The sequence below is a fragment of the Felis catus genome, chromosome D1 (assembly GCF_018350175.1).
Source record: "Felis catus isolate Fca126 chromosome D1, F.catus_Fca126_mat1.0, whole genome shotgun sequence".
In the NCBI taxonomy this organism is placed as follows: domain Eukaryota; kingdom Metazoa; phylum Chordata; class Mammalia; order Carnivora; family Felidae; genus Felis; species Felis catus.
In genome coordinates, this window is record NC_058377.1 from 4,129,768 (window position 1) to 4,273,946 (window position 144,179).

Sequence of the window (144,179 nt, forward strand, 5' to 3'; positions counted from 1 at the left end):
ATTCTAGAACCCACTTCCTTTATCATTCTCACATCCAGCCAACTAACATCCTAAATTTCTTATATCTCATAGGTATCTTCCTACCGCACCCTGTTCTCTTCATCCGTTCCAGGACTCACATTTCAGAGACTCATGACTTCTCAGTGTCATTACTACACGTGTCTCCCGCAAGGTCCCCTTGCTGCCTGTCTCACTTGTATGTCCCTTGTGTCCTTTCTCTACACACCTGTCGGGTGATTTTCCTAAACCCCACACATGGCCCTGTCACCTTCCTGATGAAAATAGTTGTGTGTATTATGTGACACCTGTCAATGTCTGCACTATCTTCTCTCACTCACCTGCCACTCTGATAACACCCGGTTACTACTCATAGCTACACTTTCCAGAGTGCTTCCTGATCTTCCCTTTATTTTATTTTTTTTTAATGTTTATTTTTTATTTTTGAGACTGAGACAGAGACATAGTGTGAGTGGGGGAGGGACATAGAGAGAGGGAGACACAGAGCCCAAAGCAGGCTCCAGGCTCTGAGCTGTCAACACAGAGCCCGACGCGGGGCTCAAACCCAGGAACTTTGAGACCATGACCTGAGCCGAAGTCCTGTGCTTCTCATCCTGCTCTCCGTTCACCTTCCCACTGCCTCCCACTCCTCCCTAACCGACTGAGCCACTCAGGTGTCCCCTGATCTTCCCTTTCTAATAATTACCTCTCCCTGCAATGCTCTATTTCAGAGCAGGGTCCCAGCTATAACCAACAGAGCCTACTCTAGCTCAGCTAAGCCACAGGTGAATTCATGAACAGATACTAGAGAATTCGCAGACTCTCTGGGAAAGGCAGAGCACGTGGCTGAAAGCAAGAACAATGCCAAACATCTGTCACCGATCTGCCCCAAGCCATGTTCAGCTTCCCGTGGACACACAGATAACAGCAAGGACACTGAGCAAGGAGCTTCTTCTTTTTTTTTTTTTAAGTTTATTTATGTATTTTCAGAGAGAGAGAGCAGGGGAGGGGCAGAGAAAGAGAGGGAGAGGGAGAGGGAGAATCCCAAGCAGGCTCCAGGCTCCACACTGTCAGCACAGAGCCCAACATGGGGCATGATCCCGTAAACCGTGAGATCATGACCTGAGCCGAGATCAAGAGTCAGATGCTTAAGTGACTGAGCCACCCAGGAATTTACGGAGGAGAAGCTTCAGTATGTACTATCTCTAAGCGTGGGGTGCCTCCCTAGCGTGTTCTGTTTCCTTCTCAGGAAATGGACTCCACACAGCACCTCATTCCAGTTCAAACCTCAGGCAGGAATATCTAAGTCATGGCGCTCAGTTACCTGTGACCTAGCAGCGGGGGAGACATGGGAACCAAGTACTGGCCTCCCACTTAGGGGAAGCACCATCTGGAAAATAAACATGGGAAGAGAATCCAAAAGAAGCTGGATGGGCACAAAATGTGGTATATGTCACCCGTGTCTTTATAACGAATATCTACTCATCCATCAAGAAGCGTTCTAGAAATCATCTCTGGTCACACATCCCTAATCCTCTAAGTTTGGAGATCACTCTTTTTAATGTCTCTGTGTCTTGTGGACTTCTAGCACTGTTTCAGGATTATTTTTATAAATGTCTCCACTTGATGTCTCCAGACTCATTGATTACATACGCGACAGTGAGCGGCAGAAAGAACAAGTTTGGAGCTGTAGAGGCAGACAAAACTAGTGTGCATCCTTGCTCTGGCAATTACTCTTTGGCCTCTGGAAAAAGCCTATTGTTTCATATGTAAAATGGGAACAAGAATACCTCGTATTTGATGTTTCTGTGAATTTGAAGAGGAATGTTTAATGGACTGCTAATCACAGCAATGGAGTTCCATAGAAGCCCAGTAAACAAAACTGTATTTATTTCGTCTCTGTAGCCTTTGGGCTTCTGCTTCTGCTTAGGACATAAAAAGCTGGGGGAGAAAAGTGACTTTCTCAAAAAGCCAGATAATATACAAAATCATAACTTTTTTTGTGTGACTCAGGAAGCTGCTCTCGGAAACCACGTAAACCGAATTCCAGAGGACAAGTCCCTTGCAGGACAAATGGGACACACAAATAGTTTCACGTCTTCAGCACAGAGGAGGTGGTGTTCCAGTGGCAGTGACATTGTGGGTAAGAAGAGTTGAGCCAAAATGTTACCGCATTCGGTTTAAAAAAATTTTTTTTTTAATGTTTATTTGTTTTTGAGAGAGAGAGAGAGAGAGAGAGAGAGAGAGAGAGAGGCAGAGAGAGAGGGAGACACAGAATCCGAAGCAGGATCCAGGCTCTGAGCTGTCAGCACAGAGCCGATGTGGGGCTCAAACTCACGAGCTGTGAGATGATGACCTGACCCGAAGTCAGACGCTCAACTGAGCCACCCAGGCACCCCCGAACTATGAACACATTCTTAAAGGCTGAGCGTGGCTATGATACAGTTGGAAATAGCTGAGGACCCCGGACCAAGAGAATTTGAACTCACTCGTAAGCCTTTTTTCATGACCCTTCACCGAGTGCTTTGAAGAAAGATGGAGGGCAGGGTGGAGGCTGGACAGAGATCCCCTGGGTGGAGCAGGTGCATGAGGTGAACAGCCCCTGGGGGGTCACCCACAATGTTCAGCCTGACTTCCCAGACCTCTGGCTCCTACAAGTCACAGGTCTCAGGGGAATGAGGAGGACTAGAAAATCTTATTGTCTCCATGGCACAAAGAAATCATTGCTTCTGGAGAAGGGGCTGAAACAAGACATCCTGTCCCCTGCAGGAACTTCTCCCCCCAAGACGGACTAGGGTGTCACGAAGTCTCCCCCCACCCCAGGCTGTGGGGCTAAGGGAAAACCAACTGCCTGGTAGGATCTGGTGCTTCAAAAGCACAAGAAAATGCTAATTTCAGTCACAGAAACACATATATCGTACAATTTCAATCATATGTGGATTTGAGAAACTCAACAGACGCACATAAGGGAAGGGAAAGGAGAAATAAGATAAAAACAGAGAGGGAGGCAAACCATAACAGACTCTTAAACACAGATAATAAACTGAGGGTTGCTGGAGGGGAGGAGGGCGGGGGATGGGCATCAAGGAGGGCACTTGTGGGGATGAGCACTGAGTTTTGTAGGCAAGTGATGTACCACTGGAGCCATGACAACATTGTGTGTTAACTAATTTGAATTTAAATTAAAAAAAAAAAAAAAAACAAAAAAACCAGAAAGAAATGCTAGCTTGCTCCTTCCACCACTAGCGGCTGCTGGTGAAGCAGCAACAGCTGCCTGCCATTGGGGGGGAGGGGAGGGGTTACCAGCTGGAGAGGGGCCCCACAGTGCTCAAGGTGTGAAGGAGTGGCTGCAAACGATTGACCTGATGCTTGATTGCTCCCGATGAAGCCCTCCTAAAGGTCCCAAAGGGAGGAGTGCAGAGAGCTTCCGGGTCACGGTCACGGGACACACCCACCTTGGCGGGGGTGAGGAACACACCCCACCCGGCCAGGGACAGAGCCTCCTGCCCCCGGGAAGCCTCCCAGCCCCTGCTGCTTGCCCTCCTTCATCTGGCAATCCATCTGCAAACTACTTGCTAACGTCCAATAAAGTGATGAGGGTGAGTACGCGTTACACCTGCCCTCTGCCAGCACCTCCACACATAACGGAGCCCCAGGAGAAGTTCTGGGGGCCTCTGGTCTGGAGCCAGGTGGGCCGGACGATGTGGGTGGCAGGGGGACCTCGTTGCTGCTGGAGTCTGAAGTGGGGGTGAGAGCCGTCTTGGGAGCGAGAGCCCTTCACCTCTGAGATCCCACACGATTGGGTCAGAATTGACTTAACTTGCAGGATGCCCAGCTGGTGTCATGGAGAACTGCTAAGATGCGGGGGGAAGGTGACGAGATTTGAAGTGGGGCTCATGAGCAAAGGGCCAAGAAAGAGTTCTTGACACGTCTTTGGTGCAAAAAGCTGGTTTTATTAAAGCACGGGGACAGGACCCGTGAGCAGAAAGAGCTGCACCCGGGTTGTGAGGAACCGCTGATCAGACACTTTTAAGTTTATGGAGGGAGGGAGGTATAGTTACCGTAAGTCTCCAAGGAATTTCTGTATGGTCCTGTGAGACCCTGAAGATTTACCTATTGTCTAGATAAGGTTGCTTTTAGTTTTTAAGGAAGTGTAAACACTGAGGCATTAAGGCACCATAAGCATCTTGGGAAATGTTACTCCCTGCAGGTGCCTGACATCCATCGTTGGGCTGCCGGCTGTAAGGGAGTTTAAACTACATTTTTCTGGCCTGTGTGTCCCTCCTCAGAAAAAACCCACCCATTTGGTAACCAGAAGCGTCAGAAGGGAGGCGTTCTGTGTGAGGAGTGGAGAGACGTGCAGGGGGAACACTACTGAGTTTTTCTAACACCCTTGTTACATGTCTAGACCGGAGTGGGAAGTTTCGGTTAACCATTGCCATTTTAAACTATTTCCTCCTTCAAAAAGCATTTCAAGTGGGTATGAACATTAAGTGGTTATTTCTTTAAACGAATCTAATTTTCTTCCAGGGCCACTGAGGCCAATGAGACATTTGCTGCAAGAGTGAAATCTGAAAGGGAACCAAAAAACTCAATAATCAAGGTAAATAATATTTTAAACATGTTTTTCAATATCAAAATTTTTGTAAAACATACCAAATGTTTTAACAAAGATAAGATTTAGAGAGTTGCCTGTTAAACCATATGAGAACCCAAGGTAAAAGAAAAAAAAATGTGTCCCTTTATACGTTTTTTATATATTTTAATGATTAGCTTGATTGCAGAATATTGAGGTAGTGGGAAAAAAGATTAAACATTTGCAAAATAAATGTACTAAAACCCACAATATTCTTCTAGGTTTAAATTTTTATTTACATGAAAACAAAATTTATGTATTCAATTTTTTAAGTTTATTATTTGAGAGAGAGAGAGCATGAGCAGTGGAGGGTCAGAGAGAGAGAGAGTCCCAATCCACTGACTTTGTGGAGCCTGACACAGGGCTGGATCCCAAAAAATGTGAGATCATGACCTGAGCCGAAACCAAAAGTTTGACACTTAAGCTTAACCGATGGACCCACCCAGGCGCCCCTAAAACTAAATGTATTACTTTTTTACTTTCTTGGCTTTCACGGAAGCAGACTCCTCAGTAATACTTTGAAAATCCACTTCTTTGTCTTTTCAGTTGAGAGAACTGACATTTTTGACAATTTTTTTCCACTAAGTGTGCACCTTCCATAATTTACAACTCAGTCTGCTGAAACGTCTTTTGCGTGGTGCCATTTGTGAATTCCAACATGTTCATTTTTAAATTGTCATCTTGATTAACAATAAGTTTGATATCTTGCACATCAAGCGTTTTGGATTCATTTATTTTTAAAAATACCACATTAAAATATTAGGTATGAACGCCTGAGTTTTTTGGAGCCCCACTACGTTGTGCGCTAAGGTGAGTGCTGCAGCCCGAGCTCCAGCTCTAGCCATAGAAAGGCCCTTGCCCACACCCAGGCCTGACAAAGTTAAGTTCCCATGCAGGGCCTTCTGACTGAAAACTCTTCTCTGTTCTGTTCCTGACTTTGGTCGCAAAATCTACCCAGGACTCACCTGAGGGATCCCTCCTCCTCTGAAACTCTTCTTGCACAGGACTCAGGAAAAGCTGGTCTGTCCATTCCTCAGGCCCCACACCATTCCCCTGTCCCATCACTTCCCATGTGTCTACTCCACATGCATTTGCTGTAAGCCACTTGGGGGCAGGAAATGTCTGACACAGTTTGGGAACATTTCTGCCAATACAGACACTCAGGAGCACTTCACAAATACTGAAGGAAGGGAGGGAGGAAGTGGGAGGGATGGAATCAGGGGGACAAGAAGGGTAGAAAAGAACAGATGGTTTATCTAATAAAAAAGAAAGGGGTAGACATTTATCCGATGAGAATAAGCTTAGGGTGACTTACTTTTTTCTTTGTTTGGCTACATAAGTCCATACTCTTTCAGTTTTAAGTAACAGAAACTCAAACAACTTAACCCCCTCCCCCCCAAAAAAAAGGTGATAGTGGGGGTAGTGTTCTAATATTAAAGCCAGGATTTAGTGTATTGATGCCTGACTGAGGACCTGAGGCCAAGGCCAGTGAAAGGTTTTTATTAATTACGTTTCCATGCCACACCAGGCAGGGCTACAGGGGAGCTGCAGGTTTTCATTGGAGGCCCAAGGAAGAGGACAGAGCCTTCCTGGAAGCTTCTCTGGGGAAGATGTGGTAGGTCAGGTCAACAGATGAGGACAGGTAAGTCTGAGGGCAGGATCTAAGCCATATGGGCTGTCTCTAGCTGTCTGGTGCCTGGCCCTGGGTTGATTTGGGGAAACACTGGCTTTGGGTGTGCAAGTTTGATAAAGGGGGTGTCCGGGGGCATAGACTCGGCCTTGGTTGGTTTGCATACGAAACACATGCTCCAGGCCTGAGAATTGGCTAGTCCTGGGGGAAGCAGTCTCTCCCCAGAGAGGCTGCAAATGCCCGAGCACCGAGAATACAGAAGATTAGAAGGTCTAGTTACTATATCAAGATCTAGTTAATATAATCAAGATACACACAATCACCTTGACCTTGTGATGACTGGGTGCCAAATAGACCAATCACAGAAACTAAGAAAACACAGAACAGGGACGAATGCACTGATCTGTCAAACTGAAATTTCAGAATCCCTTCCCATAGCAGGTGAGGTTTGATCCACGAGTTCAGATGATGTCATCAAGGGCTCAGTCACCCTCTCTTATTCAGCTTCCCCTGATAGGCTCCACACAGAGACTTCCCAAATGCACCACTCAATGCAGCAAAAATGCCTTTATGCCTGTCCAGACATCTCCACTTGATGAGGAGCTAAGACGTCAATAGGAAGTGTGAAAGCTTATCTTTTACAGAAGTCCCAACGAATACGTTGGTTCTGAATGGCTTGTGTGCCTGGAACTGAAGCAACCACTGTAGCAAGAGAATGGAATATATGGATGGGCCTGAGCCCATCATGCTTTATTCCTAGAGTGAGAAGTTACGTTAACCCTCCTGGGATTGTGGAGATGAGAGAGACAGTGATTTCTAGAAAAAGCTCCGTAAACTCAGGAAGGGGACATAGATGCTGAGCATCCCCCCAAAAATGTCTGTTAATTAAAACTTTGCACATTCCTGCTCCCGGTATTTCTATCCCAATCTTAAAAGAGTCCAGATAATCTTCCTTTCAGGACAGATGAGCATAGCTTTAGTACACAGTAACTTTACCCATTTGGAAATACTTAGAAAAAAATACACGATTTTGAAAAGATGTTTATTTATTTCGAAAAAGATAGGGAGAGAGCAGGGGAGGGGCAGAGAGGGAGACAGAATCCCAAGCAGGCTCTGCTCTGTCATGACAGGGCCCGGCATGGGGTTTGAACTCACCAGACCACGAGATCATGACCCCAGCTGAAATCCAGAGTCGAACGCTTAACCGACTGAGCCCAGGCACCCCACAATTTTTAATGTGTACTTTAACAAGTAGAGTGGACGGACAGAACCAATTCCATTTTGGTTACACGAAGTCATACTTTCACTAAAGCAGTCTCTCCCAGCTCGGCCCATATCAGAAGTGCTAGCATTTTAGCAGTACCCTTGGGATAAAGTGGAAGGTGCTTAAGGGCAGCTGTGTAACAAGTAGGGAAGAAGAAAAAATCTCTATCATCCCGTTTATTTGCAGAATCATCAAGAGCAACATTAGCTCTGGGTCAGGACACAGAAGTGCCCACACTTTAGGAACACAGCCATCATGTTTCCTACTGGAGAGAACCCACCCAATCTATCCACAGCTTGGGGAGTGATGAGAAACCCAAAGCTCTCGGGGCGCCTGGGGGGGCTCAGCCGGTTGAACGTCCGACTTCAGCTGAGGTCATGATCCGATGGTTTGTGGGTTCAAGTCCTGTGCCAGGTTCTGTGCTGACAGCTCGGAGCCTCCTTCAGATTCTGTGTCTCCCTCTCTCTCTGTCCCTCCCCCGCTCATGCTCCAGCTCTCAAAAACATTAAGTAAAACAAAACACAGAAAAAAACCCCGAAGCTCTTCCAGCAACACCCTGGAAGGTAAGAAGCTGCTGCGGCCTTTGTTTTTTGTTTTTAAGTTTCTTCCTTCCAGGAACTTAGGAGGGCTCCACCCCAAAAATAATATTGGCTATCTTCATACTTCTAGAAAATGAAACTCTTCTGATTTTAAATATAAACACCAATATCCCTTGCATTTAAATAGCATTTTGTGGTTTACCTAACATTTTATTAAAAAAAAAAAAAATGAAACTATGAAGCACAGGCAGGCAGGCCTTGTGGACATTTGACACGAGATCGAGTCGCAGGGCCTGTCACGGGACTTGTCACTGTGTGCAGTGGCAAAGCTCACGCACGAGCTCTGCTTAACAGCCACACCTGCAAATTTCCACCCTTCCCCTCCAAGCTCATAGGGTGAAATCTTGGGTTGGTACTGCTACATCATTTGTCAGGTATTTACGTGAGTCGATGAGCACTATTTCCTTTCTTATGAAGGTAGGGATCACGTGACTTAGCTCAAACGTTGTTTTGGAGAGCAAATAAAATAACGTATGAAAAGGGGCCAGCTCGATGCTTAACAGAGGCTAGGCCCCAGGCCCGCACTCTTGCATTCTTACAAACCTCACAGCGCTGATGATCACTGGAAATGATAAACTTCCAGACAGTTGGCATAGGCAAATTTTATTTCTACGGTAGAAGCATTTATTCCGGCTATAGAAAAATAACACTATTTCGAAGTCAAGGTAACGAAACAGAAGTATATTTTTTCCTTCTATGTCCATACTCCAACATCACATACGGTTTTAAGACATTCTTAAATTAACAGGGAACAAACACAGAATCAAGACAGGACCTTTCAACAGAAGACATGTATTAAAGCTACAGTATCAGCCTGGAATTCAGAAAATACAAAGTGGTCTCGTGCAGTGATTCTCAGCGTTGCTGTGCGTTAGAATCAGCCACCTGGTAGGACTAAAGGCAAGTCACGTTGCGCCAGGCCTTGGTCTCACGAGAGATAGCAACTTTGCTCCTCCAGGAGGGGCGCAGACAAAACACAACACAGTATGAGACCAGACTCTTGCTCCCTGTTCCTTCTCTGCGCCTCTGATTCAGGGACAGTCATGAATACTCTCAAGGATGGTACAGATCAGGTCAGTGTGTGCTAAGGGCTTCCCTAGTTCATTCCCACACAGCTACTACTGTCATCACCACCACCAGCCTGTACAGACCACACTCCCCCCCACCCCGCTCCCCCATAGCTGCCAGTACTTACCTAAGATAGAACCCTTGTGATCTCAAGCCCATGGACTACTAGTACCATTTGTATATGTCGGTACCACGTTTACTAGCTTTACCCGTTCACTTACATTAAAGTTTCAGTACATGGTTGAAAAGACAATTTTTCTATCTAAACTAAGACCACGAATTCAAAGGAAAAAGGCAACTAAGCCTTAAACCATGTCGCTTCTAAAGCATCAACACCCAGATGAATGAACGGCTTTTCAGAGTGACCCGTTCGGCCACTCTCTGATGTTCCCTTATAGTGATGGGAGTCTCTGGTTATAGATGGAAACAAGAATAAAGGACTTGCCATCCTCATCACTGCCTATGTTCACTATACTACACAATCACGCTACACAGTGAAAGTTTTTGGCCATGTAAGTAACTACCCACGTAAGTATCTGCGGTTCTGATATTCTGAAACTACAACCAAAGCCAGAGAGGTGCAGAGTCAGGCTAGGGGAGGGGCCGTCAGCCTCGACAACACGGACGTTTTGTGTTGGAGAAGTCCTTTCTGGGGGGCCGTCCTGTGCACAGCAGGAGGAAGTGGGCGCTCTGGCCCCGACACCCCAACCAAACGTCCCTCGGGTCGGGGGGGGGGGGGCGGTCAAGATCCTCCCCAGGGAGAAGCAGGGAGCTGGAACTTCACAGACATAACTGAGACTCTGCGTGCACAGATCACACAGGACACCGTGGAATCTTCCTCAGTGGAGACGGCAGCATGTGGGCCCCTGCCCTGCCGTGTGTGCCGGACGGACTGCCGGAACCCACGGTCCCCACACGGACCCACCTCTGTCCTCCCGCAAACACCGACGTGACACAGGGAAAAACACAGTTCATCTTCCACCAGTGTTCTGTGGCCCGACACAGAGGGAAAGCTCCAGTTCACAGACATCTGCTACGCGGGGAGGCAGCTCGGTCAGTGCAAGTGGCCCTCCTTCTGGATCCGAAGTCTCTCCTTCTCCACCTGTAAGCGCTCCTTCTCAATCTGCAGCTTCTCCGACTCAAATTTCAGAAACTGCAGCCGCTCCTTCTCGAGCTGTAGGCGCTCCCTCTCGAGTTTCAGCCTCTCCGTTTCCAGGTCCTGGGGCTGCGGCCCCGGCTTCTCGCCCTGGCCCAGCTCACCGTCGGAGGAGGGCGGCTTCTCGGAGCTGACCACCTGCAGCCTCAGCTTCTCCCGGTCGACGTGCAGCCGCTCCCGCTCCAGCTGCAGCCGCTCCCGCTCCAGCTGCAGCCGCTCGGCCTCCACGTCCAGGCGCCGCTTCTCCAGCTCCAGCTTCTGCTTCTCCAGGTTGACCAGCACGTGGGGCTCGTCGTAGGCGGAACGGGACGGCGTGGAGTTCAGGGTGAAGAACTCCTCGATGTGGGGGAAGTCGGGGAGTTCGCTCTCCCTCCTGGAGTCCGGGATGACGGCCGACAGCATCTCCTCCTCCTCCTCGATCTCAAACTAGAAGGACAAAGCACTTTTCAGGACGTATCTCTGCTTCGGCGGGTAATGTGTCTAAACACCGCTTTAAAGCCTTGTGCACCGTGCGAGCACAGAAGACCACTGGGGTTTTGAAAGATATTTACCAAGACTTCCTGTTGTCACTAATACAGGTGACCCTTCAACAACGCGGGCTGGAGCTGTGCGGGTCCACTTACACGTACATTTTCTCACTCAGTATGGTGCAGGACTGGAAATGGATCTTCTCTTACAACTTTCTTAACTATTTTCTGTAGCTTGCTTCATGTTAAGAATACAATGTATGGTACACATAACATACAGATTATGTGTTAATTGACTCTATGTTAATGATAAGGCTTCCCGCCAACCGCAGGCTGTTAGTAGTTAATTTGGGGGAGTCAAAGCTTATACAGGGATGTTCGATGGTGCGGAGAGCCAGCACCCTCACCCACCCACGCTGTTCAACCGGGTATGTAATTAAGAGAAGGATACGTGGGTTAAAAGAGAGATTCGTGACCGGAAGAGCAATGGAATGACACTGTTAGGGCAAACTTGTGAGTTGGCTTGAAAACTGGGATCTTAACTGGGCCCAGACTATCACAATCTCCCACATCAGAACTGAAGGAATAAAAGGAGAAAGAGGATTCCCAGGCCAGTACTTACTTCGGGACTCTGGGGGTCTCGTTCCTCCTCTTCCACTTTGACCTCAGTTAAGGATGCACCGGCATCCCTGAAATCTGCCACGTTCTGCCAGTCAAAGTTGGGATCGTTTCGGAATGCAATCTTGTCGTCCATCTCCTCGGTGAGAGAGTCGTCTAGATCGGAGGTGGGGAGGGGGAACCCTGAGCCAACCAGCTTAATGTTGGCCTTCATCCTCTTTCTCTTCATAAGCGCCCGCCAGTCCAGGTATCTTCTTTTCACCTCCGTCCCTGTCCTCTGCTCGCCTTCCCCCACGGCGTTCACACACTGTGCGATCTCCTCCCACGCCATCCGCTTCATCACATTAATTGTCGTGTTGAGCTGCTTGGAAAAAATGACTTCTTTGCGTTTGGTAATTTCTTTCAAAAGGGTCTGAGTTTCTTGAACACTGAAGTTGCTTTTTCTCTTCCTTTTCAACTGCTTCATTTTCCTTGCTTAAGTGCAGAGTTTTCACGGTCAGAGAAGGTGTGAAAACCTGACAAAGGCTACAAAGTACAAAAATCAAGGGCAGTCCCTTCTTGGCGCTTTGTCTAAATCAGAGTCTTCCGCTCATCTGGTAGCACGGGCAGGCTGGACAATTCCTAAAGAGAAAAGTAGAAAATCAGTCCACTTGCAACTTCGCAACGTACCTCCACCCAAGAAGCTGGACACACGTCCCTGTAAATGCGGTTCAAAACCGCCCACCCTCTGCCTCTGCGGTTGTCACCCCTGTCCCTGACTGCTTGTTCTCACCTGGGCTCCCCCTAGGGCTCCTCACCGCTGGCTGACGCTCTTGGCCTGCTCACTCTCCTCCACCCCCAGTTACTTTTCCCTCCAGCCACACTGGCCTTTCCGTTCCCCGTTCTGTCCACCCCTCCCCCGCTTGGAGCCTCTGCACACACGGTCCCCTCGGCCTAGGACATGGATACCTGACAAAAATTATGCACTTGTTTGCACATCAGATCCTAAGTTCGGTGAACATTCTAGAACACTTGTAATGTTAAAGGATCACATTTAATTAGCACTCTGGCCTAACATTCCTTATGTAATTTAAATTATAAAAATGGGCTGGTCAAGTACTCAGCTTTCCTCTAGAGGTGACTTACGAGGTACTATATTTATAAACTAGGTTTATTTTTTTAGATTTTTTAACGTTTATTTATTATTGAGAGAGACAGAGCATGAGCGGGACAGAGAGAGGAGGAGACAGAGAATTCGAAGCAGGCTCCAGGCTGAGCTGTCAGCACAGAGCCCGACGTGGGGCTCGAACCCACCAACTGGGAAATCATGACCCGGGCGAAATCGGACCCCCAACCGACTGAGCCACCCAGGTGCCCCACTAGGTTTATTTTTAAATATACTTGTGTATACCTTTTACAAGTTATATTTTTGCTTATATATAGAACACATATATCTTAATACATGTCTTACGTATTTTTAATATACTTAGAAGAAAGAAGTGAAGCAAACTGTGCTTCACAGTGTGCTCTACACATTAAAGCAGCCTGGATATGCTTCTCCTTAGTACCTGTGTTGCAGCACACACTTCAGAGAATTACTCCAGTGAAAACTGGGCTTTTTTGCCTTCCTGTACCATTGCTGTAGCACTAGGAGGGTCTGGGAGAAGGATCGAGAAGGATCTAAGAGGATCTAGGAAGGTCTGGAGCCCACTGGCTCCAAAGGCTGTTACCTTCAATACCTAACACTGTGCCTAACTAACAGGAGGTACAAACACAACTTAAAATAAGGTGATGAGGGAATGGGAGAGGTCGGAAAGTGAGAGACAATAACTCAAGGAAGCTAAGCTACCAAAGCTGACACATTTCCATGGGCAAAGCATATGTTTAAAAGGAAAAGTCAGCCCAAGTCAGTATAGGCAAGAAGCAGTTTGTAAAATTACGTGAAGCCTTTAGATAAACTACCCACCCTTTCACTATGCCGAAAAACGTAAAAACATCACAAGTTCTACGAAACTGTGAAAAAATTTTAAGCAAAAATGCTATTTTGCTACCATAGTCTGTATGGATCAATAATGAGTAGGTTATCAAAGACACATTTTTAATATGGAATCAGCAGGTTAGATGTCTTTAAAAATAGAACAGCTAAAATAATATCAAATTCCGTATCATATTAAATACTTACAATGTATTGATAGGACTTTTTGTCTGCAAAAGATATAGAATGTTTCAGGGCATTTACATAACTTCTTCAACCCTTTAAAAAATGCTATCATGTGTTTTAAGGGAAAAGCATGGTAAAAAACACAAATATCCATCAAAAGATGAGATGAATAAACCATACCACAGCTACATAATGGGATATGTGCAATAAAGGCTATCTAAGAGTACGAATATGATTTAGCACAACATTATTCCTGTGTAAATGTATCTTAGATCTCCAGGCGGTGACAGCTTAATTGTGTGAAAACCTATGACACCTGATTAATGTAATAAAGTACCAAAATCAACTGAAATTTGCACCTGAGTTGAAATGTGGGAACTACCTTTGCATGGCTAAAAGCTAAGCTATGTTTCCAGGAAGTCTTTTTTTTTCTCTGTTGTTTCCTTTCCACTTTGATTCCTCTATAACATAGCTTGGATTTCTATCCTCCATTACCCAATAATATACTCAAATATTTATTGAGCTCCTACTCCGTGCCAGGCACATACTCTTGGTGCTGGGGATAGAGAACTGCTTCCTAAAACGTGCAAAGATGCCATTCCAGGTGTCCAGCACTCTCCTTTTCACACTGGTTGTGTTCCCTATCTTTGCAGAAGGCAATTCGGTGGTTGCAACCTCCAAAGATTCGCAGCTCTCGCAAGCCCTGACCCAGAGAATGGCCGTCTTCCTTAAGTTCCGGCGGACAGTCACTCCTCACTGGCTGCAAAGAGGTACAGCAGTTCGCTTACGTCATTCCTGTGAGAATGATGTACCACCAAAGGCATATTAAAACGGCATTTTTTTTTTTTTAATGACTAACACTTAAGAATGAAGTTCCTAAACGCTGCGCGAGAAGGCAAAATTAAGAGCTGTGAGGAGGACATTCAGGCACTCACTTGTGGGCACAAACTTTTTTTTCTTTTGGTAAATTCGTTAGCTGGTTCAAGAAAAAAAAAAAGGCATCACAAACTATAGAAACTTCCCCAAGTCCTCCACCCCCCCTCCCCGCGCCCACACGGTCTTCTAGGAAATTCGCTTCCCGGCCAAGCAGGAGGAGGCTCTTGTCTCAAAGTTGTGATAGGTGGACACCTGCGGGTCACTTCAGGGCCGCCTGTCCTCCGAGCAGGTCAACGTGTCTCCCCGTCCCCACCGCGCTCTCGGGGGGCCGCCCGCTCACAGCCGCGAGGACTCGGGGCGGGCGGGGGACGGCTGCACTCCCGGGAGGCCACCCGGGGGGGAGGTGGCCGGGCCCCGCCACCCGCACCTATGGGCAGCCTGGGCGGAGGTCGGAGCCCCGATGAGGGGCGCGGACGGGGGCTGATACAGCCCTTCCACCCGCTCCGCGCGGACTCGTGGTCCTCGCGGCGCCGTGGTCCCGCTACGACGCACCCCCAGGGCCAAAGCCAGCAGCGCAGGGACGGCCACCTGCCGCCGGGACCCTCCCCGCCTCTAGGGCACCCACCGTCCGCGGCGCTGCCGGCTCATCCAGGGCAGAACCGCTCACCTGCGACCCGACCGCACCTCCACCCGATCGCCTCTTACGGGGCTGGGGCGGGGGGGTGGGGAGATGCCTCCCTGACTCCCCGCCCACCAACTTCGCCCGCCTCAAGCCTCCACCCATTGGATTGTATGGCTGCCACTCATGCCAGACGTCTCATCCATTGGTCCAGAGGGTATTGCCGTTCTGGCCGACGGCCCGCCCCAGGTCTGGCCTCACAATGGGAATCGAGTCCCCAACCGGTTCCGGGTTAGTGCTCTGGGGTTCCGCACTCTTGTGATTCGTGGCCTCCCGCTCTGTGCTCGGGCGTTGGCGCGAAGCTCTGTCAGTCAAGTGGGCTCTAGAAGCGGATTGGTTCCTCGCGATCAGCCCGTGGCGCTTTTCCTTCTGATTGGGGCCCTGGCCGCCCCGCCTCCCAACGCTCCCTCTGTCCTTGACCCTCACCTGCTAAAAGGGCAGAGGGGAAGTGAAGTCTAGGCGTGGCCGCACCTGCGTCCTAGTCGGCTCTGACCTCCCTATCGAGTGAGGCTCAGCTTCGCCTCGGCCGCACCTCTGAGCTCTGAGGCCGCCCCTGCCCCAAACGGTGATTTCCTTACTGCTCAACCCGACTGTCACTTAGTGTCCTTGTGTCACTTGACGCCTCCAAAAACATTTGACCTGTTGACCATATCTTAGTTTTCCTGTGTGCTTTCCTCCCTCGCTGCCTACTCCTCTGTGGCCCTTGACAGTCGCGTCGTGCATCGCCACCCTCAGTCCTTAAGTCACTGATGGCTCTGGCCATGTGGTCGCTTCTTCCCACTGTGGCCGGGGCGGTGGGTGTGCAGTTGCTGGGTGCGGCCTCAGTCCTCGCAGATAGTGCAGAGCTTTTCCAAGGGTTTCTCGGTCTTCCATCAACATCCCTGCACAACCTCCCCGCCCCAACCGGGTTGTCTGTTTCTAGCTGCGATGGTGGTTGGGACATTGTGTTGCATTGCATCCGCCTGTAATTTCCGCTCCCTGCTCTTCCCTGCCAGCCTCGCGGCTCGGTTCACGAGTTATTTCTAAAGGAAGCCTTGCCTTTTCCCCATTCACCGGCTTCTCCCTCCGAGTTGTCTCTCTGATGTAGGTTTCCCCGGTTAAAGGATGCTCAGCTACATCTGTAATTCAGGTGAATAACAAGGGTCAGCCTAAGTGTGGTCCAAGGCACCACCACCTGGCATCCTATTAAATCCTACGCCAACCCTTCACCTTGGGAAGGGGGTACCCTCCATCTGTCAGCTCTTCTGACCTGTTCCATGTGGGTGGGCTTTCTTATTCACTGTTGTACTTTGTCTGCCCAGCACAGTGCCTAGAATATAAGACACTCAAAAGAGATTTGGTGAATAAAGGATGGAATATTCCGGATGAACGGTGGATGCTTGCTGGATGTTCCTGGAGGAACTCCAGTCCACAAAATAGGAAGTGCTTGTGGAATAGGGTCTTTGAAATGTGATGAGGGGTTTAATCTTCCAGATTGCACTTAAGAGTTCGTGTGAGAAGCCTGCCTATACTTTTGCCTAATTAAAACAAACAGGTGTTGTGGGTTTTTTTTTTTTTTATATGGGAACTTGGATTTTTTAATTTTGGATTTTGTTTGTGGTGGATGTTTCTCAGGTGGGTGCGGTGGGAAGGTAAGACAGCACTCCATCCCAATTATAACCAGACGCTTTCTCTCTGTTCCCTTTCAGAGAATGTCCACGTGTTGAATCCATTATATTTACTTCAGTAGCAGAGATCACACCTGGAATGTGTCCGTAAGTACTAAGAACCTTCTTCTTTCATAGGAACTCTAACCCTAAATACAAATGGAGTATTCCTGATAAAAAAAAAATTAGCATTGGAATTGAGATGTACTGTAAGAGTAAAACATACACAGGATTTCAAAGATTTAGTATAAAAATGTACCGTGTCTCATTGACAGTTGTCATATTGATTGTAAGTTAAATTATAAAATTTTGCATCATTGGGTTAAGGAAACTATATTATTAAAATTAACTTTACTTGTGTGTTTTTTTTTTTTTTTTTTTTTTTTTTTACTTTTTAAAGTGAGGCTAATAGGAAATTGAATCTTCTACATGTGGTTTGCATTACACTTCTATTAGACAAGGCTGTTGTAGGCTGTGCTTGGCCACAGCTTATTGAAAGTCTCAGAATGAGAATATAATCGTTAGCTAAAAGATTTCTGTTTCATTGCCTATTGTTTAATCAAAGGGAAAGAAGGAGATCATTTGGGCTGTCTCTCCTCCAAATGCAATTTAGTTAAGATAAATGTAGCCCAGCAGACATGTTCTAACCTACATTTTATATCAACAGTGACTGTGTTGTGCTGCATTCACTCCCCACTTTTGTCTTTGCACATGTCCTTCCTCCTGTCTTGTCCCTGTGACATAGTCTTGTTCTTCAACACCAGCTTTTCCCTGACAACCTTTGAACAGATCAGCTTGTCCTTTTTCATATGAGTTTTATGCTTATAAGTCGTCTTATGTAGATTTCTCCTGAGTTGCTGTTCTTCCCCTTTTATCGGTAGCACCTAACACACCACCTGGCATTTAGGCTGGCGAACACGCCTTTGGTGATTCAAACTGAACACTGACGAAATAAAACTCACTCGGTTCTGTCCTCTGTGGTGTCGCCAGATTGCTTGCAATTTTCATCATCTATCAGTTAAGTTACAACAGTTTATAAAGTGACATTGAAAGCTTTTCACTGGCAAATTTTGTGTTTCTAAAAACTTTACATTGAATGGAAAGCCAGTACGGTTCCTGTAGAAATTGTTGCAGCTCTTTTCCTGTGGATTTTGTTTCTCTTTACAACTGGAAAAAATAGAAGATGTTAGAACTTGAGCTATTTAAAAATGATAATCATCAAAGCAAGAGGTAGGGATGGCAGGTTTTCATTTCCAAGATGAGTCTGGTATCCAATCTCCAGAAGTCAGATGGGTCCCAGCATTCCCACCAGCATCCGCTGTGGGTGAGTTGCCAGTTTTGTTTCCGGTGGGAGGTTTGGTCTCTCCTGGAATAGCCAATGAAATAATGCGGGCCAGTCCTTAGTAGGAAATCATTCACGCTACTTTTTCAGAGGATAATCACGGTTTTCATCCCTGTGCTCCTGGACATGGAGTTTCCCAGGGGAGAAACAGATCGACTACAAATCTATTTTTGCAAATTGGAATGTGTGCCCTGGTGACTTTCTGTTTGGAGCCCGTTTAAAAAAATTCACTTTTGGCGTATATATACTTGTGGTTTCTCTCTCCTGTTTGGCAGTCAGACCTCTTGTTGAAGACAGTTTTAACAGTTTCATGGGATGACCATCTGTATCTTTGAGTCCCCTGCAGAATGAACTTTATTCGTGCAAAATAGCCTGTATTTTAAATTGACCCATTCCAAATATATACTGAATGTTTAGTGAAGTTGATCTGGACCTTTTTGCATAATGTGTCAACAGAAAAACATGCAAAAATTTTATTTTAGTAGTAAAGATTAATCATACTGTTTTCTCACTTTGAGAAATGACTGTCAGTGTTTGTAACCTCTTGGTTCTTTTTATGCACATTATGTTTTTTTAATTTAATTTTTTTATTTATTTACTTTATTTTTTAATTTACATCCAAGTTAGTTAGCATATAGTGCAATAATGATTTCAGGAGTCGAATCCAGTGATTCATCTCCTACGTATAACACCCAGTGCTCATCCTAACAAGTGTCTTCCCTAGAGCCCCTGACCCATTTAGACCAACCATCCCCCCACCCACACCCCCTCTGGCAGCCGTCAGTTTGCTCTCTGTCTTTAAGAGTCTCTTATGTTTTGTTCCCCTCCTTGTTTTTATATTATTTTTGCTTTTCTTCTCTTATGTTCATCTGTATTGTATGTTATTCCGTATATGAGTGAAGTCCTATGATATTTGTCTTCATCTGACTAATTTCACTTAGCATAATATACTCTAGTTCCATCCACATTGTTGCAAATGACACTTCCTTCTTTTTGATTGCTAAGCAATACTCCGTTGTATATATACACCACATCTTTAATTGTTCATCCATCGATAGACATTTGGGCTCTTTCCATACTTTGGCTGTTGTTGATAGCGCTACTATAAAAGTTGGGGTGCATGTGCCCCTTCAAACAGCACACCTGAGTCTCTTGGATAAATGCCTAGTAGTGCAATTGCTGGGTCGTGAGTAGTTCTGTTTTTAATTTTTTGAGGAACCTCCATACCGTTTTCCACAGTGGCTGCACCAGTTCATGCACACTCATTTGTGAGTTCCTTTTGCAAGAATTACATGGAGTTTTGGAGGTAGGGGCTTTTCATCCACTGGCCGGGCGTCTTTGCTCATTTCACTTCAAAAATAAGTACCGAATACTATTCTGTGCCAACCACTGATCTAAGGGCTTCATATACATGAATCTAGTTAACTATTATAACAACCCTAATACTGTTTAGATGAGGAAACTAAGCATAAGTGATGTTAGGTATCTTTCCAAGCCTGCACGGTTAATCAGTAGCAGACCCACAGTGTAAACCCAGGCAGTCTACACTCAAACCCCATCCTGTGGCCCCCCCTTGAAACGCTTGTTCCTGTGACCTGGGGATTTGAAGGTAGCCAAAACATTTGGAGATATTTTAGTAGAGTCAGGGGGCAACAACACTCCCCCACAGAATACCTTCTTTTCCTAATGTTTTTGGACTGTGTTAGAAGCACCTCAAAGGTGAGAGTCGTGTCACGTGCCTCTTATACCCAGCACCTCGCACGTACCTTGGATTTACTGTTTGCTCCCAAACAAATTTCAATTTCGAGTTGTGGAATGGACCGAAGTCACGTAGTTCCTCTGAACAGTGGCCTTAGGCCATCTGTCCGTGGTCAGGAGCTGCCCAGAAGCTGCTCTGGGCCACGTCGTCCGCTGCTTTGACCTTACTTCCTTACCACTTTCCGCAGAATGGCTTCCAAACACCACTGCTGTGCTGTCTCTGGGCAGACTTGCTTCTTGATATGTGTCCTGTTCACATAATTTGTCTGTGGGGAGTAATAGTTGTTGTGCTCAGTATGCAATAACAATAACACAAATGTAAATGGGATCCCGGGTGGACCTAGAAAACTTGCCTTCGGTTACTCACCTCATTTATTTTCTTATTTTCAGTGATCTCTGTGCCCAACTTGGGGCTTGAACTCATGACCCTGAGATCAAGAGTCACGTGCTCTACAGACTGAGCCAGCCAGGTGCCCCTCATTTAAATTTTTAAAAGGAGGGGGCGCCTGGGTGGCGCAGTCGGTTAAGCGTCCGACTTCAGCCAGGTCACGATCTCGCGGTCTGTGAGTTCGAGCCCCGCATCGGGCTCTGGGCTGATGGCTCAGAGCCTGGAGCCTGTTTCCGATTCTGTGCCTCCCTCTCTCTCTGCTCCTCCCCGGTTCATGCTCTGTCTCTCTCTGTCCCAAAAATAAATAAACATTGAAAAAAAAAAATAAAAAAAAAATAAAAAAAATAAAAGGAGCTGTGATTCCTGGCCAGACCTTTTGGGTTCAATTATACAAGCAAGAACAAAGGTCAGAAGGGGCACAGAAAAAAAAAAAAAAAAAAAGCATTTCACAAGATCCAGGAACCAAGAGCACCTCAGATTTTAGCCTGTCTCCCCATTTCCAAACACACACTCCCTTAATGCCCTTTAATGCACATGCACATCTGCACGGCCAAGAAGTGAAAATACAGATATAAACCATGGTTAACAAGATGGATATGGGGGATCCAGGGGATTGATCATGTTTCAAAGTAATTTCGAATTTCATAAAGACATAAATCCAGAGGAGTTTGCTAATTATTACACTTCATTTATAATCTCTGCCCTTCCTTTCTGTCCTCAGGATGTTACCCTTTTATCACCATCTTACAAAACAGACAGCTGAGTGCTGTGTGGCTCCTCTGGTCGCCTGAGACCACGCCACCAGTCAGGGGAGGTGGGGGGAGCTCCAGCTCAGGTTCTCCGCACCCTCCCTGTGTGCTACTCCAGAGAGCACGTTATTCTGTATCAAATTACTTAATTTCTCAAATACTTAATGACTTGGGAAACAAAAGACAAAAAAAAAACTTAAGACAAAATACACCCATGTTGTGTCTTTTGCAAATTCTACCACCCTTCCCTGCCCTTAATTCGTAATTAGAAAATGTAGCAGCTACACTTGCTGGGTGCTAGCTAGGTACTAGACTCTGTTAAATAGTTGCACATATTATCTCTTTGAAGGGGCTTACAATTAGGGAAACTAAAGTTAGGAGGTATCATGTTATTTTTATTTCTATTCTATTCTATTCTATTCTATTCTATTCTATTCTATTCTCTTTTTTTAGAGAGAGAGAATGACTGGGGAAAGGGGCAGAGGAGGGGAGAGAGAGAGAATCTCAAGCAGCCTCCATGCTCAGTGCAGAGCCTGACGCGGGTCTCAGTCCTACAACCCTGAGATCATGACCTCAGCAGAAATCAAAAGTCGGATGCCTAACCGACTGACCCACCCAGGTGCCCCATGTATCATCATTTTATGAAAAAGAAAACTGAGGCTCAGAACGGGTAGGAGGCTTACCCCAGGTTACAGAGCAAGGGAGTGTTGGGGCCAGGATGGCTTCCACTGGTTTCAGCCCCACGCTTCACTGAACCCTTATGAGTACTTTCTCTCCTAGCAATGAAGAGTTTTTTTTTTGTTTGTTTGTTTGTTTAATGTTTATTTATTTTTGGGACAGAGAGAGACAGAGCATGAATGGGGGAGGGGCAGAGAGAGAGGGAGACACAGAATCGGAAACAGGCTCCAGGCTCCGAGCCATCAGCCCAGAGCCCGACGCGGGGCTCGAACTCGCGGAGCGCGAGATCGTGACCTGGCTGAAGTCGGACGCTTAACCGACTGAGCCACCCAGGCGCCCCTGAAGAGTTTTTTTCTGAATTACTGTAGAGCTGAAAAAGCTTGCAGAAATCAGTGGCAACTTCCAGATCTGATGATGTATCAGTAACCCTCGTGGCATAAGCTATAGGTCACAGAAGACATCCCTCCCAGGATCTTTGGCTCTGTCTCTGGATCGTCTGTCTACCTTTTCCTGTTTTTGGTTCTTATACTGCCTTAGCTCTCTTACATGATCACTCACGTTCCCTTTCATTACCCCTTCTCCTACACAGCACTCTCACTCAATACTCCTCCCCCACCCCCACTTTTCCCTCTAAATCCCTCCCTGCTTATCTCTCATTAGAAATGTGTCGCTGAAGCATGTTTCCACTATTGTAGATAATAATTTAATAATAACCTAATAATATTCTGGTTCCCAATTCAAAGTTTCAGAGTTGATGAATAATACATCAGATATTTTCTTTTTTTAAAAAAATGTTTATTTTTGAGAGAGAGAGAGAGAGAGAGAGTGTGAGTGGGGGAGGTGCAGAGAGAGAGAGAGAGAGAGAGAGAGAAATCAGAATTCAAAGCAGGCTCCAGACTCCGAGCTGTCAGCCCGGAGCCTGACTTGGGGCTCGAACTTACGGACCACGAGATCATGACCTGAGCCAAAGTCGGACGTTTAACCAACTGAGCTGCCCATGTGCCCCAGATAATATTTTCTTAAACACAGAAGCCCCTCAAAACCCCCAAGTAATGTCTTTACTACTTTTTGTGATCCTTAATTGCCATTATCCTCCTCTGTGTTTCTTCTAAGAAGAAACAAAAATTCTCCTTATCCATTAATATTTGATGTTAAATTTCAATATCTTGTAAATTAAAGCTATTTTTATGTGTTTAAGATAAAAGGCTGATTTTTTTGAAGATTTTATTTAATCTCCCAATTACTTAATTTGAATTCACAACCTCATGATCAAGAATCACACATTCTATTGACTGAGCCAACCAGGTGCCCCAAATCAGATGCTGATTTTTAATGACAAAAATTTACTTTACTTTTGTTGTACTTACGGAGTTTTTGCCTCTGTGCTGTTCCCACCTTTTAAGCATGTTTTTCTCAGTTCAATTAAAGTATAGCAAAGTGTCTCACATTGTCTGTGTCCCAGAGCTGGAAAACATTCTTAGACATCTTGTGCATTAATAGTTCTGGCCCTCCCTCCTTCTCTGAGGCGAGAGGAGCTTATTTTAATGGAATTTGGAAATGGTGTCAAGAATACAAGGTTTCATTACTATAGTAACAGAGAATAATGGAAAGACTAAATGTCAGACACACTCATTGTTGCCATAGTGATAGTTGCTTTCCCAGATATGTTTACCGTTCCATTCTGGTCAGTTTTTAAAATACGCTTATCTGTACGAATGCTCAAAAAGGGGAGAAAAAGTTCAAAGTCATTTAAGAAAGAAGGAAGCCTTTCAAGAGATGAAAGCAATTTGCTTTACTGTCCATTATTTAATAAGAAGTCTGCAAAGTCTACAAAAAGGCTACAAGGGAGATAGAAATTCTCATTTCTGTTCAAATAAGTGTTCTTCCCATTTGTGGTCAGGGAGATTGAAGCATGGGGTTTCAGGCATGTCTGTCTGGTCATTTCATGCTATTTCAAGCCTTTTTTTTTTTTTCTGAACTTCTGAAAATAGGGAATTCTGCCACATTGAAATGGAAACCCTTTGATTTTATTTTTATTTATTTTTTTAAGCAGTAGCGCTTGAGGGCGCTGCCTGCTAGGCAAAATCATTAAAGCAGGCAATCATTTATTCCAGCCCCTTTGATTACCTTCCTTTTCCCTTCAGCAGCCCCTCTCCTCGCTGACAAAGCATTGTCATCATGGTAACTCACCCAGGCTCTCTCCATCCCACAACTTACTAGTGACCTTGACTTACCAGAATGACTCCTGCTGGACTGAAGTATGGAGAGCGGGCCGGGCTCAGTTCTACCTTTGGAAATGCAGTTCCTGGCACAGTGCCCGGCTCATAGCAGGACAGAATAAACGTAATGGAGTGAGCTTCCACCGAACAGTACCCTTTGTTTAAGTCTTCCTGAAACTCTACCAGGTCATTCGGAGTAGTGTGTAAATAGGCACAGTGGCCTGATGGGTCACTTCTGTCACAGTACCATCTGCTTTAGAAATGACTGGTATCTGGGGCGCCTGGGTGGCTCAGTCAGCTAAGCATCCGACTTCGGCTCAGGTCATGATCTCAAGGTTCGTGAGTTCGAGCCCCACATCAGGTTCTGTGCTGACAGCTCAGAGCCTGGGGCTTTCTTCCAATTCTGTGTCTCCCTCTCTCCCTGCCCCTCCCCTGCTCATACTCTGTCTCTCTCAAAAATAAACATTTAAAAAAAGAAAAGAAAAGAAATGACTGGTATCTGTAGGTTTATGTAGGAGGTGGCCTTGGGAAGTCAAGATGGATTTCTTCTGTACAAGCCATGTGCCGAATGGTAGTTAAGTTTCCGGGTTGACCAGAAAGAATGCCTCTAATGCCAGCTGTGCCTGAATTGTGGAAATAATAGTACCACTCGAGTGCTTTCTAGTCCCTTTCATAAATTGGTTTTACTTGTTCAAAATTAATTGCCCTTTCAGAATTTCAGGAGTTCATCCCTACCAGCCATAATGATAGTTCTGGCAACAGAAAATATTCTTAGGTACCAGTAATGTGCTGGCTAACCCTATTTCCGTACTAGGCAGGAGAACATGTAAACGTGTTACCCTACTACATGGCAGAATGGACTCTCCACGTGCCATTAAGGATCTTGGATCTTGAGATGGGGCGGTTGTTTTAGATTCCCTGGGTGGGCCCAATTTAATTACAATGGTCCTTATAAGTAAAGGAGGGAGGAGGAGAGTATGAGAGTGACTCAGTGTGAGCAGATGACCGCCCATTGCTAACTTGGAAGGGGAGAAGGGAGCCCTGAGCCAGCGAACCCTCTAGAAGCTGGAAAAGCAAGGAAATGAATTTTAACCCAGAGACTCTGGTTTTGGAATTCTGAACTTCAGAGCCGTGGGAGAATAGATCTGTGTTGTTGTAAGCCACTGTGTTTGTGTTGTTACAGCAGACACAGGAAACTAATTCAATGTCCACATCTATGCGAAGGAAGTGAGCTCTCCAGGAATGGTGGTTCTGAGGTGCTGTTGACTTGGACCCACTTAACTTCCATTGAAACCCTTCACTGACCCCTTAAAGCTGTCCCCATCCTGCCTAGTGAGCAAGAGAATTTCACAGTCATATTGAAAGTGTACAAAATAACAGTAAAAATAGGAAGTAGCAGTCATTAAAAGATAAAATACAACAATAAAAGGAAAAATTTTACAAATATGAAGTTAACAGCAGTCAAAAGCTATAGCCAGGTCAAACCAACACGTAAATTCAATAGTAACAATTTGGGGCACTGGAGTGGCTCAGTCAGTTGAGCGTCCAACCTTGGTTTTGGCTCAGGTCATGATCTCCCAGTTTCATGAGTTCGAGCCCTGCATGTGGCTCTGTACTGACAGCACAGAGCCTGCTTTTGGGATTCTCTCTCCCTCTCTCTTTCTGCTCCTCCCCTGCTTGTACTGTCTCTGTCTCTCTCAAAATAAATAAATTAATGTAAAATAACAAATTTTCCTCCAGTTTTGGGCATTCCAATGATGTGCATAGCCTACGCACACTGAGGAAAATTGCAGTGTTACCAAGCGTTGTATGACATCAAGATGCTCGGCGAACCCCTGATGTGCTAATTTTGGTTTATGATCAAGTTTTATTAATCCTTCATAACTCACTAGGTAGGTTACTCAGAATTAGCCCTTGTCCATATGAAAAATTAAAGCCTTTGAACCCTTAAGAACCGGATCACAGTCCTTGGCTTTGGAATGCTTCTGGGACAAACAGGAGGAGACCCAAGTTTGAGAGATGGTGGAGAGTCACCCTTCCTGGAAGTTTCCATGAATGGATTGGAGAGGAAATGCCCGTCCCATGTGGATGAGGAGCTCTGAAGAGGGGCTGAGGGGATGCAAAAGAAAAGTATTTCAAAGTTTCATTCCTGAGAGGTGATCCCATTCATCACATAGGTCATTACAAATTAATCGTTTTTCTTGGAACACTTTGAACTTCATTTTTCGTTCATCTCTACATGTTTCAAAGTGTATTTCTGGAAGTTAAGGAGTATGCTGTTACCACCGCTTACAGGAGCAACAGTTGTTACAATCTAATGTAGGTATTAGAGTTACCCCGCCAGATAGAAATAATGTGGCTGCGATGCTGTGTTTTCGAAGAGCTCTCTGGAAAACTAATGTCCGATGTTCCAAGTAGTACGACTGGAACCAGTGACTCACAGGAGTGGAAGGTCTGTACAGGAGAGCGAGTTCAAACACTGGGATGTCTGTATCGCCTCTGCCCAGCATCACTAAGAATTTCCTATCTTTCCAGTTGTGAGATGCAGTGTTGTAGATTCGAAATGAGATCTGCCCATGGCACAGTAAGAAAACTGCCGTTTTTCTGGCACAAAAACAGACACACAGACCAATGGAATAGAATAGAAACCCCAGAACTAGACCCACAAACGTATGGCCAACTCATCTTTGACAAAGCAGGAAAGAACATTCAATGGAAAAAAGACAGCCTCTTTAACAAATGGTGCTGGGAGAACTGGACAGCAACATGCAGAAGGTTGAAACTAGACCACTTTCTCACACCATTCACAAAAATAAACTCAAAATGGATAAAGGACCTGAATGTGAGACAGGAAACCATCAAAACCCTAGAGAAGAAAGCAGGAAAAGACCTCTCTGACCTCAGCCATAGCAATCTCTTACTCGACACGTCCCCAAAGGCAAGGGAATTAAAAGCAAAAGTGAATTACTGGGACCTTATGAAGATAAAAAGCTTCTGCACAGCAAAGGAAACAACCAACAAAACTAAAAGGCAACCAACGGAATGGGAAAAGATATTCGCAAATGACATATCGGACAAAGGGCTAGTATCCAAAATCTATAAAGAGCTCACCAAACTCCACACCCGAAAAACAAATAACCCAGTGAAGAAATGGGCAGAAAACATGAATAGACACTTCTCTAAAGAAGACATCCAGATGGCCAACAGGCACATGAAAAGATGTTCAGCGTCGCTCCTTATCAGGGAAAAACAAATCAAAACCACACTCAGGTATCACCTCACACCAGTCAGAGTGGCCAAAATGAACAAATCAGGGGACTATAGATGCTGGAGAGGATGTGGAGAAACGGGAACCCTCTTGCACTGTTGGTGGGAATGCAAATTGGTGCAGCCGCTCTGGAAAGCAGTGTGGAGGTTCCTCAGAAAATTAAAAATAGACCTACCCTATGACCCGGCAGTAGCACTGCTAGGGATTTATCCAAGGGATACAGGAGTACTGATGCATAGGGCCACTTGTACCCCAATGTTCATAGCAGCACTCTCAACAATAGCCAAATTATGGAAAGAGCCTAAATGTCCATCAACTGATGAATGGATAAAGAAATTGTGGTTTATATACACAATGGAATACTACGTGGCAATGAGAAAAAATGAAATATGGCCTTTTGTAGCAACGTGGATGGAACTGGAGAGTGTGATGCTAAGTGAAATAAGCCATACAGAGAAAGACAGATACCATATGGTTTCACTCTTATGTGGACCCTGAGAAACTTAACAGGAACCCATGGGGGAGGGGAAGAAAAAAAAAAAAAAAACAGGTTAGAGTAGGAGAGAGCCAAAGCATAAGAGACTGTTAAAAACTGAGAACAAACTGAGGGTTGATGGGGGGTGGGAGGGAGGAGAGGGTGGGTGATGGGTATTGAGGAGGGCACCTTTTGGGATGAGCACTGGGTGTTGTATGGAAACCAATTTGTCAATAAATTTCATAAAAAAAAAAAAAGAAAACTGCCGTTTTTCATATTCTGTGCATGAAGCATATTATTTATTTTAATTACCATATTTATTCAACAAAAATTTATTGGGGGTCTACCATGTGAATAAAACCAACAAAAAAACTGATCTCATGGACTTCATGACCGGGATCACTGACTTATGAGTGTATAAGTCCTAAATTTGTTTTGAATTTATTTAAAACTTGCTCAGTCAAGGTCCTGCCAGCATTGTACCCCCTTTAGATGGCTGCTGGTCAGTGAGGTGTTCACTTCTGCTCTGTTTTGTTTTTACAGGTTCCGTAACTTATGCGTAAGCGCTGCCACTCTTTCACAGTAAACAGATCGTTAGATAAAAACACTTTTAGCCACTTTTTACTTTTTACACTTATTTTGCCAATTAACCCACAATTATTTGCCATTTCCCTTTTTTTCCCCTGAAAATAGTGACCTCAAATAAAAATGAGCAAAAGTATGGCAAGGTACCTTAGAAAACAAAGTAACAACGAAAAACCAAAGACACAGCCTCAGCACTTTGAGAATAATGAAAAGAAGAAGAAATTCTACCCAGATGTGGGAACCTAGCGATGGCTTTGTAGTTGATTGCCAAAATACCAGCAGAGCGCTGCGGGGACAGTTAGGAAGAGGAGTATCACCAGGCGTTCTCTGTGTCGGCCGTTTGATTACACTTGTTTCCGTTCATGCATGTGCACTCTGGACATTATTTTAAATTATGCCGTAAAGCTGAACGGGAGTTTTGCTTTATGCAGAGAACAAAATGGTTTTGCAGCATCACCGACTAAACTAATAACTGTTATTTCAAGGCAGTCTTCACAAGCATGAGGGACAACTTTCTCAGGGAGGCACAGACGTCTAAGGTCATTTGACTTGACATAAACTCACCAACAGAGAGAGCTGCTTACGGCTCACAGAAGAAAGGTCCCATGGAACGCTGTGGCACGGATGGCCTGTTCCTCCCTTAACCCCAAATCTCGTCGGTCTTTCCTGGCTTGTCTCTTCAGTGTTGTCTCCAAACGGTTCCATTCCATCTCTGCCGTGTCCTAGTTCTCGACATCTCTTGCCTGTGGAAAGGACTGGCCCCCTGAGTCACCCCCCTGCCCGGGCCCGTCCTCTTCACTGCTTCCAAGAGTCCCATCTGGAGGATGAACCCCATCTTGTTGCTCCCTTCCTCGAGAACCTCTGCCTCTCGTTCTGCTGCCTTGTGTTCTTTTCCATTCCAGCAGCTCATTTACAGCTTCTGAGTCTTAACGAGGGGACGTTCATTTTCTTTCCTCACCCAGCCAAGTTCTCTACCCTCATTTGTACCTTTTCTGTGGGCTGTTATACACGTGGAGACTTCTGTCTCTTTGTATTGTTGGCTTAGCAGAGAAAGGGGTGGTGAGGGGTCTGGATGTTTTTAGGCCATGTCACATTCTAATGAATGAGTGGGGTCCCATGTCTTTGTTAGGAAAGTGGGTTGGGGTCTTGTGGACTAGCACGGAAAGTTGGTGAGGAGAGCAGACAGGACCATAGAGGCTGCCTGACAAGGAAAACAAGGGGTTTGCTCGGAGGTAGGAAGCTGGGCCTGACGAGACTAGCGGGTGTCGGGATGGAGCAGCACGACGATTTCTAGCGGAGCCCGTGTTGAAAGCGTCTCTGGGTGTGTAACCTCTTTGCAGAGTGCCTGAGATGCACATCACGGCCTGCTTTGATAGTTTGCCAACAATACATTTTTCTTTTCCTCTTAAAAAAAAAGCGGGTCGGGCCAATTTTCTAGGCCTAATTAAATCAGCATGCTTAGGAAAAACAGCACAAGATACCCTACAATACATGGCTGTATGAGACATTTCATCAGATGGGTAGAATACAGACTTTAATATGCAAGTTTAAAATCACGCGCTTAGTGATTCTTTCTTGTTACTGTTCCTATTGGAACAGTTGGGTGTGGTGGAGACATTCCGGGATCCAGGTTAAAAGAGGTGTGAGATTGTGGAAGATTAGATTTTCCAAAGACGCCACCGAGGCACCTCCCAACCCCCCCACTCTTCTCCTGTATGACCTTGCCACTGCCTAGTCAAGAGAAGGAGTCGCTTTCTCCTCCCTGAATCTGGGCAGGTCTTGTGACCGCCTTGACAAAAAACAAACAGAAAGCCAACAACAACAACAACCACTGCCACCACCACAAGAAAACCAGCAGAATGCTTCTCTCCCAGTTTCAGACAGGGCCCTGCCTGGCGGGGCAGCAAGGAGCCGCCATGCAAGAAACATGCCCACCCCGACACTGCCTGCTGTGCAAGAAGCCCCGTGTGCTAGAGAGCTGGAGGGTAGGCTGCGAGGCGGCGACGGAAGGATGAAAAGAAGTGCTGGGACGGCAAACGTGTGGGCCAGGGAACCATGCTGGCGGTCGAACCCTCACCCTGTGCCCAGCTGACGCTCTCTGGGTCAGAAGCACCCAGCTGAGCCGGCCCTGCCGCATTCCTGGTCCATAGCATGGTTGGGGGGCAGATACAGCGGTGGCAGCACACCAGTGAATTTGGGGCTGCCCTGTCGCCCAGCAGTAGGGAAGCGAACCCGGGCTCCTGTTCCACTGTTGCCGTTCAGTAATCTGGATGCTGCTCTTTGCCCACCCCCTCACGTACTTGCCGTGACTTTCAGAGAGGACGGGGAGGTGAGAGTGTTGCACAGACACAACGTGGCTGCGCTGTGAAACACGCCTCCGTGTCCGTAACACTGGTCTTTGTGCGCCCGTGTGTGTGCACTTCCGTGACCTCACGCTGGCTCTTCCCAGTCACGAGCACAGAGCTCGGAGATCAGCTCATGTATTCCTTCCACAGTCTTTCCTGGTAGCTTTCAATTTAGGTGGAATATCTTTTATGAAACATAGAAATTACCCTATTATGTTATTTTAATAACAATCTTACAAGCAATTAGTAGCATTTTTCCTTCCAAATGTATTTTATATCTCGGCCTCATATGATTAGAAAGCATCCCTACATTTTCTAAATCAGCAAAATTATTTTCCAATCATGTGAACAAATCACAAACCCCTAAAGGGATCCTATGGCTCATTGTTTCTTGACCAAGGTAATTTGAAACCGGAAATAAAAATCAATTGTGCTTCTCTAAATAATAGAAAAGCAAAGGAGAAGTCAAAACAGCAGTAAAGTTGTATTGGCTGTTTTTATCTCTCTGGAGCAAGCATATTTTTAATTTACTGTCAGCTAGGAGGCTCTTCATCTGCAGAATTGATCGATCATGTATTTCAATCCGTCTCAAGCTTTGAGACATTCCAGTTAATGAAGGAAGGGCTCCCTTTTCAATAATAATTCTCATAGATGATAACCTTGTAATGTTGAACCACAGGTAAATATGTGCCATTAATACGATAGAAAACATTGACCAAACGTGGTTTCCTGGAATTGGGTGTTCTGGTCAGTTTGATAATCTGGTTAGTAACAATCTGCAGAGAGAGGCAGTGTGGTTCCAAGGAGATGGTTGTAGGCTCTGCCGTGGGGTCATCTTCCTGGTTGTACGTCTTGAGGCAACATGTGCGACCATCTCTGCCTCAGACTGCTCGTCTCTTCACTCCTAGACGGCGAATGTGGTAACTGTGTGGTTATGAAGGTCACCGAGAGGTGGACGTAAGGTACCTGTCGTGAGGCTCCGTGTTTCACGGCTCTCACTGGGATTTGTTGCTTCGACGTCTCTATTGGAACCCCCGGCTGGCCATTTTGCTGCTTTCGCCACTAACTTCACCCTTGTCCTTCAGTAACCGCTGTCACCAGTCTTATTGCCACTGCTTGTTACTGCTTCTGATGGGTCAGAGCCCAAGCCTTTCTTGACTGGAGGCTCCTGAAAAGGGCAACCTGCATTTTTTTTAAAGTTTAGTTATTTATTTTGAGAGAGAGCGAGTGAGCACATGAGTGTGGATGCAAACAGGGGAGGGGCAGACGGACAGGGAGACAGAGCGCATCCCAGGCAGAGTCTTCGCTGTCAGCACAGAGCTCAACTTGGGGCTTGAACTGACAAACCGTGAGACCATAACCTGAGCCAAAGTCGAGTCCGACACTCTTATGACTGAGCCATCCAGGTGAAGGGCAGCCTCTGTTGTAACGTTTCTCATGGTCCCCTTTGTCTAGATCAGCTCTCCTTGAGTTCGGCTGATGGACACTGTCCTGCCCCAGTCCACTTCACGCCTGCCCACAGTCGGGCAGGTGCCAGAAGAGCTCCCAGAGGCCAGGACGGCCATTGCTGGGCCCTGGCCCCGGCCAGCAAGCACACCACACACCACACTTTGTGCACACTCTTAATTCTGGTGTCTCTTTTTGGATGGTTCCAGAGTCTGTAGCTCTTGTGAACAGGACCCCTAGTGACTTGCCCTTCCTTATGATGGACTTCCCTTCCAGTGAGCACAACCTCTCTCCCGCAGCCCAGGGATGGCGCATCTCAAGACTCCAGGTGACTTGCAGATGACCTTCTATGTGGCACTTTCTTGTCCAGCGCCTGCTAGTCTCTGCGAAGTCACCTTCTGTCTCAAGTCAGAGGTCACACCTGGGGCTCGGCTTGCCTGGAGAGTGTCACGTGGCTGTGCCTGCTCAGCCTAGGTATCAGATGTTTCTTTGCTTTGCCTTTCTAACATGGTGAAAAAGGAACAAGGACAAAAAAAGGGAAAGAAAGAAGACAGCGCTCTGAATTTTTTCCATTTGAGAAAAAACATTTCAGCAAGTAGGCCACGCATATTTGCATCTTTAAAAAATTAAATCAATACAGTAATCAAACAAAAATCCATTAAGCTATGAAATAGCAGAGCTACAGATCTATGCTGTTTTTGATGAATGCATTTAGTCAAGGGATAAAATGTTCAGAGGAAAGGCTAAATGAGTCCTTGGCTTTAAATAGATTTCACCTTGCAAATACCATTTGTATATGCAGCCTCAACTACTGAAAGACATGATGGTCAAATATGCAGTTTGCTTTGCCAAAAGATATGAGAACAAACACTAAATACCCTTTTTGAGAAATGCTGAAGTGTTACCATTAAATGTTGACTGCATATCCCGGAGACGGACTGTGCCCTATTTGGAACTTGGGGCCACTCTGTTTTTAATTAGAGCAGTTCTTGCCCTCGGTAGGTTTAGAATGAAATAAACATTAGGTGTAATACAAATATATTAACTTCTTTAATAGTAAGTATATAACTTAGTAGCTCACTGAGCTACTATTGAAAAATTGTGTTACTTCATTCTCATTCCCATCTCCTTATCTTTGAATCTGCCCTCGAATAAATATATGATTTACATTTCAAAATTAGAGTTTCAGTAATAAAAGCTAAGGCTCACATGGTACCATGATGGCCTGGCACTGTTGCAAGGATTCTGCACGTGCTGACACAGCTCTCATGGTGGTCTTATGATGAGGTCACGGCTATTACCCCATTTCTCAGAGGCGGACAGTCACTAAGATGCTGAATAGCTTCGTGACAGTCTCGCTCGACACACCAAATTCCTTCTGGAGGGAATGAGAGGGCAAGGAGGAAAGACTCATTCAGTAACTTCACAATGCAAAACTGATTTTTAAACCTCTCCAATGTTCACAAACATAGGACAAGTGAAAGTATAATACAAAACTCTGGTTTAAAATGATTATGAGCTTTGAAAATAAAATATTTGTTATAGGCATTTTCCTGATGAAGTAACTCCTTTGGCCCATTATGGGTTAATGCATTAACAGGAATTTTAAGTAGCAGATTTCTTTAGAAATGGGATATAGGCAAGAAAAATAAGGAAGGCCAGCAGAGAGGAAAAGGAAAAGGGTAATTAACCTTTCTTGACAATTTGACCTGGAACTGGTTGTAGAAAAGATAGGATTTATCTTTGTTGTCATTTTTTATTTAATCACTTGGGGTAGTTAGTGTTGGTTATCAAACTGCTCTATGATGTATTTAAATTTATTTTGGCATTGGTTCTGGTACTGGCACAGATAAAATATGCACGGTTCAAATACCTCATTTAGTTATTCAACAGTTTTTGTTTTTGTTTTTGTTTTTTTGTTTTTTTTGAGTAAGCTCTACACCCAATATGGGGCTTGAACTCGTGACCCTGAGCTTAAGAGTTGTGTGCTCCATTGACCTAGTCAGCCAGGTGCCCCTCGACAAAAATATTTATTAGGTACATATTATGTAGCCAGTAGTAGGTACTTGAAATAAAGCAGTGAAAGAAAATAGACAAAGATCCCTGCCTTAGTGGGACTTCAGCAGAAGTCCTGAAATAGAACTATATGTGTATTAGAAGATGAGCCGTGCCATGGGATACAGGAAGAGCAGAGTGTCAGGGGTAGGAGGCCCTGGAGGAAGGGGAATGATTGCAGGTTTAAGTAGAGTATTAGGTGAGGCATCACTCAGAAGGTGACATTTGCACTGAGCTTTGAAGGGGGACGGGGTGAGCTGGGGAAGAGCCTTCCAGCAAAGGAAACTGCTGTGTAAATGTCCCGAGGAAGAACCACCTATGCTGGATAAGTGGAGGGGAGACTAGTAAGAGAGGAGGTCAGAGAGATAAGAGGGAATGGGTCCACTGCGTGGACTTTGGTTTTCTTAGAGAAATTTGGAGTCATTGGAAGGTTTTTGGGTAGAAGAATGAAGGTTTTGGGTAGATCTTAATAGTATCATGCTGGCCGTTGTGTTAAGAACAGACTTTAGGGGTGTAGGAGTGGAAGCAGAGAGACTAGTCAAGACGCTGTTCTAATAATCCACATCACAGATGATGGTGGCCCAGGTGGAGGCAAAGGAGGTGGTGGTTCAGATTATCTTCTGAAGGGAGAGCCTACAGGAATTCCTGATGGATGGGACATAAGATGTGAGCAAGAGGAGTTGAGGATGTCTGCAAAACCTTTGGCCTGAGAAAATGGAGGGATAAAGATGCTATCACCAAGTGTCTGGGATATAGGAAGGTATAGTAGGAGCTTAGCTTTGGAAATTTAATACACAAGAAGAAAATATGCAGGAAGTTTAGTATATGAACTTTGGAGGAGGCATGGATTGGATCTATTTGTTTGGAAGCCATCAGCAAATGGATGGTATTGACATTGGATGAGATCACCCAGGGAGTTAGCTTGGAGGGAGAAGGTAAGAAGTCTTAGGAGCTGGTCCCTGGGGCACTGTCACATCAAAAGACCAGAGAAAAGAGGAGCAAGCATAGCAGACTGAGCTGGGGTGAGGCAGAGGGAAAGCCAGAAGAGGGTGACATTCTGGAAGCCCCTTGAGGGAACTATATTAGGGAGAAGTGAGTGAAGAACTGGGTAAAAAGGTGCCTATAGGTCAAATGAGATGAGTATCCAGAGGCTGCTGGTGGTCTTGACAAAAGCTGTTTTGGGGGAATAATTGGCAAAAGCCTGAGAGAAGAAAGAAAACAAAATGGATGCATACAGAGAAACGGGGCAGTCGCTGAAAGGTACATGGCGCCACCTTGTTTGTGTGCTGACAGGAATGATCCACAGACATGGGGACATGGAAGGAGGAAGGATCGCCTGGGTGAGAGGGGGGTGTGATCTCACAGGAGGGGAGGGGACCAAGAACACTGCATCTCCAGTAGGCCCCCTCATCTGCAGTTTCCATGACCATTGGTCACCCGTCGTCCAGAAGCAGAAAATCCTCCTCCTGATGAGAAGGCTTCCTCCTGTCAGAAGACTTCATTAGGAGCCCAACGCTTCCTCGGTGCCTGGTCATTTGCCTCATCAGGCAGGCATTTTATCACCTCACATCACTACAGGAAGAAGGGGGAGTACAGTATAAGGTGTTTTGAGAGAGATAGAGACCACATTCCCATAACTTTTATTACTATCTATTGTTATAACTGTTCTCTTTTATTATTACTCTTATTAATCTCTTACTCTGCCTGGTTTATAAAATTAACTTCAACATAGTTGTGTATGTTGAGGAGAAAACAATGTCCATCGGTTCAGCACTGTCTGTAGTTCAGGCCTCCCCTGGGGGTCTTGGAATGTATCCCGCGGCGTGGATAAGGGGAGCTCCTATCCTGTTAGAAAGAGGAAGGAAGACTCTAGAGGTAACGCTGCTGCTAGGTGGGTAGACGTGGTCAGTGGTGGGAATTTAGAGATGTTGTCAGATCACTTTTGATTGGTGTTGATGTCGCAAAGTGTGGCAGCGCAAGACAGGGACAAAGGATTGGGGCATGGGAGTGATCATCAGGTCTGACAGTGGGATTTATTTTTTTTTTTAATTTTTTTTTCAACGTTTTTATTTATTTTTGGGACAGAGAGAGACAGAGCATGAATGGGGGAGGGGCAGAGAGAGAGGGAGACACAGGATCGGAAACAGGCTCCAGGCTCTGAGCCATCAGCCCAGAGCCTGATGTGGGGCTTGAACTCACGGACCGTGAGATCGTGACCTGGCTGAAGTTGGACGCTTAACCGACTGCGCCACCCAGGCGCCCCTGACAGTGGGATTTAAGCAGTCGCTACCTTGCGAGGGTGAGGGAAGGAGGATACAGGGCAGAGATTTGAGGGAATGTGGCCTCCTGCCACATCCTCACGGGCAAGGACTTCCTTCCTGACGAGAACTCGCAGTTGAATTTGTTGGCGTGGCAGGCTGTTGAAAATGGCACCCAGAAAATGCTCTCTCTGTTTCTGTACCCGTTCTAGCTTTTCTTTGCTATCTGCTTTAGAGTTCATGTCCCACCCCTCAAATCTGTGGTTTTGTGAACTGCCTTGACCAAGCAGATCTCAGAGTGACGTGAGGGACGTCCGAGGCCAGGTCACTCTCCTTTCACTCAGGGAGGAGCAGGAGCCTGGGGGGAGTGCAGGCCGTCTTGCTGGGGAGAAGGGCCTGCGAGCAGTTCCTTCCAGCAGAAATGCTGTCAGCTGTGGTAGCCACATGGGACTGCCGAGCGCTGGACATGGAATTGTGACTAAGAAGCTGAGTGTGTAATTAAAATTGCTACAAGTTTGGATCGGTATTGTTTTTGGTGTAAATAGTTACACAAGGGAAGCGCTTACCGCAGTGGACAGCGTGGCACCAGAGGACAGAGGCCACGTGAGAGGACGGATGTGTTCTCTGCTGCAGACCCCAGGCACCAGCCGTGTGGGCGCTGAAGCCCCCGGGGGGCATCTCTGCCCAACACCCTGGGGAGCACAGATGACCCTGATGAATGCGGCCTGCACCCCCGGCCCACAGAGCCAGGGGCCATGAGGTGGTGTTGAGCCCACGTCCCCGGCCCACAGAGTCGGGGGCGGTGAGGTGGTGTTGAGCCCACGTCCCCGGCCCACAGAGTCGGGGGCGGTGAGGTGGTGTTGAGCCCACGTCCCCGGCCTACAGAGTCAGGGGCCATGAGGTGGTGTTGAGCCCACGTCCCCGGCCCACAGAGTCAGGGGTGGTGAGGTGGTGTTGAGCCGTGAAATTGGAGGTAGCCTGTTATGTGGCCACAGGTGATTGCTGCAAACACAGTGGCACCGCTGAGGGGGCATGTTCAAGGTGACCCCTTCATGCTGTGTATGTTTCCGTCAAATCCTGAAGTTTTGTTGTGCAGCAGCGCTCTGGGCCCCTAGGCCCCAGCTGAAGGAAGGAAGGTGCTCCAAGGAGAAGGGGCAAGAAGAAGCCATTTTCATTAAGTAAGCATCACGCTCTTCCTGCTCCACAAGGTCCCTGTGGAACCGTCGGGAAACGAGGTAGAACAAGGATTGTGCCCCTGACCCCCCCCCCCCCCAGCTCCCGCTTGGATATGAGGGTCTCTTCTCTGGACCCAACAGAACATGTGAGTCCAGCTTCCTCCTGCTCCCCACAGGATAGTCCCCTTTCCTTCAAAGACGTAGGTGTCATAACCCCTGGCTCTATGTTCCCCTGTACCCCCTTAGGGCCAGAGGGATGGCCAAGAAGGCAGGATGAGGAAGGATGGTTTGCACGGCCACTGGTCAGACTGCCCCCCGGAGAATCCCTGGTGCTGAGCCCTCTGCCCTTCCTGCCCACTGAGGTGCTGGCTCTACTGGTGTAGACCCCAGTGTCCTCATCAGGTGGAGTTGATACCCGTCACCTCTGGTTTTCTTTACTGCCTCGATGCTGCTTTAATTACAGCTGCGGGATCGAGGAGGGGAAGAGGAGGGCTCGTAAATTGTTAATGAGAGGCATCATCGTACCTGAGTGGAATTTTTCCTCACGGGCCGTGCTCGTGCTGTATTTGCAGATGCCCATCGCTGACCTCTGCACGGTTTCTGTTGTTTTGGTGAAGATGCATACTTGGGGGACTGATGAGAAATGGTGAAAACATATTAAAGTTGTACTGAGTATGATCTGTGACACGTTAGAGAGGGCTGGATGCATATCCCAGGGTAGGAGAGTATTGAGTAAATTTTGAATTTTGTTTGTCCAAAGGTTTACACATTTTTCTATGTTGCATTTTGTGCAAATAAAATATTAGATTTGAGATCCCTTGTGGACTGCTGGGAGCCCTCACCCATTTGATGCCCCTCCTAGGGCTCTGTGATCTGGGCTGTCTGGCCCTCTGCTCATGCGTGTGCAGGGGAGTGGGCTTCATCCTCCGTCTGGCCTCAGCTGCAGGAGCCAGGGCTAAACTTGACTGCGCTGGGTCCGGGAGCAAAAGGGAATTCTCATGTGCGCAGGGCAATATGGAAGCCAAGGAACTCACTAAGGCTCACGACAGAGGGAGGGAGAGAGAAGGGAGAAGAGGAGAGAGAAAAACGAAAATGGGGCCAAAAATCAAATCTGGAAAAATTGGTAGAAGTAGGAGGACACTCAGTGAGTTCAAGGAGAACAGGGAACACACGTGACTTTCTGGCTCTTTATCACCCCCCCAAGCCCAATAGGGTGATGACTGGTGATGCACAGAGGCGGCACAGGAAGTGCCTGTTGGGTGCATCAGTCAGTCAATGAGAAACTCATGGTTGAACCAAGAGGGAATGTTTAGGGCCAAGTCAAAGGTAAACTGTGTCGTCCCATCCATTCCTTGTGCCGATGTAAGTGGTACTTTTCAGATTTAAGGTTTTATCTCTAATTGTAGAATGTCAGAGTGCAGTACCACAGTGAACAGTTAGGGGAATGTGTTCTGCTGAAATCAAGCAGGAAAAAAGAGAAGAAGGAGACCAGACGTTTATTGAACATTTCCCATTCGCAAGCACTGTGTCAGTCATGTCGCAGGCATTGTTTTAGGTAATTATCGCAACAACATTTTGTGGGAGGTACTGGTATCCTAGTTTTACTGACGAAGAAACGGGCACAGAATGTTTAAGTAACTTTGTCAAGCTTAAGCAGCTTTTACTTATTTATTTATTTAATTTTAGAGACCGCATAAGTGAGGGAGGGGGGCAGCGGGGGAGAGAAGGGGAGAGGGAGAGGGAGAGGGAGAGGGAGAGAGAATGAATCTTAAGCAGGCTCCACCCTCAGCGCGGAGCCTGACACAGGCCTGGATGCGGGGCTCAGTCTCACGACCTGGAGATCATGACCAAGAGATCATGACCTGAGTCGAAGTCAAGAGTCAGACTCTTAACCAACTGAGCCACTCGGGCGTCCCAAGCTTGTGCAGCTTTTAAAACACTCTCTGGGGGGCGCCTGGGTGGCGCAGTCGGTTAAGCGTCCGACTTCAGCCAGGTCACGATCTCGCGGTCCGTGAGTTCGAGCCCCGCATCAGGCTCTGGGCTGATGGCTCGGAGCCTGGAGCCTGCTTTGGATTCTGTGTCTCCCTCTCTCTCTGCCCCTCCCCCGTTCATGCTCTGTCTCTCTCTGTCCCAAAAATAAACGTTGAAAAAAAAATTAAAAAAAAAAAAACTATATTAAAACACTCTCTGTAGTAGAACTGAGAACTGGCTTCTCCACCTCTACCCCAGTATGTTTCCTGACTTGCTCACTGATGAGAATTATTTGCAGTTCTTACTGAAAACATGAATTCCAAGGACCCGAATCTAGAACTTAACTAAATCAAGATATCCAAGAGTGAGGTCCCGAATTCTGTTATCTTTAACTGGCACCCTAGGTGATACATTTTTGGAAGCAAGTTTGAGGAACACTGCCTGACACTGTAATTATTGGTGAGAGCTCCAATATTTCTCGTATCCATGGAAGAAAGTTAGATACTTTAAACTATTGAATAAATTTCCTTGTAAAAATTCCTGGGAATAAGAGTGCACATTAGTTTGTAAACTTGTGCTTGTAAGAGAAACAAACTGTAGTTAGATGGAAAAATACTATGGTAACATTTTATTCCTTCAGGAATAGATACAAGGTAAATACTATTTGTAAAAGAAGGAAAAAATTTACTGGTTTGTTAAAAGGTTGTTTAAAAAGAACTATAAATAGTTTGAATTCCAATTAATGTTTCATAACATAAAAGGGTGGTTAATCTCTAAAAGGAAAACATTAAGGCTAATTGGATTTTTAAATCTGAAAATCCCACAGGGAAAGCCTTTTCTTGATTAAAAAATTTAACTCATTATACAGCATGCATTTTGGTCAGGGTTAGGGAAGGGTAATTAGCTTCCCATGGAAGATTCACTAATTAATGCTACGGCAAAATCAGGCTGTACGAGCCCTGAACTTGGAGGAAATGCAAAAATATTTATCAGGTGCAGTGGAATCGAACACTATAAATACTAGGATGATCTGTTTAATATTAATGCCTAAATTCTATTTTAAGATGGCTCCCACAGATTTCTTAAGTTTTTTCATGAATATTATTAAGTTCGCTATTTTGGCTGTGGTTTCGTCAAGCGTTATAGAAGTCTTTAAAATCGTAAAATTTAATAAGTACAACAAATTTTATCCTGGAAAATTGGTTTTTTTACAAGCATTTAAAAATATTGCCTGTAGTTTTAATTCATTAAGCTTCATTAAGTAGATTGGTTTATTGCCACATTGCCTAAAAATTCAGTATTTTATAGTTTCAAAAACTTCAAAGCACTTTATAAACATTATTTTGACTCTATAGTCCTATTATTTTTTAGGATTACTTTTTTTTTTGCAAAATGTATGTACAAGTCAATTAAAATCTGTGCATTGGCTAAATTGCTATGAGTAGTTTTTGATGGAACATATTCTGCATCAATTATTGTAAGTGCATGAGAGCCTGCAGCACAGCATTAAGTGACCCTTGGTGATTGGAAAGGGGACAAACTGCTCGTTTAAATGTTCTGTGCAGTTTATTTTCTGTAAGTATGGAGATTAAATTCTGTCACTGAGGGGCTTTTCTCGTTTTTTTTCTCCCATGTGGGGAGGGGGAAAGGGCAAATTGAAGCAGGCTCAGAATGTAGGGAAAGAGCTTCAAATGCCGGTACATCACACTGAGACTGTTAACTATTCTGTTCCGTGACTTAAGAGCAAAGTGTCCCTGGGGGCCCTTTGAGTGTTAAAATGTTGACCCAGAGGGGAAACCTCCAATTGGAGGGCAGCAAACTCAACACCTAGCAACGGGCCAAGTCCCTAGGACACCTTTGTGTTCTCAATAAACTTTAAGTTTTGTGTCTAGGGGGATTAAAGAGGAGGGGATGAATCCGGATTTGAGGGCAGAGTAAACTGCGGAAGTGGGAGGCACATGGGGAATTGGAGGCAAGGAGAAAATGTCTGGAGCAGGAAGTCTGGACCCAGGATTAGCCAGAGGGCGCCACAGAGCCTCGAAGTTCAGCCTGCGGCTGGCCTTATGTAGTCCTGTGGGACAGGGACAGCATTGGCTTTTCAAGGGTTGGGTTTCCAAGGGGGAACTCTGCTTCCACCTGGATAGTAGGCCAGAAGAGGGGCCCGGGAGCCGAGGTCATTAGTAAACCATAGCCCAGCACACAGGAAACGGAAGCCAGAGAGATGATGGAAAATGGCCCTGTGCAGAATGAAGAAAGATTACCGGGATTGGAAGTGAGTGATCTGTCCAGTGTGAACACTTAACGTGTCTTTTCATGGTACTGTGTGGTCTCTCGGGCTTTGGACCCCTTCACTAGCTTCCCCCAAGCATTTGGGCTGAGGAGGTCAGGGAGGAGGCCTGCTCCCGGAAGCTGTGTCCTCGTGTCCAGTGAAGCAGGGGTGGCCACGTACTTGGTCCTGTACGTGCAGCTTCTGCTGTTGTCATTTGTGGCTTGTGGACCTCTGGTCCCTTCTCTCTTAGCTCACTTAGGGCCCGCACGTCTCTCAGCAGCCTGTGACGCATCCGAGGTCACAGGCTGTATTCTGTTGTTGTAGACTGGGGTGTCCTCCTTGAGGGACAGGCGGGTCATGTTCTCCCAGCTACAGAGGCCCCTTCTCACATGCCCCCTCCCACCCCAGTCCCCCAGACTTCCACCGCCACACTCTGTACTCCTGACACTCATCAGGGCCACTTGGGGCCATCAGGGGCGGGGGTGGCAAGAAGATGAGAACCTTAGCGTCCACCTTTATCTACCGCTTTTGTTTCCAGGAGCAATAAATACACACAGAATGCATTCTTTTCTGAGATACATTTTAATAAATTAATAATGATTTTGTAGAATTGAAATGGGTTACTGCGTGTTAACACGGCTCACATGGACCTGAAGCAAAACTTCTGATTTTATTTCACATAGCATACAGCAAAGCCCACATTCCACTACAAGGCAAAGGAAGAAAATTACTCGTGTGTGCCAGTCCGGTATTCTGATAGCTTGGAGCACTACCTCCCCAAGGGGGAAGGTCTCTGAAACTGTTATGCTTTAACGGGGGACACAGAGGGTTGCAGGTCTCCTAAGGAAATTTGCAGTCACTGTCTTATCTATTATTACCTTTGAAAGGAAACACAGAATTAGACATTATAATTAAAATTCACTGAGAACAAGTAATCCCTATGCACTAAAAAATTATGTGGAAAAATGACTTTGAATCTATAATTTTACTTTCAAGAACCAACTACCCACGTATTATGCAACTGTACATGTTCTCCATAGCTGGGCAGGGCACTGTGTAACGCAGTCTGACTCTCCACAAGGCCTTCATTCTTACTTTTCTAAATACCAACAAAAACTGCCGTGGTAGAAATTATCTAACCCAATTTTCTCAGACTTTGAACATGAGAAAGATATCAAATATTACAAAAAGAATTAACATATACATTAATAAATAACTAAAGTACAACGTGATCATGTAAAATCCTAAAATCAAAATAATTTTCTTTGTACATGAAAATAAGTTGCAAAATGTACAGTTATAAGGGACCCACTCAGTAACAATTTAATTGTAGCAAATGTATTTTGCTTCATATATTGGCTCAACAGAATGTCCACTTACTGGATGTCTTACTTGTATGCAGGTACTGTGCTAATTGCCAGGTCCAGAAATGACGAATATATGTCCCTATTCCTAAGAACTTCCAACTAAATGAGGAAGACAGGCATGTAAAGAAATACTTACGCCACACCGTGATACTCCGAGAACTGTACTCTTGAGTTATCCCAGCAACCTTGTTACCCTTGGAACCCACAGCATAATTTGTTGAGCCAGTGGACAGTTATGGCAGGGAATGTTGTCAAGGTTAATGGGATGAATAATGCTACCCGATTCATACATAGCATTATCGAACAATGGCATCATCTCATGGAAGTTCCATGCTCTATCCAGTTGGGCCAACGGCATCGGTGAAGCGCCAGACTCATACCATAGGCTGGTCCTTATTAATTTGTGAGCAGATTGTCTTCCCAGTAACCACCAAGGATGTGACTGCTCTGATTTCTAATTTTTCCATACTTTTTAAGGTCTTTATCAGAAGTGTCTTTAAGAGCCTGAAGACCCTATCTAATGACAAATGATTGAAAGACTTCTTAAAATTTGGCTTTAGAATTCCTTTCCTAGAAAATTTGTGTTTGTGATAATGTTGATGGGTTAGGGGTGGGGGTAAAAGAAGAGAGACCCAGCAAGGCTCCAGCTCATATTTAGATGTTTAAGAACTAGAGAGCTGGTTAAGGGAATAAATAATGCCAGAATTATCAAGAGATTCGGCAGTGCTGGTCAGGCTCAACCCACCAAGGCGAGAGCTGCCAATAGATTTTCTGAGGCAACTGTACACGAAAAAAGGCTCGTAACCCCAGCCATTGTGGCAGGTTTTAAGGTGTTAATAAGCATTTGAACAAGAAGGAAAATGAGGCCTTGATTTTAGAGGAAGGGGAGACCCACTACGATTTGAAATACTTGTAGAGACAGCTCCCTAGGACCAAGGGCTGGAAGTTAGTACGGGGAGGCAACAGCATTTTGAATATCAAAGAGAACTTTCTAACAGAACTTTTCAAACATGAAGGCATTGAGCTCTTTCTTCCTGAAAGAACTGAACTAGAAATATGAAAAAAAAAATCGTCAGGGTGCTTTGGAATTTAGGGGGGCTTCTCTACCAGGCCAGAAGCTGTATCAGATTCCAAGGTGACTTTCAAGTTTGAATAGGAGTCTAGGAGTTAGAAGAGTTATCTTTTGCTAAGTGTGTAAGAGTATCATCCCGTGAGCATATTCCCTATTCAGATATTAAATCTGATGAAGCATCATAGTGCCATCAAATAGAACTGACTTACAAACACATGTAGTTTTTTAAGATATAAAGATACTTTTTAAATCACATAATCTTTAACTAGAATCAGTACATTTAACTATATAGCAACATGTGCAGCAAAATCACAAATTCAGGAGAAAATTTTAGGTACTGATCTTTCAGTTTCTATTCTCTGTGAAACAAATGTGCACCATTGGTAGGCGGAAGGAAAAATCCCTATTACCAGTGCACTGTAAATGTCAGCACCGTTTACAGACTTTTTCCTGAGTAATTAAAAAAAAGGAACAAAGAGCAAATTCCCTCCAACAAGAATGCTCCTGAAATGATGGAGTTTAAAACTCAAGTCCTGTAGAAACTGAGTACACAGGACCAGTGGAATCAAGTTACTTAGAATGCCCAGATGCTAAATAAATTGGAGGAGGAAGTCATGGGTCCTTGGTCAGAAAACTGTTGAGCCAAAATGTGTAAATAGAGCATAGAAATCTTTGGTTGTGCACTCCTGTATAGGAGTTAATTGGGCTGACCTTGTGCCACATGCCATGTGCCACTAGTCTTCGTGTAAATATGGCTTTGTGGAGTAAAGTTGTTTCTTACATTGGATGGAAACCTGCTTCCCTGTAAATTCGACACTTTTCGTTTCTTCAGTGTCCTCCAGAGCTGCCCACTGGAAGATGGTTTTAGTTTCAATTCTAAATATAAGAGTTTCCAAATACTGGATTCGATCACACTGAAAATGAGGACTTAAAAGTAACACTACATGTTCAGCAGTATATTTAATCATTGCATTTATTGCTTCCAAATCTCACACCGTAAATAGATGCTTTTCTCCATACTTTGATTTTTTGACCGTACACCTTGAGTTAGGTACACTACCCACATCCTCAGCCACTCTTAGTATCTGGGAAAAACAGAATCGTGTTGCAGGATGTGGTCACTCTCAAATAAGTCTCTAGCCCTCAAGGGTAGCATGTAGTGAATACAGCTGTGATAGAGTCCTCTTTCCCACCCAGAACCAGAGCTGACTGTTACGGGAATGGAGTTACTTGTGATTATGCAAGTATTCTTCATACTTCACAGTCTCACAGGCAACAGGTGAACAAAAGGTGGTCCACATTTTAAATCAAGTTTGCAGATCACAAGTGTCCATTGACTTTGAATTGATCTCATCTAAATGCTGAATTTAATTTTTTTATATATAATAATGCCATATAATTACCTTCAGTTGTAGAAGAGGTTACAATATTAGATTTTTTTTTGCATGCATAATCCAAGTGTAGTGGAGCAAACCAAATGATAAAGGATTTAGAAATGTTTAACAGAATTTTTCCACAAGAATGAAAGCAATTTGGATAATGAGCACAATTACTTTGTCTCTTACAATGCAACACTGGCTGAAGGATGATAATGAAAGGACAGCGGACTTTAAAGAAAAAAAAGGGACTCAGGGAAGAGGTCATAGATAAAGGGATGTTATTTCCTCTCACCTAAGCTTACAGACAGGAAAAACAGCTCTTTCTGGGGGTACTGAGAATGAACTTGAGAGATCACTGAGACTTGCCTGTCAGAGGTCCGGAACGGAGGGTGAGGCCAGAATGACAGACATGGTTCTCGGACAGTGAAGCCAGGGATTGGCAGGGTCAGGAAGGTGTGACCAGTCCGGTCATTGACCGGGTGTGCCGTGCCTGTGGTTGGGTTCCTTGAGGATTTGGAACACAGAGAACCATTTCTCAGTACGGGAGATAGATCAAATGAAAGCGCTGTCTCTACAGAAGACGCAAAATTAGAGTGAACAAGATCAGTGATTAGTGGAGCCAAGCCCAGCACAGACCGCGATAGCACCAAGGATCAAGAACAGGAAATAAAGGAAGAGTCTGGGGTTTTGTGACTAGACAGAGTACTTTTCCCTGGTGTAAAGGGATGGCAATAAGAAGAAAATGATTAGCAAGTAAACTGCAGCAATTGTAGAAAAAGGCAGAAAGCCTTGTGTGTTAGGAAGTATATTAAATGCAGAGGGAGCTAGGCTTGACAACAAGGATATTTCTAGAAACTTTACCATACACCAATGGCCAATGAGAAGATTGGTGGGCATCAGGATGAAAGAATAATAAAACAAGATCAGCAAGGGATTCTATTTCCCTTTAGTTTTTCCTTTCTGGAAAGGATGAACATTTCCTAGAGTCAATAATGAAAACATTTATTTTAAACATACTTTGATTATTTATGTATGCTTAAATCAACAGTTCATTCAATCCACACATAGGTCATCCACTGTGGTATGGTCTTTCTTAAATAATTGGTTTCCAAAGCCACAAATAGACGACACAAAACTGGTCATTGAATTTCCTGTTTTTCTTACACACACACACACACACACACACACACACACACACACACGGCAGAGCCAACTTAGGGAGAAAGGAAGACCACCAATCTGACAGAATGCTTCTCAGGCAACTGTCATCTGATTAGGGATTGTCTCTGATTTTGGAATTGGAGGGTAATGTAGTCTAATATCCTGTTCTATTCTGAAAAAAACATTTGAAGCTTATACAATAAATTTATATGGCATAATAAAAGGACCTTCATTTAGGTATATTTCCACTTTTAAAACCTAATATGGTTACATCTTTTAAACTTAGGAAAGAAACATACTCCTTTTGCAACGCAATCTTGTCACACCTGAGAGCAAGGATGATTGCTACTCTTTCTTTACTGGGGTTAAAGGTGATTAAACATCTTAATGGATACGGGTTGCGAATGCGATCAATACAAAAACCTAGTGAGTTTTTTAAATTTAGAAAATAATCCACTATGAATATCTTATGAAAATAGTAAACCCACACGGTGCTTTATAGTTGGGATATATCACCAAGGAAAACTGATATGGTACTAACTGAAGCACAGAAATTTCTTACTACAGATCAAATTTGGATATTTACAAATTTAAGAAATGCAACAAAATGATACACTTATCTAGGGATCAGATTTGCTACATCCTCAATTATGCTGGAATGTGGCAAGGATACAGAAAATGTTTGTTAGGACTACCATCCCAGAATCCCAAAACTTCACCCAGTGGGTTACATGTAAAGATAGACTGAGAGGGGGTGTAATTTACAAGTAGTCATTAAATCAAGAATGTTCATTTACTGGGCTTCAGCCAGAAAATAAGTAAGATATGCTGCCACCAGAAATCGAAACCAACCAGCACAGAGGACTACCAGAACCAGCAATTTTAAAAGCATTCCAGTAATTGCCAATGGCATTATGGCATTATAACATGGTACATTATGCTCCTAATGAAGAGTTGAATCGTAAAAAATGTCAAGCCATGTTTAGCGCAAGTTTAGAAGGCTGGGAAATACACTGCATTTTAGAAAAATTTCTGACCAAAAAAAATGATGATGAAAAAAGGAAGAGGGGCTTAAAAGAAGCTAAGCAGTGATCAGAAAGGACGGGAATTCAGTAACTCTTACACCTGTAGTAACAAGGTAGGCTTCTCACCTCTTTCTAACTTAATTTTCACTTCATATAATATAGTGTGCAAATAATTCACTTTCATTACCTACAGAGATTTTTTTCCCCTCTAAATAGTACAAATCTGTGAACACTGATTTGTTCTTACTAGTCTTTCACGGATAAATTACTCTCAAAATCAAGACATCAATGCCTATGAGTCTTATTTACATATGAAAATACTAAGTATTCTGGATTCTCCAGGATTAAATTATATTTGATATAATTTTTTGGTAAATGTATCTTGTATTTAAGTTTCCAGCAACCGCTAAGTCTTATATGCTATACATTCATAGTAATTCTCTAGCAGAAGGTACATTTTATTTTACTAAGAGGTAAAGACCTTTTTACCAGCTATTAGGCTTAACAGATTTATGGTAGGCTTCTAGAACTGGGATAGTTTTAGGATGTCTAAGCACATACGCCTTTCAGAAATGATTAGAAAACCATGGGTCTCTGTATTTGTTAAACTGAATCACCTGGCAGTAAAATTCCGTTAAGGCTCGTGGCATGGGTGAGACTTCCTCCCACTCAGATCTGCCACTATGGTAGACTTGTACTTCATCTGTGATCTCATCTGGTGCGTAATCGCCACCCAAGATATAAATTTTGTCTTCAATTCCAACTGCGCCTGCATTAAAGCCTGCACATTCAAAAGAGCCTTCACCCTTCCAGACACAAGTATCTGGACAAAAACTATAAACCTTATAGGTGGAAAGGTCACATATGTACAGTGTGCAGTTTACTGGGACAGCTTTGATTAGTGTCGCATGAAAAAACTGCCCAAACTCTGCTACAAGTTCAGACCACTGATCGGTGGTCACGTTGTATTTGAAAAAGCAATCAAGTGACGGGTTAAAGGCATCTGTAATCTCTACCTCTGACCCAAGAACATAAATGACATTTTGGCAGGTGCTCGCTTCAGGGTAGTATATGCCCCTGGGTAACGGGCTGACAGACATCCATTCTTTAGAAAGAGGGTCGTAAGACTCGACATCTAAGAGGCTTTTAATGTCCTGAGACCCTTTCGTCTTTCCACCTATGACAAATAATTTGTTGAGAGCCAGAACTGATGTATGCATGGTTCTTGGTGTCTTCATAGCTGATACCAGGAAGAAATCGTTCTTCACTGGACAGTAGCACCAGGTTTGGTCAGTCGCATCATGATAGGACTCTGCGATATGAAGCCGAACCGTTCTACAGCACGGCCCTTTGCACCCGCCCGTCAGGAATATCTTCTCTCCGTAACTAGACAGACTAGACCCTGGCAAGTCAATCAGGTGTGACTGTGGCAGCACTTTCCACGAGTCACTGTTTATATTGTAGCAAAAGGTATATTGGTCTCCACCGTTTTCCTCAGTTTTGTGAACAAATATGTATTTTTCAGTTGTGGATGGTCGAGCGTCAGGGAAGAGTCCACCAGAACCTTGCACACACTTAACAGCATCCATGATTATGTCAAAGCAGTTTGTGCTTTTGAGTAAACACTCTTCGTTGAGCAGACAGTTTTGAAGGGTCTCCTCGGATAACTGATGTAATCTAACTTTTTTAATCAAATAAGGCAGATGCTTTTGCCTTGATTCTAAGTTGTGTTTGGTCCAGCTAAGGACCACTTTCAGTACAGTCTCTTCTTCAGGGACATTCAGTTCATCGGATTCCAGACATTTCTGCAGTACTCCGAAGTTCATCTCTAGGAAATCACTGGATTTAAACAGTAAGGAAAAGTGGTGCTGTACAAAGTACAGCGCGTGGTCAAACAAGCGGGGAGAGCCGTAGCTGTCTGACAACGATAATAACTGTAAACAATTGACAAGGTTAATACTCTTTATTAAGAAGTCACTGCAAGCTTTGGCTAGGAAGGAAACTTGAAGAAATGATGACAACTGGAAGAACATTTCCACGTTATCATCCGTTATCTTGGTTTTCCCAGTGTAGGCATAGTCAAGAAACGCTTTTACTGCTTTGGAGGACAGATTAGTGATGGTGACGCTCCCACCGTCTCGCTCTTTCATGTTCACTTCAAACATGGCCCTGCAGAAAGAAAGAGAACACAGGAGAAAAGGAAAACAGGAGTATGTGAATCCGTGGTACTTTTCAAGGTTACCTTAAAGACGTGTCCTTTACCCTCAGGTTGATAGAATGTTTCACAAATCTCAGGTTTATGGTTATGCAATATATTTTTAAACCATCTTAATAAATTATTTGAATATCTAGCACAGTTACGTACCATATCATTTATCTTTAAAACCCACGGACCACGTAGCTACCACACTGCAGAATACGTACGTTATAGCTGCGGTACAGCATTTACCCCAAAGAAGGCTATATATAAAAAGATTCATATTTTGTAAACCAATTTCAATGCTCTTAAATATCATTCATAAAATCAGGGTAAGGTCTCTCTGATGGCTGAATTTCTCTTTTTATGAGTTAATTAGTATCAGCTCTGCAGGTGGTAAGTACAGATATTTAAAATAGATAGTGCTTTTGGGTTTAGGATTTAAAAGTATCTTTCAAATGAATTTTCAGTTTGGCAGCAGTGACACACGTGGAAGATGGGATACAGTGAGGTATCAGATGTCTCTAATGAGTCTGCCTGCGTGGAAAATCCACCAAACATGTCTAAAGAGACACGTTTTATACAGCACTTTAGGGAGAAAAGGGAATGTGATGTCATAAAGCTAAATGCCAAACCAAAAGGCTCAAAGTAGGTTTGTGAAGAAATAACCACTGAGAGATGGGGGGGGGGGGTCCTCAGATGTGAATAATCAGACCAGCCCAAGAGTTCTTCTGAGTTGTAATTTTTCCCCACCTGGCAGAGGTGATAGACTCTGAGGAAGTGGGAACTTTAGGGACTCAGTTTAAGCTAAAATATAAATTATGTGGAAATGGTTGGGCAGGAGACTACGACGTATGTATTTTACTATTGGTTTCGGTAAGACCAATCTTGCCACCCATTCCTATGTTAGTTAACATCATATCCAGAATCGTTCTCTTTTACACAGACTCGCTATGGCAGTTGTTGGTAGCACAGTGAGTGGAGGTCGAGATTCAAGAGAAAGAGCTATGACAGAGAAGCAAGGACTTCCAGTAGTTGGACATTCAGTAGGAGTGGAGATTGACTGGTTTGGGTTCTGGTATAATACTGCTTTGTGTCTGCACCGAATTGTCCAGGATATCTCCGTGAGCAGTGCTCCTCAGTGCTCAAGTACTCTGGGGGGAATACAATTTAGTTTTTTGGGTTTTTTTAAATGTTTATTTATTTTGAGAGAGAAAGAAAGTACAAGCAGGCTCCGCGCTGTCAGCCAAAGCCCGATGCGGGGCTTGAGCTCATGAGCTGTGCGATCATGACCTGAGCCAAAACCAAGAGCGAGACACTTAACTGACTGAGCCCCCCAGGTGCCCCTAAGCCAAATTATTTTTTAGAGTCCACACTAGAGGGTAATGAAAGCTGTTTAAGAAGCACTAGTATTATCCAAATGAAAAATCTGAGGAGACTTCCAAATATGGAACACCCCTTAGGAAAAGGAAGGACAACAAAACACCTTCCCACTGGACTGTTCTAATACACAACAAAATACGGTTACAAAAACTATACACATTATACACTATTTCAATAACGTAGATCAAGTCAGAAATGTTAAACTGTGATGATAATTACATTGACTTATGAGGACACGGATAATCAGGTTAGGGTAATAGTGAGAGCCTGGCCTCTAGAATCTGGCTGCCTGGGTGGGTATCGGGCCTATGTCACTAATTAGCTGTGTGACTTCGGTTGGGGGGGGGGGGCACTTCTTAACTGTGCTGCAAATTCTTCATCTGAAAATGGGTACACATATATCTACTTTGCTGAGTTGAGGAATGAGTTAATCAATGCAAAGAATTAGCTATTATTATCATTTTTAGAAAATATTTCCTATCAGATCCTGTGTATTTTTATCACTAGCTTCCACATTTTCTTTGAGAAGACATATGTAAGATCATCTTTCCATACTTCATCAGCTTGAAAGTTTCCAGTTAACATCGATCTTGAATTTACCATAATCATAAAGTGGCTATACAGTATGTGTGATTCCTTTTCAGTCTTCTCTCCATGACTTTACATCTCATTCAAAAACTTTAATTTTCCAAAATCATTATAAAGTACATTTATCATGCATTATGCACTTTCCTGCTATTTCATATTTTTCCTCCCAATATCCAGTAAATTTGATCATAACACAAATATTACGAATTAGTGGCCTTATCATATAAGGATGTAAATTATAGAATTTCAGTCTAAATTTGTTAATAGTTTTATATGAACTTTAGTAAACTCACAGTAAATTTAGTATTCCTTTAGTAAAATGCTATATATAATAAATATAATACTATATATAATATATCTAATCTAGGTCATTATAAAACTGCCATTTGTGTTACTTCAAAGCAGGGAGAAAAATTTTAAAATATATTGTTCTGTTTTCACAGTTTTTTTTTTAAATTTAAAGTAGATCCATAAAAGCTAGGAGTACCTGAAAATATTGTGGCCAAAAATTAGGTGCAGATACATTTAATTAATAAATAATTTCTGGGGCACCTGGGTGGCTTAGTTGGTTGAGCGTCCGACTTTGGCTCAGGTCATGATCTCATAGTTCGTGGGTTCAAGCCCCGCGTAGGGCTCTGTGCTGACAGCTCAGAGCCTGGAGCCTGCTTCGTTATGTGTCTCCCTCTCTCTCTGCCCCTAACCCACTCGCATTCTGTCTCTGTCTCTCAAAAATAAATAAACATTAAAAAAAAATTATTTCTCCATGAAGAGTAGAGGACTTCCAATTGAAATGCTTACATAGACTTACTTTGTTAACAAGAAAACACTGTAGGGAAATCAACTTGTGTGTTTACCAGAGTTTTTCCGTTTTTGCTAGGTTTGGAAACAGTAATAATAATAATAATAATAATAATAATAATAATAGGTTGAATATAGTGGGCACTGTCCTAATCATTACATATATATTATTTAAGTCTCATCATGACTCTGTGAATTATATTCTGTTTTTATGGTCTTAATTTTTACAAATCAGGAACCTGAAGCCTGAAGAGATTAAGTCACTTGCCTAAGGTCATGTCTGGTAGGTGGCAGAGCCAGGATTTAGATTGAAGGCATGTGTATTAAGAGGCCAAGTACTTAATCCCTTTACCATCACTTCCTCTCATGACGAGGTGGCAGGATGGGGAGGGAGCAGAATGGAGCTACCAGGAAGAAGACCCATGGAATACAAGAGAGCTGGGACACTGGTGGCACCAGGGTGTGGCAGAGCATAGGGACGAGGGCTCCAGTGGGACTGGGAGAACAGCTGAGGTTACAGGGTCAGAAGCAGACTCCAGTTAGGCCAGAGGCGCTTCCCCAGTGAGCCAGGTGTGGCCCTGGGCCACTGCTCCCATCCCCAGCAGGGGACCCCCCCCAGGGGTAGGGGAGTATCAGTACACTTTTAGAGGATTCGCTCCAGAGCAGTAGGGGTGAAGTCTAATTAGATGCTGGCAGTAAAACAGGAGTTAAAGTAAGGATTAGTGTATTTACATCTTAAATCTTACTATGTTTTTACCAATTTTATTTACTAGAGATTTAAGGCCTGCTTACTTTGAATACAAATCACTTCCAAAACCGAATAGAATGCAAATACCACAACCGGGATGAAGTTTATGGCAGTATGACTGGAGGGCTGGAGGCCAGGATGTCACCAAGAGAGGTCTGTGTGTGACCAAGAGGCCTCGCGGGATGGTATGACCGTGAAACAGCTGCGACCGTAGCAAGGTCATGCATCCAACACTTACCCTTGCAGACTCCACAACCACTGTCACCACAGTGGAATCGTACAGGCTCATGACTAGGACATTCTATTCAGAACCAAATTCTATTCAGAAGGTTGCCTAGAATCAGAAAAGTTGGGTATTCTCCAGAAATGCTTCTGGAGGTACTTTTCCCCTTTGTCAAACAAAGAGAGGAGAAACTTTGAAATATCTGTATGAGCCCCCCCTCCCTGGAATAATCCTTGGATACAGTACATGACTGAAATCCGTTTTCCTCTCAGCCTCTTTGTTTTCTTTGAACTATACTTCCATATTTTATCCATCCTTTCCTCTTTTTCTAAATGGCACAGTGCAAGAATTCCCCCAAATAAAATGGACTCTGGATCAAAACAAGGTTTTTTTCCCCCCTCCCCCCCCCCCCCCCCCCCACAACATTTCAAAGAACCAGTGTCCAATACAACATTGGGAAATGCTGATCTGGGAAGACCTGAGTTTTTAAAAAAGGTAGTCTTAAATTTTTATATTCAAAAATCATTAGTTAATCTAGGTTATAATTAGCTTTTTTTTTAAGAATTAAAAATTACCACTGCATGCTCCTGTAGGGGAGAAATTCAGCAGTTATGACAAATAAGTGTAATAACACAAAATCTGAGTCACAGACAAGGTACAGTACCTGAAAAAGTCACTGCATGCTGCTAAGACACAACGATGACATGGGATTGTTTCATCTTTCATGATTATTTTGAAATCATAAAAGACATTTTGTTCTCTAAAATTCTGTAGTACACTTAAGATTTTCTGTCCATGATCTTCAGACACAAGGAAGTTGTTTTTCTTCTCAGATGGAAGTCCATTACATGAGTTTCGTTGGTTGAGATGATATGAATTATCCATAGCCAATTCCAATTGTTCTTAGAACTGGAAAGAAAAACAATCACTGATGTAGTAGAGTCCTGACGAAATTTCAGATCCAAAATTTGTTTAATGTCAATTACACAAAAATTCTAAGATCATAATAAACCTTGATCTAAACATTTGTTTTCATGAATTTCTTTTGAACTTTTATAAATATTGAGCTCACTAGAAAATAAAAGACTATATTAAATTGAGGCATAAAGTTCAAGCCATACAATTGTGTCAAATAGCACCATTTATAATTTTTATATATAGCTCATATAGGATCTCCCCACATGACTAGTCTTGTTACACATAAGAGGTATTATTTTATAGTAGCCATCACATGGTTATATACCGAACACATCCCTCTGCCCTCCCATCCCTTTTCTTCTGGTAGCATAGCTGATGTTAAAGTATCGATCTTGAAGCATAGCCTTCTGGGGTTCAACTTTCAAGACAGAAATAATTGAAAAAGATCAGCATTACACTGTGTTAACTAGTTAGGGCCTTTAGAAAGGAACAAAAAGGCAAGCATTGATACATGTTGGCCTGTTTGGATACCTTTTCTTTTTGTTGTCTGATTGCTATGACTAGGACTTCCAGCACTATGTTGAATCAAAGCGGTGAGAGGGAACAACCTTGTCCTGTTCCTGACCTCAGAGGAAAAGGTCTTAGTTTTTCCCCATTGAGGATGATGTCAGTCAGCTGTGAGGTTTTCATAGATGGGTTTTATGTTGAGGTATGTTCCCTCTAACCCTATTTTGTTGAGGGGTTTTCATCAGGAATGGATGTTGAACTTCATCAAATGCTTTTTCTCCTTCTCCTAAAATGATCCACTGGTTCTAAAGCTTTCTTTTATTAATGTGGTGGATCATGTTGATTGATTTGTGAATACTGAACCACCCCAGCAGCCCAGGAATAAATCCCACTTGACTGTGGCGAATGATTCGTTTCAATGTATTGTTGGATTCCAGTCGCTAGTATTTTACTGAGAATTTTTGCATCCATGTTCATCAGGGATATTGGCCTGTAGTTCCCTTTTTTAGTGGAATCTTTATCTGGTTTTGGTATCAGGGTGATGGTGGCCTAAAAAAATGAATTTGGAAGTTTTCCTTCCATTATATTTTTTGGGAAAGTTTAAGAATATTAACTCCTCTTTAAATGTTCGGTAGAATTCACCTGTGAAGCCATCTGGTCCTGGACTTTTGTTTGTTGAGAGGTTTGTGATTTTGGACTCAATTTCCTTGCTGGTTATTGGCCTTTCAAATTTTCTATTTCCTCCTGTTTCAGTTTTGGTAGTTTCTATGTTTCTAGGTATTTACCCATTTCTTCTACATTGTCTAATTTGTTGGCTTACTGTTTTTTAGAATATTCTCTTATGATTGTATTTCCACGGTGTTGGTTGTTATTTCTCCTTCATCAATTGTCATTTTATTTAGTTCTCTCTCTCTCTCTCTTTTTTTTTTTAACCAAGTTGGCCTATTTGAAAGGACAGAAAACAGTATAACTTCACTAAAAAAGGCCTTTTAAGCATGCGATCAAAAATCTAAGACAGGTGAAGGCCAGACAACTGTGACTTTGCCAAACTGCAGATTCAATTCTATGCAAACAAGTTTACCCACCAAAAAGCAAGGAAGTGGGAAACAGGTTTTCTACCCGTTCAGAGAAACTTGTCTAGTAGCAAACTAGAAATGATTCCTGAGTCTTCAGAAAGGAAAAGAAGCCTGAGAACTAGGGAGCCAAAGAAATAGGGAACACTGATTCCCTTAGTATGTTTTTATCCCAGTTATCTAGTGCTTTGCAAATCATCCTCAACTTAGTGGCATAAGACAACAGTTTATTGTATCTCGTGGTTCTGTGGGTTTCGTTGGAGCTTCTTGCTCTGGGACTTTCATATACTTAGAGTCAGATGGGAGCTCTGGCTGAGGTCATCTGAAGGCCTGACTGGGCTACAGGTCCAACATGCTTCCTTCCTTCCCATTCTGGATGCTTCAAATGGGATGGCTAGAACAGACGGTGTCTGTCTGTGTGCACTCTGTCCATGTGGCCAGCCTATACTCCCTCATAGCATGGCAGTGTCACGGTGGCTGGGTTCTCCCAGAGAAAGCGTTTCAGGCCCGGGTGGGAGCTATATACCCAGTGGTCCTACAACATCAATTAAAGCTCTAGGACTGAGTCATCTACTGCTCTCTTGTCCAATATAGTAACCATGAGCCATGTATCACTATTTAAATGTAAATTACCTAAAATTAAATTAAATTAAAAATGTAGTTGCTGCAGCCATATTTTAAGTAATCAGTAGCCATATGTAGTGATGGTTACTTTTACGTGTCAACACAACTGGGCCATGGGGTGTCCAGATATGTGGCTAAGTAGTGTTTGTGGGTGTGTCCGTGGGGGTGTTTCTGGAGGAGGTTAACATTTGAATTGGGAGAGTAAGTAAAGCAGGCTGCCCTGCCCTCCCCCCGCACCCCGTAATGTGAATGGGACTCATCCAATCCATCCTAGAACAAAAGGCCAAGAAGGAATTTTGTCTGCCTGCCTGGATGTCAAGGAGTTGGAGCTTCAGGCTTCCTGTCTGAATTGAGTCATGGATGGTAATGGTGCTGTCGACTCTCCTGTGCCTCCAGCTTGCGGGCCGCAGATCTTGGGATTTCTCACACTCAATGATCATGGAAACCAACTTATAGCAGATCTGTCCGTCTATGTCTCCACCTGGTTTCCTTCGAGAACTCCACCAACACTTGTGGCTGTTCTGTTGTACAGCAGAAATGCACAATATTTTCCTTATCACGGAAGTTCAGTTGGATGGCTTCTGTAGTATATGAAGGAAGAACAGTGTGTGCACATGCATGAGAGAGCATGTGTGTGTACAAGCAGGGGAGTAATAGGATGGAATGGGCAGTATTATTGGAGAAGTAAGTTACCTGCAGTAATTCAGTGAGCAGTGTTCTAAAGTAGTTGTAAGTAGGGAGACATAATAAGTGTGGGTGTCAGGAAGGGAGAGAGATAATTAGAGGTATACGGTCAGTTCTGAAGAAAAGGCAGGCAGAAAACAGTTGTATTGGTCGGAGGTCTCTAGAGAAACAGAGCCAGTGAACCTACAGGTTATAAGCCTGTTGGTTTTGTGTAGACACACATGTACACACATGCTGGTACTTGTGTGTCTATAAAAAATAAGGACTTGGCTCACAAAATTATAGAGGTCCCAGGATCTGTGGTTAGCACGCTGGAGACCCAGGGCAGCTGGTGGTGTAAGCTCCAGTCTTAAAGCTGGGCAGCCTGGAGAGCTGGGAACAGCTGACTTTTTCAGTTTGAGTCCAAAGGCAGCAATGGTTGTCTCAACTCAGCACTCGGGTAAGGTTTGTGTTACTCAGCAATTTTGTCCTATCCAGGTCTTCTACTGATTGGATGAGGCCCACCCTCATGAGGAAGGACAACCTGCTTCTCCCAGTCTGTCTGTCCAAGTGTTAACTTCATCTGGAAGCTCACTCAACAGAAACACCCACAATAATATCTGACCAAATGTCTGGGCACCCTATGGCCCCATTAAGTTGATATAGTAATTAATCATCACAACACTACAAATCTTAACAATGTTAACAATATCTGACCATAGATGGAAAAGAACATATAACCCAAGTTAGAGTGGGGTGCACAGAGAATTGTGTAGGGCTGCCACCCCAGGAGTAATTCTTCACCTCGCAAGGCATGCCTCTTAAGCCACTTGTAAAACTCTGTTATTAAAATTATGGATATTTTTTCCTAGTCCTTTTCTAAGAACTATAAAGTCACCCATTTTCCCAGGGCTGCGATATAATGTGAGCAGTAGGATGAACAGGCTTCAGAATTGGAGAGATGAGCTCCGTGCTGTTTCAGCACTTGACTTGTGAAATATCTGAGGCCAGGAACTTCTGGTCTTTGGTTCTCATTTTTTCCTTCTGTAAAATAGGGACAAACTGTACCTGTCAGTCGTTGTACTGTTGAGAAGAGTGAAGATAATACGTACTTGAGCATTTAGTATGTGCTAGATAAGTGGAATTTGGTACTTACTTTCTACCAAAAATTTAACACAACAGCCAAGGAAATCACTTAATCGACATTAATCAGGAGGTTTACATTCCTCACGTGGTGGGGAGAAGAGTGAGAGAGGCAGCTTTCTAGTAATTGCTAAGCTGAAGAGAAGAGTTGAACACAAGTGCTGTCACTGTAAGAGTTTCTCTGAAGTGCCAGATCAGTGGACAGAAGACATAGCCCTGCTTGAGACTTGAGCCAGCCTCTCCTACTGCCTCCGTGACACTGGAGGGAGAGGCCAAGGAGTGCGTCCACTACATAAAAGAGTACACGGGGCAGAGAAGCAGGCATGATCTATATAAGAGAGACAGACGTGACTTAATGCTGTGCAAAGGGTCAAAGCATCTTCTCAGCCACACAGTGAGACCAAGGTGTATCTCCTGGTCTGTTTCTCACGTCTAGCAGTGGGCTGGTGCATCAGTGATCTGTAACAGCAATGCAGGGTGTCTGCTCGTCCTGCCTCAGAGAACCACAGAATTGGTTGGGAGATGCAGTCCGCATCGCCTAGACACCCCCTGGAACTGCTCTCAAATCTCATCCATTTAAAGGTATGTATTTAAATCTCTCTGACAGAGGAAGTTAGATGCTGAAGATTGAAATACACACTCATCTCCTATAATCTTAGATTCTTCTTGGGTTGTAAAAGTTCTTTCAAAGTTTAGGATGATAGGTGTTGACAAGGCTGTGTGATCCACATGGGATAATGTAAAGCAGAGATTGCTACCCTGACCTTCAAGCTGTCTAGTGAGGGGGAGATGGAGGGAAGGAGGTGGGTAGATACTGAACACAACACTTTCATTCTGCATGTGATTATATACATGTGCGTGTGTATCTATACATACAATTAACTTTAAAAAATATTTTTAGGGGCATTAAAAAATACCTCTATTTTCCAATTCTTTAATGTGGCCATGATTACCACTGGAAACTACCAAAGTTTAAGTAATATACTGATTCCACCCGCCCCCCCCCCCCGCCCAAGCTCTGTTCGTTATATGTTTCCGTTGAGATGAAGAGCATCTCTACTGCCCAAGCCAGACACTCAGAAATCCTCCTCCACCAACCATATCTATTTTAAAACCACCACCTTTTCTCCACCCCGCTGCCGTTCTTCAGGATGAATCTCTCACTGTTCTCACTTGAACTGCTGCAGTGCCTCCACTCGGATCTTGCCTCCTCTGTGCAGTTTTATTGAATATCCTCGGGGCTTCAAACCCATGTGGGCATTGGGCATATGAAGATAAATGGGTCACAGGATCCCTGCTCTTGCAGGCCTCCAGGCCAGTTGGAAAGAAAGAAGTAACAAATGTGATAAGCGTCAAAACTGACATGGGAAGAGTATCAAGGAGGCAGGAAGGACAATCTCAGACTTGCTCTCAGGGAGGAGGAGGACAAAGCAGAGGGGAGAGGATGAAGGAAGACATTCTGATGGATGTGGTACTGGAGATGTTAAAGAAAAAACGAAAGATGGTTACCGAAGAAGGTGAGGAAGACATTTCCAAGAGAAAAACATGGTAAGTGGAGAGATAGGGATGACAGAGTTATCACAGCCCCTTGGGAGAGACACCATGTTGAGGACCAGAGATGGGGCAGATAAAGCTGAAATAGTAAACAGCCTGGCTCACGTGGTCTTGCTACCATGCAAGGGGCCTGGGTTTCATTCTAGAGGTAATGAGGAATATTTAGAAGGACTTTAAATAGGAGAGGAATTGCACCATTGGATTTATATTTTAGAAACATCATTCTGCTAGGAATACAGCAGTGAGTAACCAAGATGTGGCTCCTGTTCTCACTGCACTTACCATCGAAGGTAGCATTCACTGGTATGAGTAATATCAATTAAAAAAATCCAAACATTGTTTTTTTTTATTGGATAAGAAATTTTCGTTTTTGTTAAGCCACTGAGATGTGTCTATTACAACAAATAGGATTATTTTAATTAATGCATATTAATTTTAATCCCAGCAACTCAAGTATATTTATTAATCTAAATATCTGTTGATTCTTTTGTGTTTTCTGCATAAAAAACTACATCATTTGTAGCCAATGGGGCTTGCTTGTTCTCTTTACTGTTTTTTTACAGGCATTATTTCTTTTTCTTCTACTACAGAAGTAGCTAGGATCTCCTGTACAATGTTTAATTAAGGCAACAACAGTTTGTAATACTTTTTAATAAACATGTGTGTATATATAATTTATATGTAATTTTTTATAGCTGATTATACATATATAAGGAACTTGTAACTTGTGTTAGATTAAATCAATCATTGAGGATCATAATTCATGGATAAAAAGTGAGCCCAATGATATAGTATACAGTAATTTTTATTTCTATGACTAGTAATATAAGTAAAACTACTTAGTGGAAACTTTCAAGTATCAAACTAATACATTAGCATTATGCATAGGCATTCATTTTGGTAAAGTGGTTAAAAGTTAAAGGCTGCCATGGTTACTTCATATAGAATGGCTTCATACAGAAGCTGAAATTTCCTATTTTCTTAACTTGGTTTAAGCACATTTAAATATGTAGACTTTATTTAATCATAATAATTATAAGTGCTATTGAAGAGAAAGGGTGTTGGAAAGTTTATGAAAGGGATAGGGGAACTGAATCCACAAGATAAGTAAAGCCACTGAAATGGATACAAATCAATCAAGAAAAATAAGTAGAATCAGTAGAGAAAGAGGGCTGAGAATAGAACTCCAATGATAACTAACCCTAAGGGAAAGACCGTTTAGTTGAAAAGAATTATTCATGTAGCACCTGCTACCTGCCAGGTGACAGTCTAGATGAACTGGAGATATAGTTGAAAGTACAATTTGTGGAAGACACAAGGTGAGGAAGTTCTACAGCTAAGGAAAAACTCACAAAGAGCAGGGACAGAAATGGAGGAAAATTAGGAGTGGTGATGGAAAGCACAGGAAGATAATTTCATGTAGGAAGTAGTTACATCATCCAAAGCTGAGAAAGGTTAGGCAAGGTAAGGACTGAAAAGACAATGTTGATCATTCGGAGGTGGGGTGAGGAGAGGTCAGATTATAGTAGTTGTAAAAGGGAATACTGGACACAAATTTGTATAAATTATTTTTTAAAGAAGTTCAGTGAGGTAAGGACTAGAGGAGTAGGTGGATTCTAGGAAATTCTGTTGTCTTTTGTTTGAGATGGGAGAAATACACTGAGGAGAGAGTGGCAACATGGGGACAATCGAGATAAATGATGACAACAATCTACATTCGGCACCTACATCCATACCACAAAGCACATCTTTCCGGACCTTTAAACCAGTACATCAAAGAACGATACTATATGGTGAAACTTCCATTTCTGTTAACAGGTAAACATTGATAGGCAAGTAAATGGTTAGAGACTCTTAACTTTTATAGTTATTGAGTGATATAACAAGCCTGAAGGTACTAGAATTTATAGTAAGTAATTTATATAGTTATTTCATTCAGCGTTTATAATTTAACTTTGGTAATAATGACTGTTTACAAAATGGGAAGTTGAGGCTCAAGATTGAATTATGAGCATAAAGATGTAAAACCAGTAGAAACCTGCTTAACTCAAAGTTTATACTCTTTTTAATGCTCTTCTGGCCATAGATATTAATATTAAATGAAAGCATAGAGTCCTTTTCATGTGCCTAAGATCCAACCATAAATGTACTGGCCAAAAAAGTTACCACGGCAGTTTAACATCATTCTGAAAAAGAAAGAGATACAGGATAATAAAAATAGCTAACATTTATAGAGCCAGTACTTTGTGTCAGGTGCTGATCCCTGGGTTTCACACAGTATTTAATTTAATTCTTATAAATATTACTCCTATAAAAACAGTGAGGCTTTGTCTTCCAGTAAGGTGGAGTAGACATGCTTGGCACTATTTCTGCTGCTAAAAATGACTGAGAACCCTGGACACATATAAAAACTTATATCATAAACCTATGCAGATGGTGAAAGGTGGAGAGAAATAGGCAGACTGGCTAGTGAACGTGGGACCCAAGAACAATACAGTGGTGAGTTCCTTGGGTTTTATTTTTGCCTAAGATATCCCAGATACTGAACAAGTGGACAACACGAACACGACTGGGCGGGCACATGCATAAAGAGCTTCGAGAGAAACCTGATCTCTTTAGCCATAGGACCAGGGGCAGGAGCAACCTAGTAAGAAGAGTTTTGACAAACATGATGGAAAAACTGACTATCTACAGGCACTCACGTCAGCAAAAGTGGAATGGAGAGCCTAGCATCCCACCCCTCCCAGGATGTAATGAGATGCATCAACTCTCCTCTTCCTAACCATGGGAAGGCAGAGTGGGTAGCCAGTCCAGGGGTAGCAAGTGTCTACCACTTCCCCTCCACCATCAGTGGAGGTCATGTGACACATGGGATCTTGGATTCCACCCCTACCTGGAAGTAAAATGGCATTCCTCCCTGTCCTTCCTGGGGTGGAGCCAGAGGCCCACTGAAGATGTAGGACTTTTCACTGCCAGGGGATATGCCCCTCCCTCTCTCAGCCAAAGTGGTATCAGAGGATGCAAACAGGGGAGCCTGAACTCTCAACACCATCCAGCAGTAAAAAGAGCCCTTCCTATCCCAGATGTCCAAGAGGTGAGGTGGAAAATCTGGACTTCTATCTCAACACAGCAGTAATGAGCTGGTGGCCTTAACAGAGCAGTGTCAGAAAAGACCCACCAAAATACAAGATATAAATAGGATCTAGAGTCTTATTATGAAATATCCAGTATATCCCCAAACCATGAATATATCAAGTTGAAAGAGAGAAGAATCAACAGACACCGACACGGGACACAGATGTCAGAATTATCTATCAGGAATTTTAAAGTAGCCTTTACAGAGATGCCTCAGTGAGCAATTACATAGTCTGTGTGATTTCGGTTCTTTTAAGTCTTTGGAGGTTTGTCCTGTGGGTTAGGATACAGTTACTCTTGCTGTATGTTCCATGGCACTTGAAAATAATGTGGGTTCTTTTGTTAGGTGGAGTATTCTATAAATGCTGATTAGATTATATTCGTTAATGGTGTTGAGTTCTTCTGTGTCACTTCTGTCTTCTTGTCCTATTGAGAGAGAAGTATTAATGTCTCCAGCTGTAAAAGTAAATGTGTCTATTTTTCTTATTGGTTCTTATCAGTTTTTGCTTCAGATATTTTGCAGTTCTCTTGTTTGGTACATAGACAATTAGGTTTGCTATGTCTTCTGGGTGGATTAACACATAATATTCCTCTCTGTCCCTCATAATTTTCCTTGCTGAAGTCTACTTTATCTGGTATTAATATAACCACAACCGTTTAATTACTGCTTGCATAGTGTATATTTTTTCATCCTTGACTTTCAACCTACTTATATCATTCTATTTGAAATGAATGACTTATAGGAAGTGTATAAAGTTGGATCATTTAAAAAAAAGCCTACTCTGCTAATCTCTATCTTTTAATTGACGTATATAGACCACTTATATTTAGTGCAGTTATTGATATGGTAATACTTAGGGCTGCTTTTTGGTTGGTTGTTTTATGTTTGTCTATTTTTAATTTATCTTTATTCTTTCTGCCTTCCTTTGGGTTACTTGAACCTTTTTAAATTCCATTTTGATTTGGCTATAGTGACTGAGCATATCTCTTTGTATGGACATCTTAGTGGTTGTTCTAAGTATTACATATATATGTGTGTATATGTGTGTATATATACATATGTACACACACACACACACATATATATTATATATATGGTGTGTATATAGTATATAACAAATACTTGTGTAAACATTTTACCAGTGTCAGTATAAAGTGTATATGCTTTACACTCTTTTACTTCCCTTTACTCTCCCTCATATCCTTATTATATAATTGATTTAAATAACCCTTACATAGACAGTTATAATTGTTGCTTCAACCTCAAGAAACTTCAAAAAGAAGAGCAAAATAAACTCAATGTAGACAGGTTAAAGGAAATGATAAAGAGAAGAAATCTACAAAATTCAAAATAGAAAACTGCAAAGGAAATAAAGAACTTATTCTTTGAAAGGTTTGATAAAATAGACAAACCTCTAGCAAGACTGACAAAGAACAAAAAAGAGAAGACATAAATTACTAATATCAGGAATGCAATAGGGGAATCACTACACACCTTGAAGTTAATCAGAAGGATAAAGAAAGGAATACTAGAAACAACTCTACATGTAGTAATTCAGTAGGGCAGATGAAATGGACTAATTCCTCAAAAATCCACACATTACCACAACTCACTCAAGATGAAATATAAAATTTGAACAGCCCTGTCATTTCTTATTAAGGGAATTAAATTCACCAAAAGTTTTTTAAAAGTTAATACCAAATCTATATAATTTCCTCCAGAATACAGAAGAGGAGGGTACACTTCCCAAGTAATTTTATGAAGTCAGTACTAATGTGGTACCACAAAGACAATACAAAAACAAAGAAAGGGAAAAACAAAACCACAGATCAATATCCCTCATAAATATATAAATTTTTAAAAATCAGGAAAAATAATTCAGCAGTATCTAAAACGAATTATGCACAAGACCAAGACCAAGTAGTTTTATCCCAGGATGTAAGGGTGGTTCAATATTCAAATATCAGTTAATGTAATCCAGTGTTGAAGCAAAGTGAAAAAGAAAAATCATGTAACTGTATCAATTGACACAGTAAAATCATTGAGAAATCCCACTTTTATTCACGAGAAAACCTTTTAGCAAAGAACAGAGAAGAACTTCCTCAACTTGATAAAGAATATCTATAAAAAATCTATAGCTAACATTATACTAAATGGTAAGAGACTGAACGCTTTTGCTCTATGATGAAAATGGCAAGTATGTCCACTCTTACCTTTGCTATTCATCATGGTACTGGCAGTCCTTGCCAGCACACTGAGGCAACAAAATTCTACAAGAGGCTTATACATTTGAAAGGAACATACTGCCTCTATACTCACAGATGATAAGATTGTCTACATAGAAAATCCCAAGTAAATTACAAAATATACATACATCTAATAAAGGAGTTCAGCAATGCCACAGGATATAGGAGCAACATACAAAATCAATGTTTCTTCTATAAACTAGCAATCAACACATGGAAGTCAAAGTTTAAATTATAATACCATTTACAATAGCAGGAAAGAAAAAGGAAAAGGAAAGGAAAAGAAGGACAAGACTTGGATATAAAATCTACTGAAACGAGTACAAGACTTATACACTGCGACTACAAAATGCTGACAAAAGAAACCAAAGAGGCCTAAATAAATTGACAGATTGTACCATGTTCATAAACTGGAAACATCAACATAGTAAATATGTCAATTCTCCCTATACTGATGTGCAGATTTAACACAATTCCTATCAAAATCTCAGTAAGATCTTTTTGTAGACATGGATTATTCTAAAACTTCTATGGAGAGACAAGGAAATTAAAACAGCTAACACAGTTTTGAAAAATAACAGTAATGTTGGAAGAGTCAGTCTACCTGATTTCAATACTTATTATATAGCTTCATTAATCAAACTGTGATATTGGAGAAAGACTGACACACAGATCAGTGGAACAGAATATATAATTAATAAATAGCCCCATTCAAGTAAAATCAACCAATTTATGACACAGCTCAAAAGCAATTCAATAGTGTAAAGATAATCTCTTAACAAATAGTGTTGAAGCAAATGAATATTCACAGGCAAAAAAGTGAACCTTGATCTAAATATCACATTTAATACAAAAATTAACTCAAAATGGATCATAGGCTTAAATGTGAAATGTAAAAACTAAAACTTTTAGAATATAGGAGAAAATCTTCGTGACAAAGGGTTAGTCAATGAGTTTTAGATCTATGACATTAAAAGCACACTTCACAAAACAGAGAAAAATGTTACTTGAATGTTATCAAAACTGAGTATGTTTCATTTCCTCTGTGAAAGATCCTGGTTAAGAGGATGAAAAGACCATCTACAGCCTGGGAGAAAATAGTTGCAAATGAAATTTGATAAAAGATTGATATCTATTAATATAAAGAATTCTCAAAACCCATCAGTAAAAAAACAAACAATTCAATTAAAAAGGGGGCAAAAGATAGGAAGAGATATTTTACCAAAGAAAATCAAGAGATGAACACATGAAGATATGTTTAATATCATTAATCATGGAAATACAAAATTAAGACCACAATGAAATATCACCCCCATCCAAAAAAATATTGGTAACATCAGATGATTGAGAGGGCACCGAGATACCATATCATTCACATGTTGATAATGGAAATTATTTGGCTGTTTCTTAAGCTAACCACAAGATCGTGACCCCATCTGACCAGGGAACCCAGTGTGTAGTTGTGACTGATTCAAGACCCCGACAACCAGTCCTGCTGGCCTCGGAGCCTGTCCTGCCACCCTGCCTGGCAGAACAGCTAAATCTTAGTCCTGCTCACTGCTGAGTGCAGCCCCAGCCCAGCTTCACCGAGAAACCTGAGCAGAGCATCTGAGAAACTGAACAGCTCAGCAGCACTTGAGAGGAGCACCTAGCAACATCTCTGCCGGTCTGCAGAGCCCAGCTGGTGAACCCATCTGGCCAGAGAGCTCAACGTGTTTTGCCTGATTGAAGTCCCTGACTACCAAGCCTAACTGGCTGTGAAGGCTGTTACGTGGCCCAAATGTGAAGCCCTGCCTTGCACTGAATACAGTTTCCAGCCCTGCCCAACAAGCAAGCCTAACCAGAGCACCTGGGAAGTTGTATAGCCCAACCTATAGCCAAGCTTACAGCAGCAGGTGAGCAGAGAGCCAAGCCAGCAGCTTTTTCCACCTTCACAGCAAAGCTGGTAGTAGTGTCTGAGCAAGGAGTTTAGTGAGCAACTCTCTGCTGGATTCAGGCCCCTGGCCATCAAGCTAAAGGGCTGTGGAGCCTGTTGTACAACTCCACTCAGGCAAGGAAGCACCTTTGCAGCCCTGCCTAACTGTTGAGTGTAGAACCCAGTCGGCCTGAGTAGGAAGTTTAACCAGAGAATCCATGCAGCCACAGAGCCCATGCCACAGCTGTGCATGGGCAGGAAACCAGCAGTTTCCAGCCATCGGCACCAAGTCTGACCTCAGGGCTCAGGCAGCCTCCTTGCCCAAATAGAAAGCCCTGATAGCAAGCCCCACTTGGCCAAGGATGCTGCCAGCTGACCAGTCCAGAACCAAGGTGAACTGACTGGTGAAACACTGTCTTTGGAGAAGACCTGTAAAATGTGGAAGAGGAGACTGCTTACTCAAATGTATAGATCCCAACACAAAGAATCAAGGATTATGAAGAATCAGGTAAACAATGACATCACTCCATGAAAGTAATAAAGCCCCAATAACTGACCCTAAGGAAATGGGAGCTCTATAAACTGCAAAGAATTCAGAATATTCCTCTTAAAGAAGTTAAGTGGACTACAAGAAAACACAAATAACTAAATAATATTAGGGAAATAATGCATGAATAAAATGAGACATTCAACAAAGAAACAAATCATGAATGAAGGAAGGGAGGAAGGAAAGGAGGAAAAGAAAGAAAGGAATGAGGGGAGGAAGGAAAAAAAGGAAGGAAGGGATGGAGGGGGAGTGAGGGAGAGAGGGAAGGAGAAAAGAAAGAGAGAGAGAGAGAAATTCTAAAGCTGAAGAATTCAGTGACTGACATGACGAATTCAATGGAGCGCTTCAACAGCAGACTCCATCAAGTAAAAGAATCAGTGAACTATAAAGTAGGGCATTTGAAATTTTCCAGTCAGAATAGCAAAAAGAAGAAAAAATTAAAAAGAGTAAAGAAAGCCTGTGGGCCCCAGTGGACACCACTAAAAGAACAATATATGCATTATAAGAATCCCAGGAGAAGAGAATGAAAAAAGGACAGAAATATTTTTAAAACCATAATGGCTGAAAACTTCTCAAACATGAGGAAGGATATCATGAGGAATGGATATCAGAGTAATGATGCCCAAAGGACCCAAATAGGTTGAACCCCTAAACAGCTACACAGGGAGACATAATTGTCAAAAGTCAAAGACAAAGAATTTTGAAAGCAGCAAAAGTGACATATCACGTACAAGGGACTTCCTCCCCTCCCATAAGACTATGCACAGATTTCTCAGAAGCTTTTCAGCCAGGAGAGAATGGGGTGATATATTCAAAATATTGAAGGAGAAACAGAAACTGTCAGCTGACCATAGTATAGCTGGTGAAGCAGTCTTCCAGAAATGAATGAGACGTAAAGAATTTCTCAAACTAAAGGAAATTCATCATCAATATACCCGACTTATAAGAAATACTAAAAGTAGTTCTCTCTTTTTTTTTAATGTTTATTTATGTTTGAGAGAGAGAGAGAGACAGAGCATAAGTAGGGGAAGCATAGAGAGAGGGAGAAGACTCCGAAGCAGGCTCCAGGCTCCGAGCTGTCAACATAGAGTGCAACGCGGGGCTCGAACCCACAAACCATGAGATCATGACCTGAACTGAAGTTGGATGCTCAACTGATTGAGTCACCCACGTGCCAAATAAAATGATGCTAATTAACATCATAAAAACATATGAATATGTAGAAAACTAATCTCAATTATTTCAATTCATTTACAACTCTAAAAAGTTAAAAAATAAACATTAAAAGTAATCATAACTACAAAAATTTGTTACTGGATACACAACATAAAATATAAGTAAACTATGAGGTGCCTGGCTGGCTCAGTCAATGGCGCATGTGACACTTGATCTCAGGGTTGTGAGTTTGAGCCCCACATTGGATGTAGAGATTACTTAAAAATAAAAAATTGTAATACATACATACATGTATATATGCATATTTATATGTATAAACTGAAACATTAATAATCTACACTGTGAGGGGAGAAATAAAAATTTAAAGTTTATGTTATTTAAACTGTTAGCAACTTAAAACAGAACATTATAAATATCTTTTATATAAGCCTCATGGTAACCAAAAAGGAAAACCCTGTAGTAGTCACAAAAAGACTATGATTAAAGAGTGACAAAATATTGCTCTAACAGTCATCAAACCACAAAGAAGCAACAAAGCATCTAGGAAACAGAACATGGTTAAACAAAATGGCAATAATAAGTCTTTACCTATTAACAATTAAATATAAATGGATCAAATTCTCCAATCAAAAGACAGGATGGCTGAATGGATAAAAATATAAGATCCAATGATGTGCTGCCTACAAGAGACTCACTGCTGCTTTAAAGACACATGTAGACTGAAAGTGAAGGAATGGGAAAAGATATTTCACACAAATGGTAACCAAAAGAAAGCAGGGATGTTATATCAGAAGAGACTTTAAGCTAAAAAGTAGTCAAGAGGTAAAGAAAGTCATTATATAATGATAATGGAGTCAATCCATTAAGAATGTGTAATTGTAAATATTTATGCACCCAATATCAGAGCACCTAAGTGTATGAAGCAAATACTAACAGAATGGACAGAAATAAACAGTATTAAAATAATAATTGGTGACTTTAACATTCCACTGAATAATGGATAGATCATCCGAACAGAGAATCAGTAGATTTAAACAACACTATAGACCAAAAGGACCTAAGTGACAGATACACAGAGTATTTTCTAGGATAGGGCAAATGTTAGGCCATAATACAAATCTTAGCAAATTTGAGAAGACAGAAATTACACTATGTTTTCCAGCAATGATCATATGAAAGCAGGTATCAGCAATGGGAAAAAAAGGAAAATTAGCAAATAAATGAAAATTAAACACAGTTCTGAACAATCAAGGCATGAGAGAAGAAATTAAAAGGAAAATAAAAGAATATCATGAAACAAATGAAAATACAGCATACCAAAACTTATGGGATGTAGCAAAAGCAGTTCTGAGAGCATAATTTATAGCAATAAATACAATACCGTGAAAAAGACCCCAAATAGCCTAATTTTACATCCCAAAGAATGAGGAATAACAAAATAAGTCCAAAATTAACAGAACTAAGGACATAATAAAAATTAGAGCAGAAAGAAATGAAATAGAAATCAGGAAAAGAACAGAAAAACTAACAAAATAAGAGTTGGTTCTATGAAAATATGCACAAAATTGATAAACCTTTAACTAAAGAGAGGTTGAGCACCCAAATAAATAAAATTATAAATGAAGGAGGAGATATTATAAGTGATACAACAGAAATGCAAAGTATCATAAGAAACTACTATGTACTATTATAGACAAATTAAAATCTCAAAAGAAATAGATAAATTCATAGAAATATACAACCTACCAAGTCTGAATCGTGAATAGAAAATCTGAACAAACTAATTACTGTAAGATGAATCCGTAATCAAAAACCTCCCAACAAAGGAAAGTCCAGGACCAAATGGATTCATGGGTGAATTTTACCAAACATTTAAAAAGGAATCAATACCAATCCTTTTAGTATCCAAAATGCTAAAGAGTAGGGAATACTTCTAAACACATTTTATAAGGCCAGTATAAAAACAAGACAAACCAAAAAACAAAACCCTACAGGCTAACATCTCTGATGACTACAGATGCAAAAAGTCTCAACAAAATAACTAGCAAACTGAATCCAACAGCACATTAAAAGGATAATAGACTATGATCAATTAGGATTCATCTCTACGATGCAAGGATGGTTTAACATATGCAAATCAATAAATGTAATAATTTACCACATTAATGGAAAGATAAAAATCATATGATCAGCCTAACAGATGCAGGAAAAAAAAAAAACATCACAAAATTCAACATCCATTCGTGATAAAAATTTTCAACTAACTGGGGACAGAAGGAAAGTGAGCATAGAATTCTCAATATACTAAAGGCCATATATGAGAAGTGCAGAGCTAACATCAAAGTCAATGGTGAGAGGGTGAAAGCTTTTCCTCTAATATCAGGACCAAGAGAAGATTGTTCACTGTCACCACTATTCAACAGAGTACTAGAAGTTCTAGCTAGAGCAATCAGGCAAGAAAAACAAATAAATGGAATCAGAATTGGAAAGGAAAAAAAATTGTCTTTGTTTGCAGATGGCATTTTATATATAGAAAATCTTCAAGACTACACCAAAAAAATATATATATCTATAGCAACTAATAAATGAATTGAGTAAAGTTGTAGGATACAAAATCAACACACAAAAAATCAGTAGCATTTCTATAAACTAACAAGTTAAAATTTAAAATAAAGAAAACGGGCGCCTGGGTCACTTAGCCGGTGAAGCGTCCGACTTCGGCTCAGGTCATGATCTCATGTTCTTTGAGTTCGAGCCCTGCATCGGGCTCAGTGCTGACAGCTCAGAGCCTGGAGCCTGCTTTGGATTCTGTGTCTCCCTCTCTCTCTGCCCCTCTCCCACTTGTGCTCTCTCCCTCACTCAAAAATAAACATTAAAAAAAGTTAATAAAATAAAATAAAGCAATCTCATTTACAATAGAATCGAAAACAATAAAATACTTAGGAATAAACTTAACCAAGTAGGTCAGACTCATACACTTATACAGAACCATAAAACACTGATGAAAGAAATGAGAGAAGACATAAATAAATGGAAAGAGATCCTATGTTCATGGATTGGAAGAATTGTTAATATGTCCACACTACTTAAACCCCTCTGTAGATTGAATGCAATCCCTCTCAAGATACCTAAGGCATTTTTCATAGAAACAGAAAAATTAATCCTAAAATTCATATGGAACTACCTACATAGCCAAAGTCATCCTCCAAAAAACAAAGTAATTCTGAGAAAGAAAAACAAAGCTAGATGCATCACACTTCCTGATTTTAAACTGTATCATAAAGCTATAGTGATAAAATCAGTAAGGCACTGGCATAAAAACAAACACATGGACTAATGGACAAGAATTGAGAGCCCAGAAGCAAATTCACACATACATTATCAACTATGATTTGACAAGAAGCCACGAATACTCAGTGGTGAAAAAATAGTTTCTTCAATAAATGGTTCTGGGAAAATTCAATATTCACAAAAGATAGATTTGCAAAACAATGGAACTAGACCCCTAACTTGCACCACTCACAAAAATTAAATCAGTTAAAGACTTAAATGTGAGACCAGAAACCATAAAACTCCTGAAGGAGGGGGCGCCTGGGTGGCTCAGGTCAGGCTCTGGTTAAGCGTCCCACTTGGGCTCAGGTCATGAACTCACGGTTTGTGAGTTCGAGCCCCATGTGGGGCTCTGTGCTGACAGCTCAGAGCCTGGAGCCTCCTTCGGATTCTGTGTCTCCCTTTCTCTCTGCCCTTCCCCCACTCATGGTCTGTCTGTCTCTGTCTCAGAAATAAATAAACATTAAAAAACAAAAACAAAAACAAAAACAAAAAACTCCTGAAAGAAAACTAGGGAAAAAGCTCCTTGACATTGGTAATAGCAGTGATTGTTTGGATAGGACATGTAAGGCAAAAGCAACAACAACAAAAAATAAACAAGTGAAACCACACCAAACTGCAAAACTTCTGCACAGTAAAAGAAGTGATCAACCAAATGAAAAGGCAACCTACAGACTGGGAGAACATATTCTCAGCCTGCACATCTGACAGTGTTAATATCTAAAAAATATAAGGAACTTATAGAATTCAATAGCACAAAAACCTCCAAATAATCCAATTAAAAATGGGCAAGGAATGTGAACAGACCTTTTTCCAAAGACACTCAAATGGCTAACAGATACATGAAGTGGTGTTCAATGTCACTAATCATCAGGAAGGTGCTAATCAAAATCCCGAGATATAAACTCACACTTGTCAGTATGGCCTTTGTCAAAAAGATAAGAAATAACAAGTGCTATTGAGGATATGGAGAAAAGGGAATCTTGTATACTTGTGGTGGGAATGTGAATTGGTGCAACCAATATAGTAGAAAACAGGAGATTCCTCACAATTTTAGAATAGAACTACTATATGATCTAATTCAACTTCTAGGTATATATCGAAAGGAAACTAAATTGCTCTCCTGAAGAGGTATCTGCACCCCACTGCAGCATTATTCACAGTAACCAAGACAAGGAAACAAATGTCTGTGGATTGATGAGTGGATAAATAAAACGTGAGGTACACACACACACACACACACACACACACACACACACACACACACAGAAATATTAGCCCTAAAAAAGAAGGAATTCTGCCATTTGTGACAGCACAAATGGACCTTGAGGGCATTATGCTAAGTGAAATAATTAAGACAAATACTGTATAATGTCACTTGTATGTGGAATGTTGAAAAAAAAAACTCATGGAAACTGAGAACATATTGTTTGCCAGAGGGGGTGGGGGATGGGGGAACTGAGTGAAGGAGGTGAAAATATACAAATTTCCAGCTATAAAAGAAAGAAGTTTTGGAGATCTAATGTACAGCATTTTGACTACAGGTAACAACGCTGTATTCTGTATTTGAAAGTTGTTATGAAAGTAAATCTTAAAAGCTTCAGAAGAAGGAAATTCTAATTATGTGAGGTGATGGATGTTAACTGAACTTATTGTGGTATTCATTTCATAATATATACAAATATCAAACTATCATGTTGTACACCTAAAACTAGTACAATGTTATGTATCAATTATATCTCAATAAAAGTGGGGGGAGGAACTAAACATACACTATATTATCCATAGATCTGGGCATTTATCCTAGAGAAATACAAATCTGCATATGGCTTTTCATAGCAGCTTTACATGTATGGTCAAAAACTATGAATATCCAAAGTGTTGCCCAGTATATGCATGAGTATATAAACTGTGGTACGTCCATCTCATGGAATGTATTAAAAAGAAACAAACAACTGACATACATTAACAACTTAGATGGACTGCAAGAGCATTATGATGAGTGTACAAAGGCAATCTACAAGGTCACATACTGTCTGATTCTATTTCTGTAATATTCTTGACATGAAAAATTATATAGAAAACAGATTAGTGGTTTCCAGGGACTGAGGACTCTGGCGTGGGTGGGAGGGTGGGTTAACACAAGGGAGAGTTTTATCGTGATTTGTAATAATCTGTAACTTGATTAGTTACAGGAATGTACCCATGTGAAAAAAATGACATCAAACTGCACACAAACTGTGGCCCAATGTCAAATTCCTGATTTTGATATTGGACAATAATTATGTAAGATGTAGCCACGGGGAAAACTGGGTGAAGGGTACATGAGATTGCTTTATACTATTTTTAAAACTTTATGTATATGTGATTATTTCAAAACAAAATTTAAAAGACAAACAAAAATTCAATTTAGAAACCATTTTAATATCCCAGTTTTCTTCTTGTTCAAAACACTTAAAGAATGCCAAGGAAAAATCATTTTATTTTTTGGTATAAGTAGTTACTTAGTTTTTAAAAAGAAATTGAATGTAAAACAAAAAAGCTAAAAGGTACCCAAACTTAAGACTTTCAAAATGATAAAAACTGTATTTCTGCATAATGACATGTCTTGAGAAAATAAATTTAAGAAACCCCAACCACAAACATTAACTTTATTATCATTAAAAACATGCATTTAATTTGGCTCTTGTGTTGGATTAAGTCACTTATTGAGGTTTATTGTTCATAAATAAAAATTGAACCCAATGATGGAAGTATAAAGTAATGATTATTTCTGCACATGGTAACAAAAAGCAAACTTTAACAGAAATTTTCAAGTATCCACTTTCATGAAGCTGCTAAAAGATAAACCCTGCCGTTAAATCCAATCCAGAATGAAAAATCCAAGAAGCTGAAATCTTCATGTCTTAAATTTGGTTGGAGTAAATCTATACTTGCAGTCCTACTGTGTTTTGCAAACAACAAAGAGCCGCAGGATTTAGAGCTGCAAGAACAGGGTCCTAAATGGCCCATCACTATTCTAGTAACCTCTATTGAGGCTCTCTGAGGCATTAGCTTCCTCGTGTGCAAAGTGGACACCCCAATTACATTGTATTGTTGTAAATTATATCATGAAAATTAATATTGTCATGGGTATATCAACATTAATGGTTAAACTCAGTAATAACGTGTACTTAGTAACATTATTAATTGTAAAACAATTCTTGGTAAAAGATCTGTAAGGCAACTTTTTTCTTCAAATATTCTGCAAATTCAGTATGACATTTCACCAATTTTAAGACACACATTTTTTCCCACTCAACATATCTGAAAATGACAGGTATCTTATAATTGCTTTTGGTCAGGTAGCAGTCATGACATCTGTCATTACATATGTATGTGCATCAAAATGTGGAAAATGGGTATTGGTGATTTAAAAGAAAACTCTGGAGATAACAATGGATACTCGTTTAGGAAATGATGCATCGGGGGTGGGGGTGGGGGTTCAGTCGTGACTTCGGCTCAGGTCATGATCTGACGGTTCGTGGGTTCAAGCCCAGCATTGGACTCTGTGCTGACAGCTCAGAGCCTGTATGGAGCCTGCTTCAGATTCTGTATCTCCCTCTCTCTCTGTTCCTCCCCTGCTCACACTGTCTCTCTCTCTCTCTGTCTCAAAAATAAACATTAAAAATTTTTTTGTTATTAAAAAAATGAAATGATGCATCACTAATGCTCTTGGATTACAGAGACTGACCTTATATAGAAACACATGGACATTGAGATTCTGAGTTGAAAGTGAATTATAAGCACTGTACTCTGAATATGACAAAATTTTACAAGCATCTCAGCTAATTTTGCTTTTTATGTGTGTAAGAGGGTGATACGTGATTTTTTAAAAGGGCTTTCCGTAAGTATGAAAAGTTCGACACGATAAAGAGTTGTGTCGGAGTTAAAAATGGCACTGTTTTCTTTCTCAGTGGCACGTAAAACAATGGTGTATTTTATAAGACTGCATCTCAACTTCAACAAACTACTCTGTGCTCAAAACATTGAGTCAATTTTTAAAACTATTCTCGTTATTTCCTTTAATGTCTTCCACTAAAGTTTGATTTAAATAGTTAAATTAATAAAAGTACAAGAATCAAGTGTGATAAGACCTTGATAGAAAGTAGTGACAAGAATAGCACGTGCCATTTGATGGGAGCGCAGTATGAAAAGAAAGCTGTGCTGTTGTGCTGTGACTGACCTGGGTGGGCCCTTTCTGTTTGGCCTTCCGGTGATGGAATTTGGTCACCGGAGTTTCAAAACAGAACGTGATTGCTGGCATCTTCTCATAAGCACTTACGACAGAGTGCTAACTGTATGCCAGGTACAGAGGTAGACACTAAAGAAAGCATGGAGAACAGAGGCAGTCGTGACCCTGGCTTTCCCCGGTGGTCACTATGTAACGAGAAAGACTGACAAATTATCCATCGTTATCCATACTGTGAAGAAAGAGCTGGGAAATGGGAATAAAAACGAACAATGGGGAATGTTCAACTTCGGATAGTAATGGTGGTGACACTTCCATAGTGCTTCCCCTGTGTGTTCTGTCCTACGTGCTTCAGAGCCTCTTTAATCTTCAGAAGAACGGTGTAACATAGATTCTGCTATTGTCCTCACTTTACAGGGAGGGGGAGAGGAGGCTTTGAGACCTTAATTTGCTCAAGGTCATACAGCAAGTAAGCGTGGACCTGGACCCAGATGGTCTGGCTCCAGAGCTTTTGCTCCTGTCCGCTACTGTGTCAGGGCGTGCCTTTCTGAGAAGGTGTCATTGAAGGTAAGGGGTTGGTGGGAGAAATCATGTAGAAAGGCCTAAAGTGGGAAGGGGTCCTTCAGTTTTAGGAAACGAAAGGAGGCCAGCATCACTGGAACCGTTTGACAAGAGCAAGAATGTTGCGGAGGCCAGTGCCACCTCACGCAGGTCCTATGGGCCGGGAGGAGCAGGGATTTCACCCTAAGTGCTGTTGGAACAAAGGGAGACTTTGCGCTGGACAGTGACGTGATTTGATTTACTTTTTAAAGTATCTTCCTGGTTGCCGTAAGAAGAATTAAGAGAAAATGGGCAATAGAATTCACGTCATTCATTTATTCAAATATTAGAAAGTTTACAGAGTAGCTACTATCTTGGCAAGCACTATTCTAGAAACTGGGCACACAGCCAGAAACAACGGACACCGGGTCCTCCACTCCGCGGTACACTTTAGAGCGGTGCGCACACACGCATGCGCGCGCACACAACCTACCCCCTCTGCTGCGTCAACACTTTCTCCAATTCTGTTGGACAGATTCCATCAGTGGACACATTTTCGTATCTCCCACTTTACACATCAAACAAACAAAAATCTGTCCTTTGAACCTGTATTACCCTCTAGTTACCATCCCATGTTTCTACTCCACCACCCAGAAACAGTCCGCAGTAGCTTTGCTTTGCCTCCACTTGCTGTGTGAGCCCACTACCGTCCCTTCCTCTCTTTCGCCCGGGCACCTGACTGAGGCAGTATCACCACGCTGCCGCCAGCAACGCTAAATTCTCTCTCCCCGTTTGAGAGAACTTCTCAGGGGTATTCGCGTTGCTAACTAGTCTCCCTTCTGGAAACACGCATCTCTAGTGTCTGTGGCACATCACTCTTCAGGTTTTCTATCTTGCTGGTCTCCTTCCTTCCCTGTCTAGTCAGGGGCGCGGACAGCACACTGATTAGCTCGGAGCCGAGGAGTGCTTATGACAGCGAGGACACAGGAAACAACGTTCCCTTCTCCCGCAGGCTCGAAAACTAGTCGGTACTGCAGGTGAGACGTGATGGCAGGCTAGACCACAATGTTAACAATGGAGAGAGAAAAAAATGGATTTTAGCTCTATTTTAGAAGTAGAATCAGTAGAACATGGAATCGATTGGACATGAAAATTGGGGGAGAAGAAAAATCAAGGTTTCTTTCTTAACTGGTAGAATCATGGAGTTATTTGCTAAAGTTTTGAAAAGTTTTACAATGGAATAAAGTTTAAGTGGTGACTCAGTAAAAAGCTAAATGCACATTATTCACTCAAAAATCACTGAACCTTAGAGATGATTTCATTTGATACCTTTCCACTGAAATCGATCCTTGGAAGAGGTTACGTTATTTACCCAAAGTCACACGGAGAACTGGTGACAGAAGTGGGAAAAGAACACAGTTTTCTTAGGATCCCAGTAAGAAGGCACAGATCAAGGTCTGGCAAGATGACTATTACTCACAAATTTGCTGAACCTCTAATATTTTAGTCTTCTTTCCCCCCTGACCAATGCGATAAAGATACTGTAACAAAATGTTTGGGTTTACTGAATATAGTTAGGCACATTCATATTTCCTTAAGATAAAAATGAGGGAAATAAAGGTAGACCGAATATAATGCCAGTGTTAGCTTATAAACGGAGTAAACTCTATTGTAAAGGTTGATCAAAACATTTACTTGTGTATACCATTTGTAGGAGGCAAGGTATGCATTAAATTCCCTCTCAAGTAGCTTACATCCTAATTTGTAAGATAGCACACATACATAATTCAGGATAATAGATATTATAAGGTAGTGCTAGAAGAGTTGCCAAATTAATTAGTTAAAAACAAACAAACAAAAACATACTCTGGGGTAGTCCTTAAGAAAAGGCAAGGTTTGCCCTCAGCCTTGAATAAGTAATAATTTACAAAGTACACAGGGAAGGGGATTCCATTAAAGAAACCTATAAAGAGTGCCCAGGATAGGACCAGGCTTGGGAATGAGGCAGGGGGTGGGGAGAGTGAGCTGTTGAGATCTGGTGTACAGAGAGATTCTCGGAGGACATCTGAGCCAAGACCTGAATGATAGAGGGGAATGAATGTGATGACGGGAGGAGAGAATATTCTAGGCAGAGAGAGCAAGTATGAATAAGCACATGATCTGTCTGTATATTAGGCTCTATGCATGAATATACAGAGCTTAGTTCCGTGGTAAAACAATCAACTATGCATTCCTTAACCTGAATTTACCTAATTCCACAGATCCCCTTTCTGATCTCAGATTCTCCATCAGTAACAATAATCACTACTGCACAGAACATGTGACCATGTACCTAGAAGTGTTTTAGAAACAGAAAATAGGGTGAAATTTTGTAAAAATCAGTTGAAAAAGACAAGAACGGAGAAGGTATCATAGGATGCTTAGATACATAAAGTTAACAGCGGAGAAAGGAGTTATGATCATTGGTGATAGCTGTATTAGCAGACACCTTATGCTTTGCACACCTTTACGTGTCACTTACTGCGGATTTTTTGTACACGCTTTACGTGCCTTGCCAGACTGTAAGCTCTCTGCAGGTAGTAAGCGGATCTCAAACACGGCACCTGACACAGGCTTTTGGTCAGTACTACCCAAGCTGATATACCAAGCCAGTTATTTGTTTTACATCCCTTTGAGGATGTGTGTGTTGTGTGTTCAGAATCCCAACTACTTGCAAAGGGCTGGAAAGGGCTCAAGGTATCAGGAAAAGTTAACGGAAACAAGTATAGGAAACAACAGAATAGAAGCCACCTAGAAGAGGATGGAAAGAATCCTTAGGTAACTGCGAATTACGACTGCTGGCCCTCCATCAGCCGACAAAGGAAGGAGGGACCCGGCCAAATCTCGGAGGACAGCATTCAGTGTACCGCAAAGTTGGGCTCTGACATTCATCCGCAGAGGCCAACTTTCCGCTGGGCCAATACCCGCAAGGGGCTCTGGTCACGAGGACTCTCGCAGAAGCGTCACCTAGAGTCTCCCCGGGGCAGGTGCGGGCGCAGAGGCATCGATCTGACCCTCGGCCGCCCTGGAAGGAAGGCTGCTGGGGCTCTAACTCGGTGCCGACGCTCCTGGAGAGCAGGGCGGCCGGCGCCGCGATACCGCGGGTGCCCTGTCCCCAGGGCTCTGGGCCAGGCCCGGCCGTCCCCGCCCGGCTGCACTCAGGGGTCGGAGGGGCCGATCGGCCGGCGCGGGACACAGTGAGGGTCGGCGGGGCCGCCTGGCGCGGGGCACAGGGCCTCAGCCCCCCTCCCGCCGCGGGGCCCGGGGCGGCGAGCAAGGCAGCCCGGGGGCACCGTGCGGCGCCCTCTCCGCCGCGGAAAGCCCGGCCGCCCTCCCGGCCGCGCACACGGAGGGTTGACAGGGGCGGCTGGAGCCCCGGGGATCCCCTCCTTCGCGGGGCCCCCAGAACGAGGCGCTGCCATCCCACTCCTCCCTCAGACCCCAGAGCTCACCCACCTGCAACTGCAGTCTCCGAAGTCTCCACCCTAGTCTCGCTGCCGCCACAGGCCTCACTGCGATTGGCCTGAACCGTTGTCCTGTTAGCGCTTCTCCGAGTGTGAGTGGCGCAACCAGGGGCTCTCGGCCTTGGTCCCTCCCTACGCTCCCTGAGGCCCCGCCCCGCGTGACGTCACGCGCTGCCGCAGAGCGCAGAGGCGGGCCTGCGTCTCCGCCCCTGGCCGTTCTCTCCAGGAGACGGCGGCGCGACCGGGGAAAAGCGAAAGCCCCCTGGTGGGCGGGGCTGCGCGCGCACGTCGGCGGCGCCCGCCTCCTTCCTCCTGACGCCGGTGCGAAGGGGGTGGGGCCACGCCTGCGTCCACGCCACCTGGGCCCGGGGCGGCTGCGGGGTCCTTTCTCCGTGCATGGGCTCGCCCGCGCGGCGGTGCTCTTCGGTGCCTGCGATGGAGGGCGTGCGTTGGGCCTTTTCGTGCGGCACCTGGCTGCCGAGCCGCGCCGAGTGGCTGCTGGCGGTGCGGTCGATCCAGCCCGAGGAGAAGGAGCGCATCGGCCAGTTCGTCTTCGCCCGGGACGCCAAAGCAGCCATGGTACTACAGGTTTGCGGGGGGTGGAAGGGCCAGGGCAGCCGCCGCCGGGGGTCGTGGGCCTCCCGGGACGGCCTATACGTGCGGGCCGGGTGGCCGGGCCTCGGCGAGGACAGCCCCTACCCCGTGGGAGCCGCGCGGCCGCGGGGGCGGTGATGCTGGGGGCGACGCCGCCGCCCGCCTCACGGCGAGGGGTCTGCATCATGCACGTCCGGGGTTGTCAGATCTTCATCTTACCTCCGCGCGGGTCGTGCACCTGCCGGTGCGATGCTCCAGTCTCCACATCCTGAGAAGGTCTGCGCGCGGTAGGCCCTCGGAATCCCTGATGGCCCCACTTTGTTTAGCTCTGCACGCCGCCCAGCTGGGGGAGGCCTAGGCCAGCCTCGAGAGGCCTCGGAGAGTGGGCCCAGGACGCGGGCAGGGGGGCGAGTCCCGAGAAGGGGGTCCTGGGCCTGCGGGAGGGGGCCTGGGCTGCGGGGAGGGGGATGGGCCGAGTCCTGGCGAAGGGACCTGGGCTGCAGAGAGGGTTCCTGGACCGCGGGGAGGGGGCCCGGGCCGTGGGGAGGGGTGGGTCGAGCTCTGGGGAGGGGGCCCAGGGTCCCGGGTAGGGGTCCTGGGCCGCCTGGAAGAGGGCCGAGTCTTGGCAAGGGGACCTGTGCCGCGGGGAGGGGAGGCCGAGCCCCGGGGAGGAGGCCTGGGCCGCGGGGAGGGGACTTGGGCTCCGGGGAGAGTTCCTGGATCGCGGGGAAGGGGCCCGGGCCGCGGGGAGTGGGGGCGAGTCCCGAGGAGGAGTCCTGGGTCGCGGAGACGGGGAGCTGAGCCCGGGGAGGGAACCTGGGCCGTGGGGAGGGATGGGCCGAGCCCCAGGGAGGGGACCTGGGCCGCGGGGATGTGGGCGGGCCCAGTCCCGAGGAGGGTTCCTGGGCCGCGAAGAGGGGGGACTGAGCCCCAGGAGGGGTCTTGGGCGGCGAGGAGGAGGGCCGAATACTGGGGAGTGTTCTTGGGCTGAGGGGAGGGGTCCTGGACCGAAAAGAGAAGGCCCGGGCCGCGGGGAGGGGTGGGCCGAGCCACGGGGAGGGGCCGTCTTAGGCATACCCCCGTACTGACTCTATACCTTGGGGAACGATGGTTTAAACGGAATTACTTACTTTAGTGATATATTTTTAAGCAACATATGGAAAGTTGCATTTGGAAATTATCTCTTCTGTAGACAGCATTTTGAAGTAGCTTGTAGTTACCATCACTTCAAAGACCGCCAGTTCTTGAAAATGCCTCTGTATAGAAACGCCTTTTCCTTTAGAAGGTGGGCTAATTGATAATGTTTGGAAGGCATATTGGTGAATTTTTTTAGAACTTTTTTTATAATTTGTAAGAAACCGTAATGCAGAGCGTTGTGAGTTTTAAAAATCATTGTTAGAATGGAAGGGTCGAAAATACTTGAAAGGTATTTTATAAAATATCATATATTTTGTTACTTCATATCTTTGGGTATTTTTGTGTGGTTTTAGTAATTTATTTACTAATTAAAGATATGGAACACTGGGAGAGGTATGAGGTATATGTGAAGTAAGTCATGCATTGCTAATTGTGTGTGTGTGTTGAGAGAGACAGAGAGACAGAGAATGGGGGAGGGGCCGAGATAGGGAGAGGTAGACTCCCATGCTGTCAGCACAGAGCCCACCATGGGGCTTGATCTCACCAATCTTGAGATGATGACCTGAACTGAAATCAAGAGTCAGGCGCATAACCTACTGAGCCACCCAGGTGTCCCTGACTTGCTAATTATTGTAGCTGAGTGATGTGTCTATAGGGTCTGCATGTACTTGGACATAGGCAGAAAGATGTAGGAACAACAGGGTGGTTCCTTGGGAGATTGTTTATAATAGCTAAACTAGAGCCAGCCTAAATGTCGGGTAATAGGGGAGTAGTCCATCAAGAGGAGGACCTTGAGAGTATGAAGTACTATGCTACAGTTAAAAGGGTACAGACCGGATCCATGTGTACAGACATGAAATAATTCCCAGCACTTGCATGTTATAAAGCTTATGGATGGTGCAGGCCCGCTTAGAGTAGCATCTCATATATGAGATAGATAGCAAAAGCATAGCTAAGTGAACACATATTTATTTAGACACGTCGTGAAAAGACCAGAAGGGTGCCGATTCTTAACATTGGTTACTTGTTGACAGGAGAGACTTTGACCTTTTCTTCTAGCTTCTTAAGCATTGCTGAAATCTTAATGCAGTATGTTTAGTACTTCCGTACTTTTGAACACCTAAAAATGAATATATTTTAGAAACCACAAAAATGGATTTTGTTACAGGCAGCGTATTTGAATCTTTAGTACACATCAGTACATACTATGTGTTTTGCTTACTTAACAGGCCGGTCGTCTGATGATGAGGAAATTAGTTGCAGAGAAATTGAATATCCCTTGGAATAATATTCGTTTGCAGAGAACTGCAAAGGGAAAACCAGTTCTTGCGAAAGACTCCTTGAATCCTTACCCCAATTTCAACTTTAACATCTCTCATCAAGGGGACTATGCTGTGCTCGCTGCTGAACCTGAGCTACAAGTTGGAATTGATGTAATGAAGACTAGTTTTCCAGGTAATGTTGCATTTTTGCAGTGCACAAGTTACCAGTCTTGTGTTCTCAGTTCTTATCTGTCCGAAGACTCGGGCCAGGAGGTGTATTACCGATCTTTAAGTTTAGGAAAAACGTGCTCAGTAGTCAAAGGTGCTGTAGCTGAGAGAACACGTATCTGAAAAGGGTATATTTCCCTTTTTCTGTGAATATCAGCAAACATCTGTGGAAAGGAAAGGTTCTTTGAATTGAGCACGCATGTAATGCTTTCCCTAGAGGCAAAATGAAAATAACAAAGGTTTCCTTCTTGGATTATACCCTAGCTTGTTAAATAAGAATACTTTTCGAACTGTTTTTGAAGATTGTTAACTTTTCTAAAGAATGGTTTTTCAGTAGCTTTTTGTATTATTTAAATAATGTTAAACCGAAATGAACTCCATGAACAGTCCATTTCGAATGGCATTCTAGTTAGAAAACATAGTAATTATATTGTAAGAACTTCGTTTCATTCAGGTATTTTCCAGAATTCACGAGTAACTTGTTTTGCTTAAAAAAGAGAAAAAAATGAAAAAAAACAAACAAAAACATCTCCTTGGTGAAGTATACTATAGTCCTATAGTGGAGATGACCTGTATTTCTGGAATATTTTAATTACAGCTCTTTGTAGCACATTTACATGAGCGAAAATTAAGAGCAACCCATTATTAAAATATTTAAGTTGCTTATATTTTGCGTTAGGTATTGGTAATTGGTGACCGTAGGAACTGCTTACATTGACTGTGGGGTTGAGTATTCAGGTAGTTTTACTAGAGCACAGGTTCTCTTAACTGCTCTGTAGTTTTCATCACCTGTAACATTTAGTGAGCACTTACTATAAGCCAGCACGTTTTATTCAGTGCCTTATTTATATTGTCCATTTTAATTGTTCCAACCACCCCAGCATCAATACGCTATTTTTATGAGGAGGTAAGTAACAGGCTAAGAAGAAAGGTGTTAATAAGAGAAAAACATTTTCCTAATTTCATGGTATAATTTCCTCATCTCCACACTATCTCCACCACAGTCTTTCCTTCTGTTGACCTTACTCTGGAAGATTTGTGTTAACTTTATCCCCTGCCCCCATCTCTGCAGAGATGACTTCTGTACCGGTTAGCTGTCACCTCAGCCTTACTAGGGACACCTCTGTGAGCCACAGTCATAGGTCGGTTCTTTTGTCGTGAGCCCTCCTAAAATACATTTCCTTCATTCCACTACATATCTCCGTTTATAATTATTTGTCAGGGTAATTGATGGTCTTTCTCTTGGTCCTCAGAGCCACATGAGAGCAGGAACTGTGAGCTATGTCCGAGGCTGGCTGCTGTCATATCTCTTAGCACCTGCCTAGTTCAGGTCATAACATCGTTAGCTCGCTCTTTGCCAGGTGCATGAAGAAGTACTCTGTGTCTTGGCTGGAGGCCTTCAGAGTGTGGCTGTGAGTCTCATTGCTCACGGTTGCTGTCGGGGTGTTCCTTCACCTCTCATTGCCACCACCTGCTTTTTTCTTCGCCCACGCTGTTCTCAGATTTGCAAAGGAGGCTCTACTAGTGACAATGGAGATTCTTGGCCTAAAAATTCCTGGATGAACATCAAGGCATCAAAAAAAAATTTTCTTCTTAATGTTTATTTATTTTTGAGAGAGAGAGAATGCGAGTGGGGAGGGGCTGACAGAGAGGGAGACACGGAATCTGAAGCAGCCTGCAGGCTCTGAGCCCAGCGTGGGTCTCAAACTCAGGAACCGCGAGATCATGACCTGAGCTGGAGTCGACGCTTAACCCACCGAGCCACCCAGGCATCCCGAGGCATTTTTTTTCTTAATGTCCTAAAATTGTTCACCACGTTTTGTGTGAATATGCACATGTGTGTTTTTCCCAGGACAGCATCTGGTTTGCAGGAGCATCACAGCATCACAGAGAGCTTATTCGGAAAAGCCACTGCTAAAAAGGAGATGTGGCGAGCATGGGAACGAGCCCATGTGCTTTCATAGCTTCCTTTTGTCCTTATTCCAAAAGTCAGAAATTATTTGAGAGGCCACTGGTCCTTTGAATGCAGTGTGCACAGTGACACAAGAATGCTGGCCGCTAGGGCTCACGGCCGCCTTGCAACTTTGCCTGTGAAATCTTACTACCAGTTGGCTTCCTGGGGACAATATTGGCTGATGGTCAATACTGGATAAATAAGTAACTACTAATTAAAATTTTTTTTAAAAACGTTTTTGTTTTTTTTTTGAGACAGAGACAGAGCATGAGTGGGGGAGGGGCAGAGAGAGAGGGAGACACAGAATCAGAAGCAGGCTCCAGGCTCTGAGCTGTCAGCACAGAGCCCGATATGGGGCTCGAACTCAGAGACTGTGAGATCGTGACCTGAGCTGAAGTCGTTTAACCGACTGAGCCACCCAGGCGCCCCACTAATTAAAACTTTTAATAATTAAAAAGTTAAATGAGCAAAAACTGAAAATTCAGTTTCCTATTTTATTAGGACACCTTCCCCACCATACACATACAACTTTTTTTATTGATCTTATTTGGCTAATCACAGTGTCTAGACCTTAACTCTTCTTTGCTTCATTGCCAGAAAACTCTTGCTGTATCTCCTCACAGGGGAAGAGCGGTTTTCCGGTCACTGCGCTGGTTCTCAAGTGTGAATGGACAGTTTATCACTCAGTGAGAGAGGGAAGTAGACTGTTCTACTGCAATGGGGACTCATTTGAACTGCTCTGCTTATCAGAATAAGTGAAAGCCGAGCAAGGCACGTTCCCCAAGGTTGCTGAGTGTTGGAGGGCACAACCCAGGCCAGCAGCAGAAGCATAACTTTGTGGCGGACATTGTTACCAGATTGTCTTCCAGGTCGGAGTCAGCCGTTGGGGCATCCTTGGTGTGTGGAAAAACTCCATTCCATTTTGTCTTCTGTTCCTGTCTGCAGGGAAGCATCATGTAGGAACTTGTTAGCCATTTCTGCTGGCTAAAAGTCCCTCCCTCTCCCAGGGCTCCCGTCGCTGCTGGTAGGGCACTAGGGAGTAACTGCTGGACCCAGGCAGCCTTGGGGGGGGGGGGGTGTCTTCTAGCCAGATGCCCACAGCTGGAGGGGGATGTGGCAGCTGCTGCTGTGTTCTCTGCTTCTTGGAGAAAAGAGCTGGTGCAGGGCTGGCCCTCAGGAAATAATCGTTTAGTTAATGTCCAGGCAGGAGGACTTATAAGGTGCTGGGGACCCCAGGATGGGTGATGAGTCAGCGCAGCACATCTCTGACTCCTGGGGACAGGTGTTCTGTAGGTCCTCGTGATAATTTGCCGCCCCGGATTGGGAAATTGGTTTTTGCTTCATTTCCAATTTTTATCTAGCATCAAAGCCTTTTGTGGTTAATGAGTATAAAAGAAAATACAGTTCTATGAGTTTTGTAGTTGTGTTCCCACATTTACAAAACAAGACAAGATAGATACAGTATCAAAATTATTATTTAGATTTGGGAAAAGACCAAAATAAGTTTTTCCCATGATTTTACATTTTCAGATTCCCATTTTTATTATAAACTTAGCTGGATAGTAATTGGCAGGACAAAATGACTCGATGTTTTGAGATTTGGTACTAATTTAATAGCTTAGAAATGACTCAAGGCACTGTTGTCTAGAACAGCTGCTACATAAATTGAGCACAGTGAGTATAAAGTGCACAGTGGGACTATGAGGTAGGAGGGTGGTCTAGTCTTCCTGTGTCCTTCCACCTTACTGTTCCCCGTGCAGCTGTAATAGCTTCCTGACTGCTTCCCACTTTTGTGCTGTCGGTACAGTTCTCTGTATGGAGTGCAGTGGTCTTTAAAAAATACCTACAGCAGTTTTCTCAAAACTCTTGGGTTGGTTCTTAATAAAATCCAGTCCCCTCCTCATGACCATGTGTCCTTCTTGTTGGTACCTCTCTCTTCTTCTAGCTGCTGTCCTTGTCTTTCATTGCTTCGAGTAGCAAACTGCTCTGCGTCCTTGCACAAACAATGATCTTTCTTCCTGTCCTCTCTTTTCCTGAGTACCTGAGACCTGGAGCGTGAGAGGTAGTTAGTTACTCCTTCAGTTTTTTTTTTAATGTGTATTTATTTTTGAAAGAGGGAGACTGAGAACAAACAGGGGAGGGGGAGAGAGAGAGAGAGGGAGACACAGAATCTGAAGCAGGCTCCAGACTCTGAGCTGTCAGCATGGAGCCCGATGCAGGGCTCGAACCCCTGAACCGTGAGATCATGACCTGAGCCGAAGTCAGATGCTCAACCAACTGAGCCACGGCACCGGCCAGTTCCTCCTTCGAAGAGACTTTTCTGGCCACCGACTGGCCTTCTTTTCCTCTGTGTGGCCCTTCTCATTTGTCCTGACAGCCTAACTCCTGGACTGTCGTCTGTCCTTCCTCATTAGATGAGGTTGGGGATTGTGGCTTCTTGCGGCTTTGCTCCAGCTTACCCGAGGGTGCAGCCACCTTGCAGGTGCTTGGTAAATATTTATCACATGTGCAAATGAGAGGAGTCCTAGGCTTGGCTGAATGTGTTTGTTACAAATGAGAAAGTGAGAACACATCCATGGTGGAAAACGTTACAAGAGAAACTGTCCTGGTCAGTGAGTTGTGGTTACAAGCATTTCCTCCCGTTGAGTCGTCTTCCTCGCCCTCCTTTGTCTCCACTGCCTCCACTCCGCTCCCATCCAGGTCTCACCTGCTTGCTCCCGAGGTTACTTTCACAGTCATTCCCGTGTCCGGGCTCCCGCTCTCCTGGACCTGCGTTCTGCAGGGGTGCTTACTGACCACGTTTGTCTTATTTCAGCCTGGACACATGGAAGCAGGTAGCTGAAATAAGTCACACTTCCTTCTGTACTCCGACCTCCTCCCTGGAAAACCAGGTCTTCCCAGCAGGGAATATCTCCTTCCCAGTTACAGGGTGGGGTTGGCTGTGGGGCACCTTCCTCTGTGCTGATGCTTCTATGTGTGTTAGAGCCTTGGATGTGTTATCTTACTTCGTCTTTTGATGCCTAGGACCAAGTGCTATTTTTAATTTAGAGACTAGAGTAAGACCCCAGCCCTAGGTGACAGCTAAAAAGTAGATCATGGAGGGGCGCCTGGGTGGCTCAGTCTGTTAAGCGTCGAACTACGGCCCAGGTCATGATCTCGCAGTTCGTGAGTTCAAGCCCTGTGTAGGGCTCTGTGCTGACAGCTCAGAGCCTGGAGTCTGTTTCAGATTCTTTGTCTCCCTCTCTTTCTGCCCCTCCCCTGTTCATGCTCTGTCTCTCTTTCAAAAATAAACATTAAAAAAAAAAAAAAAAAAAAGTAGAACATGGATTTGTACCCAGGATGCAAAGCCCACCTACGTGGTCTGTAATATGTGGCCTGTCTACTAGATTGTACTGATTCCTGTTTAAGGTTTTACAGGTACAAAGTATGTGAAGCATTCTGAAGAATGGGGTTAAATGAACTTAAGGTTTTCATGGAGGAATTCATGTCTAAGCGTATGAAAAATACAGCGAGAGGGGACTGGCTTTACCATTTCCTACGAGTTTGTTAAGCATTGTAAACACAAGAATAGAAAACTGACAGTTAACAGTGAGAGCCTGGTGTCTACTCAAAATAATAGTTCAGTGGGCAAAGATTATTGATTAAATGGTGCATTATTCTCATCACTAGAGCAATAGCTTATCGACTACTCGAATTTGTGATTTGTATAAACTGCTTATCAGTACTTTCTAGTCATTGTATAAAACTTCTTTACATATTGTGGATATTAATAGTTTATTGACCAAATTTGTTGTATTTTGCCCATTGTATTATTATTTACCTTTTAAATTTAGTTATATTTTTGGCCATATGAATTATATTTTTTTAATTAAATACATCTATCTTTTGATTGATAAATTTTGAATTCTGTCTTATTTGGAAAAAATAATTAAATTGATATAAGATATTCTCTGCCCATAGGGTGGAGTCCACTAGATTTTGTTCTAAAATTGCAGTTTTAGGGGCATCTGGGTGGCTAAGTCACTTGGGTGTCAGACTCTTGGTTTTGGCTGAGGTCATGATCTCAGGGTTTGTGGGTTTGAGCCCCAGGTCAGGCGCTGTGCTGACAACATGGAGCCTGCTTGATTTGTTCTTTCTTTCTTTCTCTTTCTCTCTCTCTGTCTCTCTCTCTCTCTCTCTCTCTCTCTCTCTTCCCCTCTACCACTCATGCTGTCTCTAAATAAACTTAAAAAATAAAATTACAATTTTATTTTTACGTTTAAATCTTTAATTCTTCTACAATTTGTGTGTATGTGATGATTTATATCCTAATGGCTAAACAGTTCTACCACCAAAGCTGGATAGTTGAAGGCATAGACATGGACAGTGCCTGGAATGATTGCGTACTTAACAAAGGTTAGCTCTGAGGTGGTGGTGGTTGTATGCATAGAGTGGTGGTTTTTGGTTTTGTTTTTTTTTAATGTTTTATTTACAATTTATTTTTGAGAGAGAGAGGGAGGCACAGAATCTGAAGAAGACTCCAGGCTCTGAGCTATCAGCACAGACCTAATGTGGGCCTTGAGCTTGTGGACCGAGAGATCGTAGCCTGAGCTGAAGTCGGACGCTTAACTGACTGAGCCACTCAGACGTCTGTACAGTGATGGTTTTAAAATGGTGGTCAGGATACTAAAATCAGCCAGGCTGCTCCTCAAAATGCAGATTCCTTGAAATGCCCCCAGACCTACTGGACCAGAATCTCTGAGAGCACAGCTGGTTTCTCAGGTGAATGTCAGTCGTATTAATGTTTGGGGATCCCTGTACTTGGTATAGTTTACAGATCCAGCAGTGAGGAAGTCCGTAACCCGTCCCTTTTTTTAACGATGGAAGTCATGAGAAAGCCCTTAGACCCTTGTGTTACACTAGAGAACAAAGTTAGAGTTAGGTTTTCATGACGATTGCTAGAACACAGTGGAATTGTGTACTCTCTCAGACTTGTGGAAGCAGGATGCCTGTGAAGCTAGAAAGGTCAGAGGAAACCAAGTCCGTAGACGTGACCGGTTTCATATTAAATCTTCTCTCAGAAACCAGGAAATACATTTGTGGCACGTACGACGGACAGAGGTTAACCCTGTTAACGTACGAACTGCTGAAGTAGCGACAGGAAAACCGCGCAGACATGGTGAATGCACAGGGGATGCAGTGCCGCGCCTCGCAGAAGAGCAGTAACAGTGTGCACGACAGCAGCGCCCCCATTTGTGAGGAACTGAGTAATTGGGGCCCTTTACACGTACGTGTGTTCCGTAATCTCCCCCGCTGTGCCTTGTTGGAAGCTTTGGAACTACCGAGGTTGAAAGGACTGTCAGCACAGAGGCGATGGTGCCCGGACGTGAGCGTCTGACTCGCGGGCGCTGAAGCTCTCTGGAGTGTGGGTGCGTCTGCACACGTGACATGCGTCGTGTGCCTGTGCCCTGGTTTCCCGGGGCTCCAGAGCGGCCACTACGAACTCCTGTGTTAGACCCCAGAGGGTTGCGATGTCCTCAAGGCCACCAGGCCACCAGAGTCGACAGGGCCGCGCTCCTCTGACACTCTAGGGAGAACCCCTCGTTGCCTCTTCCTGGTTTCCTGGCCGCCCTTGGCCGCCCTTGGCTTCTAGCTTGGCCACCTCGGTACCACCTGCATCTTCCTAGATTCTCTCTGTGCCTCAGTGTTTCTCCGTCACTGGATACAGGGCCTGTCCTAATCCACTGTGACCTCATCCTAATGTGATTCCATCTGCAGACTACCCCTGAGGTTCTGCGTGGCCATGAATTTTGGGAGATGCTGTTCAACCCAATACGGTCCATCCTCCACCTTCTCCCTCTTTCCCACGTACAAAATAAATTCATCCCGTCCCAGTCTCTCCGAGCCTTAGCTTGTTCCAGCATTCACTCTGACTCCAGCATCTCTTCTGAATATCATCAGCTCCCAAGCTTCGACGTCTCATCATGTGGATGATCTAACTCAGGTACAGGTGAGGCTGGGTGTGTTCCATGGCGGGACAGGATTCCTCTCTCTCCTGTGAACTTGTTAAGCTAGAAAAGAAACCGTCCGCTTCTGTAACACCTTGGGGGAATAGGCAGAGGATAGACTTTCCCATTTCAGGAGGGTAAAGTGGGAAAGGGAGGCCTTGGGCCCCAAGCAGGTTGAAAAGCCAACAGGGCAAACTTTGTATGGTTTCGAGGCCTGAGAATAGTCCGTGTCTCCTGCTCTGTTTCCTGGTCCTGGGGCCTCCCCCACCCTCTGGCCCCTCTACCTGCCTTCAGGGGGTCCTGCCCTCTTCCTGAAAGATTATACATTTGCAGCCCCTGAGTCCCGTTCTCGCTCTCCAGGCCTGTTTCTTGCCACATGTGTTGATACGGGCATTTGTATAGGCACTACGAGCTGCTGGGGTTCAGGACTGCCTGAGTGGGGGTGTCCAGCCCAGGTGTCCGCATCTCAGTCTGTGCTCTCCTGCTCCTTTGTCAGGATTTGTGAAACTGCACCTGAGGGCCTCATACATTGTTGCTTTATTCTGGGTTTGTGCCTCGGTAAATTCCCACACAAGTCCATCATCACTGTGCACATACTGGCTCAAAGTCTAGAATAGAAGTCTGTCCCTCCCCCGCTCCTGTGGAAGCAGGAATATATGTAATCCAAAAAATGGCACTACTAGAATTTCTAATTGGACTTTTGATCAAAAGCTAAATTTCACTATTTCGAAGCACACAGATGGACAGGGCTCAACCCCTCCCTAAAGTAACAGATCCCTTTTAAGGGTGGTGAACACATTGGTGACATTGGGGGACAGATTGACGTAGGTGGGCTTTGAGGTTCTGGTACTAGTGGGATTTCTTTTTGTAGGTTTGCAATAGCAGCTTGAGGTGTTTGTGTGAACTCTTTGTTGTGGGTTATTACTGAATGTTTAGTCAACCTACCAGTTGGTCTGTGGTCTCGATTAGTTGATCGTTATGAAGCTTAGTACCTAACACTGCTTTTCCTAAAGGCTAAGCAACAAGAGGGGTAATCTGGTTTCCGTAAATGTGGTTAGTGGTTTTGTTTTTCAGTCACTTCATCTTCCTTACCTATCCCCTTCAGCATGTGGTGGGATGATTAAATCTGACTCACAGGAAACATGAATACATGATGGTATTATTAGGTGGTTTGCCATATTATATGTTTGATAATTATGCTGCCTTCAGATCGTTTGAGGGACAAATGTACTGTTCTGGTATTTCCTACTGATTCCGCCCCCCCCCCCCCCCCCCCCCCCCCCCCGCCCCCGCGAATTCCAATTTCCTAGGTAAACTACCTAGCAGAGGACTCACCCACTGTGTATTTCCACCATAGTGCCACACTGTGGCGCTCTTGTGCTTTGGCCAAATAATTAGAAAAGCCTCTTTTCTTCTTGCAGTCACAGCTCTTATTTTGTGGAATGGATAAGATGCTCTCAAAAGTATATGAAAACGCCCTCATATTGGGTACTTTTTTAGCGGTACATAATCAGTTTGTGATTGCTTTCAGTGATTGTGCTAGATTGCTTTTTATGTTCATCATTTTTTTATTAGCATGCATACATATTTTTTCTCTTGATTGCCCCATATTACTTAGTTAAAAAATCAGAGGGCTTTATCAGTTCATTTTTTATTAGCATGCATATTTAATCTTTTTTGTCTTGATTACCCCATCTTATTTAGTTAAAAAAGTAGAGGGTTTTTTGAAGGTTATGAAGAAACCAGCGAACAAAATGACATTATAGATGACAATAGGCATATATTTTTAACTATAGCATTTGGGGCAGTGTTCCATTAAAGCTACAGTTCTCAAAATATACAGTGTAGTCTCCAAATCCAAGGTAGCTGTTTTCCCCACTATTAGTGTTTGCACTGTGCCAGAACGTGTTCAAGAGGAAGCAGTTGATGATTTACCTAGATATAGTGCTCCCCGTGTTTAAATTCTCCAGATTTATTGTCACTTTCGAGTGTCATTTCTCAAGCCGCGCCATGTGCTAGTGCTGCTTGCTTTCTAAGGAGACTGTGTTTAGTAAGGGCCTTGAGGGAGGTGTTGGGAGAGTGAAGCACGGGACCATCAGAGGGATCCCCCTCCCCTGGGACTCCAAGATCAGCTAATATTTCAGTGCTGTTACGTGAAATGACTTGATAGGTCTGCTGGGCTGCTTTTAGGAAGTAACAGTATTTTAGCAATGTGAACAACACAAACAGTAAACACTGATTGAACTTGTAAACTATTGAAATGTATTTTTCTTGAGAACAGAGTGCCAAGGAGAACATAGTTGGATTAAATGAGTCTGTTGAACTTGAAAGTAAATGAGAGTCTCTGTCTTGATCTGTAAAGGACCACATATCACTCCCCACAGGATCATCGGAAGTATCTCCTGGCTAAGGAGGACACTCTTAAGTCTGCTGAAATGGAAATGGTGGGGGATCGTGAACAGTTCTGTGGAGGAACTGATTTTTGATACTTTCTACCCTTGAGATCACTATGGGAACGATCCTTGGTTGCTGTAGACTGGCTGTAAGCTCCCTGTGGAGACGCAGTCCATAGCATTCCGGTGTGCAGTACTGGGGAGTTTCTAGAGTGAAGTTAGCGGTGAAATGCCAGTAACGCGTGAAGCACGGGGATTCAACTTCTGGTCTCCAGACAGGCCTCTAACACCCACAGAGCATGTGCTGGTGGCCGTCACTGGAGGACTTGTAGCCAGTGGGAATGTCGGATTTTAGAGCTGGGTGTTCTAGAACTGTGAGTCGGAGTTAACACAGTCTGCAAAGGGACGGCCACGAAGAGGAAGCCGTGCTCCGGGAGGAACTGTAGTCGTGAACTAAGGACACGGGACAGCAGGGCATGGGACAGTAATGGACCAAATGACGGTTCATTTCGTTTATCCACGTGGTGAACGTTTGTGGGCCTTCTGTCCAGGGCCAGGCTCTGATGGGCTCTCCAGGCTGGCCGTGTGGGAGGCCAGGCACCATGACTGACCCATGTGTGACCATTAGTTCTGTACACATTTGTGTAGTATTTACAGTTGACATATTTGCAGAATCAATAAACAAATACAGAAACATCCTGTCTAGTGGTAACGATAGATAAGCACATAGTTCTGTTTTGGAAAAATATGAGAGACATATCTTGTATTTTTAATTTGTGTCTCAGCTCTCAATTCTGAGAATCAGATTCCTTGAATTATTTGTTATTTATGTTCAGAATTCTCTGTGATATTTTATTGTCTGTGGAACAGATGCTCTAGGGGTGTATCTCAATTTTTTTGAAAAACTTATTTCACAGTAGCATCCCTGAAAAGGCAGAAGCTAGCATCTGTTTTCATTTGGAAAAGTCAAATAAGAAAACATGTTCAGAAACCATTCCTGTGAAGGAAAGAAGTGTAAAGTAGTTTTCCAAAGTGGTAACTTAGAAAAAAACAGAAGAACAGGAGTGCCTGGATGGCTCAGTCTGTTGAACGTCCAACTATGGATTTCAGCTCAGAACATGATCTCACAGTTGTGAGATCCAGCCCCGCGTCGGGCTCTGTGCTGACAGCACAGAGCCTGCTTTGGTTGGGATTCTCTTTCCCTCTCTCTACCTCTCTGCCCATCTCCTCCTGGGCTTTCTTTCTCCCAAAATAAAACTTAAAAAAAAACCCTTGGGGCACCTGGGTGGCTCAGTCAGTTAAGGGTCTGACTTCACCTCAGGTCATGATCTCTCACTCCATAAGTTCGAGCCCCAAGTCAGGCTCTGCGCTGACCGCTCAGAGCCTGGAGTCTGCTTCGGATTCTGTGTCTCCTTCTCTTTCTGCCCCTCCACCTCTCCTGCTCTGTCTCTGTCTCTGTCTCTGTCTCTGTATCTCTCTCAAAAATAAATAAACATGAAAAAAAAATTAAAATAAACCCTCAGCTTTCTAGCAGTTCTCAAAAACTTACAGTAAAGGAATTGCTCTTTTTTTCCTGTTCTATAACAAAGTAAAAAATGTAAACCCCAGAGGAATATAGCTCTTTTTTAAGAGTGTTTGTTGTAGATTTCTGATACTCTACCACATCTAGTTCTTTTCCTCCATGTTATTTAGAATTTATACCACATTTGGCTGGTAAATTGTATCAGATTTTCGGAAGGCATCTATCAATACAACTGTGTGTTGTTTTTTTTCCCATTGTTATTTAATCACAGAATTTCACTATTTCTATAACTACCCTTGTGTTCCTGGGCTAACCCTTGCTTGTCACTGTCTGTTTTTAATTGTGTATTTCTTCAATTGACAGGTCGTGGTTCAATTCCAGAATTCTTTCATATTATGAAAAGAAAGTTTACCAACAAAGAATGGGAAACCATCAGAAGCTTTAATGATGAATGGACTCAACTGGATATGTTTTATAGGAATTGGGTATAATTTCTTTCTAATTTTGAGAGTTAAAAGCCCATGATGACTCATTGTCTTTACTAAAAATCGGCATCAAAGTCCTTTGGTTACTAGGGGAGTTCCTACAGTGTTTAAAACAAATGGGTGATTGTTGGGAACTTTGTGATTTTTTTTTTTTTTTTTTTTTTTTTGCGGCATAATTAAATCTTTTTTTTTTTTTTTTAATTTTTTTTTTCAACGTTTTTTATTTATTTTTGGGACAGAGAGAGACAGCATGAACGGGGGAGGGGCAGAGAGAGAGGGAGACACAGAATCGGAAACAGGCTCCAGGCTCTGAGCCATCAGCCCAGAGCCTGACGCGGGGCTCGAACTCACGGACTGCGAGATCGTACCTGGCTGAAGTCGGACGCTTAACCGATTGCGCCATCCAGGCGCCCCAAATCTTAATGACAGTTAAGAAAATGGAATGTATATTCAGTGGTCAGTTAGAAGGTACTTGCTCTTAAAGCTCAAACAAGACATTTCTCACAATGTTTAATGTTTTCTTTTTCAAAGGAACTCGTACACACGAGGCCTTATTTAACACTACTGTAATATTCCCTATATGGCAGAAAACATGCCCTTCGTGAGTTGGTTAATTTAATGGTCATGACAGGGCTGTGAGGGAGGTGCTGTTACACCCAGAGCGGAGGCCCAGGGGATCAGATGATTGACCGTGTGATCCCATGTCTGGTTGGTGTCTGTGCTAGTGCAAGGGTAAAAGTAATGATACAACTTGGAGTCACCATGTAGCACAGAGCTAACAATCCAGATGTGTTGGGCCTGTAGAATTTATGGAGATTTTACCCGCTAAATGCTCTGCTAAGAGAAAATTGTTCTGTATTTTAGGCCCTGAAAGAAAGCTTCATAAAAGCCCTTGGTGTTGGCCTAGGATTTGAATTGCAACGGCTTGAATTCGATATATCCCCATTAAATCTCGATATAGGCCAAGTTTATAAAGAAACACGTTTGTTCCTAGATGGGGAAGAAGAAAAAGAATGGGCATTTGAGGTAAACTTATCACTTGCTGTAAGAATTTCTTTATTTTGTGCATGTCTGTGAGATTAATTAGGGGAGGCTACTCGATGAAAGTGGGCACGACAGGAAGCATTGTTGGTGCCCTGCAGGGGTGGGTCAGGGACCCTGGTTGTGAGCGCAGTGTCCTGCAGGGGAGGTCAGGGACCCCAGGTGTGAGCGCGGTGCCCTGCCGGGGGTGGTCGGGGACCCCAGGTGTGAGCGTGGTTCCCTGTCGGGGGGGGGGGGGTCAGGGACCCTGGGTGTGAGCTTGGTGTCCTGCAGAGGAGGGTCAGGGACCCCGGGTGTGAGTGCAGTGCCCTTCAGGGGGGCATCAGGGACCCCGGGTGTGAGCGTGGTGCCCTGCAGGGGGCGGTCAGGGACCCCAGGTGTGAGCTTGGTGCCCTGCAGGGGGGCATCAGAGACCCCGGGTGTGAGCACGGTGCCTTGCAGGGGGGCATCAGGGACCCCGGGTGTGAGCACGGTGCCCTACAGGGGGGCATCAGGGACCCCGGGTGTGAGCACGGTGCCCTGCAGGGGGGGGTCAGGGACCTTGGGTGTGAGCACGGTGCCCTGTAGGGCCGGTTAGGGACACTGTATGCGTGTGGTGCCCTGCAGGGGGGGGGGGGTCAGGGACCCCATTTGTGAGTGTGGTGCCCTGTGGGGGGGGGGGGGGTCAGGGACCCTGGGTGTGAGCGTGGTGCCCTGCAGGGGGGCGTCACGGACCTTGGGTGTGAGCACGGTGCCCAGCAGGGGTGGTTAGGGACACTGTATGAGCGCGTTGCTCTGCAGGGGGGGTCAGGGACCCCGGGTGTGAGCTTGGTGCCCTGTAGGGGGGCATCAGGGACCGCGGGTGTGAGCACGGTGCCCTGCAGGGGGGCATCAGGGATCCCAAGTGTGAGCGTGGTGCCCTGTGGGGGGGGGAGTCAGGGACCCTGGGTGTGAGCTTGGTGTCCTGCAGAGGAGGGTCAGGGACCCCGGGTGTGAGCGCGGTGCCCTGTGTGTGTGTGTGGGGGGTCAGGGACCCCGGGTGTGAGCACGGTGCCCTGCAGGGGCGGTTAGGGACACGGTATGAGCGTGGTGCTCTGCGGGGGGGGTCAGGGACCCCGGGTGTGAGCGTGGTGCCCTGCAGGGGAGGTCCGGGACACCATGTGAGCGTGTAACATTTAAGGTGATCCTGGAAAGATAAGTCCTAGTGAGGTAAGTAAAATGGGAAGGGAGAAGCAGAGAAGCCGCTCTGGAATAAGAAGAGCTTTTAGCGTGTGAACAGCCAAAGGGAGCCACTGTGGCCTGATGAGGACGTTTGAGTGAGCATACAGGCCTCTTTCTGTATTTGGTCTCTGGCACCAGCAGGTCTTGCTTGCTGGAGACAGAAACCAACACAAGCCCATTGAAGCCAGAGATACAGCCTCATGGGCTGTTAGAGTGATTCCTGTTACTGGGCCCCACAATCAGCCAGAATTGGGGACTAGGAAACTCAGAAATCTTATCGTTCACTTTTGCCTTTCTCTACTCCTGCCCTTGCCTGTCATTCTTCACACCAGCTTTCTTTACTTCTCTGTTCCGTGTGGCAGGAAATGGGGCTCCCTCCACTTCTGCACATAGCAGTTTGCAGCTCAGAGCTTGGTGAACTGCCTTGCACATAGCAGTTTGCAGCTCAGAGCTTGGTGAACTGCCTTTGTGTTTCCAGCCCGGAAAGACCTGGAGAGGGACTCCCTGGCCTGGCTTGGGCCAGGTGCTTACCTCCTGACCGGTCACTGGTGCCAGGTGGACTCCTGGGATGGGTCCAGCTTGTTGTGTGGAGAGCCCGGCAGCCATGTGTAATGTGGCTGTTCCTGGTGTCATCACCGGAATGGTGTGCAGGGAGGCTTGGTACAGAGGAAGGAGTTAATAACAAATGGATAAGATAGGAGCTGTTGACTGGTGTTCTCCAGGAAGCTTAGCAGGTATGAAGTTGGGATAAGATCGGGTAGGTAATTGAAGACCCAGTGCTGTCTGTGATGCTGTGAGTAAGTGAAAGAGGCACGAACACTTCTGTGACTCCTAGGACCATCTTGAGAGGTGCCGCACACGAGAGAAGAGAAGGGATGTTAAGTCTGAGGAGCCATAGAGACACCCACATGAAGGCGTCCGGTGAACAGAACAGGGGCTGGGTTGGCGGGGGCAGTCCTCATCACGCAGGCGGGATTTAAAGTGGCAGCTGTAAAATTGCTTAAGAGAGAGGAGAGAGGTGCAGGACGGTCCTAAGGATGCTGACAGTTGAAGGTGGAGTGGAAGAGACCGAGGCAGAATGACCAGGATGGCCAGAAGTTCTGGATCCAAGGGCGGGGGTGTGGTGAGAAAGTGTGTTCACTGCATCACAGCTGCTGACATAGTGAATAAGGTCGGGTCTTTGAGTTACAGGTCACTTGTACAAAAAAGCACGACTTAACAATCCACACCATTCTGAGAAATAGTGTTGTTTGGGCTGGAAACAGGATAGTGCGTGTGGGAGGCTTACAGGTTTTACTCATGACTGTGTGCAGCCGTGAACAAGTGTGAGCTACTCACACCCCTGCGTTTTCTTCCTCATAGTGTGAGGACTAACTAGCTACCCTGGAAAAAGCCCCATTTCTGGACACAGATTTAAAAGCAAGTCTGGGGGCGCCTGGCCGGCTCCGTGTGGGGAGCATGCCAATTGGTCTTGCGGTTGTGGATTCAGGCCCCGCGGTGGATATAGAGGTTACTTAAAAATAAAATCATTAAAAAATAACCAAAGATTGCCTGCAGGACACTAGAGTGAGGGATGCGACCAGGTACCGGCCTCAACTCCAGGTATCGGTCTGGAAAGCCCAGGTGATGGTGCCGTAGGCCCAGGACATTGTCCTCGTTCGGGCACAGCTAGAGGGCAGGGCCATCCTGCCAGGGACACAGTGAAATTCTGCCCCTAGAGGAACCGGGACATTGGTTTCCCTGAGGACTCAGAAGGAAGTGAAAATCCAAAGACTACAAAGCAGGTTTACAGAACACCTGCTCAGTGTCTGAAGACATGTGAGGGGAGAGCGTGGCTGTGCGGTGGGAGCTGGGAGCCCCAGGGAGGGCACAGGTGCAGAACCACCTGGAACAGCATCTGGACAAGAGGACCGGAGACTGCTGGGCTCCTGCTTGCTTGCCCTTCAGCCTCGGGCCATCAGCTCCCATTTCCTCCACCCTGTTGCCACCTTGCAGATTGCTCTCTGTTCCTCCAGTGTCCCCTAATCTTCTATTCTCATTTTTCCAAGACCACCTCCCCTCCATTCTTCCCGCTTCTCCTTTGACAATTGAAGCCCAATTCCATTGCCTTCTCCTGATTTCCTGTACGACTGTGCTTTTTTCCTTCCTGTGACATCACGCATCGCACCTCATCATCTCTCGGCCCCTTGTTTTACCTCCTCAGTGCTTGCTGAGGGCAGGGGCACTGACAGCTTTGGTGTCTAATTTATAGACCGTGATTTACTATAACGAATGCCAAGGGCTTTCCACTTCCCTGAGTATTGTACCTCGCACCTGGAAGAATAATTCTCAAGAGAAAATATGAGCTCTTCTGCCAAGAGGAATGTCCTATTCTATAGGCTCTCAGTTTTCACAGCCAGTTGCTGTTAGGAAGGTTGCCACCAAAAAGTTCCAGATGAGGAGGTTACATGGAATAGTAATTCTTTGCATTGAAGGGAAAGTACTTACAAAGGTAGAAATCGTAATATTGATGAGATACATTTTCAGTGCTAGGCCACTGGGGAAAAAATGATAAAATGTGAGTGTTTCAAGTTACAGCTTAAACTGTTTTTCTTTGTTCCTAAGATGGGTAAGTACTAAGAAAATAACATGCAGACTTGCTGGAGCAGATTAATGTTTGTAATCTAACACTAAAAGGATAAAATATTCTTGCTCCCTTTTGGTTTGTCAGAGATTATAGGGAAATTCTGGTATTTACAATAATTTTATGGATAAAATTTATAAAGTTAAGAAAATCTTGAAAATTTAGAAAGTCTTGGAAGTTAAACTTCAATCTTTAGTTCAGTAGCATTGAATGAACTCGTGTCAGTAGTAAGTTGCTAGTTTCATTTCCGTTTTCACCTGATTCTTAATCGTGCACTGTTCTTGGCAAGAAGGATTTAGTGCAGAGCTCACCACACAGGGCTTCTCATGTGGGTTCAATGAGTTGTTCCTTGTGAAGTGGTTTCTTTATATCTGCCGTGTCAGATGCCATATTTACCTGTTGCTGATGAGGTCTGAGTAGAGAGGACGAAGCTTTATGGTGAAATCAGTCTCACTGAATTGTGGCTGATGATGAGATAATGTGAGTAATGAGCGGGGCATCCTGGCATTCTAGTGGACGGCCCACAGTTCCCTCTGATGTTCCCCTCAGATACGGACACCACAGAGCCCATGATCTGAGAGATTTTCCCAAAGTAGTGACAGCTGAAACCTGTCTGCATTTACGATGCTCAAGCTGTCAGCATATTCAGTGTGAGCAGTGGAAGACCATATATCAACAAGCGTAATTTTGTTCATAATAATGGATATCGTGGGCTTGTTTTTAGTTAAATCTTCTGACATTTAGCTGGTTATATTTTTTCCTCTTTTAACATATCTGTCCTTACTTGATTTCTTTCTTTTTTTGTTTTCCGCTCATTTGGTGTGAAGATATGAAGAGGATACTATTTCTGATTATAGTTTCCATTTCAAATGATACCTTATGAAGGAATGTCTTAGGTGTCTTTTCATTGAAAATTTTAATAGTTTTGGAGGTTTTAATTTTTCTTTTTTTAAGTTTATTTTGCGAGAGAGTATGGGAGGGGAAGAGAGAGAGTCCCAAGCAGTCTCCGTGCTGTCAACGCAGAGCTTGACACAGGCAGGGTTCAATCCCATGAACCATGAGATCATGACGTGAGCCTAGATCAAGAGTCAGATGCTTAACCGATGAACCACCCAGTGCCTCTATGGTTTTAGTAGTTGGGAGTTGAGGTAACTGCCTCGATATCTATTCTAAACCCCCTTCCCTGTTGCTTTAGACATAGGGGAAAACAGAAAACAGTAAACAGTGTGTTAAGTCTTAGCTATGAATTTCCACTGAGTTTCCAGGGGCTGTACTATTTAGTTACCTGAATGCTTATAAACCAGTGTTGCAGTCTGATTTTTTACATATACACTTCAAATGTCACCTGTGAGGGCTGATGAGGACCCAGATGTGCTTCTAGATACAATAATCCATCTTGTTATCAAGACATGACAGCTGGAAGCAGCAGTTGATCCTGGATGAGCTCTGGTTTTGGAAGGGGGAAATGCCGTGAGGACATTATTGGATTAATTCACAAAAATTGGATTATAGGTAGTCGATTTAAGTATTCTTTGAATGTCAGTTTACTGAAGCTATTAGCTAGTGTGGTTGTATAAGAGAATAAGAGAATATCCCTATTAGCAAATACATATTGAAGTATTTACAAGTCAGGGGCCACGATCTGTGTGACTTCTTAAATGGTTCAAGGGAGGCGAGGGAATATATGTGTGTGCGTGTGTGTAGAGAGACAGGGAGACGGAGATTTAAAAATGGAAACAGAAGTGTATCTGCGTTTGCACTTTCAGTAATATGTTATCCACTACCTTTTATTTTTCAGGAAAGCAAAATAGATGAGCACCATTTTGTGGCAGTCGCTCTGAGGAAACCGGACGGATCTAGACGTCAGGGGGTAAGATTTTAAGATTTCTCTTACTTCTTTCTAAAAAGCATGAATCCTTGTTGAATGTGTTCTTTATTGAATAGAAGCAGTCATTGGGTTTATATCCTGTTAGAGGTGTGTGTTTGTTTTTTAAGATCATAGATTTAGAAGAGTTTTACATGATCAAATCTTTAAGATCCTGGAATTTCACAGTAATTTTTATAAAGCATGTTATCTATTTTTTCACATTCGTGAAAATTACAAAGAAAAAATGTCGCTAGTATTGTCCTAGTGCTTATATGTTGGTAGAAATTCAAGATAACCACTGTCCCAGGCATCTTAACAGTGGTTTCTTCCCCATGAACTGGAGCTGGGTTGAATGTAAAGGTTCAGTGGAGGGTGTTGAGTGATGGCATTATCTGTCGGATGGAACCCCTCCACCTTCTGTAGTAATCCCCCAAATGATTCCCAAAGTGACAGGGCCAAACACGTGTGAGGCCCTGTGTCACGCTGCTGTGGGACACTGGTCTCTGTTCTTCCTGCCACGGTCTGTTCTTTCTTCTGTGCTGAGTTGTTGAGTGAAGAAAGTGAAACAAACCAAAACACCCTTCAGGTCAAGGGCCCTCAGTCTCCATGTACACAGTCCCATGTACACATGATTCTACGGGAATATATTTGTAAGGAATCCTGGTCATGTTGTAATAATTGGAGCTATATGCGTGTCCTTCTTTCTCAGGAATCCACGTGAGACACTGTAGCGTGATCAGTAGATATGTGTCGTTACTGCTGGAAAATAGCTCGATGCACAGACAGTACTCTTGATAAATTATCAAAGGATTAAAAGTCTTAGATACTTTAATTAAAAGGGGACAGTATGTTAAAATTGACCCCTCTTATCTGAAGATATTCTGGCCTTGGTTACTTGTCCTCGTGTGATTTAGTCTCAGCTTTACACTCTGCAACTCCGTTTGTATAGAGCTTTATACTTGTGTCACTTGTGGACACGTGCTGCCTCCTTGGTGTGGCACTGCAGGGAGCCTGACAGGCCCCTGACCTGGTGGCTGTCTTCCACGTCCGCCATTTAACCTGTTGTGAGAGGTGGCACCAACTGGTGGATCTTCTTGATGTTGAAGAACGTCCACCCTGGGCTGAGTTGCGAACAAGGGCTATATCTGAGAATATAAGATGTAGTTTCAGGTTAGTGTTGAGTGATCATTTCCTATAGAAGTGTTGCGTCTCTTGTGTGGTCATGGGAATTTTGTCACATCTGTCCCTTAGAGTGTTCCTCACAAGTTTGCATTGTGGTTCTCTATCAGAAAAACCTACCTGCTTATGAAAAGTTACATATTTTGGGGATACTTTTAACTCATCTTTTGGGATCCTTTTAACTCCTCTATGAGAATTTTTGGATGTGTGGCTTAGAAATCTACATTTTAAACATATACCACAGGTTAGGTACCAAAAAGGTTCAAGAATTAGGTTCTTTTAACTTGTTATACTGACAACAGTAACATAAGGAGTAATTGCAGTTACCTAGAAATCCTGCTGTGTTGCAGTTTAATATTACTGACATGAATAATTTGGTCTTATTTCCCATTTCCCTAATTATGAAATTGATCATAAGATTCACATGCAGTAAAACAGTGAGGTAATCTCTTTTTTTCCCTTTTAGGTTCCAGCTCAAGATGATTCTAAACCAACTCCGAGGCAGTTTAGTGTCCTCACTTTTAATGATTTAATATCATCTGCTGTTCCTATGACCCCTGAAGATCCTTCGTTTTGGGACTGTTTTTGTTTCACAGAAGAAATTCCAATACGAAATGGTACAAAATCATGATAGGATTCCCCAAGTAACAAAGGAAAATGAAACCTGTTTGTAATCTTCTGTATTCACTAAAACAATAAATGCCTGATAGTATCCAATTTTATTTCAAAAACCCGTTTTTATAAAAGCAAACCACTTTTCCTATTAAAAACACCAGGTTCTCAGTTCAAGCTAATTCCCTAGAACACACGTTTACCTCTTCTTTCCCAAATCGTACTGGATTGACAAAAGGAGTAGAAAAAGGAGCAGAATCTTACAGTGATAGGTGCTTATTGTAGAACAAAGTAGAAAATCGAATATGGAGAAAGGGAATATGTAAATTTTTATGCTTCAGAGATAATGATTCCTAAAACCTGAAGTTTCTTTCCAGACCCTCTTCTTGGCAAATGAATCCATATTAATCCACTTTCTTTTTTTCATGGAAACATAGTGTTTTGTAATTTTTTTATTGGCTTAACTGTATATCTCCTGTTCATTAGTCTGCATCTGTGGCTTAACTGGCGCTGAAGTCGTGACCAGAGGTAACAATATCCAAGTAACCCCGGGGCATTTATCATCCGAATTGGCACACGGTTCCAAGGTGCCCGTAACCTCAGCCTCGGGTTATCGGTTCTGCCTGGGGCTCCTGTCCCTCATGGAGAGAGCTGCTTCCGTAACGGGAGCCTCACATCTTCATAGGATTGGGTCTAAAAGGCAGGAAAGGCCATTTCTCCTCTCAGTCTCATTGTCATCCGTGAAGAGAACTTCCCAACAGACCCCACAATGTTTCCCCCCAGCTTCTCTTGACTCAGATCGGACCCCTGATGTTAATGGCCTCTGTGGGGAGTAGACCCGCGGTAGGGAGCCCGGCGAGGGTGGGGACGTGGCATCGAGGGCGCCCGGCCACCTGCCATCACAGGGAAGGTCTGGTTCGCACCATGTGCACCCCTTCCCGTGCTGGACGTTGTGTCCGTGTGCGCTGTTTACTATGAACACTGGTGTAGTGAGTGTCCTTGTGACCACATGTTGAGGAACATGCTTCTCGTCCTTAAGAGCATTTCTGGAAGTGGTTCACAAGGCTTAAACAGTTCTAGAACTTTGAGAAGAAAAGGCCGTGTGGTTTCCACTTCCAGCTAATGTTACATGTGAGACCACCCCTCCGCCCACCCCCCCCTCCACCCCCGTTCTCCCTGGTCAGCTGTACAAATTCTCTGTTTTTTTCATTTGATCTTTGCCAATATAAGTGAGAAATGGTGTCTTGTTTTTAAATTTGTATTTTATTACAAATGAGATTGATACATTATTGTTGTTACTAGCTGTGTTTATTCCTTTCTTCTGAACCAGTTGTTCATAATCTTTGCCTGTTTTAATTCAGTGAATTAGCACTTAAAGTGGGAACAAAATCTAGAAGATGCCAAGACCATCACGTCGATGACAGAATCTGTTACACAGCTGTAGTGCATGTCTTGGGGACTTTAAGTCTTGTTATTGTGGGATATCAAGAAGTGAAAGAATTCTGTTGTTTTTGTTACTAAAATTAATAATTGTGTGTAAATTGCATAAAATTAGATAATTTGCTTAGTAAAAAACACAACTGGAATGTTTTGTAATTTTTTATTTTATGAAGCATGCCCAAATACTCCAAGCAGAGCAAATAATGTGTTTTTAAAAGATCAAGTAACATATAAAATAGGAAACCTTGTTGTCCCTTAGCATGAATGTAATAGTGATATGAAAACCTGTCATCTGTCTTGTCATGATAATAAAGCAAATAACGTCAGTGAATTTTTATGAGCCAGGCACTGCGCTAGATTTCATGTTTTGTTTTTCTGTTTCTTAAAGTTACACATGGTTTACAGAGTCTAAAGAATCTATAGGCTCGTTTTTCTGAGTGAGAAATACCACCCCTTGACCTCATTCTTCCATTTCCTATCCCCCAGAGCAAACTCTTTTTGTTATCTGTTACCATATCTTTGAATAACATGCTTCTGTTTTACTTGATTTTGCAATCATGGGCATTCTTTTAATTTCTAGTTTCAAAAGCTTGTTCTGTTTCCAGTCCATTATATATTCCCTTCCTGCCCCCTCTTCCCAGTATAATCATGTGATTCAGTGCTTACATTGTTGACTGATTTAGAACCTTTACATTTTATTAAGAATATGTAAAGCTGTGCCCAGGGATCGATGGCTGTTCTTGCCCTAGATGGCAGTTTTCTTTCCTTGACAATTGACTTTGTTTGCATAGGGTTGTAAGCACTTTTTGCTAATGCCACCTGAAACTCTACGAGATGCATGTTCACACATAATCCGTACTGTCCACTTCATCCATTTTGTGGGAGAAACCATGTCTGGAGCAGTCTGTTTTGTCCGGTTTGGACTTTGTGCCTTCTGTGGCTGTTGCCCAGCTGCATTCCTGGAATCTCCTCTTACTGTCCCCCCATACGCCCCCCCCCCACCCCCTACCAGGGCATCCCTAGCCTCTCCTTCTGTTAGACTCCCTGGTTTCCCATTTCCTCTGCCTCTTGTTTTGTAGCAGATGCTAGCTAGCGTAAGGGACATGGAAGATGTATTTTCTGAGAGGAAGGGGGAATCCCCGTATGCAGATGGTGTAAGGGATTCAGCTGCTGCTTACACAGATTACTCCATTCCCTGCCACTGAAGCCCAGTGTTTGGTCCCGACGATTGTTAAATCCTGGGCTGGGCTGGACCACAATGCTGTTGCTTCACAGCCGTGTTTTGCTGAGTCCAAAATCATTATTTGCATTACACCATATGCTGCTTGGGACAGCTTCATTGGTTTCTATGAATAGAAAACTATTCCCTGCATAGGAACTGACGGGTTGATTTGAAAAATGGATCGACCTATGCATGTGTGCATGTTCATATGTCCATTGCAGTGTAAAGCTCAGAAATCAAATTTTCAATGAAATTTTACACTATCCTTACTACTCAGCTTCAAAGTCAGAAACCCATCAGATTGGGGTAGCTCAGTAGCCCCCACTGGCTGAACTATTGCCACCTGAACTTGATAACAAAATAGGTTTATACGTGAATATGTGGGTACATACATCTTTGGTCAAAAATATTCCTGAAAACAATTCCATGTGCTAGTACTCAAAGGAAATATAAAGGGAGCTGGTTTCATTTTATAGGGCAAATAAATATGCCATCATAGTGTTTGTGAATTTGAAGTTAGCAGAGGTCTTTGGACATACATCCAATTAAGATCAAGTGGCTTCTTTGTCTTAGGGTATTTCTATTAGAATAGCTATCTTCCTTCACAAGCACCTCACGAGTATCAGGCTATTCGATCCTCATAACATTTACAGTAGGTTATAGTATCATTCCCATTTAACTAATGGGGCAAGAAAAGCACTGTGATGTTGAACAACTTTTTAAAAATTATGCATCCGTTGAATAGTGGACTCAATAATTCAAACGAGATAGGCTAGATTCAGAGTCTGAACTCCACTCTGCAAAATTCAGCGGTATGCTGATGAAAGTTGTAACAGCAAGCCATCCTGGGGCAGGGATGATGTGGTCCGAGAGCCTTCGTATTGGTAGCTTTTGCTGATTTTGTGAAATAATGTCCCGTGTGTAACTCAGCTTCTAGGTTTAACTGCTCTTTTGCCGTATTAACTTCAGATTGCCCCACGTGCACTCACACACAGGTGCAGCTGAAGACCTCCCACCCCTCCCCCCTTAAGCCTTCCCTCTCCAGAGATAACCTCTTATCACTTGTAATTTTATTCACTTAACTACTTAAGTATGCACTCCCATCCTGGATGTGTGGTGTCCTGTACTTCTAGATTTTTCTCTTGGGACTGAAACATCAGGTTGGGGTCTCTGTACGTTATTTAAAGTGGCAACAGTGTCAAATGATGAGTTCACTGATCTCAGACTTCTCAAAGGAGATCATAGGTACCCTGAGGGGTAGGCGGTGATGTGCTAGCAGTTACACCTCCACACCTTCTGGAGGCATTCATTTCATTCAAAGTTTGTGAAAGACTCTTAGGTAAAAGCAATACAGATCTAGTAAGAAGCGAACAAACTTGCCCACATTTTAAGCCAAAAGGCAGAGGAGGGCTTCAGAGGAATTTTCTTGCCTACAAGTATACAGTCACTGTTCTTTTAGGATTTTTTCATAGAAAAGTTGGAAAGGAACCAATATGAAAAGGAAGGAAGGAAACATTCTGGGACACAGAAGCAGAAGTCGAGCCTAATGCTCAGTGTGCTGCCCCACGGGAGAGTGCCCACGCACTGGGAGTGAGGCCAGTCTTGTGGCCTTGACCTGGAGCCCTGGGCAACTGGAGGCCCAGAACCTGGGCGATCCTGGCCAGCCCCCACTTTTTTCTTTTGATACTTTGCACCCTTCCTGTGCTCTTGCCAGTGCTGGAGGGACAGGGAGCCTGTCCATCCAGCCACTCTTTCCCCCTCTAACTCCATTCTCCACCTGCTCAGGACACCAGAAGCATATTCACTATAGGCGCTATGTTAAACAGAACCCCTTTTCCTTGTTGGAGTTGGTAAGACTGGGTGGGAAGGGAACTCGGTCAGGGTGTTGATTCCCTGCTGGACAGTGGTTTGGAGAGCAGGCAGCAGGCCTTCTGTGCACTTCCCTGTGGCTCCTCTTCCTTGGGAAACCAGTGACCCTCCTGACGAATCCTCAGGAGGTCAGTAGGAGCCTCATTATGTCACAATGCTCACCTCCCATCAGATCCTGCTGTGGGCATTTTATCATCTCACATCCTGACAAGCAGAAGGTGAGTCTGATACAAGAAGTTCTGAGAGGGAGATCACATTCCCAGAACGTGTATCACAGTATCTGGTTTTAATTGCCCTATTTGATCATGAGTTACTATTATTGTTAGATTATTAGTTATTATTAGAGACAAATATTGTTCATCTCTCACCATGCTTTATAAATCAAACTTTAGCATAGGTATGCCTGTATAGGAAAAAAACGTATTAAATTATCAAATTATTAAACTCATTAGTTATTATTAGCGACTATTATCTAATTTATAAGTGAAACTTTAGGTATGCATGTATAGGAAAAAAACATAGTATCTATAGTATTTGTACTGTATGTGGTTTCAGGCACCCACCTGGGGCCTCCAGACATATCCCCACGGGTAATGAGGAGGCTTCTGTAGTCGTGTTCCTCTGCATCACAGCTCCCCAAACGACCCTTCCACGCATGCTCTCCGTCACCCTCTGCGCAGGAAGGGGGGTCACCCATGCACAGAGCCACCCCTCAGGGAGGGAGTAGTGATGTCACTATTCAGTGTGATGTTTCATGAATGGCTCTTTTCATTTTCACAGCTGAAGAAGCACGAATCTCTTAAGGTAAGGGTTAGGGTAAGAATTACCATCAGGGGTTAGGGTAAGGGGTAGGTCATGGTTGCTCCCCCCTTGGGGTTGGGGGTGCTTAATGCATATTCCCCGACCCTTGGGGTTGCGGGAGGGGGGTCACGCATATGTCCCAACTCCCTCAGTGCAGGAGGACGTTTACCCATGCGCCCCGTCCCCCTTTGCGGGGGAAGGTGTTCACCATGCGCCCTGCCCCACCTCTGCCTGGAGCGTCTTACGCATGCGCCCCTCCACCCTCCGCGTAGCAGGCATCACCCAGGCGCAGCACCCCTGCTCAGCGAGGGAGTAGTGATGCCACTATTAAATGTGACATTTCATGAGTGGCACTTTTCACTTTCATAGCTGAAGAAGCAGTTACCTATTAAGGTAAGCATTAGGGCTAAGATTACCATTAGGGGTTTTGGTAAGGGTAGGTCACGCTTGTACCCCCCTCAGAGCGAGAGAATGTTCACACATGCGCCCCATCCACCCTAGGACCGGGAAGGTGTTCACGCATTCGCCCCGCCTCCCACGGCGCAGGAGGGTGTTCAGCCATGCGCCCACCCCCCTTGACACCGAAGAATGTTCACGTAAGCGCCCCACCCCGCTCAGCTTGGGTGAGTTTCACACATGCGGCCAACCTCAGCTCCAGAGGGCGTTCACACATGCACCTCTGTGCGGGAGGGTGTTCACGCATGCGCACTGCCCCCCCTTGGCCCCGGGGAGGTGGTTCACCATGTGCCCTGCCCCCATCAGCACGGAAGAATGTTCACGCAAGCGCCCCAACCCCCATCATGGGGCGGGGGTGGGGGGGAGGGTGTTCGTGCATGCGCACTGCCCCCCTCGGCGCGGGTGAGTTTCACACATGTGTACTGCCCACCCTCAGCTCAAAAGGGAGTTCACACATGCGCACTGCCCCCCCCCCCCCCCAGGTGGGTTTCAAGCATGCGCCTCGGTCAGTGCCTGAGAGTTGCGCCTGGACAACTCTTTCTGGGAGGGTTTGTATGCTTGCGCCCCATCAACCTCTGCTCGGGAGGGGGTCACCCATGTGCAGCACCACCCCTCAGCAAGGGAGTAGTGATGCCACTATTAAATGTGACATTTCACGAATGGCTCCTTTCCCTTTCACAGCTGAAGAAGCACGCGTCTCTTAAGAGTTAGGGTTAGGATTACCATTGATTGGGGTTTTCGGTAACTAGAAATGCTAGAGGTGATGTGATTGGCAAACAGGCGGGGTTTATGTGCGCTGAGTTCCTTTTACTTTTTTTTTAATCTTTCCTTGATTTCCTATCTGTGTTGGATCCACAATTGGTTTGATATTAATACTCAGGTTATTTTTATCTTATTGTTAACTATCCTTGGTTATCTGCTCTGATAGAAGCTTATGCAAGGACAAATATTTCTTGTTGCACATCCTAGCATTATTGCTTTTATTGTGAAATTCACCTGGTATTAAGTTGGCAGTTAGTTGTCTATTTTTGATATTCAGATCTTAAGATCATATACCAGTGCCTGAGCCTACCTACTAACGCTCATCACCGCATCCCTAACACCTGAGTACAGTATGCAAGTCAAATTTTTCACCCTTCTAGGACAGCCTTGATACACCTATATCGGTGATGGAGGGGGTGTGACTCTTGCACCCCTTCTGCACCCTTTCATCCGCCATGTAGGGCCATCACACTTGTGCCCCTTCATGGGCCATGTAGGGGTGTGCTACCAGGACCCCTGCATGGGCCATGTAGGGGTGTGCCGTCTGTGCCCCTTCGTGGGCCATGTAGGGGTGAACTGACAGTACCCCTTTATGGGACATGTAGGCGTGAGCTGCCTGCACCCCTGTATCGGTGTCCTGTACCCTTTCATTGGTGTGGGTGTGCTGCCTGCAACCAATCATGGACATCTTACACCCCTTCATCGGAGATTTAGGGTTGTGCCGCCTGCCCCCTTCATAAGTGACTTGCACCCCATCATCGGCATTGTGGGGGCATGCAGCCAGCACCCCTTCATGGCTACTGTAGTATTTGTACTGTCTGTGGTTTCAGGCACCCACCTGGGGTCTCCGGACATATCCCCATGGATAACGGGGGGGTTCTGTAGTCATGTTCCTCTGTATCACATCCCCCCACACGACCCTTGTGTCCTGATAAATCTCACAGGATCAGGAACCACTTTTCCTTTCTTCTTCTTCTTAGTGGAAACATCTTGCCTTTGCTTAGCATGGCCGCTTTGCCCTCTCCGCCATCTCCTGGAGGTTCCCTTACCCTTGCAGCGCTCTTCACTCACTGCTTTGGGTGTGCGGTCTGTCTCCTGTCGCAGTGGTGCACAAATGGTAATTTGTACCTGGAGTGGCCTCAGGAAGCTGCCTCAAGATGGGACTCTGGGACTGGACTGCTCTTCTCTCTGGTGGACATACAGATAACTTCCTTGTGGGCAGAAGTGGATACTGGTTGTTGGAAGCAAGAGGTGATTTCACACTTGCTCATGTTACCACCAGTGCTGGTACAGAGTGATGGAGGACAGCATGCTGGAGGATTGCGGGTGGAGTCGTCACTGTGGCCATGGGGAGGGGGCAGTTACAGAGATTGTTTGGGGTCAGTTTTGGGTATGTGAGGTATACACAGGAAATAGGAGAGATTGAAAGGAAGGGCAAAACATCAGAAAATCTATGGCCTCATAAGGGGAGTATGAGGGGGCCTCATAAGGGGAGTATTGTGTTTTGTTGCTGGACCCCCATTTGAGGGAAATAGTCTTACCCCACCCCCCAGAACCCCTCGAGAAAAGGTTTCAATGGCTTCACCTAAGACAATACCATTGTGACAGAGAGCAGTGATCTTCAGGCTCCACGTCTACCATCTGTGTTTACTTACTGGAAGATAACGGGATGGCAGGGAACTCCAAATGGGGGTACAGGATCAGGTCCACACAGGATCAGGTGCTCATGCAGGGAGTGGCAGGGCATTACCACTTCGCACTGGTAGGAGACTGGGGATGGGAGTGGATTCAAAGAGTATTAAACCAAGGAGGGTGACATATGATAGGCCAGACATGGTACAGGGTTCCTCCTGCAGGAAATGTGATTTAATGTGTTGCCTTGGCAACTGGGAACGGTCGTAATAATGACTCAATGGCTGCCTTCAGTCAACTAGGTTGAAATGCCAGAGCTTCCCTGACTTTCTCAGGGAAGGAAGACTCCAAGGTCCGAGGGAGATGGGAATGGGGACTTGTTGTGTGCACACCTGCTCTTTTCCCATAAACTTGATGGCTTATGAGAACAAAATCGTGTTCTCTCACGGTTCTGGAGGCCAGGAACCCAAAATTCACTTAACTGGGCTGAGACTAAGGTGTCAGCAGGGCTGTACTCCCTCTGGAGACCCCAGGGCTCCAGGGGACAGTGTATCCCTTTCTCTGGTAGCTCCTGGTGGCCACCAACCTCCCTTGGCTTGTGTCCACATCACCCCAGTCTGTCTCCATGGACACAGTGCCTCCTCTTTTGTCAAGTCTCCCTTTGCTTCTCTAAGGATGCTCGTGATTCCATGTAGGGCTCACTCGGAAAACCCAGGACTCAAGATCCTTAACTAGATCCCATTGATGGGAGTTAGATCCCAGGTATCAGGACTTGATTTCTTTGAGAGCCATTGTCCAGCCTAGTACAACGTGTCCTTCCATAGGGAGACAGCCAAACCATGCTAGCCCCGTGCGGTGGGGTGCTCACCGGTGAGCAGTGCCAGGGCATGCACTGCTGATAGACACGGCAGCAGGACCGAATCTCCAGGGAATTATGCCCAGAGGGGAGAAAGCGACTCCTGAAAGGGTCACACGCTTTTCGATTCCACGTGTGTAATACTCTCGAGGCGACAAAATCACAGAAATGGAGAGCAGATGAGGGATTGCCAGGCATCACGAAGATGACGGGGGCAAGAAGGAGGTGGGAATGTCTGCTCTAAGAGGACAACACGGGGGTCCCTGTGGAGGGCCCGATGCTCTGTTTCTCACGTGCATCACTTTTGAAATCCCGGCCGTGAGCCCGTCCTACGGGCAGAGAGAACGTAGGGCATCTTCACGGTGTTTGCCAATCACACACAGTCCCAGCGACCTCACAGCCGCCCACCTTGCTACATCTGTCCCCCCGGCCCTGGCTGGTGTCCCGTTGCCACAGTTGAGCCGTGTTCCTAAGGGAGGAAGCCATCTCGCTCACGCGGCTCCTGCACGGTTTCACTCTCTCCTGCACACCTGGGGGTTTCCTCGGGACCGGCCATCCTGTGCACCTGCGGCTGTTTCTCCCGGCCCACGGGGGCAATCACTTCCCATCCACCACCACCTGTTTGTCTTCCTACGTCCTACGTTGCACGTGCCAGCACCTGCAGATCTTCCCTCTGTCAGCTGAGTCTGAGCCGGCTTCCTCTCCCACTCGGCTCTAGTTCTCATCTCCTTAAGGAACCACACTCACCTCGCTGAAGCTCACGGTGAAGTCTCAACCCCCAGTTTGCGGACTACGTGGCACCATTTTACAGACACACGTAATTACTCCCTTTCTTTAAAAATTCCTTCCTAGGGGCGCCTGGGTGGCGCAGTCGGTTAAGCGTCCGACTTCAGCCAGGTCACGATCTCGCGGTCCGTGGGTTCGAGCCCCGTGTCAGGCTCTGGGCTGATGGCTCAGAGCCTGGAGCCTGTTTCCGATTCTGTGTCTCCCTCTCTCTCTGCCCCTCCCCCGTTCATGCTCTGTCTCTCTCTGTCCCAAAAATAAATAAACGTTGAAAAAAAAATTTAAAAATTCCTTCCTTCCTCCTCCCACCGCCCGGGCCGCTGCTCACCAGTGTCTGTGTTGGTCTGTCCTCATCTTCTTCCCACCTCCCATCAGCTTTCCGCCCGTCCTTACTCTGGGGCGATCGCAGCCAGCCTCAGGCTTCTATCTACAAGCAGCTGGGGCCTCCAAGTCTTTAAGCTCTGCCCCCAGCTCTTCACGTCTCCAGACGCCTGACTCCGTCTGCGCACCACACAGGTGCTACCCTCCCCAGCCTCTGCTACCTCCCTGAAGGCTTCTCCTCTTCCCCTCCCCTTGTTTACTGGGCTGTGGCCACACCGGCCCCCTCCCTGCTCCCTGAGCATGTCAGGCACACGCTCCTGCTTCAGGCCTTTGCGCTGGCTTTGCCTCTGTCTGTCCGGAATGTTCTCCCATGTGCCCACATGACATACTCCCTCATTTCTGTCATATCTTTGCTCTGACGTCACCTGCTCAGTGGGGCCTCTGCTAGGTCTCTATCTAAAACAATAGTGCTCCTTCTCCAACCCAAACACCTGATCTCCCTTCCCCACATTCTTTTTCTTCCTGGCCGTGGGCATCATCTGTTTTTCTTACTTCCTTGCTGGATGTCGCCTACTGCAGTCCCTGCCAGAGTGTCAGCTCTATGGGGTCCAAATACCAATCTAGCTTTGTTTAGGGCTGTTTCCTTATGCCTCTACAACAGTGTCTAACTCCTACAAAGGCTCAGACACCATTCGCTGAGTAAGTGTTGGGATTTCGTATTAGTTTGCTGGGTCCGCCATCACAGAGTACCACAGACTGGGAGGCTTAAGCAAAAGAAATTGATTTATTTATTTTCTCACACTTTAGATCAAGGTGTGGGCAGGGTGGGTCTCCTCTCTCCGTGGCTGGTGGATGACCTCCTTCCCAGTGTCTTCACGTGGTCTTCCTTCTGTGTGTGTAGGTGCCCACTCTCTTCTTATAGGACACTAGTTATTGGATTAGGGTCCACTCCCCCCTCCCCCAATGAGCTCATTCAACCTCCACTTTACCTTTCAAGATCTGGTATCCAAGTACAGTCCTATGGGTAGTTAGGACTTCAATGTATGGACTTTGGGGGCAAATCCATTCCATAACAGCTTTCTGTCTGTAGTACCTAGTCACTACTCACATGGGTTTTTTTTCTGTATGCCCTTGCCCCCATTATTTGCTCACCCGGTGCTAATCCCAGTTTGCCCTTAGTCCAAGTTATAACTGTTTATTTATTTGTATAGGCTTGCATCTTCCCTCTACCTCTATACTCCAAGTTCCTGGCTGGCACTGGAATTACATCCTTAGGATGCACATCATAACCTCCAGGTGAGGTAAGTATGCTTACTCTCATTTCGAAAATCACAATCTGAGGCTCAAAAGAGAGAAGGTCATGTTTCTGAGATCACAGTACTAGTAAGTGCTGTTCTTTTGATAACTTTGTTCTCATGGGCTCCAAAACTCCCTTTCTTTCATCTACCACACTGTCTCCAAGATGAATGGGGAAAACCCATACTTCAGTCTGATATATTATAAGCAATGGTACCTGTAAAGCTGGTGTCACTCTTCAGGAAATAGGATTACATTTAGAATCTGAGTAATTATATCCACAGGTGGAATTTGAATTTCATATCCTTTTTTTTTTCTACTGCAGCAATTTCTGTTATCCTTAATGATTATCTAAATGTTTTCTTCCCTTGGCAAAATTTAGCCACTAAGAATACTAAGAGAGTTTGTTTCCTTTGTAAGAGGTCAGAATTATACAATGAATTCATAAATGTCAAGGCAAGAGCCGTTATTTTATCCTAAAATATAGAGGAAAAGGTCATTGACGTTGTTGTTAGACTTTACCATGTGTTCTTGATAACATGCCTGAGCTCTCTTGGTGAAAAAACGTTGTAGACTTTGAAAGTCAGTTATTTTTTTAAATTTTTTTTTTCAACGTTTATTTATTTTTGGGACAGAGAGAGACAGAGCATGAATGGGGGAGGGGCAGAGCAAGAGGGAGACACAGAATCGGAAACAGGCTCCAGGCTCTGAGCCATCAGCCCAGAGCCCGACGCGGGGCTTGAACTCCCGGACCGCGAGATCGTGACCTGGCTGAAGTCGGACGCTTAACCGACTGCACCACCCAGGCGCCCCTCTCTCTCAGCCTCTTAAGGGACAGATGCCTTCCCTCCAAGCTTCTCCTTTCTTCTTGTTTATACACTGCTCCCAGATTAACCTTCTGGAAACTCAGCTTTATAGGACTCCCCACGTTAGCGGCCCTGGAGCACAAGTATAACTATTAAAAAAAACCTTTATATAATGATAAAGTCCTACTTTCCATCTTCCCCCATCCAAATCCTGCAATTCACAATCGTCGAAGCAGCAGGGGAGGCAAGAAAGAATGTCTTTTCCCTTTATTTCCAGTGCAATCCATTTTTTCCCATTTATACATAAAAACCTATATTGCTAGACATTACGGCATTTTATCCTATAGAATGTTATTGAGGTCATATATAATATATATTCATTTTGTTGAAGATGCGTACATATGTTTCTATGCATCACAGTTCAGTGTAATTTCTCCACAAAGAAAGAAAACATAACCCACCATCCTTAATGCTATTTTAACAAAATGTTTTAAATTGTATTTCTTCCATTAATGGTGTAGAAAGCAAAATGGGGAAAGTACATGCATTTTCCTAGAATGAGCCATCAGACGTCTACATAAATGGACTGAATGAGTTTGTTTGAATGTTCCCATTCACATAGGATTACACATTCAAATAAAGCTGTGTACATTTATTGGAATATGTAATCAAGGAGCTGAGCAGAAGTGGCACCTGCTTCCAAGTGTAACATCCCGGGTTTACACATGTGGGTACCTCAGTGTGTTGTTAAAAAGCAGAAAATAGTTCTTTCTATATGCATTTTGTTCAAATTTCACAGCTCTTGGTATTGTTCATCAGCTTTGTTGTTTCTCATGCACAAGGCACCTGTCCATATCAGCAGTAATGGTGCTACCCAGAGGAAGGCTGTGTTTAAGTTTCTCAAGTTTCCCGGCCCTTTGAGAAAGTTTGGGTTCACCCACTCCTTCCTTTTTCATTCAACAAGTATTTGATGGTTGCTGGGTTACAAAGGTATTTGAGTGAACCATCTAGGCATTTTACAGTGCCTGTTCCTACTGGTCTCAGTACTGTTCGTTGGGATGAAACTGTCGTGGTCCATGACCCAAAGCCTTTTGGGCCAGTGACATTTATAGGCTCCCACGTGGTTCTTAAGAAGTGGAGGTGGAGGTGGACAAATGATCGTGCTGTCATGTGCATGATGTGGCACAAGAGTACAAATGGGGACCCATGGGTGTAAATATTTAAAAATTGATTAACCAAACTAAATGTTTTAAATGCTGTCTACCCTATTTCTATCTTCATGATGGCTGGAAGGCCAAGTATGAGCTGAGAATTCTTGGCTTCCTCAGAGTTCTGTGCTGGAATGTGGGAGCTAGCCCATAGCCCCTGGCCAAGGCCTGTAGCTTGCTCCATCCTCTGCATGCCCTCGGTTGTGCCATTCACCACATGGAGGTTTGCATTCCCAGAGGAGGACACTGTGGCCCACACATCCAAGCTCTGTCCATGATGCATAAATAGCTGTGTCAGACCTCATGAAGAGAACTGAGCAGGCCCTGGAAGCAGTTTGGAGACACTTGGGAGGGAAATTGTGGGGTCCCACATAACTGGCAAGGGGCCTAGAAGAGGGCATGTGTGAGCTCTGGCCTTGCTAATGGAACCACTAAGTAGTTCTCCCGACTGTAGGCACACTGCTGGACAGCTTGTGAGCATCATACCTTTCCCTTGCTTTTTAATCACATGAGTATTCATGCCTTTCCTTTGGGTGACTCTCTGGTCCTTCTTGGCTTTTTTTTTTTGCACCACCATACCATGTGGAAGCATGAGAAGAGGAGGCCACGCAGACAAAGATGACTCTAACCTTCCTTCCTCCTTGTACCCAACTTCATCTCCATTATGGTGGCACAGACCTCACGGGAGTGAACCATGCTAGGAGGGCAGTGGTAGTGTTGGCCTGAGTGCTGTCTGTGGGTTTTACATTAGGACAGAGCTCTTTTGGGATTCAGGAATTTTGATGACTTCTGCCTAATCTGTTGCATTAATTCTGAACAAAATGTGGAGAGGGGAGAGAGACAGCAGTAGATGGAAAGATGCTCCTGGAGAAGTACAACTACTGAGGGGTTTTGGGGATTATAAAAGAGGTATTTTCATGTGTATGTTGTTATATTGTTTAAAAATAATATGAGTTATTATTAAGAAAGAAAAATAGTTGACCAAGACATTGTATTGAATAACTGAATGCGAGTAAGAAATGCATATACCACGTGATTCAAAGCTATGTAAATGCATCTGCATAAAAACTTGTATGAGTAGATCTTGCATTAGCAAGATGATGATGTTGATTATGGTAGTGGTGATGATGATGATGTTGATGTTGATGATGGTGGTGGTGGTAATGATGATGATCATTAGCATTTATTGGATGCTTTTTGTGCCAAGCACTTTATAAGGGTATACATTAACTCATTTAATCTTTACAAAGTCCTCAAGGCAGATATAATTAGTGAGCCCATTTTGCAAATGAAAAATAAGGCATACAGCTGTCCAGAAATTTGGACAAGTAATACAGGTTGTATTTTGGATGTGACTCCAGAGGCTGTATGTCTAACCACTGCACCTAAGAGACTGAAGTGTCATTGTCACTGAATTAGAGTGTCCTTTTTTATTTTGTTTTGGTCTATTTTTATTTTTACCTGTTACAGAAATAAAAGAATGGTAACCTACTTAATAAACATACTTAGCAATTTTCTAGCGTACCCATAATAGTACATTTTTTTCTCCAACAAGTTTGGGGGCACCATGGTGACTCATCCATTCCTCTCCCACCTCTGTGACTCCTTGTGATGCTAGTTTTGTCTGTTCTGGGTCTCCGTTTAGTCCTTGACCCTTACTAGATCTTGGGCTGCATCAGTGATTGAGACCCCTGTGCTCTTCCTAGTGGTTACAGTGTATGATCAGACTAATTACTGAACAAAACAGTTTGATTAAAGACAGTGTCTATTTGAGGGAAAATTAGAATCCGGGACTGAAATACTGACACAGTGGGAAGAAAGGGGATTGTCTCACGAAAAAGTATGGCCTTGCTTATTTGGTGCACCATTTGAAGAAACTGCCTGGGAAAGACAGTTTGGATGTTTCTTCTTCACTGAAGCAGATGACAACAATTCTGAAGGTCTGGTCCTTCCTCTCATTCTGTTTAATCTTCCTGAAATAGAGCTTTTGCTGTGTCATTCTGGAGCTCAGAGTACTTCAATTGGTCACTCTTGCTTCTGGAATTAATTTTAGGCATTTGCAACTCTCAGCGAAATATTCCTCAAACTCCTTTGTCATGGGAGTTTTCCTACTTCCTTTTGGTGCTTTTATACGTCAGCCAAATGAAACTTTCTTCTTATTCATTATGGTCCCATTACTTCCTCACCTTGCAGTACCTATCTTAGTTCCATACTTAATTACCTTTATATGTCCAAATCTTACTCACTTTGAAGGCCCAGCTCATGTGCTGATATTCTCATGAAATAAATCCCCAGTTGGAAATAACTTCGCCTATCTCTGAATTCTCAGGACATGCACTTATTTCTTTTATTACAAAAGACATTCTCAACCTTGCTAATCATCAGGTCACTGCCATCTCCATATTGACATCTTGATACGGGACATATATTTAAATCATCTTCCTATTTGTTGTGGCACTCAGCATAGCACCTTGTGGTGCTGAAGTATGTACCACATTGGAGAGAACAGATGTTGTCAGATCATATCTGAAACAGATTTAAGTCCTCTTGATATCTCCTTAACGATAAACGCATCACAGTGGAGGCTCTAGCAACATCTAGAAACTGTAGAACCAAGGCATTCATTCCTGCGGCTGGGAATGTTAACTCTCAGTGCTGGCTCATAGCTGAGCCCCTTCTGAGAAATGACTTCACCCAAGGTATGGGCCTTACCTGGAGACACCTGGCATACAATGATTGGTAGAAGTGGAGTTCAAAGACCCTGCCCCCTCACCTCACTTTGGAGACATCTCTGAAGGGCCATCCCTGCTTTGAAGCACCCATGGGACTGAATGAGGTCTCTTGCAACTGAATTACTGTTCAACTTCTCTATCTGTCCAGCATTCATGGATGTGGTACCTGAGAGAATTCTTCAGTAAGTTTCTTTTATGCAAATCTCCAATTTCCAGCTCTAAGTCTGTTTCCTGGAGAACCAAATCTAAGAAACATGTTTCTTTACTGGATTATTTTCTAGAGCTCTTGGACTTTGGCATCATATAGATCTGGCTTTGGAGCATGTTTGAATCCTGGCTTTGTCACTTACTAGATATGTGAACTTGGAATGTTACATTCTTATGTCAGTTAGGATCAGATTCACCTACATATGATGAAAACACAAAATCAATTCTGGCTAAATGATATTTAAAAAATCTTTCTCATACAGGAGAAGATCAAGGGTGTGGAATAGAATCCTCATGATGTGCATAGGAACCATTTCTGTGATTCTCCACTCTGTGTTGTGATCCTTGTCTTCATGATCCAAAAATGGCCATTTTGGAGTTCCGGCCATTACATGAATTAACAGAATGGAGGAAGCAGAGAATGACACACCCCCTTCCATTTAAGGAGACTTTCTAGAAGTTTTATACAACACCTTGGTGCATATCATCAGCTCAAACGTATCTCATGGCCATCCCTAAAACTGAAAATATATCTGAAAAATGTAATCTTTTAGCCATATGCATGGTAAAAGTTTTGTTTTCTATAGAATGCTTTGTTACAAGGATTATAAATAAATATACATTGTCCAGATAGATAATGGTCAATAAATGCTTCAAAATTCCTTGTTTTATACCATAGATATTTTTTGTATTATAAGAAACTTGATATTTTAATAAGGTAGCGTTATAGATAAGTCAGGAGTAGGAGAAGCTAAATAGGAATGAGTACTATTTGTTAAAACCTAACGGAGGTTGAGTGACCTTGAGATCACTGAGCCTTCCCTTCCTTTGATGTTGTTGTAATGGGATTGTGATATGATTAACAGAAAGATGCTAATACATATTGGTAAAGAAAGCAAGTTCCTTTAATACAGGAAAAGGATATAACTAAGAATGTACAGATAGATATTACTTAGAGTGGGAGAGACAGAAGCAATTAGAACCAGGGTAGCAACTGTCCCTGGTCTTCAGGCCCTCCCCAAAGTGTTGCCATCATTTGGAGCAGGAATCCTGTCTGGTCCCTTGAGTAGCACCCTCTACCTTTCTTTGAGCTTTTGTTTTGTTTGTGGACTCCTGCCATCTCTGGACTATTCTGTAGATTTCCATCCATTTTCCTGCTTGGCAACAAGATGCAACCTCAGCATATCCTCAGAGTACTTACTCAGAGGGCTGTCAAAAGTAAGTTTTCCAGGACCAAATTTCTGGGTGTACCTGTCCCCAGCGTTTCCTCTCTCTAGCTCCCTAGACCACCTGGGAGTTTTGGCAAGCTGAGCTGGGAAGATTAGATACGAGAGTTCCTGGCACTCGTCTATAGCTTCCTACTCTGCTATTCTGACCTTGGCTGCCATCTGGCCCCATTTAACATCAGGCAGAAAAATTGTAGCTTCTATTCTTTTGCTCTAGACAGAAGTTTAATTGTTATGCAGGGTCGGTTGACATACAGTTATTCTTCTGTAAATTGTGGTGAATTTTATGGCTGTTTATGAGCAGTTTCTTCATCCCACGGTCACTGTTTCTGAAATCAGTGTACTACATCTCCGCATTCTTTTGATCAAAGCGAATTTGTGGCTCTTTATATCTGCAGAATCTGGACCTGTTTTACCACACTCAGGCTCATCTGCGTCAATTTAGTGTTGTCTCTGTTACCTTTTAAGTTATTTTTTGGATAAGGCTTATTTTCATCTTGGGGCTGTTTGTCATTCTTCCAAGATAAAATATAGAGGCAGTGATGAAAGATCATCATGAGCACTGACCTCTACTCGGGACAAAAAGCTTCATTATGGGGTAGCTTTAGGACTTTATGGAAAACAACACAACTGGCTTGGCTTTTGTACAAGAATCAGTGGGGAGTATGGAAAAATCATTTGGCTTTGTCACTGGGCAGCCCTAGTTCTGAGACTCTTCTTCATTACCTTTGAGTTCTATGATTGTCGGCAAATAAGTTAATCTCTCTACGTGTACTTCTTAGTATTCATAGTATTTCTGTAAGGATTTAATGAGATTTATAAAGCCCAATTGCATAGTGTCTGATACAGTAACCAGTGCTGAAGATGAAATTTTATAATAGTATTACACATTACTTATAAAAGAGGATTTTCTTCTAATTTAGGTTGCTTTTCTTAAAAATAAGATTTTAAAGACATGTTAAATCCGATCAAATCTTTTTGGGCATCAGCTGAAATAATCATGCTTTTTCTCCTTTAGTTTACTGACATGAGGAATTACTCTAATATTTTTGAGATAAATCATTCTTACATTCCTTGGGTAAACCCTCTGCAACTTAATGCTATTATTTTTTGAGGGGACTTGTAGAATTATTTAATGAACATGTTACTAGCTAACATATTATTTAAGGATCTTTTCTACTACATACATAAATGAAATGGACTGACAATGTTCTTTCCCTGAGGTTATGACAGTGGAATCAAGAATACACTAACCTCATGAATCACTAAAGTCCACTCCTGAAACCAATATTACACTATATTTTAACTAATTAGAATTTAAATAAATAAAAATTTGAGAAAAAGATTACACTAACCTCATAAAAAGAATTGGGCATCTGTTTTGCCATTTTTTCTGAAATAGTTAATGTAAAATAGTAAAGCATTTTTCCTTGAAAATTTGGTAGAATTGTCCTGCAAAGCCAAGATAGCCTGGATTTGGGGGGAGAAACATCTTTAATGCCATTTTAATTTCTTTAATACTTACTGCTCTATAAAACTTCTCTTTGTTTTCCCTAGGTTCATTTATTATTTATTTTGAGAGAGAGAAAGAGTGGGAGAGCATGTGGGAAGGGCAGAGAGAGAGAGGAGACAGAGAGAATCCCAAGCAGGTTCAGTACTGTGAGCACAGAGCCTGATGCGGGGCTCGAACTCATGAACTGTGTGATCATGACCTTGAGCTGAAATCAAGAGTCAGATGCTCAACTGACTGAGCACCCCAGGTGCCTTAAACATTCTTTCTTGCAGCAGTGTTTGTGTTTTGTACATTTCTAGAACTTTTTCATTTTGTCTTTTTTCAAATTCATTAGTGCAAACTGCTTACAATAGCTTTTTATCATTTTTAAATAACTGATATCTTTTTACTTTCATTTTTTAATTAAATTTGATTTAACCATATCCTTTCCCCCTTTCCTCTTGCTTAATCTTACTATAGGTATTTCTTGTTTATTATATTCATCTTTTCAAAGAACTAGCATTTAGTTTTGCTCATCTTCTGCTCTCAACTTTATTATTTCCTCCCTCCTTGCTTCTTTTTTTTTGGGGGCGGGCATTTATGATTGGTTGTTCTAAGCCCAAATTTTTGAGATGAATAATACTCATTAAAAAACTTTTATTTTGCAACTTTCATGCATATTTTTATATATAATTTAATATTTATATGTTGAATATTTTATATAGCAATATATTATTTTATATGCAATTTTGTATTTTTTTAAAAATAAAATACATGAAATATGTCATATAACTTAAAATATGGAATAGTTTATAAAACATTATATATTTATGTGTATGTGTGTGTGTGTATTTATTTATTTAAGTAGAGAGGATGCAACAGTGATGTTCCATATGCCTGCACACAGCTTTAGCAGGTACAATTTGGACCATCTCATCTCCCTTCTACCTTGTCTACTTCTCTCTCCCTCCAGATCATTTTGCAGCAAACCCATACATTTTAGAATTTAACCTATAAATGTCCACACTGTAATCTCCAAATATACGGATTCTTTTTTGAAATATAGCCACAATGCCATTATCCTACCTGAAATTAAAAAAAAAACTGAGTGATATATTTTTTTATTGTATTATTTCATTTCACTTCAGAAAATATACTTCACATGAAATCTACCCGATTAACATATTTATAAGTAACATCTCTTTGTGGTTTTGATTTGTACATCCCTGATCGTTAGTGATATTGAGCATATTATCCTCTGTGTGTTGGTATAGCAGAAGATTCTTCCTAAACTGTTTGTGTGTCATTTTTAGAAATGTCTATTCAAAAGTGCTTTGCCTATTTTAATTGTTTTTTTTTTTTCTGTTGAGTTGTAGGAGTTCCCTATATATTTTAGAAGTTAACCCTTTGTCAGATATACAGTTTGAAAATATTTTCTCCCATCCCATGGGTTGCCTTTTCCTTATGTTGATTGTTGCCTTGGCTGTGCGGAAGCTTTTTAGTTTGATGTAGTCTCGTTCATCTTTCTTTTGTTGCCTATGCTTCTGTTGTTATATCCATGAAATCATTGCCAAGACTAATGTCATGAGATTTTTTTTCCTATTTTTTTTACAAGATTTACAGTTTCAACTGTTACATCAAAGTCTTTAATCAGTTTTGATTTGATTTTGTGTATGATATAGGATAAGAATGCAATTTCATTTTGTCACATGTGTATATCCAGTTTTCCCAGTACCTTTTCTTGAAGACACTGCTCTTTCTTCGTTGTGTATTCTTGGCACCCCTGTTTGAAGATCAGTTGACTAAATATGGATGGGTTTAGTTCTGGGTTCTCTAGTGTGTTCAGTTGGTCTTTATGTCTGTCTTTATAACAGTACCATATTGTTTTAAGTACTGTAGCTTTGTAATATATTGTGAAATCAGGAAATGTGATGTCTCCAGCTTTGTTCTTTCTCAAGATTGTTTTGGCTGTTTGAAGTCCTTTGTGGTTCCATATGAATTTTAGGATTGCTTTTCTTATTTTGGGAAAAAAAATATTGAAATTTTAATAGGCATTGCATCAGATCTAGAATCTCTTTGGATAGTTTGGGCATTTTAATAATATTAAGTCTTCTAGTGTATGAACATTGCATATCTCCATTTATTTGTGTCTTTAATGTATTTTATCAATGTCTTGTAATTTTTCAGTGTACAAGTCTTTGGCCTCTTTAGTTACTTTATTTCTGAGTATTTTGTTCTTTCGATAAATTATCCATGAGATTGTTTTCTTAATTTCTTTTTTGGATGGTTCATTATTAGAGTATAAAAACTGGTGGTGGGGAGCCTGGGTGGCTCAGTCGGTTGAGCATCTGACTTCAGCTCAGGTCATGATCTCACAGTCTGTGGGTTCGAGCCAGTGTCGGGTTTTGTGTTGACAGTTCAGAGCCTGGAGACTGCTTTGGATTCTGTGTCTCCTCTCTCTCTGCCCCTCCCCTGCCCACACTCTGTCTCTCAAAGCTAACAGAAATGTTAAGAAAATAACAAAAAACATAACTGGTTGTTTTCATGTAGATTTGTATCTTGCAATTTTATTGAATTTGTTTATTCTGACAGTGCTTTGGTGAAATCTTTAGAGTTTTCTACATATAAGATCGTGTCATTTGTAAACAAAGGTAGTTTTACTTTTTCCTTTCCTATTTGATTTTATTTCATTTTCTTGCCCAATTTCTGTGGCTAGGACTTCCAATACTATGATGAACAGGAATGGTGAGAGTGGACATCCTTGTTTTGTTCCTGATCCATGGGGAAAAGCTTTCCATTTTTTAACATTGAGTGTTATGTTTGCTGTAGGTTTTCCTATATACCCTTTCTTATGTTGATGTAATTTCCTTTTATTCCCAGTTTATTGAGAGTGTTTATTTGGAAAAGATGTTGAATTTTGTCAAATAATTTTTCTATTGAGATGATCATGTGATTTTCATCTGTCATTCTGTTAAATGGCATATCCCATGGAATGGTTTTCATATTCCTTGCGTTCCTAAGAATAAATCCCTACTTGGACGTGATGTATTATGTTTTTAATGGGCTCTTGAATTTGGTTTGCTTTTTGTTGAGGATTTTTGCATGTCTGCTCATCAAGGATATTGACCTGGAGTTTTCTTTTTATTTTTTTTTTATTTTTTTTTTTAACATTTATTTATTTTTGAGACAGAGAGAGACAGAGCATGAACGGGGGAGGGTCAGAGAGAGAGGGAGACACAGAATCTGAAACAGGCTCCAGGCTCTGAGCAGTCAGCACAGAGTCTGACGCGGGGCTTGAACCCACGGACAGTGAGATCGTGACCTGAGCCGAAGTCGGACACTTAACCGACTGAGACACCCAGGCGTCCCGATTTTTCTTTTCATGAAGTCTTTTTATGCCTTTGCTAATATGGTAATGCTGATATCATAAAATGAGTTTGGGAGTATCTTTTGCTTTTTAATTTTTTGGAAGCTTTTGGAAAAGTTGCTGTTAATTCTTCTTGGCATGTTTGGATTTTTTGTTTCTTCATGATTCAGTTTGGGTAGCTTGTATGTGTCTAGGAATTTGTCCATTTCTTCTAGGTTATCAAATTTGTTGACATAAAGTTATTCACAGTAATCTCTTATGATCCCTTTTATTTCTGTGGCATCAAAACTGAATGATATATTAATATTAAATTTCTGCACGTGGGTAGGGAATTTTTTTGGTACAGTTTATTTTTCTCAATCAGTATTGAAAAAATGTACCCTACACCACAGTTTGTGAGGTGTTGTTTAAGTTACTCTTGGTCTATATATTTCCCTTCAATTTTTTTCTTGCTATATACTCGTTGAAGAAATTGAGTAGTCCGTATGGTTTAAGTTGCTTTGTAAGTTGATTTGTTTCATTTTTGCTTTCAAACTGTGGGCATTCGTCTTAAAATTTAATTTTGCTTTTAATTATGAAAATTAATAGTTGCAAAGAGTCAATTCTACAAAACAAGATATATTAAGATAATTTAAACTTCCATCCCTATCCTTTCTACCTTACTAAATTCCCCTTCTTACACTTAAGCATTTAAAAAATGTTCTTGTTATGGGGTGCCTGGGTGGCTCAGTCGGTTAAGCGTCTGACTTTGGCTCCATTCCTGATCTCACAGTTCATGGGCCCCAGCCCCATGTCAGGCTCTGTGCTGACAGCCCAGAGCGTGGAGCGTGCTTCAGATTTTGTGTCTCCCTCTCTCTCTGCCCCTCCCCTGCTCTCACTCTGTCTCTCTGTCTCTCAAAAATAAATAAACATTAAAAAAAATGTTCTTGTTTTATCCTTCCGTTTACATTTATATTTGTAAGCACTCTCTAGCTTTTGGTGATTACATCCCTGTGGTGTTATTTAATATGACCCTCTGCACCTCAGTTCCTGTAAATTGGTAGATTATTTAGGGTGTGCATTCTCAACATGGGTGATATCACCCTTAAAAAGGTGAAAATTGGCTCTTTGTGAGGTAAGACATATCTTACTTTTTAGTTATCCCCCCATTTTAATAGATTGCTTTCATAATCACTAACATCAGCATCAGAAGGTGCATCGTTTTAGCTGTTACCCCCTGCCTTTTTAGATATTATAAATAAGAAAATTTAAGTGAAAACCAAAAAAAAAGACCCATAATCACTAACAACATATTGAATTTCCTATATGATTTCCTTTTTATTTGTCTTAGAAATATCCTATTTAGTTTTTTCAAATATATACATTTTAAGCTCTATTTTTCAATTTTAATGCATTATGGTCAGTGTAGATAGTCTACATAATATTCACACTTTGGCTTTTATTGGTGATTTCTTTTTTTTTTTTTTTTTAACATACGGTCTGTTTTTGTAAATGTTCCATGAACATCCTACTTTGTTAGGTATAGATTTCTGTTTCTTTTTTTTAAGTTTCACATTTTAATTCCAGTATAGTTAACATACAGCGTTATATTAGTTTCAGGTGTATATTATAGTGATTCAATAATTCTCTAAGTTACTCAGTGCTCATATGGTAGGTGTACTTCTTGTTAGGTATAGATTTCTTTCTCTGTGTGTGTCTGTATGTGCTTGTGTGTGTGTGTGTGTGTTAGCACCCGCATATTTATAACATTGTTCAAATCCTGATGTTTATTTTCAGAAATGGGTGTGCTAAGTCTCCAGTTACTGGTTTTCATTTACATATATATCTTTCTTCTGTCAGTTGCTGCTTGACATATTATCAAGCCCCATTCTTTGGTGTGGTGATGTTTGTAAGGGCCGTGTCATCTTGCTCTGTCGTTCTTTACCAGCATGTAATATTCCTTTGTGCCACGTTTATCTTCCTTATATCTTGTCAGATAACAATATTGCTTTCTTTTGTTTCATATTTGCCTAATAATTAAAAAATCTTTTCATTTTCAACGTTTAAAAATTTTCCAAGTTGTTTTGAACATGATGTCTTACTGACTTTCTTTTTTTTTCCTAATGTGAGTCCTTCTGTCTGTCAGTTGGTAAATTACACCCATTTATATTTATTGTTATTTCTGATATAGTAGGCCTTATTTTTGCCCCCTAACATCATATCTTACATTTGCTACACTTTCTTATTTCCCTTTTCTTCTCTCTTGTTTTCTATGAAACACGTTAAATTTCTTCTACAGATATAAAAATATTTATTTGTGGGGCACCTGGGTGGCTCAGTCGGTTGAGCGTCCGACTTCACTCAGGTCACGATCTCACAGTCCGTGAGTTCGAGCCCCGCATCAGGCTCTGTGCTGACAGCTCAGAGCCTGGAGCCTGCTTCAGATTCTGTGTCTCCCTCTCTCTCTGGCCCTCCCCCCGTTCATGCTCTGTCTCTCTCTGTCTCAAAAATAAATAAATGTTAAAAAAAAATTAAAAAAAAATATTTATTTGTATCTTTGTTGTTGCCATTAATACCGTACAAGCTATTCTTAATATAGCAACAAAAGGAATCCTTTCAAAACTTAAGTAAAATCTTGTTAGTTCTCTGCTCCAAAACTTTCAATGTCTTTAAAGTTCACTCAGGTAGCTGTAGAGTACTACGGTAGTACTCTATCAGGCACTACATGGTCTGGTCCCTCATTACTTTTCTGACCTCACCTCTTGACACTGTGGTTTGCTTGCATCGGTCAAATGCATTAGGCATCTTCTAGCATCAAGGTCTTCATACTTGCTGTTATCTCTGCTTGGGATGTTTCTTCCTTATATGTCATATGACATGCTCACTCACCTCTTCCAGGTGTTTGCTCAAATATCATCTTTTCAGTGAGGTTTCCTTAATCAATTTGTTTAATATTGCAACTTTATCCATATCCATATACTATCTTTTTTTTCCTTTTTTTTTGTTTGTTTTCCATTGCATTTTTTACCCTTGGGTCGTCTATCAATTTAATGCATCTCTTCTCCCACTAGGAAATAAATCTCCATGCAGGCAGGGACTTTCTTCTGTTTACAGTAGCCTCTCCAGTGCCTGGAACACTGAAAGTAATCAATCAATGTATATTCAGCAGATAAATCAGTGGATTCAGAGCCTTCACATCTTTTTGGTCTGCAGCTGGGGAGACTGAGGGATGGAGGAACTGACAAGTAGTACAAAATCTGGGTCAAGACACAGGTGCAGGAGTAAATGTAAGTTTGGATGTCAGTCATACCCTGTGAATCTAGAGTGGTCTGTCATATCCATGATCTTATACAAGAGAATGAGTTCCTTTTTTTTTTTTTTTTTCTGGACACAGCAGGTTTTGAAAACTCAGTTTTCTGAAAATATTTATGTGGCCAATTATAATTGTTATAATTAAAATGTTAAAAAAAATTTTAATGTTTATTTATTTTTGAGAGAGAGAGGGGAAAGAAACAGACCATGAGCAGCAGAAGGGCAGAGAGAGAGGGAGACACAGAATCTGAAGCAGGCTTCAGGCTTTGAGCTGTCAGCACAGAGTCCAATGCTGGCCTTGAACCCACAAACTGTGAGATCATGACCTGAGCCAAATGCGGACGCTTCACCGACTGAGCCACCCAGGTGCCCGATAAGAAGGTATTGTTGATAAGAAGAAAGGAAGGTGGTCAATGTGGAGAAAAGAAGATCAAATTAATTTGCAGGCCACTTACAGGATAGTTAATTAGGACACGAGTTAATTGGATCCATCTTAAATGGAAGGGGAAATCCTGTTAAGCCGAGTTTTAAAAGCCTCAGGTTAGGTGTTGTTTTTTTTTTGTTTGTTTGTTTTGTTTTTGAAGTATGGAATCATCGATTGGATTCCTCTGACCTTTTTATTTTTTTATTTAAAAAAAATTTTTTTTCAACATTTATTTATTTTTGGGACAGAGAGAGACAGAGCATGAACGGGGGAGGGGCAGAGAGAGAGGGAGACACAGAATCGGAAACAGGCTCCAGGCTCCGAGCCATCAGCCCAGAGCCCGACGCGGGGCTCGAACTCGCGGACCGCGAGATCGTGACCTGGCTGAAGTCGGACGCTTAACCGACTGCGCCACCCAGGCGCCCCCCTCTGACCCTTTTAAAAAGTATCAAAGCTGGCATCTTGTAAAATGCCTCAAAATAAGTCAGATAGGCACATGTCGTGGAAAGAATACAAGCTTTACGATTAGATCTGAGTCTCAGTCTTCGCAACACCACTTACTGGTTATCATTGGACAATGAATTTGAATTCTCTGCGTGCCAATTTTCTCATCTGTGTAATTGAGTAACTATTACAATGGGTGATGGAAAGGTCAGAAGTGAATGTATTAAAAAGCACTTAGTATGGTAGTTGATGTGGAATACCTAATGGCAACAGTTCATATTTAGTGAGGGCTATATCGTGTGTTTACTTGTTTATTTCTCTTATTGATCCTAACGATCTGTTATCACTCCATTACACAGGTAAGGAAACTGAGACACAGTTAAGTATTTTACTCAAGGTCATAGAGCCAGTAAGTGGTAGTATTGGGATTTGAACCCAGTGTGGACTGGACTGGAAGCCGATATCCTTAACTACTCTACAAGACTTCCTCTTGCTAGGGATAAATGTTAGCTTTTTCTCCTTCTCTCTTTCACCTGCAAACTATAACATTCAGAAAGTAAATGAGGGACCATGTCTTGTCTTCTTTTATATTAATTTTAGTGTCTAACAGTGTTTGTCTATTAACTGACACATTCCAATAAACCAGGGAGAGAAGATGAGAAAGCAGGGCAAGAGAGACATCATGTGAGAGGCTCTTCTTCAGGTCTTCATTGTCTTTCTTGTTGTGGACCCAGGGTCTGGGATCTAAACTTCCTTTCTAATAGTCCCTGTCTTATACAAAATCAATGTACAGAAATCAGTTGCATTCTTATACACTAACAATGAAGCAACAGAAAGACAAATAAAGAAACTGATCCCATTCACAATTGCACCAAGAAGCATAAAATACCTAGGAATAAATCTAACCAAAGATGTAAAGGATCTGTATGCTGAAAACTATAGAAAGCTTATGAAGGAAATTGAAGAAGATTTAAAGAAATGGAAAGACATTCCCTGTTCATAGATTGGAAAAATAAATATTGTCAAAATGTCAATACTACCCAAAGCTATCTACACATTCAATGCAATCCCAATCAAAATTGCACCAGCATTCTTCTCGAAACTAGAACAAGCCATCCTAAAATTCATATGGAACCACAAAAGGCCCCGAATAGCCAAAAGAATTTTGAAGAAGAGGACCAAGCAGGAGGCATCACAATCCCAGGCTTTAGCCTCTACTACAAAGCTGTCATCATCAAGACAGCATGGTATTGGCACAAAAACAGACACATAGACCAATGGAATAGAATAGAAACTCCAGAACTAGACCCACAAACGTATGGCCAACTCATCTTTGACAAAGCAGGAAAGAACATCCAATGGAAAAAAGATAGCCTCTTTAACAAATGGTGCTGGGAGAACTGGACAGCAACATGCAGAAGGTTGAAACTAGACCACTTTCTCACACCATTCACAAAAATAAACTCAAAATGGATAAAGGACCTAAATGTGAGACAGGAAAGCATCAAAACCTTAGAGGAGAAAGCAGGAAAAGACCTCTCTGACCTCAGCCGTAGCACTCTCTTACTCGACACATCCCCAAAGGCAAGGGAATTAAAAGCAAAAGTGAATTACTGGGACCTTATGAAGATAAAAAGCTTCTGCACAGCAAAGGAAACAACCAACAAAACTAAAAGGCAACCAACGGAATGGGAAAAGATATTCGCAAATGACATATCGGACAAAGGGCTAGTATCCAAAATCTATAAAGAGCTCACCAAACTCCACACCCGAAAAACAAATAACCCAGTGAAGAAATGGGAAGAAAACATGAATAGACACTTCTCTAAAGAAGACATCCGGATGGCCAACAGGCACATGAAAAGATGTTCAGCGTCGCTCCTTATCAGGGAAATACAAATCAAAACCACACTCAGGTATCACCTCACACCAGTCAGAGTGGCCAAAATGAACAAATCAGGAGACTATAGATGCTGGAGAGGATGTGGAGAAACGGGAACCCTCTTGCACTGTTGGTGGGAATGCAAATTGGTGCAGCCGCTCTGGAGAGCAGTGTGGAGGTTCCTCAGAAAATTAAAAATAGACCTACCCTATGACCCAGCAATAGCACTGCTAGGAATTTATCCAAGGGATACAGGAGTACTGATGCATAGGGCCACTTGTACCCCAATGTTCGTAGCAGCACTCTCAACAATAGCCAAATTATGGAAAGAGCCTAAATGTCCATCAACTGATGAATGGATAAAGAAATTGTGGTTTATATACACAATGGAATTCTACGTGGCAATGAGAAAAAATGAAATATGGCCTTTTGTAGCAACGTGGATGGAACTGGAGGGTGTGATGCTAAGTGAAATAAGCCACACAGAGAAAGACAGATACCATATGGTTTCACTCTTATGTGGATCCTGAGAAACTTAACAGGAACCCATGGGGGAGGGGAAGGAAAAAAAAAAAAAAAGAAGTTAGAGTGGGAGAGAGCCAAAGCATAAGAGACTGTTAAAAACTGAAAACAAACTGAGGGTTGATGGGGGGTGGGAGGGAGGAGAGGGTGGGTGATGGGTATTGAGGAGGGCACCTTTTGGGATGAGCACTGGGTGTTGTATGGAAACCAATTTGTCAATAAATTTCATATAAAAAAATAAAAAATCAAAAAATCAAAAAAAAAATAATAGTCCCTGTCTTTAAACATGTATAGTTTGGCTTATATGAAGTCTTGGCACATTTTTAAATAGTGAAGGAATAGCTTCCCTTTATTAATACAGAGCTGGATGAAGAGAGTTTAACTTTCTGCCTTCCAATAACACCATGTATTCATTTAGTAGAAATATGGATTGGCTAGTTTTCAATTAGTCGTCACTGATGGGGGAGCTGTTAACACAGTGGTTAATGTTGCATATTGCCCCTTGAGACTTTCTTTTTGGATTCTCAGACGTTGCAAATACAAGATCCATTGTTTTTATTTTACCATTTTAATTTCCAGAGCACATTTTCTAATTCCTTTCAGACGCTTTCATTTTAAAGTGTTTTGAGCCAGTTTAATAAGAACCTAAACTAAACTGTACTTGTACTTGAGCTGTGGAGTTTCAACTAGATGGGGCAATGTGTCAATTTGAAATAAAATGGTAGGCTTTTCATAGAGCCCACAACATTTGGTGACCTTGGTCCTCTGGGGACATTAGATTTCCCCAACTGATACATTTGTGCTTGGCACTGGGGAAAAGAATGCATTTGGAAATGAATCTCTTCTGGTATTTTTTTTCCAGTTATTTCTACATAGCCTTGCAGGCTCAGATGTCATTTTGTTGACATTACATAAGCTGCCCCCAAAGACAGAATAAACAATGAAAATTTTATTTACAGGGTTATTACTCTGATGACCATGGTTTGGAAGACTTCAGTTAGGATAGAAATAGGTTCTAAAATACTGATTCTGGTAAATCATCACTAGCAGTAATTAAGTGTTCTGGGATTCCTGGTAGTTTGGTTTTATAATACAAGCCTTCCAGGTGAGAAGGCAAGAAGAAATGAGGGTTCAGGGCACATGGGTGGTCCAGTTGGGTAAGTGTCTGGGTTTGGCTCAGGTCGTGATCTCAAGGTTCATGGGTTTGAGCCCCACATCTGGCTCCATGCTGCGGGTGCAGAGCCTGCTTGGTATTCTCGATGTCTCTTCTCTCTCTGCCCTCCCCACCTGGTGCTTTCTGTCTCTCTTTCTCTCTCTCTCTCAAATAAATAAACTTTAAAAAGAAGAAATGAGGGCCCTCTCAGATTTATTCAATTCACTTAACTAAAACTACTGTGATTGAAATAGACAAGAGATAGCGAAAACCAGAACAAAACAAAAACAAAGACATGGGCTCTTCTGAGCTGAGAACTGCTACTAATTTCTGCTCTTAAGCCCCCAGATAAAATGGCATTAACGTTGTTAATTACACACGTGGACATCTTCCCATTGTGTTTAGGCAAACAAAGCTTTTTTGCCCATAGGACAAATTAATGAAATGGCTTCCTGATGAGAAGAAAAAACAAGTGAGTGTAGGGATTTCAGAGCATCACAAGACACTGGTAGATATAATGAGACTCAGGAAAACCATCTTTGCCCCATTTGTTCAGGCATTGAGCAGAAGTGATAGGTGCAATGAAGACAGAAGCAGGTGTAAACAGAAGTATAATGGATAGCTATTTACACATCTTTCCATTTATAAATTAGCTTGACATCGGACATGCAAGGTATTACTGACTGAATAAAGCCATAGTATCTCCTATGGGAATCAGATAAAATTACCTCAAATAAAAATTTCAAAAAAAGAGAGGCATGTTAATATATCAATTTTTAATCAAAATGCATAAACAGGAATAGGAATTAAATTATTACTCTTGGACCCCAAATTAATGGCAGTATGTAGCTACAGTGGTATAAAAGAGAGGCAGTGTAATACAGTGGAAAGGGTAGTAGGTTTAAAGTCTGTTATTCTGGGTCCAACTCAAATTCTTTCTCTCTTTATCTTTCTAATCTTTGGAGACGTTCCTGAATATATCTGAGTCTATGTTTCCTCATATTAAAAATGTGAACGTAATAAGACACATGATAATAACTATCATATAGTGCCATTTGGATATATATTAGATGAGTTAATATATAAGAGAGTCTTTGTAGTAATGATCTTTAATAAATATCAGTTCTCTTTTTTCTCCTTCCCACTAGTTAGAATACATAGCATTAGGTAAAGGGTAGATTCATTTTGTAATGGAGATGGTGTCTTGATAAGGGTAGAACCTCAATCACGATCTTGCCTATGCTATAATTAGAAATCACATCTGAGAAAAAACAATAAATGATGAGGAATCTTCTTAGTGCTATCACTGGTTTTATCGTAATTGCTCATTAAGCCTTTAAAATTATTAGACCTTGTTCATTAAAAAGCCTTTCCTGAAGTGCAGTGAAGATGCTGATTCATGTCAAATGATTGACAGTGAGATCCTTCTAATTACAGATGTCACAGCTTCATTTGCATAGTTGGGATCCTTAGCTGCAATATGCAGCCGGGGTTCACTGTATCATGAAGTGGCTCCAGCATATCCCTGGGAATTAAGTGTGCTTTTGGAACCAGTGTTAGAACTGGTAAAGAGAACAGTGTTGGGCTAGCCTTGTATTAAATCTTAGCTATAAGCAAGATTAGTGTTGAAACAGAACATGGGTCTCAGAATCAAGCGTTTTTGATTTTGCCACTGGGGCATTAGGGTATCTTCCTGCTCAGAGAGAGAGAAGAGGGTGTATAAGAGAACCAGCGTTTAGTCAAGGAAAATGCTGTACTTGGTACAGTACTGTGTTAAATGATTTTCCCTTTTCCAGTATAAAAACCATAGCAGCTGATCTCTGAGCAATTTATCTGATTCCATTATTCAGTGATGCTTTTAAGAGACTTTGTATCCTCATTTATAATTTTTAATGAAAACTGCCATGGGAAATGGGGCATACACTGTTGAGAACCTCTTATGTGTCAAGGGCTATGAATCACAGAGTGGGAAAAGAAATCAACTGGGTCAAATAAAAATATAAACCATATTTTTTTGGTTTTGTATAGGGAAAGTATAAAAAGCAAAAATCAGTTTCTAGTATAATAAATGTTAAAACATACTATTTATCATACTGCATAAATGATATTTTCAAGATTATGTTGTATATAAAAATATGTAAATATCTGTTTCTTCTATTCAATATGTAACCATCTAGAAAATATATGTATATTTCTTCTACTGTATAGAGTTGAGTCATTACCAGAAAAAGCCTAACTCTTTGGGAAAAAGAGATTTTATCAGGAAAAAAGATGGGGTCTGAACCTACGATTATGAATAATTCCAAGGTATTTAAATCTAAATATATGTTATAAACGATGAGTTACTTTACTATGGTATATTATGGTATATTTCTGGTATATATCCTGAAGGATCACAGAATCATTTTGTAGTTTTCCTGACAAGAGTATGTGATCTTAATGTAGTAATGAAGAGATGATTAGACAAACCATTTGAGCATTAATTTTAAAACAACTGTTCTAGTCTCTTGAAAAACAGGGTAATACTTTTCCAGAATAAAAAAAACGGTATGACAGCTTCTATTTCTGCCCATGAAGGAGTAAAGGGACTGGATTTAATTTCCTGTCTTAAACAATTAGCAACCTTGACAAACTCTATGAACCAACTCTTTCAGACATTAAACAGCAGAACTCATTGGATCATGATCCCTGAAGGGAAGCAAATGAGTTGAGCCTGATGACCATGCTGGCTTTTTGCCCAGGGGCACATCCCCAAACAGACAGCAGAGAGAGAGATGTTCCAAGTGTTTCATACTGGTCTACTGGGTTGCTGAGATGGAGATCGGGGGTCAGGGACTTTGAAGCAGCTGGACGTTGCAGAGTAGAATTCTGGAAGGGAGGAAATTATACAGGAAAAGAGCTCCACAAATCTGAAGATGGATTTCTATATATTTTGCTGAATATGGGGAAATGAGTCCATCAGATGAAAGCTCCAAGAATTTGGAAAATTGAGTCACTGGGAAATGTGAGCTGAATGGAACCCAGAACTCCTGCAGGAGTGAAATCAGTTGCTTTTTCCACCAGCCAGAAGAAAGAGCCCTTGTTGTCGGTTTGCACACATTCAGTAAAAACCCCAGATGAGCCCTGCTTCGATAGTGGGGATAACCTACCCCTAAAGAATACTCTGTAACTGCCTTCACAAAGCTTAAAACAGTCCTTGAGCCCTTTAGACTCAACTGCAAATAACTTGATTGCCTATCAGAAAAGCCCAAACTCTTTAAATAAAAACAAGACATCCATGAACTAATACCATAAAATTTATTGTCTAGCATCTAATGAAAATACCACTGGACATACTAAAAGAAGAGTCAGTTAATAGGAACAGACTCAGAAATAATGCAGAACAGTAGAATTAGCAGCATGCATATTAAAACAAATTATAAACATTTTCAAGAATTTAAAGGAAAGCACGAATAGAGGAAGGATAGTAAAGGTATACACACACACACAGATATCAAATAAAATGAAAAATCAACAGATTAGACTCTGGAGAACAAAACATGTCCACTTAACAGGTAAGACACTTCAGAACAAATCATCAGTAAGCCTGAAGACAGAAATAGAAACTTCCCAAAATTAAGCGCACAGAGAGAAAGAGACCAAAAGAGATGAACAGAATATCAGTGACCTCTTAGATAAATAATCTAAATATATGTTATTGGACTCCACAAATGATACAAGAGAAAAGGACATGAAAAATATTGGAAAAAATAATAAAAAAATCCTTGCAATTTTGACGAACACTGTAAACTTACAAGTCTAAGAAATTCAACAAGCTTCAAGCAGGATAAACATGACTAAAACCACGTCTGGACACATTTCAAAAAAAATTATAATGAGAAGATCTTAAAAATAGCAAGAGAAAAGGACACATTGCATTCAAAGGGACAAAGAATTACAACAATGTATAAGAAACTATGCAAATCAGAAGACAGTAAACCCCATGAAAATGTCTTTCTCTTTCTTCCTTCCTTCTTTCTTTCTTTCTTTCTTTCTTTCTTTCTTTCTTTCTTTCTTTCTTTCTTTCTTTCTTTCTTTCTTTCTTTCTTTCTTTCTTTCTTTCTTTCTTGTCCTTCTATTTTATTTTCCAAGTAATACTGGTTAAACACACATACTTTGAAGCCCACAGTTTAGCACTCTTATTTGTACGGCTTTAAAAGTTATAGCACAAGATCTTTACATTAAGATCAGAGAAAAAGATTCATTCAAAACAAACCCTGATATATGCATATTTTTCTCTGTACCTTACTTTAAATACATTAATTTTTTAAATGTTCATTTATTTTTGAGAGAGACAGAGAATCAGAGCACAAGCGGGGAAAGGGGAGAGAGAGAGGGAGACCCAGAATCCAAAGCAGGCTCCAGGCTCTGAGCTGTCAGGAAAGAGACTGACACAGGGCTTGAACCCACAAACTGTGAGATCATGACCTGAGCCGAAGTTGGACGCTTAACCAACTGACCCACCCAGGTGCCCCTAAACACATTAATTTTTAAATGATATTCCTCTTTTTTTCATCTGGTGGTAAAATACTGGTGCAACTTTTTATCAAAAAAAGTTGAAGACAGATATAAAGGAATTTCCCCAGTTGGAAATGGTCCTTCAGTTGCCATTAAATAAAATTTCTCAACCTAACTTATCAAGAAAAAGAATTAGTAGTTGCCATTATAACCAAAAACAGAAAGTACTATAGCATCACCTACATTGCTCCTTACAACACATACTCTGAAAGAATCAGAGACATGTTATAGAAGTTTAATTGGTTTTAAAAAGGCACATGGGTGTGATATTTTTTTAACGTTCTTGAAATGTCCCCACCTCTGTTTCTGTTGCAGAGATGACATCTGTGACTATCAGTATAGACAAGAAGTTTGTTCGAACTAAAGAAGGACAGGGAGGTCTGGGTGGCTCAGTCAGTTAAGCATCTGACTTCTGCTGAAGTCACCGCCTCATGGTTCATGAATTCAAGCCCCATGTCAGGCTCTGTGCTGACAGGTCGGAGCCTGGAGCCTGCTTCGGATTCTGTGTCTCCCTCTCTCTGCCCCTCCCCTGCTCATTCTCTCTCTCTCTCTCTCTCTCTCTCTCTCTCTCTCTCTCTGTCTCTTTCTCTTAAAAAATAAATTAAAAAAAACATTTAAAAAAGATACAGATAAACAAAAAGTAAAATGTTTGTAAAAGACATACTATGCAAATGCTAGTTATAAAACAGGCACAGTGGATATATTAAGTTCAGACCATGTAAACTTTAGAATAAGGCATATTACAAGAGATAGAGATGTTTTATAATGATAAAAGCTTCAATGTCTAAAAAAATATAACCACACTAAACAGTAAGAACTGAATTACAGGTTTCACAACATATGAAGAAAAACTGTTGGAGCAAGTGGAAAGAAATATGGATAAGTTCCTGGTTATATTTGAAGATGGCAGTGATCCTTTTTAATAACTGATGGAACAAGTGGAAAGACAGCCAGTAGGCATATGGAGGACCTGCACAGGACAATCAGTACACTCAGCCTAAGTGACGGTTACATAGAATGCTATAGCAACAACTGCCCTGCATGGTCCTTTCAGATCCACCCAGAACATTGATCAAGATGGACCATCTCTTGGTGTATCAAACAAGTCTCATTAAATTTAAGAAGGCTGAGATCACACAGATTATATTCCCTGACCACAATAAAACAAAGCATTAAATAGCAGAGGAATACCTGTGTAACACCAAATATTTATAAATCAAAGAGTACACAGCCAAGTAACCCATAGGTCACAAAAGAAATCACAAGAAAAATTAGAAATACTTCATATTGAATGAAAATGAAAACACAGCATATCAGAATTCCTAGGATGCAGCTAAATTGTGCTGTATGGCAAGTCATGTCTTTAAATGTATTTATTAGGAAATAGTTCCAAAATCCATTCTCTACATTTTCCCCATAGGGACTTTGGGAAATAATACAGTTAGTATAATCCACCATATTAACCATCTGAAGAAAAACCACCTGCTCATATCAAGTGCTGAAGGAATGTAACTTGAACAAATTCAACATCACATCATAATAATTTTCGGCATACTAGGAATAGAAGGAACTTCTTCAGTCTGATAAAGAGCATCTAAGAGAAGCTTGCAACTAACACCATACTTAATGGCGATAGCCTCATGCTTTCCCACAGGTGGATGTCCACCCTTGCCATGCTTCTTCAACATCCTACTAGAAGTCCTACCCAGCGGAATAAGGAAAAACAAAGAAACAAACACACCAAACCCCAATCCAGAGTGGAAAATAAATGAGTAAAACTGTCCCTGTTCACAGATAAGGTGATTATTTATGTAGAATATCCCAAAGAATCTACAAAAATATTCCTAGAACTAACAAGTGGGTTCAGTAATATTGTAGGATACAAGATGATTACATGAAAAAGGTGTACATTTCTTCAAAAAAAAGCAATGAAAACCTTGAAACCAAAATTTGCCAAGGATGCCATTTATAATAGTTATAAAAAAAAAAGATAAGGGAGGGACCTGTTTGCTAAAAACCACAAAAGAGTGATGAAAGAAATAAAAGATCTAAAGAACTGAAGAGACTTACCATGTAAGTGGATTGGAAGTTTCAACATACATTCACATTTTTCCAAATTGATTTTTCATTATTAGTATTGTCTCATGGATACAATATAGATCTTTGATCTGTCTGGGTGATTCCAACATTTTATGAAAAAGAAATGGAATCTGAATAGCCAGATCTATTTTAAAACGGATAAAGTTGGAGAAATTGCAGTACTCCATATTTTTTTACTATTTTATTTATTAAAATTTTTTAAGGTATATTTGTTTTTGAGAGAATATGATGGGGGAGGGGCAGAGAGAATGGGGCAGGTTGGGGGACAGAGAATCCAAAGCAGGCTCCACCCTGACAGCAGTGAGCCAGATGTGGGGTTTGAACTCACAAACTGAAATCATGACCTGAGCTGAAGTCGGATGCTCAACCGACTGAGCCACCCAAGAGCCCCCATAGTACTCAATATTATTTTTTTTTAATTTAATGTTTATTTTTGAGAGAGAGAGAGAGCAGGGGAGGGGCAGAAAGAGACAAAGACACAGAATCTGAAGCAGGCTCCAGGCTCTGAGCTGTCAGCACAGAGCCCCACTTGGGGCTCGAACTCACGAACCGTGAGATTATGACCTGAGGCAAGGGCAGACAATCAACCGACTGAGCCATCCAGGCACCCCCATAATACTCAGTATTAAGTCTTAATATAAAGCTACAGCAATCAAGATGGAGTGATATTGACAACAGGGCAGACACAAAGGTCAGTGCATACAGAAGAGTTCAGAAATAGACCCACGCAAATATGACTCATGGGGTTTCTTGTTTTTGTTTTGACAGTGGTACAAAGACAATTCAATGGAGAAAGAATAGTTGTTGTCAACAAATGGTGTTGGAACAACTGGATATTCATAAGCAAACACACACACAAATCGAGAGAGACCTTTGACCTATACCTCCGATATTATACAAAAATTAACTTAAAATGGACCACAGGTCTAAACACAAAATGTAAAACTGTAATGGTTTAATTTTTATTTTAATTCCAAAAGAAAATATAGGAGAAAATCTTTGTAATCTGAGATTGGGCAAAGAATTCTTAGTTAGGGGACCAAAAGCACAATCTGTAAGAGAAAAAAAAAAGTGCTGAATTGAATTTCATTAAAATTAAAGTATTTTGTTCTGGGAAATACATTGTTAAGATGAAAACTCAAGCTACAAACTGGGAGAAAATATTTGTGAATCACATGTCTGGTAAGGAACTCAGATCTAGAATATATAAAGAGTCTTAATACCCAGAAATAAGAAAGTAACATACAGTTAAAGAAAATGGGCTAAAGACTTGAAAAGACCATTCACCTCACAGAGGATATATGGATGACAACCAGCTCTGAAAAAAACATGGTTTAACTTCAATACGTGGGAAAATGCAAACACCAAATTTGGTCGCTAGAAGTGGGATTCAGCTAAACAAATAAAATATGTGGAATTGACTCTGGGATCATGAAGTGGGCAGCAAGGAAACCCACTGGAGGCCCAAAAGATGGAAGCCTGTGTTCTTCAGTGGAAAATTATTTGATAAAAATATTGTGATAACATACAAGCAGGTAATGTGCCTGATGTGCATGTGGTTTTAAGTGAACAGGTTAGGAACAGAATGTCACTTATGCACGTTGGTTCTTTTTAGCTTCCTTTGGCCAAGGTTCTACTGGAAAGAAAGGATCTTAGAAAAGAACCAGGAAGTTAGCAAGAAGGGATGGAAGAGAACAGAAGGAATCGAGAAATTCTAGGACTTGAATGGTGGAGAGGTGAAGTTGTGTTTTTTCTCCAACTAGTTAAAAAAGAGGAGAAACAGAAATGCTTTAAGCAATAAGGGCTCATTGGGGTTCAGCCTTGGGACAAAGACCAGATGAAGAGTGTGCCATGTTATCTATTGTTAAAACCTCCACATGGACAGAGTGTACTGCAGGGGGCAGTATATTCTTTTAGTTTTAAAAAATCGGCTGGTGGACAAAGATTAAGGGACTGGTCTAGTAGAATCCTGATAAACTGAAACTACCAGTTGTGAATGTAGAAAGATGTGTATCACAAAAATAATGGTGGTGTGATTAATGGCACACGAAGCTGATTATAACACAGTAATAAGAAGTTTTTAAATGACTCTTGCTGCCAAAAGAGTTGCCAGCCTGGATTAAAAGCAGCTGTGACTCCCAAAGCTGTTTCTGGCAGTGGGTAGACTGAGAAAGCTGCCCAGCCCCAAAGAGCTGCGTATTCTACACCTTCATCATGTGTGGCCAAGGAGGATATTGGAAAAGGGAGCACCTCTGAGGAGTAACCAAGGACTATGGGAAAACATATGTTGGGGAGCTAATCCCAAATAACGAAACCTGGCCTTAAACAAGAATATGTCTATTCCCCAAGATACAGGTTTATCGAAACATTAGTCCCATAAGGCTTCAGCATTGCTATTAACCGATGACTGCTGTGCCTTCCAGTTATACTCTTTGTTAAATA

General features: G+C 42.9%; 3 protein-coding genes and 3 long non-coding RNA genes across 10 annotated transcripts; 4 read left to right on the forward strand and 2 right to left on the reverse strand.

Annotated features, from left to right (window-relative positions):
* Positions 1-3,308: 3,308 nt before the first annotated feature.
* LOC123380313 lies at positions 3,309-14,352 on the forward strand. The gene is made up of 4 exons (XR_006585874.1): positions 3,309-3,596; positions 4,528-4,600; positions 6,162-6,275; positions 14,229-14,352. It is a non-coding gene; the product is annotated as an uncharacterized LOC123380313 (long non-coding RNA).
* MSANTD4 (Myb/SANT DNA binding domain containing 4 with coiled-coils) lies at positions 8,714-15,230 on the reverse strand. Of its 3 annotated transcripts, none has more exons than XM_023239060.2 (3): positions 15,119-15,230; positions 11,440-12,056; positions 8,714-10,776 (listed from the first exon to the last, which is right to left on the reverse strand). In XM_023239060.2, exons 2-3 carry the CDS (start codon positions 11,899-11,901, stop codon positions 10,249-10,251), a joined length of 990 nt encoding a protein of 329 aa, XP_023094828.1. In that variant the 5' UTR covers positions 11,902-12,056; positions 15,119-15,230; the 3' UTR covers positions 8,714-10,248. The 3 variants fall into 3 exon arrangements, with proteins under 3 accessions (XP_023094828.1, XP_023094825.1, XP_044894144.1); XM_023239057.2 differs by having other exon boundaries at positions 15,077-15,189; XM_045038209.1 differs by lacking the exon at positions 15,119-15,230 and adding an exon at positions 14,124-14,261.
* Positions 15,231-15,401: 171 nt separating this feature from the next.
* LOC109491765 lies at positions 15,402-63,546 on the forward strand. 2 transcript variants are annotated; one of them, XR_006585875.1, is made up of 4 exons: positions 15,402-15,695; positions 16,819-16,884; positions 57,982-60,174; positions 61,826-63,546. It is a non-coding gene; the product is annotated as an uncharacterized LOC109491765 (long non-coding RNA). The 2 variants fall into 2 exon arrangements; XR_002736034.2 differs by lacking the exon at positions 61,826-63,546 and having other exon boundaries at positions 15,404-15,695; positions 57,982-59,208; positions 59,777-59,909.
* Positions 42,321-80,937, reverse strand: KBTBD3 (kelch repeat and BTB domain containing 3). Its single transcript, XM_011286329.4, has 3 exons — positions 80,797-80,937; positions 54,363-54,607; positions 42,321-49,930 (listed from the first exon to the last, which is right to left on the reverse strand). The coding sequence occupies exons 2-3, from the start codon at positions 54,581-54,583 to the stop codon at positions 48,328-48,330; spliced, it is 1,824 nt and encodes a 607-aa protein (XP_011284631.1). The 5' UTR covers positions 54,584-54,607; positions 80,797-80,937; the 3' UTR covers positions 42,321-48,327.
* A 190-nt stretch (positions 80,938-81,127) lies between these two features.
* AASDHPPT (aminoadipate-semialdehyde dehydrogenase-phosphopantetheinyl transferase) lies at positions 81,128-106,659 on the forward strand. 2 transcript variants are annotated; one of them, XM_023239062.2, is made up of 6 exons: positions 81,135-81,383; positions 83,765-83,990; positions 96,245-96,366; positions 97,231-97,392; positions 103,029-103,100; positions 104,743-106,659. In XM_023239062.2, the coding sequence occupies exons 1-6, from the start codon at positions 81,201-81,203 to the stop codon at positions 104,905-104,907; spliced, it is 930 nt and encodes a 309-aa protein (XP_023094830.1). In that variant the 5' UTR covers positions 81,135-81,200; the 3' UTR covers positions 104,908-106,659. The 2 variants fall into 2 exon arrangements, with proteins under 2 accessions (XP_044894145.1, XP_023094830.1); XM_045038210.1 differs by lacking the exon at positions 97,231-97,392 and having other exon boundaries at positions 81,128-81,383.
* Positions 90,165-91,855, forward strand: LOC109491766. The gene is made up of 2 exons (XR_002145232.3): positions 90,165-90,740; positions 91,040-91,855. It is a non-coding gene; the product is annotated as an uncharacterized LOC109491766 (long non-coding RNA).
* Positions 106,660-144,179: the final 37,520 nt, after the last annotated feature.

Bases quoted from the DNA above. Each gene is read 5' to 3' on its own strand.
- MSANTD4 (XM_023239060.2), bottom strand. From the start codon at position 11,901: ATGAAGCAGTTGAAAAGGAAGAGAAAAAGCAACTTCAGTGTTCAAGAA. The intron at 10,777-11,439 runs GTAAGTACTGGC...TTGTCCTTCTAG, and splicing joins GAGACCCCCAGAGTCCCGAA to TTTGAGATCGAGGAGGAGGA.
- AASDHPPT (XM_023239062.2), top strand. From the start codon at position 81,201: ATGGGCTCGCCCGCGCGGCGGTGCTCTTCGGTGCCTGCGATGGAGGGC. The intron at 81,384-83,764 runs GTACTACAGGTT...CTTACTTAACAG, and splicing joins GGGACGCCAAAGCAGCCATG to GCCGGTCGTCTGATGATGAG. The intron at 103,101-104,742 runs GTAAGATTTTAA...TTTCCCTTTTAG, and splicing joins ACGGATCTAGACGTCAGGGG to GTTCCAGCTCAAGATGATTC.
- KBTBD3 (XM_011286329.4), bottom strand. From the start codon at position 54,583: ATGGATAATTCATATCATCTCAACCAACGAAACTCATGTAATGGACTT. The intron at 49,931-54,362 runs GTACTGTACCTT...TTCTTTCTGCAG, and splicing joins GCATGCAGTGACTTTTTCAG to GGCCATGTTTGAAGTGAACA.